The sequence below is a fragment of the Pseudophryne corroboree genome, chromosome 9 (assembly GCF_028390025.1).
Source record: "Pseudophryne corroboree isolate aPseCor3 chromosome 9, aPseCor3.hap2, whole genome shotgun sequence".
NCBI classification, from domain to species: Eukaryota; Metazoa; Chordata; class Amphibia; order Anura; family Myobatrachidae; genus Pseudophryne; species Pseudophryne corroboree.
Window position 1 is genome coordinate 61,807,858 of NC_086452.1, and position 144,179 is coordinate 61,952,036.

The following is a 144,179-nucleotide window of genomic DNA, read 5'->3' on the forward strand; positions in this document are numbered from 1 at the left end:
ATACATAGTGCAGTGTATGTAATTCAGACATATACAGGGCCAGTGATCACAGTAACCCGGTATATGCGGCAGTAGGAGCAGCCATACATAGTGCAGTGTATGTAATACATCAGACATATACAGGGCCAGTGATCACAGTAACCCGGTATATGCGGCAGTAGGAGCAGCCATACATAGTGCAGTGTATATAATACATCAGACATATACAGGCCAGTGATCACAGTAACCCGGTATATGCGGCAGTAGGACCAGCCATACATAGTGCAGTGTATGTAATACATCAGACATATACAGGGCCAGTGATCACAGTAACCCGGTATATGTGGCAGTAGGAGCAGCCATACATAGTGCAGTGTATGTAATACATCAGACATATACAGGCCAGTGATCACAGTAACCCGGTATATGCGGCAGTAGGACCAGCCATACATAGTGCAGTGTATGTAATACATCAGACATATACAGGACCAGTGATCACAGTAACCCGGTATATGCGGCAGTAGGAGCAGCCATACATAGTGCAGTGTATGTAATACATCAGACATATACAGGCCAGTGATCACAGTAACACGGTATATGTGGCAGTAGGACCAGCCATACATAGTGCAGTGTATGTAATACATCAGACATATACAGGGCCAGTGATCACAGTAACCCGGTATATGTGGCAGTAGGAGCAGCCATACATAGTGCAGTGTATGTAATACATCAGACATATACAGGACCAGCGATCACAGTAACCCGGTATATGTGGCAGTAGGAGCAGCCATACATAGTGCAGTGTATGTAATACATCAGACATATACAGGACCAGTAATCGCAGTAACCCGGTATATGTGGCAGTAGGGCTAGCCATACATAGTGCAGTGTATGTAATACATCAGACATATACAGGGCCAGTGATCACAGTAACCCGGTATATGCGGCAGTAGGAGCAGCCATACATAGTGCAGTGTATATAATACATCAGACATATACAGGCCAGTGATCACAGTAACCCGGTATATGCGGCAGTAGGACCAGCCATACATAGTGCAGTGTATGTAATACATCAGACATATACAGGACCAGTGATCACAGTAACCCGGTATATGCGGCAGTAGGACCAGCCATACATAGTGCAGTGTATGTAATACATCAGACATATACAGGGCCAGTGATCACAGTAACCCGGTATATGTGGCAGTAGGAGCAGCCATACATAGTGCAGTGTATGTAATACATCAGACATATACAGGCCAGTGATCACAGTAACCCGGTATATGCGGCAGTTGGACCAGCCATACATAGTGCAGTGTATGTAATACATCAGACATATACAGGACCAGTGATCACAGTAACCCGGTATATGCGGCAGTAGTGCCAGCCATACATAGTGCAGTGTATGTAATACATCAGACATATACAGGACCAGTGATCACAGTAACCCGGTATATGCGGCAGTAGGAGCAGCCATACATAGTGCAGTGTATGTAATACATCAGACATATACAGGCCAGTGATCACAGTAACACGGTATATGTGGCAGTAGGACCAGCCATACATAGTGCAGTGTATGTAATACATCAGACATATACAGGACCAGTGATCACAGTAACCCGGTATATGCGGCAGTAGGGCCAGCCATACATACTGCAGTGTATGTAATACATCAGACATATACAGGACCAGTGATCACAGTAACCCGGTATATGTGGCAGTAGGATCAGCCATACATAGTGCAGTGTATGTAATACATCAGACATATACAGGCCAGCGATCACAGTAACCCGGTATATGTGGCAGTAGTGCCAGCCATACATAGTGCAGTGTATGTAATACATCAGACATATACAGGACCAGTGATCACAGTAACCCGGTATATGCGGCAGTAGGGCCAGACATACATAGTGCAGTGTATGTAATACATCAGACATATACAGGACCAGTGATCACAGTAACCCGGTATATGCGGCAGTAGGAGCAGTCATACATAGTGCAGTGTATATAATACATCAGACATATACAGGGCCAGTGATCACAGTAACCCGGTATATGCGGCAGTAGGAGCAGCCATACATAGTGCAGTGTATGTAATACATCAGACATATACAGGACCAGTGATCACAGTAACCCGGTATATGCGGCAGTAGGATCAGCCATACATAGTGCAGTGTATGTAATACATCAGACATATACAGGACCAGTGATCACAGTAACCCGGTATATGCGGCAGAAGTATCAGCCATACATAGTGCAGTGTATGTAATACATCAGACATATACAGGCCAGTGATCACAGTAACCCGGTATATGCGGCAGTAGGAGCAGCCATACATAGTGCAGTGTATGTAATACATCAGACATATACAGGACCAGTGATCACAGTAACCCGGTATATGTGGCAGTAGGATCAGCCATACATAGTGCAGTGTATGTAATACATCAGACATATACAGGACCAGTGATCACAGTAACCCGGTATATGCGGCAGAAGTATCAGCCATACATAGTGCAGTGTATGTAATACATCAGACATATACAGGACCAGTGATCACAGTAACCCGGTATATGTGGCAGTAGTGCCAGCCATACATAGTGCAGTGTATGTAATACATCAGACATATACAGGACCAGTGATCACAGTAACCCGGTATATGCGGCAGTAGGATCAGCCATACATAGTGCAGTGTATGTAATACATCAGACATATACAGGGCCAGCGATCACAGTAACCCGGTATATACAGTGCCAGATTAAAGTCCACATGGGCCTGGAGCTGAAATATATGAAGGGCCTATTGTGTGACTAGACAGGAGGTGTGACAAGCGCTGTGGTAGGGGTGGTCAAAATAGTGGGTGTGGCCTGTGCTATGGGTGTGGCTCTCTCTATGGAGGTCATAGCTAGTGCCTACCTTCAACCATTTAATAGAGGAGCAGAACAACAGACCAATACATACAGTGGTCATTTCACTGGGAATTTTGAAGTGGGGGTATGGGAAATGAAATGGGATTACTGTTACGTGCGCCTAAAAAGGGGACATGGCCACTGAAAAGGAGTGAGTAAAGTATATGCATTAGTGCGCTCCCTCCCCTCCTAGTCTGTGTATTAGTGTTCTGCCCTCCCCTCCTAGTCTGTATATGTGTCAGTGTGCCTCCCCTCCTAGTCTGTATATGTGTCAGTGTGCCCCCCTCCTAGTCTGTATATGTGTCAGTGTGCCCCCCTCCTAGTCTGTATATGTGTCAGTGTGCCCCCCTCCTAGTCTGTATATGTGTCAGTGTGCCACCCCTCCTAGTCTGTATATGTGTCAGTGTGCCTGCCTCCCCTCCTAGTCTGTATATGTGTCAGTGTGCCCCCCTCCTAGTCTGTATATGTGTCAGTGTGCCCCCCTCCTAGTCTGTATATGTGTCAGTGTGCCCACCTCCCCTCCTAGTCTGTATATGTGTCAGTGTGCCTGCCTCCCCTCCTAGTCTGTATATGTGTCAGTGTGCCCCCTCCTAGTCTGTATATGTGTCAGTGTGCCTGCCTCCCCTCCTAGTCTGTATATGTGTCAGTGTGCCACCCCTCCTAGTCTGTATATGTGTCAGTGTGCCACCCCTCCTAGTCTGTATATGTGTCAGTGTGCCCACCTCCCCTCCTAGTCTGTATATGTGTCAGTGTGCCCACCTCCCCTCCTAGTCTGTATATGTGTCAGTGTGCCCACCTCCCCTCCTAGTCTGTATATGTGTCAGTGTGCCACCCCTCCTAGTCTGTATATGCGTCAGTGTGCCACCCCTCCTAGTCTGTATATGTGTCAGTGTGCCCACCTCCCCTCCTAGTCTGTATATGTGTCAGTGTGCCCACCTCCCCTCCTAGTCTGTATATGTGTCAGTGTGCCACCCCTCCTAGTCTGTATATGTGTCAGTGTGCCTCCCCTCCTAGTCTGTATATGTGTCAGTGTGCCCACCTCCCCTCCTAGTCTGTATATGTGTCAGTGTGCCTGCCTCCCCTCCTAGTCTGTATATGCGTCAGTGTGCCCCCTCCTAGTCTGTATATGTGTCAGTGTGCCTGCCCCCCCTCCTAGTTTGTATGTGTATTAGTGTGCTCCCCCTCCCCTCCTAGTCTGTGTATGCGTCAGTGTGCCCACCTCCCCTCCTAGTCTGTATATGTGTCAGTGTGCCCACCTCCCCTCCTAGTCTGTATATGTGTCAGTGTGCCCACCTCCCCTCCTAGTCTGTATATGTGTCAGTGTGCCCACCTCCCCTCCTAGTCTGTATATGTGTCAGTGTGCCCACCTCCCCTCCTAGTCTGTATATGCGTCAGTGTGCCACCCCTCCTAGTCTGTATATGCGTCAGTGTGCCACCCCTCCTAGTCTGTATATGTGTCAGTGTGCCCACCTCCCCTCCTAGTCTGTATATGCATCAGCGTGCCCCCTCCCCTCATAGTCTGTATACTGTATGCTGTATTCAGGGCTGGTTCTAGATCTTGTGGCGCCCATGGCGAACGTTTCCTTTGGCGACCCCCCCTCCCCATTGAAAACAAGGATAGTGCACGCCGAAGGCGTGTGCAAAAAATATAGGGGCATGGCTTCACAAGAAGAGGCGTGGCAACATAATTGTACCAAATCACATTACACCGCACAGTAGTGTCTGTCAGTCACATTACACCATACAGTAGTACCCCTTATACATGCCAGGTAGAACCCTTTATACATGCCAGGTAGAACCCTTTATACACATTGCACCAGGTACAGCTCCTTATACACATTGCGACAGGTAGAGCCCCTTTTTTACAGATTGCGCCAGGCAGAGCCCCTTTTATACACATTGTGCCAGGCAGAGCCCCTTATACACATTGTGCCAGGTAGCTCCTTACACACTTTGCGCTAGGTAGCCCCTGATCTACATTGTGACAGGTAGCCCTTTATACACATTGCGACAGGTAGCCCCTTACACACATTGCGACGGGTAGCCCCTTACACACATTGCGACAGGTAGCCCCTTACACACATTGCGACAGGTAGCCCCTTACACACATTGCGACAGGTAGCCCCTTACACACATTGCGACAGGTAGCCCCTTATCTACATTGCGACAGGTAGCCCCTTACACACATTGCGACAGGTAGCCCCTTATCTACATTGCGACAGGTAGCCCCTGATCTACATTGCGACAGGTAGCCCTTTATACACATTGCGACAGGTTGCCCCTTACACACATTGCGACAGGTAGCCCCTTACACACATTGCGACAGGTAGCCCCTGATCTACATTGCGACAGGTAGCCCCTGATCTACATTGCGACAGGTAGCCCCTGATCTACATTGCGACAGGTAGCCCCTGATCTACGTTGCGACAGGTAGCCCCTTACACACATTGCGACTGGTAGCCCCTTACACACATTGCGACTGGTAGCCCCATATACACACTGTGACAGGTAGCGCCTTACACACATTAAGACAGGTAACCCCTTATATACATTGAGACAGGTAGTCCCTTATATACATTGCACCATGTAGCCCCTTATATACATTGCACCAGGTAGCCCTTATACAAATTGTGACAGGTAGCCCCTTATCTACATTGCGACAGGTAGCCCCTTTTTTTTTTTCATTGAACTAGGTAGCCTGAACTAGGTAGCCTCTTTTATACATTATGACAGCTCCTTTAATACATTGCGACAGGTATCTCCGAGAGAGGGAGGGAGAGGGAGGGATCGAGGGAGAGGGAGGGAGAGGGAGGGATCGAGAAAGATCGAGAGAGGGATCAAGAGAGGGAGAGGAGAGTGGGGGAGAGAGAGAAAGAGGGGGAGAGAGAGAGGGAAAGAGAGAGATAGAGGAGGAGAGGGAGAGAGAGAGAGTTTGTGCTCGTCACTTACCAGCATCAGCACCTGCTCCAGTTTGTCCCCAGCGTGAAGCAAGGCAGAAGTAAGTAGCAGCAGGGGTGCGGAAGACAGCCGGCGTCGGCTGGGGGGGGGGGAGGAAGGTGCTGGCCAAGGCAGTGTGCGGTGCGGGAGGTGGCCAGCGCAGGTGTAGCGTTGGAGACGGTCAGCGCGGGTGGGGCGCGGAAGACGGTGTGTTGTGCGGGAGGCAGCCAGTGCGGGGACGGCGTGGGAGACGGTGTGCGGTACGGGAGGCGGCCCGCATGATGTGGGTGGACGGGAGGCGGCCAGTGGGTGGTGCGGGCAGCGAGCTCGGAGGTGGTGTGGCTGTTACGTTGCGGTGCCCCCCCTCCTCTAGCCTGGCCGTCCTCCTCATCAGCAGCACTATTGTCAGGGGGAGGAGATGAGAGAGAAGAGCTGCTCCTCCTTCCCGGCCAGGCAGTTGAATAACCTGTGGAAAGGAGAGCGGCCCCTTCCTCCTGCTTCGGACGTTATTTACACACTGTTGGCGGGGGCACTGTGTCACGGCTGCATACAATGAGTCAATGTGACTCATTGTAATGCCGTCGGCTTTGGGCCTCTTCACTGCGGCGGGCGGTGGGCCTATTTTCAATGGGTGGCCTGGAGCTGCAGCTCCATCCGCCCCATTGTTAATCCGGCCCTGGGTATATGCGGCAGTAGGGCCAGCCATACATAGTGCAGTGTATGTAATACATCAGACATATACAGGCCAGTGATCACAGTAACCCGGTATATGCGGCAGTAAGATCAGCCATACATAGTGCAGTGTATGTAATACATCAGACATATACAGGAACAGTGATCACAGTAACCCGGTATATGTGGCAGTAGGGCCAGACATACATAGTGCAGTGTGTGTAATACATCAGACATATACAGGAACAGTGATCACAGTAACCCGGTATATGCGGCAGTAGGAGCAGCCATACATAGTGCAGTGTATGTAATACATCAGACATATACAGGACCAGTGATCACAGTAACCCGGTATATGTGGCAGTAGGATCAGCCATACATAGTGCAGTGTATGTAATACATCAGACATATACAGGACCAGTGATCACAGTAACCCGGTATATGTGGCAGTAGATCCAGCCATATATAGTGCAGTGTATGTAATACATCAGACATATACAGGGCCAGTGATCACAGTAACCCGGTATATGCGGCAGTAGGAGCAGCCATACATAGTGCAGTGTATGTAATACATCAGACATATACAGGGCCAGTGATCACAGTAACCCGGTATATGTGGCAGTAGGAGCAGCCATACATAGTGCAGTGTATGTAATACATCAGACATATACAGGACCAGTGATCACAGTAACCCGGTATATGTGGCAGTAGGATCAGCCATACATAGTGCAGTGTATGTAATACATCAGACATATATAGGACCAGTGATCACAGTAACCCGGTATATGAGGCAGTAGGATCAGCCATACATAGTGCAGTGTATGTAATACATCAGACATATACAGGACCAGTGATCACAGTAACCCGGTATATGTGGCAGTAGTATCAGCCATACATAGTGCAGTGTATGTAATACATCAGACATATATAGGACCAGTGATCACAGTAACCCGGTATATGAGGCAGTAGGATCAGCCATACATAGTGCAGTGTATGTAATACATCAGACATATACAGGACCAGTGATCACAGTAACCCGGTATATGTGGCAGTAGGAGCAGCCATACATAGTGCAGTGTATGTAATACATCAGACATATACAGGACCAGTGATCACAGTAACCCGGTATATGTGGCAGTAGGAGCAGTCATACATAGTGCAGTGTATATAATACATCAGACATATACAGGACCAGCGATCACAGTAACCCGGTATATGTGGCAGTAGGAGCAGTCATACATAGTGCAGTGTATATAATACATCAGACATATACAGGCCAGTGATCACAGTAACCTGGTATATGCGGCAGTAGGATCAGCCATACATAGTGCAGTGTATGTAATACATCAGACATATACAGGGCCAGTGATCACAGTAACCCGGTATATGCGGCAGTAGTACCAGCCATACATAGTGCAGTGTATGTAATACATCAGACATATACAGGACCAGTGATCACAGTAACCCGGTATATGTGGCAGTAGGAGCAGCCATACATAGTGCAGTGTATATAATACATCAGACATATACAGGCCAGTGATCACAGTAACCCGGTATATGTGGCAATAGTATTAGCCATACATAGTGCAGTGTGTGTAATACATCAGACATATACAGGCCAGTGATCACAGTAACCCGGTATATGCAGCAGTAGGACCAGCCATACATAGTGCAGTGTATATAATACATCAGACATATACAGGCCAGTGATCACAGTAACCCGGTATATGCGGCAGTAGGAGCAGCCATACATAGTGCAGTGTATGTAATACATCAGACATATACAGGGCCAGTGATCACAGTAACCCGGTATATGTGGCAGTAGGAGCAGCCATACATAGTGCAGTGTATGTAATACATCAGACATATACAGGACCAGTGATCACAGTAACCTGGTATATGCGGCAGTAGGGCCAGCCATACATAGTGCAGTGTATGTAATTCAGACATATACAGGCTAGTGATCACAGTAACCCGGTATATGTGGCAGTAGTGTCAGCCATACATAGTGCAGTGTATGTAATACATCAGACATATACAGGCCAGCGATCACAGTAACCCGGTATATGCGGCAGTAAGAGCAGCCATACATAGTGCAGTGTGTGTAATACATCAGACATATACAGGGCCAGCGATCACAGTAACCCGGTATATGCGGCAGTAGGAGCAGCCATACATAGTGCAGTGTATGTAATACATCAGACATATACAGGACCAGTGATCACAGTAACCCGGTATATGCGGCAGTAGGACCAGCCATACATAGTGCAGTGTATGTAATACATCAGACATATACAGGCCAGTGATCACAGTAACCCGGTATATGTGGCAATACATAGTAACATAGTAACATAGTATCTGAGGTTGAAAAAAGACAATTGTCCATCGAGTTCAACCTATTTGTGGTCTCCTATGCATGATGATTTGACTAAAATTTCTGACGGATGCTGCTGTCAGCCATTGCATTTTATCCCTATTTATAGTAACTATAATGCATGACTATGCACCATACCCCTGGATATCCTTATCCAATAGGAATTTATCTAACCCATTCTTAAAGGTGTTGACAGATTCCGCCATTACAACTCCCTCGGGCAGGGAATTCCAAACACGTATTGTCCTTACCGTGAAAAAGCCTTTATGCCGTATTGTGCGGAATCTCCTTTCCTCTAACCTGAGCGAGTGTCCACGAGTCCTCTGTATTGATCTAACCAAAAACAGGTCCCGCGCAAGCTCTGTGTATTGTCCCCTCATATATTTGTAGATGTTGATCATATCCCCTCTTAGTCTCCGCTTTTCCAATGTAAACATGCCTAGTCTTTCAAGCCTTTCCTTGTATTCCATCGTCTCCATGCCCTTAATTAGTTTGGTCGCCCTCCTCTGTACCTTTTCAAGCTCCAGGATATCCTTTTTGTAGTACGGTGCCCAGAACTGTACACAGTATTCAAGGTGTGGCCTCACTAGTGATTTATATAACGGGAGTATAATACTCTCGTCCCAAGCATCAATACCCCGTTTTATGCATGCTAATATCTTATTAGCCTTCTTTGCTGCAGTCCTACTTTGGGTACTACTGCTTAGCTTGCTATCTATGAGGACACCTAAGTCCTTTTCCAGTACAGAATCCCCTAATTTTACCCCATTTAGTAGGTAGGTGTAATTTTTGTTCTTGTTACCACAGTGCATTACCTTACACTTGTCTGTGTTGAAGCGCATTCTCCATTTGGCTGCCCATGCTTCTAATCCAACTAAGTCGTTCTGAAGAGACTCGGCATCCTCCTCTGTATTTATAGCCTTACACAATTTGGTATCATCTGCAAAAATTGACACCATGCTCTCTAGACCTTCTGTTAGGTCGTTAATGAAAATATTGAACAATAGCGGTCCTAATACTGAGCCTTGCGGCACACCACTTAGCACTTCAGTCCAAGTTGAAAAAGATCCATTAACCACAACGCGCTGCTTCCTATTATCTAACCAGTTTTTGACCCAAGTGCATATTGTGCTTCCTAGCCCTGATTCTTTTAGCTTGTATATAAGTCTCATGTGTGGTACAGTATCGAACGCTTTGGCAAAGTCTAAAAAGATTACATCCACGTCTTTACCCTGATCTAGGTTTGCGCTTACTGTTTCATAAAAGCCAAGTAAGTTGGTTTGACAGGATCTGTCCTTCATAAACCCTTGTTGATTCCTTTTAATGACCTTATTGGTTTCAAGGAACTTCTGAATACTATCTCTTAGAATACCTTCCAATACTTTCCCCACTATAGATGTAAGACTAACTGGTCTATAATTACCTGGTTCAGCTTTACTTCCCTTTTTGAATATAGGCACTACTTCCGCTATACGCCAGTCTTTGGGAACCATACCTGATATAACTGAATCCTCAAAGATCAAAGATAGCGGTTTTGCCAGTTCAGAGTGAAGCTCCATTAGAACCCTTGGATGAATGAATACCATCGGGCCCTGGTGATTTATTAATCTTTAAATGTTTTAATCGGTCACAGACTACTTCCTCGCTTAAATAAGTACATATCAGTGTGATATTGTCATTATTAAGATTGTGTGTCAGTCCCTGAATTGGGTCCTCTCTAGTGAATACTGTTGAAAAAAACTCATTTAGTGTGTCCGCTATGTCATTATCATTTTTGCTTAAGACTCCCAACTTGTCTTTCAAAGGGCCTATACTCTCCTTTTTTAATCTCTTGCTATTTATGTATTTAAAGAATTTTTTGGGATTCGCTTTGCTTTCCTTTGCTACTAGTTTTTCAGTTTCTACTTTAGCCGCTCTTATTTCCTTTTTGCAATTTTTGTTACATTCCTTATAGTGCTGAAATGACTCTGCTTCCCCGTCAGATTTGTATTTTTTAAATGCTCGCCTTTTCTTGCCCTTAAGTTCCTTAATCTTTTTGTTAAGCCACATCGGTTTGTGATTTTTATTCCCTTTTTTGCTACTCATAGGAATATATTTGAGTGTATTTTTAGCTAGCAGGAATTTTAGTACCTCCCATTTCTCCGTAGTATTTTTTCCTAAAAACAAACCTTCCCATTCAATATCCCTGAAAAATACCCTCATCTTTTCAAAATTTGCTTTGCTAAAGTCTAAAGTCCTAGTTGAGCCAGTATAGGGCTGTTTGTAGAAACTGATATTGAATGTGACCATATTGTGGTCGCTGTTTCCTATGGGTTCTCCTACTATAATACCCGATACCAAATCCTGATTGTTTGTTAATACCAGGTCTAAGATTGCATTGTACCTAGTTGGTTCCTCAATTAGTTGGACTAGGTAGTTATCATTTAGTGTGTTTAAAAACATACTGCCCCTAGCAGTATCACATGAATCGTTTTTCCAGTTTATCTCTGGATAGTTAAAATCTCCCATCACTACTATGTCTCCTACTCCTGCTGCTTTTTCAATTTGCTTTAGTAACAATTCATCATCAGATGCGTTGATACCAGGCGGCCTATAGCATACACCCAATACTAACTTTTTTGTTCCTTTTTCCCTGCATGCAATTTCTACCCATAATGTCTCAACAGTGTCTACAGTCCCCTCCTGAATATCTTCCCATATATTAGGTTTTAAAAACGGCTTTACGTACAGACACACCCCTCCACCCTTTTTATTTAGTCTGTCTCTCCTAAACAGTGTATAGCCCTCTAGATTGACTGTCCAATCATGAGATTCATCCCACCAAGTTTCAGTAATGCCTATAATATCATACTGTTTGCTTGCTGCAAGTATTTCTAGTTCACCCTTTTTACCAGTAATGCTTCTGGCGTTTACATACATACAACTAAGATAAGTATTTTCCCTTGCGTTAGGGACATCTTTCACCTTATGTGGCAAGGATGACCTGTAATCGTCATTGGTTAGTGCTTTGGTAAAATCCCTTTTAGTACCCATGTTAGTAACCTTACTGCCTGCTCTTACCCTCCCCCCAACTTCTCCCCCATTTCGTTTACTACCGCCATCCCCACTATTCTCACTGCATGACCCATAGTTTCTAGCTAAACCCTCCCCCCAGGCTCCTAATTTAAAATCTCCTCCAGCCTTCTAACCATCCTTCCCCCCAGCACCGCTGCCCCCTCCTCAGTCAGGTGCAATCCGTCACGACAAAAGAGATGGCGCCTGACTGAGAAGTCCACCCAGTGTTCCAGGAACACAAACCACTCTTTCCTGCACCAATCCCTAAGACACACATTTACCTCCCTAATCTCCCTCTGCCTCCCTGGACTAGCGCGTGGCACGGGTAATAATTCCGAGAATATTACCTTAGATGTCCTTGCCTTCAGTTTCTTTCCTAAGTCCCTATAGTCTTTCTTAAGGACATCCCACCTTCCGCTAACTTTGTCATTGGTGCCAACGTGCACCAAGACCGCCGGGTCTTTGCCAGCCCCTCCCAACAATCTATCTACCCGGTCCGCGATGTGCCGTACCCGAGCACCCGGTAGACAACAGACTGTACGGCGATCACGGTCCCGGTAGCAGATTGCCCTATCTGCCTTCCTGATGATAGAATCCCCTACCACCACCATTTGACTAGGTACCTCTCTATCTTTTATCCCAACCGCGCCAGAGGGACCGCACCTCTGGATGCTAGAGGGAGCAGTCTCCTCCGGCACCGTCATTTCTTCACTATCATCCTCCGATTCCTCGTCCAATCGGGCAAATTTGTTCGGGTTTGATAGTTCGGAGATGTCGTGCCTCCCCCTCTTTTTCTTCCTTCTAACTGTGACCCAACTGGCTACCTGATCATCATCCTCTTCTACCAGTGACCCCTCCCGCAACTCCTCCACCGTTCTGTCTAAACTACGCTCGAGATTGTGAATCTCCCTCAGTCGCGTAACGGTTTGCTCTAGATCAGTTACCTGGGCTTCCAGGGCAACCGTTCGCACACACCTCGTGCAGATGTATTCACACTGGGCCGGTAGCTCCAGGTGTGCATACATCTTGCATGACATGCACTGAGTGAGGTCCTCAATCACAGCCCCTCCCATATTGTTTGCAAGGTCTAACTGTTACACTCAAAGAAAAAGCAGCAAAAATAAAAAATAGAAGACAAGTAATATCACTTATACAATAATTAAGCTGGCTTATACTTATCTTTCTTTGTGCGGTTCTTGGTCCTTCACTTTTATGCAGCCGTAGTACTCTCTCCTGCGGCACCTATACTCCACTTAGCAGTTGCAGTTGTTCCAGCTCACTGCTCCTCCTTTTCACTCGGCTTCCAGCTCCTGCTAAGAAGTAAAAAAAAAAAAAAATGCCCCTCACACCCGCACAATCACAGCCCCTCTGCTACTCCAAGTAAGAGACCCTCTCACTCACAAGGTCAGCCCCTTGCAGCCTCACCAGAAGTTTAATGGTACTGTAAATGTGTGTTCCTGATTGTGTATTATAAAACTCACCTTTTTCTGTATTCTAACTCACCTTTTTACTGTTTCCAACTCACACTTAGAAATCCCAGCAGCACTTGGAAGAGACCAGCCCCACAGAGCCATACATAGTGCAGTGTATGTAATACATCAGACATATACAGGGCCAGTGTTCACAGTAACCTGGTATATGTGGCAGTAGTGCCAGCCATACATAGTGCAGTGTGTGTAATACATCAGACATATACAGGGCCAGTGATCACAGTAACCCGGTATATGCGGCAGTAGTGCAGTGTATGGCCCTAGTGGGCGTCAGTCTTTCCTGGGCGGCAGCTTCACTTGCGATGATTTGCAGTTCCATAACCTAGAAAACGCAGCTGCGTATGCATTTGCAAACAAACAATGATGTTTGCACTATATAATTAACTGCTAAGACATATAATAAATATACATACATACATAGTATAACAGTAGGAAACCGTAGGGATATTCATCGACAGGTTTCATTCCATAGTGACAAACCATCATTGGTTTACATTAGCAATAGCCATCAATGGAGGGTGTTGACTAAACAGGGAAAGGGCATTGTGGGCAGTGCCAGATTAAGGTTCACATGGGCCTGGAGCTGAAATTTATAAAGGGCCTATTATGTGCCCCGGAAAGAGGTGTGAGAAGCGCTGCGGTGGTATGACTACATGTGATATGTGTGGTATGGTCTAAATAAGGGGTGTGGCCTGTGCTATGAGTGTGGCTTTCTCCATGAAGATCATAGCTAGGGCCTACCTTCAACCAATTAATAGTTAACTATAACAAGAAAAAGTTTGTGACCACCATATACTATAGAGCATCAGTAACAGCCATATCATTAAGGGAGCATCGCAGTGACCACCATATAATACAGAGAGCTGTATCAACATGCACAGAAGTAGAAAGGGGAGCAATGATGAGGCAAACCAGAGCAGATGTGGAGAGATTAGAAAATATGGGGGCAATATAGAGCAGACAGGGAACTGAGGGCTCCTGGGACACACTTACCGACACAGGCACCACTTACTGACAGACACCACATACGATACATACCCCCCCTACTGACACAGATTCCACTTACTGACACACACCACTGACACATACAGACACACCTTACTGATAAACACATTTATTGACACAGACACCACTTACTGACAGATACCCTTTACAGACACAGACATCACTGATTGGCACATACATACTTAATGACAAACACCCCTTCCTGACACAGATACAACTTACTGACACAAACACACCTTACTGACAGATACCCCTTATTGACTCAGACACTCCTTACTAAAAAAAATCCACTTACTGACACAAAAGCACTGATACATTACAGACACACTTACTGACAATCCTTACTGACACAACCACATTTACTGACACAAACAGCCCTTAATGACAGATACCACTTACTGACACACACTTACTGACAGACACATTTACTGACACAGACAACCCTTACAGATACCGCTTACTAACCCCTTACTTGACACAGATTCCACTTACTGACAAACATACTGACAGTCACACTTATTCACAGATACCCCTTACTGACAGATACCCCTTACTGTCACAGATATCCCTTACTGACACATACAACAGACACCACTTACTAATACAGATACCATTTACTGAGACAGACACCACTTAATGAATAAATATTGGAGAGGAGACTTGTTACCCACATACCACCCCACTCTGCTCCATCCCTCACACTCTGACCCGTCCTCTCTTTCATCACTCTGCTCCATCCCTCATATTCTGCCCCCCCCCCCTCTCCTCCATCCCTCACAATCTGGCCCCTCCTCTCCTCCATCACTCTGCTCCATCCCTCACACTCCGGCCCCTCCTCTCCTCCATCCCTCATACTCCGGCATTTCCATCACTCTGCTCCATCCCTCACACTCCGGCCCCTCCTCTCCTCCATCCCTCATACTCCGGCCCCTCCTCTCCTCCATCACTCTGCTCCATCCCTCATATTCTGCCCCCCCCCTCTCCTCCATCCCTCACAATCTGGCCCCTCCTCTCCTCCATCACTCTGCTCCATCCCTCACACTCCGGCCCCTCCTCTCCTCCATCCCTCATACTCCGGCCCCTCCTCTCCTCCATCACTCTGCTCCATCCCTCACACTCCGGCCCCTCTTCTCCTCCATCCCTCACACTCCGGCCCCTCCTCTCCTCCATCACTCTGCTCCATCCCTCACACTCCGGCGCCTCCTCTCCTCCATCACTCTGCTCTATCCCTCACACTCTAGCACCTCCTCTCCTCCATCACTCTGCTCCATCCATCACACTCCAGCACCTCCTCTCCTCCATCACTCTGCTCCATCCATCACACTCCAGCACCTCCTCTCCTCCATCACTCTGCTCCATCCATCACACATCCAGCCCCCTCCTCTCCTCCATCACTCTGCTCCTTCCCTCACACTCTAGCACCTCCTCTCCTCCATCACTCTGCTCCATCACACTCCAGCACCTCCTCTCCTCCATCACTCTGCTCCATCCCTCACACATCCGGCCCCCTCCTCTCCTCCATCACTCTGCTCCTTCCCTCACAATCCGGCCCCTCCTCTCCTCCATCACTCTGCTCCATCCCTCACACTCCGGCGCCTCCTCTCCTCCATCACTCTGCTCCATCCCTCACACTCTAGCACCTCCTCTCCTCCATCACTCTGCTCCATCCCTCACACTCCGGCGCCTCCTCTACTCCATCACTCTGCTCCATCCCTCACACTCTAGCACCTCCTCTCCTCCATCACTCTGCTCCATCCCTCACACTCCGGCGCCTCCTCTCCTCCATCACTCTGCTCCATCCCTCACACTCCGGCTCCTCCTCTCCTCCATCACTCTGCTCCATCCCTCACACTCTAGCACCTCCTCTCCTCCATCACTCTGCTCCTTCCCTCAGACTCTGGCCCCATCTCTCCTCCATCACAAGCACCTTCCCCCCCACTCTGATCCCCTCCTCTCCACTATCACTCTGCTCCATCCCTCACATTCTGGCCCATCCTCTTTTCCATTACCCGCCTTACTTTACAGCTGCAGTGCTCAGTAAATGTCAGAGAGAGCAGGTCTGCAGTATTGCAGCCGCTCCTTACATGTTTCCATGCCTGCCCCCTCTACCTCTGCAGGCTGCGCAGCCAGTGTGAAACATAAGGGAAATAAGAAAATGATGCTCCTTGAAAACTATTCTTTCAAAGTCTGCCGGAATGCTAAAACTGGTTATTAAATAAGCCAACTCTGGAAACACAAATTAAGTACTGTAAATACATTAACATTGGCCTCTCTCTGGTAATTCACTTTTGCCTACGCCCAGGCACCGTACAGGTGAGCAGTTTATGACTATTTGAGCTACAAGAGTGTTTGTGGGGGGGGGGGGGTAGCTAGCAATCCATATCCTGTGCTCCCCGCCATCATACACAGCACACACTCTTCACACTGTGGTGTAGATTCCTGCTCAATGCAGAGAAGGAGGAGATGGGAGAGTGGGAGGAGTGTCTAGGGGAATCCCAGGCTGTCCCCGCGCTAGGAGATGAGTCCAGCACAGCCCAGAACAGATGTTCAGCCCACGGCTGGGGGCACAGGGCTGTGCCCTCCATACTATGGTGCTTTAGGCCTGGCAGGGAGGAGGCCTATCACTGACCTTCAACAATAACAATGGTTCTACATTGTATTATTAATATATGTCACACTCACCTTACTGTTATTGCTAAGAGCAGAGGCATTCGGAGGGAGGGGAGCGGACGCCCGGCATTCATGGAAAGTGGCGAGGCCAAGGACTGCGTCCCAGACTCAGTTTCCTTGGCCTCGCAAGCCGCACAGCGACTGCTAGTCTGAGTAAGATGAGGTTTACTCAGTCTGCAGTCACAGAACTGCGATCACATCGCAGTTTAGAGATCGCAAATGCAGGAAGGAAGTGCTGTGCAGGGAGGAGGTGGTATGGAGGCAGGAGGTGCTATGCACCTCCTCCTGCATTTGCATTGCTAAGGCTTGCATTTGCAAAGCTGTTCCGAGCAGCTTTGCAAATGCAATCTTTACTGAATTAGGCCCGTTTCCTACCACATGTACACGCACACGCTTACACAATAGAGTTAATTTATGTTGGGAGCCAGTTAACCTGTGGGAGGAAAGTGGAGCATCTGGAGGGAACCCACACAAGTACGGGGAGAATATACAAACTCCACACAATTAGGGCCAGGGTGGAAATCAAACCTACAACCTCAGTGGTGTGAATAAATGGACACATCTATAACTTTATGACACAAAAATGAACTTTAATTGGAGAAAACTCCATCTCTCTATAATACACAGATAAGCCACATGAGTTTCTTTCTATGATATGAAAGCAATATCAAGCACACCCTACTGTACATTAACCAACAGCAACAACAGCCTGGTTTAAAGAAAATCACCATAAAACTTGAGAAAGAAACACGTAGCGAAGAATTAAAATATTAACGCACCCCCTATCTCCCGTCTAAAGTGCAATATTCAAATGGCCCCCATTATCGCGCCCAGAGCAGTTGGGCTTAGGCGCGCAAAGCACCTAAACCTGACCAAACTAATTGGCGCGATCGCACATTTCAGATCGCTGCTGCCGGGGGTAGCAAGCTGAAATGAACTTGACGCGCCCGTCCGCAGCGACATTAGAATAACTGAGCGGAATCGCAGGAGGGAGTAGGGGAGAACATTTAAATCCGGCCCATAATGTCTGACCATGCAGTTAGCCCCATAGACCGCCAGGGCATACTAAAACTGTGCCAATACCTGGAGTTAAACAACTGAACCAATTTAATTTTTGTGTAATTTCCCTGTAAATAAATATTTATACAGTATTTAATTCTTATATGCCACCTGCCTTCGCGCCTTATATAATATCTAATTAATTTGTGCAACCTGTCCCCTTTTATGTGTAATTAATGTGTACTTTATTTATGTCACATGCCCTCCGCTTACATATTTATATACTGTATATTTAAGCTGTACCCCCGGTCTCCCCTTATATTTAAAATGTGTCCCCTGTCCACCCTTTATTTATTATCTTGTGCTTCCAATTCTCCCTTATATAGTTAACTTATGCTCCTGTCCCTACCTTAGAATATATTGCTCTACCACCTGCACCCGCACTCATTTATATTTAAGTTGTGCCTCCTGTCCCCCTTACATATCAATTTAACTTGTGCCCGCCCACCCTTATATATAAATAACACATGCCGCTATATCATCTTAAATAATATATGAATGTATACTTTTATTAATTTATGCTACATGCTCCCTTACATATTTAATTATATTGTCACTTGCCCCAATATATATATTTATTTGCATTGTACCAAGATCCCCTCCTTTTAAATTTAAGTTGTGCCTCCTGACATTCTTTATAGTAAACTTGTGGCCTTGTTTCTCCTTATATGTTTATTTAACTTATCCCCCACTATATCCCCTTTATCTATTTAAACAACTTGAGCATCATGTATTCCCTTTTATAATATAATTAATTAATTGACTTTTGCCTCCTGTTCTCTTGCATAATATACTGTATATGTAGTGAAGTTATTACACCACCCCACCACCCACCTTGCTCTTCTGCTGTCCTGTTAGATTTCTCATGTGCAGCCCCACAGCAGCCAGGGTAAATGGTGCAAACAAGGCTTATCCTGCTGCCAGTGTGACTCCACGGATGATGGGGGAGGAGCTTCGACAGTATGGGGGCGGAGCCTCGGACGGGTCTGGGGGCGGGGCCTCGGGCAGATTCATCATGCCGGGACAGACAGTTTTGGTCAGGCCCTGGAATGGTCGGGAGTCGCGGGACTTCGGCCAGCCAGTTCGGGCTCAAGGTAACTGAGCAGCCGTGTGGTGAGTGAGCTGCTAGTGATGACAGGATTTTTTTTTACCTGTCTCCACTGCCTGCACTGCAGGGGATCTGTGGGCCTATTTTCAATGGGGGGCTTGGAGCTGCAGCTCAATCCGCCTCATAGTTAATCCGGCCCTGATTGTGGGTCATGTTGGGGGAGGGCCATGTTTCCAGCGCTGAGGAGAAAAAAGAAAGTGGAACCATCAACCATCGGTGGCAAACCATTAATGGTTGTTAACCATTGTTGGTTGATGGCCATCCCTAGGAGACTGCACACATTCTACCTCTTTATGGTAAAACACGTCTCCTTTGTTGACAGCTGCTTTTGGGTCCGGTGCTTTGCTTGAGTGCGCAGTTCACAGCAGACATGGGACCAGTGCGTAAAGTGGTGCTAGAGAGCTGGTGGAACTCCTCCCCCCCCCCTCTCGTGCTTGTGCAATAAAGGGGGTGTGGTCTAATTGGGTGCGCCTGCAGCTGCACAGTAGCACAATCTTATTCACATTACACCACATAGTAGTGTCCCTTATTCCTGTTATGACACACATTAGTGCCCCTTACACACAAAGCAAACAGTAGTAGCACCCCTAATTCACATAATGGGGGTAATTCCAAGTTGATCGCAGCAGGAAATTTTTTAGCAGTTGGGCAAAACCATGTGCACTGCAGGGGAGGCAGATATAACATGTGCAGAGAGAGAGAGATTTGGGCGTGGTGTGTTCAATCTGCAATCTAAATTGCAGTGTAAAAATAAAGCAGCCAGTATTTACCCTGCACAGAAACAAAATAACCCACCCAAATCTAACTCTCTCTGCAAATGTTATATCTGCCCCCCCCCCCCCTTGCAGTGCACATGGTTTTGCCCAACTGCTAAAAAATATCCTGCTGCGATCAACTTGGAATTACCCCCAATGTCCACAGCAGTAGTGTCCCTTATACAACGCCCTCAGCAGTAGTACCCCTTATACAATGCCCACTGTAGTGGTAGTGCCCACAGTTGTAGTGCCCCTTATGTAGAACCCATAGTATTGGTGCCCCTTATACATTGCCCCCAGTAGTGGTCCCCTTTATATCCCCAGGAGTGATCCCCCTTATTATGTGCCCCCTATGCAACGCCCTCATTAGTAGTGCCCCCGTATAGTATTGCCTCCCGTAGTTATGCCCTCAGTAGAAATGCCCCCTGTAGTTATGCCCCTAGTAGATATGCCCACCGTAGTTATGCCCCCAGTATATATGAACCCTGTAGTTATGCCCCCAGTAGATATGCCCCCTGTAGTTATGTCCCCAGTAGATATGCCCGCTATAGTTATACCCCCTATAGTTATGCCCCCAGTAAACATATGCCCCCAGTTGGTTTGCCCCCAATTGTCCGTCCCCCGTGGTGCTGCTCACTCACACACACACAAATAAAAATAAAAAAACAATACTCACCAGCCTCACTCCCCCTTCTGTACCGCTGCCCTCCGCCTGGCCGCCCACTCTTCTGAACTATGGGAGAGACGTCACGTCTCTCCCAAAGCGCTGCACACTGCCTGAGCCAGAAGCAGGAGCTCAGGAGTGAGCTCCTGCCTCCGGCTGCCGTTGAGGGGAAGAAGCCAGCGCCTGCTGGTAACACAATCTCAGTGGACACCCGGCATCTCCAGGCGGCTCTGGGCATCTCACTGGGTTAGGTGAGCCAGAGGTGGCAGAACTGGTTCTGTCTCCAAATGGAACTGACCAGTTGCGGAAGTTCGTCCCAGTTGCCCGGAGGCAAGATAAATATTGGTGCCCCTCCCTATTTCCTATATTAAGATAAATAAATGTATGTATGTATGTATGTGTGCGTGCGTGCGTGCATGTGTGCGTGCGTGTGTGTGTGTGTGGAGTGTTCTGAAAAAAATGTATATACTGTATTTATACGTTTAATTGTCTTTTATTTTAAATCACATATTTCTTAGCAGTCATACCCAGGATTAGGACCCATGACCTGTTACACTAACAGCAGACACTTTACTGATGGAGCTATTTGCTCCTGTAGAGGAAGCATGAGAATTCTAACTATATCAAGTTACGTGTAATTGTCAGAGAAGTATCTTCATATAGTTAATATTCTCATATTTCCTATACAGGAACAAACAGCTTCATCAGGAAGGTGTCTACTTCCAGTGTAATAGGTTGTGGTTTCTAATCTTGGGTGTGACCCTTGTAAAATGTGTACCTACAGTATAATAAAGAGGGTGTGATTTGTAAGGTGCAGGGACCAGTGAGGAAGATGGCCACTGAAAAGACAGCGACAGATATCAATTAACTTAATTCAATGGTGTCACAGAATGGGAGGAGAGGTGCCCCCTTCAGAGCAGGAGCCCGGCGGCAGATGACTCCGTTGCCTCCCAGAGTTCTGCCTCTGGAACTGACAGAACGCAGTTCCACCCCGTTCCGGCTCACTTTAACTTCTGCTTGGGGGAATATCCAAATAGTCCTGGTAATTTACCGGGGCTAACTGTCCCGCTGGGGGCTATCCTATTAGCCCAGATAAGCCAGCGGCTTATCAGTGCTTTTGGTGCTGCACCGGGTGCTGGCTCCTGAAGCTCCCAGTGCAGCGCTGACCTCTGGCTCCCTGGTCACATGGGGGGCTGTTTCTCACGGAAACACACAGGTTTCACTGAACCTGTGTGTTTTCGGGAGAAAGGGCATTTTTTTTACAAGCGATCTAATAGGATAGCCTGTAAATAAAAAATCGGTGAAAAATCGCGGAAAACGCCAAATGTTTTTCCGTGGCAACTCATTTCTGTCCCTTATACTGCATGTTGTAGCAGCAGCACTAGTAAATTTGTTCATGATTCAAGCTGTTGGTCTGGGCAACTGGAAACCCCTGTGCCCTCTCCCTATGGGATAGAACAGACACACACCAGGCTGGAATGGTAGGCTAAGACTTTTAGGTACCCATATCACAAGATGGATTTAAAAAATTGTGATTACATAACTAATTGCAAGATAAATGTGATAATGTAGTATCAGTCAGATGTATTAAGCAAGAGATAAAGTTGATGATTGCAGTAAATATCTATTTAGTGAAGATCGCAAATCCTCTATTAAAATTAGTAGAAATGCGATATTCTCATATGTATCATTCAAACATTGCAAATATTTATTGAATTTTCTTCCTTCTGTTTGATGCATGCCTCAGATGGCTCATAGCAGGTATGGGGAACCTTCGGCCCTCGAGCTGTTGTTGAACTACATACACCAGCATGCCTTGCTACAGTTTTGCTTTTTGGTCATGCTAAAACTGTTGCAGGGCATGCTGGGATGTGTAGTTCAACAACAGCTGGAGGGTCGAAGGTTACCCATCCCTGGCTTATAGCTTTTTTATAAGAAGAAGGTAGGAATGGCGGATCTGATAGCCCCCCCCCCCCCCCAATGTATGAGAAGACCCCCCTGTGTAGTGCAGCTTCTTTTCCTTGGCCTAACGTCATACTACAGGAACCTTTATCACGGACCACTTCAACTGAATCTTTAATTACAGTTAATTACTGTTAAGTAAATGGATCCTCAATATATCATATATTTTAAATTAGTAATTGTTATCATATGTTTATGGTGTGACATAACAGTAGACACATGTTGGAAGTATGGGGTAGTGATAATTTGCTCAACTAGGGTCATACAGTAATTATCAAATATGGGTTCCAAACCAGGAAAATATTCGTTCCTATTGCTGCTTATTGTGGCAATACTATATGAAATAATAGATAGTGGGAATGAATAAAAAATTGCCCGAAGGGTCAGGGGTTTCCTAAAGGGCCCTGTTCCAGTGGTGTGTTAAAAGGGATGTGTTTGCTAATGCAATCACATCCCTTCTCCCTCGGGAAGCCTGGCACAACTGCGATGAGAAATTGCAGCGTAAAAATGTGATATCAAAAGGAAATAGAGATCGCAACTCGAAAATGATTACATGTGATCTAGCAGTTTTCACAAAGCTACTTCTGCATCTTTACTTTGAATACATTCCTGTAAAAATGCTTTTTACGCAATGTTAAATTAGGCACAGCGGTGCAGGAATCATCGCATTCCGTATGGGGAAAATTATACATTGGCTCCTCAGCACCACAGCTCCTGGAGAGTCACATTTCACCCTCTCTGCATAAAATGAAGCCTTATATGTGGCTTAACCTGGTGGCTACAGAAAATGGGAGGGGGTGGTTTGTCGTTAGATGATGGCCATCTAGCAGTGTGGGTGGGGATACGCAGTATGTCATTAAATCACTTGTCTAATTATCGCCACAGGATGTGCCAGAACCATTAATCTCCAGCCAGTTCACTGAGCACATGGCATAACTCCTGTGGTACCAGCCGTGTCCAGTAGAGGGAGCAAGGAGAAAGAGATATTGCAGTATACAAACCATTGATATATAAATCTGTGCTCTCAGGAGAGGCTGAGACACGTGGGTTTTACCAGTAATACCGGCAGGTGCTGCAGAACCATACTTGCCTACCTGACCCTCTCCATGAGGGAGAAAATACTCTGTTCCTGGACTTTCCTGGTAATGTATGATTGCCATCACCTATGGTGAAACACCTTTCTTATCAATTAACTAGCTCACCACAGGTGATGGCAATCATACATTACCAGGAAAGTCCAGGAACAGAGCATTTTCTCCCTCATGGAGAGGGTCAGGTAGGCAAGTATGCGCAGAACCTCTTAGGGAAGTCAAACTGCCAATGGGCAAAGTAGTTTTTTTTTTTTTTCAAAACAATTTTTTATGAGACATTATAGATTGTACATATCAAGATAATGCAAAAACAATAAGATTTACAATGAAGAGAAGTCACAATTGTGCATTTCACAGTAAATTCACATATATATCGTAATAAAGAATTATACATGGTGTATAGTCATTCATTTGGGTCACTCGTGTTACTATGAATGATACAGGTCACCCTGAGGGGAGCCGCCATAGTCGTCTGTCCTCAGACCAAAGATACAGGTTGGTCTTGTGCGGCTAATCTAGTTAGGTACTACGTGGTATTCTTTAGACTATTATGAATTTGCATCCGCGTGGTGAGGGGGTGTGGTTCATCAAATCGACAGTGTCTAGGTCGACAATGTTTAGGTCGACAGTCACTAGGTCGACATGGATGGAAGGTCGACAGGGTTTCTAGGTCGACATGTGCTAGGTCGACAGGTCTAAAGGTCGACATGAGGATTTATTTTTTTTGGTGTCGTTTTCTTCGTAGAGTGACCGGGATCCCAAATTAGTGCACCGCGTCCCCTCGCATGGCTCGCTTCGCTCGCCATGCTTCGGGCATGGTGCCTTCGCTTCGCTCGGCACACTTTACCGTTCCAATCGTAGTCCACGTGGATCGTTAAGTATGAAAAAAAGAAAAAAAATGTGAAAAACTCATGTCGACCTTTAGACCTGTCGACCTAGCACATGTCGACCTAGAAACCCTGTCGACCTTCCATCCATGTCGACCTAGTGACTGTCGACCTATAGTGGTCGACCTAAACATTGTCGACCTAGACACTGTCGATCTTCAGACTGGATCCCGTGGTGAGGGGTAGAGTGGAAATATAAAATTCCCAGAGATTAAAAAAACGATCCAGCTGTTTACCTCTATCCACAATGGCTTCCACCCATTCCATCCTAAATATGTGGTGCAGTTTATTAAAAAATAAAGGTATCTGTGGAGGCGTGCTGTCTATCCATCCCTGTAGTATCGTCTTTTCCCCCGCTGCACTGAGAGCTATCAGTAGTTTCTCTTACGTCCTAGAGGATGCTGGGGAATAGACGGGCTCCACAGGAGACATGGGCACTAAAAAGAACTTTAGATATGGGTGTGCACTGGCTCCTCCCTCTATGCCCCTCCTCTAGACCCCAGTTTGATATTGTGCCCAGAGGAGACTGGGTGCATTACAGGGAGCTCTCCTGAGTTTCCTGAAAGAAAGGATTTTTGTTAGTTTTTTTATTTTCAGGGAGCCTGCTGGCAACAGGCTCCCTGCATCGAGGGACTGAGGGGAGAGAAGCAGACCTACTTGAATGCTAGGCTCTGCTTCTTAGGCTACTGGACACCATTAGCTCCAGAGGGAGTCATAACGCAGGTCTCTCCTAGCTGTTCGTCCCGGAGCCGCGCCGCCGTCCTCCTCACAGGGCCGGAAGATAGAAGCCGGGTGAGTATGAGAAGATAAGAAGACTTCAGAGTCGGCAGAAGACTTCAGATCTTCACTGAGGTAACGCGCCATTGCTCCCACACAAAACACACACGGTAGGCACTGTAAGGGTGCAGGGCGCAGGGGGGGCGCCCTGGGCAGCAATTTAAACCTCTGGGACTGGCAAAACAAGTATATATATATAGGCTCTGCACTGTATATTGGAGATCCCCCGCCAGTTTTTAAACGGAATCAAGCGGGACCGAAGCCCGCCGCTGAGGGGGCGGAGCTTGATCCCTCAGCACTCACCAGCGCCATTTTCTCCACAGCATACCGCTGAGAAGCTGGCTCCCCGGACTCTCCCCTGCTGAACACGGTGACAGAGGGTTTTAAAGAAGGGGGGGGGGGATCATTATTTTGGCGCAGTGAATATATATATATAATAAAAGCGCTATCTGGGTATTTTTTCCAGGGTCATTGGCGCTGGGTATGTGCTGGCATACTCTCTCTCTCTGTCTCTCCTAAGGCCCTTGTGGAGGAACTGTCTCCAGATAGAGAATTCCCTGTGTGTGTGGGGTGTCGGTACGCGTGTGTCGGCATGTCTGAAGCGGAAGGCTCTTCTAGGGAGGAGGTGGAGCAAATGAGTGTGGTGTCTCCGTCGGCAACGCCGGCACCTGACTGGTTGGATATGTGGAATGTTTTAAATGCAAATGTGAATTTATTACACAAAAGGTTGGACAAGCAGAGTCCAGGGAATGTACAGGGAGTCAAGCCCTGCCTTTCACTATGTCGCAGGGACCTTCTGGGTCTCAAAAGCGCCCACTATCCCAAATAGTAGACACTGATACCGACACAGACTCTGACTCCAGTGTCGACTACGATGATGCAAAGTTACAGCCAAAATTGGCTAAAAGTATTCATTATATGATTATTGCAATAAAAGATGTGTTGCATATCACAGATGACCCCTCTGTCCCTGACACGAGGGTGCGCATGTATAAGGAAAAGAAACTTGAGGTAACCTTTCCCCCATCTCATGAGCTGAACGAGTTATTTGAAAAGGCTTGGGAATCTCCAGACAAAAAACTGCAGATTCCCAAAAGGATTCTTATGGCGTATCCTTTCCCGGCTAAGGACAGGATACAGTGGGAATCCTCCACAAGGGTGGACAAAGCGTTGACACGCTTATCCAAAAAGGTAGCGCTGCCATCTCAAGATACGGCTCAAGGATCCTGCTGATCGCAGGCAGGAGACTACCTTGAAGTCAATTTACACACATACTGGTACCTTACTCAGACCGGCGATAGCGTCGGCTTGGGTTTGTAGCGCTGTAGCAGCGTGGACAGATACCTTATCTGCTGATATAGATACGCTGGATAAGGAAACCATTTTATTGACACTGGGTCATATTAAAGATGTTGTCCTATATATGAGAGATGCTCAGAGAGACGTTGGCCTACTGGGTTCCAGAGCCAACGCTATGGCGATTTCTGCTAGACGAGCCCTATGGACCCAACAATGGATGAGTGATGCCGACTCGAAGAGCCATATGGAGGTTTTACCTTACAAGGGTGAGGAATTGTTTGTGGAATGTCTCACGGACCTAGTTTCCACAGCTACGGCAGGTAAATCGGCTTTTTTGCCTTATGTTTCCTCACAGCCTAAGAAAACGCCACATTATCAGATGCAGTCCTTTCGGTCGCATAAACCCAAGAGAGTGCGGGGATCTTCCTTTCTTGCCAGAGGTAAGGGCAGGGGGGAAAAGCTGCCAACCACAGCTAGTTCCCAGGAGCAGAAGTCCTCCCCGGCCTCTACAAAATCCACCGCATGACGCTTTTCAGCCACATCTGGGTTCACTCACAGGTGGATCCCTGGGCAATAGAAATTGTTTCCTAGGGTTACAAGCTGGAATTCGAAGAGGTGCCTACTCGCCGGTTTTTCAAATCGGCCCTACCGGCTTCTCCCCCAGAGAGGGAGATAGTTTTAAATGCAATTCAAAAATTGTGTCTTCAACAAGTGGTGGTCAAGGTTCCCTGAAGCAGGGGATGGGGTATTACTCAACCCTGTTTGTGGTCCCGAAACCAGACAGTTCGGTCAGACCCATTTTAAATTTAAAATCCTTAAACCTATACTTAAAAAGGTTCAAGTTCAAGATGAAACGCTCAGGGCGGTCATAGCCAGCCTGGAAAAGGGGGATTATATGGTGTCCCTGGACATAAAGGATGCATACCTTCATGTCCCCATATATCCGCCTCATCAGGCGTTCCTGAGATTTGCTGTACAGGATTGTAATTACCAATTTCAGATGTTGCCGTTTGGCCTTTCCACGGCCCCAAGGATTTTCACCAAGGTGATGGCGGAAATGATGGTGCTCCTGCGCAAGCAGGGTGTCACAATTATCCCGTACTTGGATGATCTCCTAATAAAAGCGAGATCGAGAGAACAGTTGCTGAACAGCATGTCACTCTCCCTGAGGGTGTTGCAACAGCACGGCTGGATTCTCAATCTACCAAAGTCACAGTTGGTTCCGACGACCCGTTTGCCTTTCTTAGGCATGATTCTGGATACAGACCAGAAAAGGGTTTATCTCCCGATGGAAAAGGCCCAAGAACTCATGAGTTTGGTCATGGATTCAGTGGGACCTTCTGGACAAGTGGTCCGGGTCACATCTACATATTCATCAGATGATCAGCCTGTCCCCCAGGGCCAGGGTATCTCTCCTGTGGTGGCTGCAAAGTGCTCACCTTCTAGAGGGTTGCAGGTTCGGCATTCAGGACTGGGTTCTGATAACCACGGACGCGAGCCTCTGAGGTTGGGGAGCAGTCACACAGGGAAGAAACTTCCAAGGTCTCTGGTCAAGCCAGGAGGCTTGTCTTCACATCAACGTACTGGAATTAAGGGCCATATACAACGGCCTTCGTCAAGCGGAGACTTTGCTTCGCGACCTACCGGTTCTGATTCAGTCAGACAACATCACCGCAGTAACTCATGTAAACCGCCAAGGCGGAACAAAGAGCAGAGTGGCAATGGCAGAAGCCACCAGGATTCTTCGCTGGGCGGAAAATCATGTAAGCGCTCTGACAGCAGTCTTCATTCCGGGAGTGGACAACTGGGAAGCAGACTTCCTCAGCAGACACGATCTACATCCAGGAGAGTGGGGAATTCATCAGGAAGTCTTCGCAGAGATTGCAAGTCAGTGGGGACTGCCTCAGATAGAGATGATGGCGTCACGCCTCAACAAAAAGCTACCGAGGTATTGCGCCAGGTCAAGGGACCCTCAGGCGGTAGCAGTGGACGCCCTGGTGACACCGGGGGTGTTCCAGTCGGTCTATGTGTTTCCTCCTCTTCCTCTCATCTCCAAGATATTGAGAATCATAAGACGAAGAGGAGTACCGACAATTCTCATTGTTCCGGATTGGCCTCGAAGGGCCTGGTTTCCGGATCTGCAGGAAATGCTCACAGAAGATCCGTGGCCTCTTCCTCTCAGAGAGGACCTGTTACAAAAGGGGCCCTGTCTGTTCCAAGACTTACCGCGGCTGCGTTTGACGGCATGGCGGTTGAACGCCGTATCCTAGCGGAAAAGGGCATTCCGGATGAGGTCATTCCTACTCTGATAAAGGCTAGGAAGGATGTGACAGCAAAACATTATCACCGTATTTGGCGGAAGTAAGTCTCTTGGTGTGAGTCCAGGAATGCTCCTCCGGAAGAATTCCATCTGGGCCGTTTCCTTCACTTCCTACAGACTGGAGTGAATTTGGGCCTAAAATTAGGCTCCATTAAGGTTCAGATTTCGGCACTATCCATTTTCTTTCAGAAGGAATTGGCTTCTCTTCCGGAAGTACAGACTTTTGTGAAGGGAGTGCTGCATATCCAGCCTCCTTTTGTACCTCCAGTGGCAACCTGGGACCTTAACGTGGTGTTGCGGTTCCTTAAGTTTCACTGGTTTGAGCCTCTTAAAACGGTGGAATTAAAGTATCTCACTTGGAAAGTGGTCATGTTGTTGGCCTTGGCATCTGCAAGGCTAGTGTCGGAATTGGCGGCTTTATCTCACAAAAGCCCCTATCTGGTTTTCCATGTGGATAGAGCAGAGTTGCAGACTCGTCCTCAATTTTTGCCCAAGGTGGTTTCATCTTTTCATATGAACCAACCTATTGTGGTGCCTGTGGCTACGCGGGACTTGGAGGATTCCGAGTCCCTTGATGTGGTCAGGGCATTGAAAATTTATGTAGCCAGAACGGCTCGGGTGAGAAAAACAGAGGCTCTGTTTGTCATGTATGCAGCCAACAAGGTTGGCGCTCCTGCTTCTAAGCAGACTATTGCTCGCTGGATCTGTAACACAATTCAGCAGGCTCATTCTACGGCTGGATTGCCGGTACCAAATTCGGTAAAGGCCCATTCCACTAGGAAGGTGGGCTCTTCTTGGGCTGCTGCCCGAGGTGTCTCAGCATTACAGCTTTGCCGAGCAGCGACTTGGTCGGGTTCAAACACCTTTGCAAAGTTCTACAAGTTTGATACCCTGGCTGATGAGGACCTCATGTTTGCTCAATCGGTGCTGCAGAGTCATCCACACTCTCCCGCCCGTTTTGGAGCTTTGGTATAATCCCCATGGTCCTTACGGAGTCCCCAGCATCCTCTAGGACGTAAGAGAAAATAAGATTTTAAACCTACCGGTAAATCTTTTTCTCCTAGTCCGTAGAGGATGCTGGGCGCCCGTCCCAGTGCGGACTACATTCTGCAAGACTTGTATATAGTTTCTGCTTACATAAGGGTTATGTTACAGTTTTGATCAGTCTCGGGCTGATGCTGATTTGTTTCATACTGTTGACTGGTTCGTATATACATGTTATACAGTGTGGATGGTGCGGGCTGGTATGAATCTTGCCCTTAGATTAACAAAAATCCTTTCCTCGTACTGTCCGTCTCCTCTGGGCACAGTTTCTCTAACTGGGGTCTGGAGGAGAGGCATAGAGGGAGGAGCCAGTGCACACCCATATCTAAAGTTCTTTTTAGTGCCCATGTCTCCTGCGGAGCCCGTCTATTCCCCATGGTCCTTACGGAGTCCCCAGCATCATCTACGGACTAGGAAAAAAAGATTTACCGGTAGGTTTAAAATCTTATTTTTTTGCATTCCGATGGCATTCGGAGAGTGGGATCAATGATACCCAAAACTGCCCATTCGGGGGTAAATGGTACATAAGTTATTAGTTTAGCTTCTGCATATCTTCTAATAAGGTGCCAGAAATATTGCACAATAGGACATGCCCATAAACAATGATAGGTATCCACCTCACTCTGGTGGCATTTTGGGCAGGAGTGTATTTCGGATGTTCCCATATGGAAACGCCGTAAGGGCAAAGTAGTTTTAATATATCATGACTTACAAAAATAGGATCTGGCAATAACACAGATGGGGTAACAAACCTGGGAAGTTATTGGCCCGGGCTTTGAGAGCTCAGAGATCATTAACCTATATTAAAGAGATGAAAGATTCTACCGGTAAGTCTCATGTAACTGATAAAGTGATAGCTAAGATTTTTAATTCTTGTTATATGGATTTATATCATTTAACATCTCAGCGTTCTTTCAGTGAACGGTCGGCACATGAGACTGCAGTAAAACACTTTCTGGAAGAGATTGATTTCCCTGCGCTCCCCGTAGGTATCACTTTAGCTTTGGAGGAGCCTTTCACAGAGGGCGAGCTCTTATTTGCTCTAAAGACCTCTCCTTCAGGTAAAAGCCCAGGCCCCAATGGCTTCCCTATAACGTACTATAAGGTGTTTCAAGACAAGCTTCTTCCTCTGCTATTACACCCATGTAATACCGTTTCTCTGGAATCCCCTTTTTCCAACCAATCCTTAGCAGCACACATCACGGTCACACCGAAGGATGGCAAAGATCCATCTCTGCCGTCTAGTTACTGTCCGATCTCCCTGTTAAATGTCGATATAAAGCTATATGCAAAATTTATGGCCAACAGTCTGAACCCCTTAATCCCACAGATTATCCATCCTGATCAAGTTGGCTTTGTTCAGGGGAGAGAAGCTAGGGACAATACTATAAGGGTGATTTACCTGATAGCTCACGCCCAATCTGTCAAGGCTCCCATGATGCTCCTCTCAACAGATGCTGACAAAGCCTTTGACCGGGTAGATTGGTCCTTTATGGAAGCAGTTCTGCGATGCCTGGGTCTTGGCGGCGTCTTCCTACAAAAAATGTTAGCATTATATTGGGCCCCTTGGGCACAGGTTAGAATTAATGGCCTGCTTTCTGACCCAGTTACCATTTCAGATGGGACCCGACAGGGCTGCCCGCTATCACCGCTGATATTCGTCATCTGCATGGAGGCACTAGCTAGAGCCATTAGAAAAAAAACCTGCCATTACTGGCCTCAAAGTAGGCGATACTGAACATCGCATAGCACTCTTTGCGGATGACCTCTTAGCAGTTATAACAAACTAGAGATGAGCGGGTTCGGTTTTACTCGGTTCTCAAAACGGCATCTAATTGGCTCACGGATGTCACGTGTTTTGGATAGCCAATAAGATTCGGTTTTGAGAACCGAGTAAAACCGAGTAAAACCGAATCCGCTCATCTCTATAACAAACCCTGCGATATCATTGCCCAATCTGATGAAGGAATTCTCACATTTCGGGACGCTATCTAACTTTAGGATCAACTATGCTAAATCAATGGCCCTAAATATTTCACTTTCTAGTTCATTAGCCGCTTCCTTACAGAATAGGTTTCCTTCTACTTGGCACCTTGCTCACATCAAATTCCTAGGCATTCTGATGCCATCTTCTCTTTCTACGACAGTGCACATTAACCACGTTCCTTTGTTACGGCAGTTACGTCGGGAAATGTCACAGTGGCTTACACCGAAATTCTCCTGGCTAGGCTGAATGAGTATTGTTAAAATGAACATATTGCCCAGGTTGTTATACTTATTTCAGACGATCCCATTAAAACTTCCCCCCCAGTTTCAGGCCGAAGCACACAAGGCAATCAGTCATTTTGTTTGGGGAGGCAGGAAGCCTAGATTTAAGCATTGCAATTTGTTTCGTAGGAGAGCCCAGGGAGGCCAACAATTGCCTCTGATCTCTGCTTATTATCAGGCAACAGTCCTTCACAGGATCTTAGACTGGTCGAGACTGGATTCTAGTTCAAAACAATGGGTGGACTTAGAGGGGAGGTCCTCGGGTTTATGTCCGTACCCTGGCTTAAGACCGTGAGTCGCTCCCCACATTTGATAGTTGGTCCCACCCTGGCTCTTTGGTCATTGCTACGCTACAAATTGGGAATTTCCTCCACAAAAACCCTGCTTCTTCTGTTTCATAATAACCCGCTGTTTCTGCTGGGAACCAAGGGACTAGTAGCTTCTAGGTGGAAACGGGCGGGTCTGACCAGACTGGTCCACTTGGTTTCGGATGGGAAGATGAAATCTTTCCGGGATCTCTGTGAACTCATGGACATTCCAGCGTCAGATTTTTGGTTTTATCTTCAAATTCGACACTTTATATCCTCTAATCGCAACACTGTAGATCTAACGGGAGATATCACGCCCATCGAGAGTATGTGCTCACAACCTTCAATGCCAACTCATGTTGTATCTGGTATTTATAAGATCTTAATACATGGTAACTTTTCTGACATGGCATCTTTTTGTAAGGTATGGGACGCCGATCTTATTCCTCGAGGGATTTCTATCAATTGGGACAAACACTGTGAGGTTATGGCGCGTTGTTCTACTAGTTTAGAAGTGGTAGAAACTCAGTACAAACTCTTCACTAGATGGTATCGCTGTCCTCCCCTCCTACACAAGTTTTTCCCCTCTTTCCCCGCTATTTTGGCGATGTGGTGGTGAAAAAGGTACCCTGGTTCACATTTGGTGGGATTGCCCGTTGATTGCTTCCTTTTGGGATACAATCATTAAACTCTCTGCTGATATCCTGGGTTTTCAAGCTCCCACTGACCTAGATTTCTGACTACTTTCCCATACCACTAGTCCGATCACACGATATAAACATTCTCTCATCAAACATCTTAACAATGCAGCGAGAGCAGTGATACCTGTCCATTGGCGTTCCCAGGATCCACTTACGATTTGGGAATGGTTCCAAAGAACTGAGTTTTATAGGACCATGGAAGACGTATATTATTCCGCTATGGAGAAACAGTCGGACTATAATGCTACTTGGTCTTCCTGGCTAGAATTTAAGACTACCTTATCCTATAAGGATCTGATTCCACCAACCGGTATCTAGGGCGGGATGTACTAAGCGGAAAATGCGGTAAACCCCCTGTTTACCGCATTTTTCTGATGTACTATCCCCCGGCCGGCAGGTCAGCGCCGCGGCGGGGTTCGCCAGCTTTAGCTGGCGATAGTCCATAGAAGCCTATGGGCTTCTCTCCATGGCGCTGTGTGAGGGATCCAATCGGATCCCTCCCAGCATGCCTTGCAGCCACCCCCGTCGCCCAGTTATCTCAGCTGCTGTGACATCACGGGCCCCACCCCTGTTTATGAAACTATTATTCCACACAGTGCATTTCTGCACAACAACCCTGCAAAGCTGGCAGTCAAGGTGGGGGTAATGTATCAACCTTTTGCGGTACATCCGCCACACATCACGACGATACTAATCGCATATGTACTAACATATGTGATTAGTAGCGCAAAGGACAGCTCTCCCGATAAGAGCTGCCCTTTGCGATGCCTAACGGTCCCTGGATTTCTGGGTTTATGACCCGGGATTCATTCTGCTCATTCGCAGTAACACGCGGCCGTGGGTGTGCTGGGATGGATCCAATCTGACAGCATAATTACGGAAAGAGCCCATACGATTCTATAGGGTAACGTCAGCACTTCTAGAGCAGAGACCCAGTACAAATGCGGTAAAACACTGAAAAACAGAGTTTTTTACAGCATTCTCCCGTTAGTACATCCCGCCCCCTGTGTCTGCTCTGATACAGAAGCCCCTCCCCCCAAAATTGCTTCCTGCTGCAGAGGATTGAGATCAGGGTGGACAAACTGACTTTATTGTCAAATCATGGATTTACTTGCTATTAAAATATAAAAAATATATGTCAACTACCCAACTTCATAGGTTTTATTAGGGATAGCTAGAAAATAGTTGTAGCTGAACTAGTCAAGATTCAGCGATGGACGCAACAGCACGGTCGCGTTGTGTCTGTGTACGCAGCGGCTGCGCTGCAATATGTAAAAGCAGCATCAGGCGTATTGAGTAGAAACGAGCCAACTGCAAACGTTTGTGATTCGCTGATGCGTCTGTGAATGCAGTGCACAAAGATCTTGTAGAATGCAGCTGGGCATATACAGTATATAGTTAAGCTAAGTACACACCTGGGCGACTTGACAGCTGACTGTCCATTGTGCAGGCCAAGCAACCGATTCAGGTAAGTATACATACTTACTGATGGTCTGCTCGATGTGTCGTCCATAGCTGGTCTTTGACCTCTTGTACACACAGCCAGATGCGGCGATATATCTTCAGATATATTAGCCATTGGCTGTGCTGCATAGCCGATGTGATATGTCTAAGAATGACGTCGTTCACAGACATATCGGGTGTACACATCTGCCGACCGGCTTGCGATACATTGGACGTTCGCTCGAACAGCCGATATATCGCCCAGTATGTAACCAGCTGTATAAAAGTTAGTACAGCCAAACAGGAAAGGTGGCACTTAGTGCCATGCATGTAAAGGAGCTAACACTCAACATGATTTAGTCAGAGCTCCTATCATTTCTCTTTGGTATTTCCTGTCCACTCATTCCATCAAACTATTATAACACCTATTAATACAGTTTACTCAGTGGTGCAAGTGTTTGGGTACGGGTGGGTACGGCGTACCCGTAAGAATTTAGCCGTGGGTACGCCGTACCCACACCGGGCCGCCGCTCCTCTTCCCTCCCTCCCTCTGCTGCTCCCCGCCGCACCCGCCGTCCCCGCCGCTGATGTGAGGAGAGGAGAGCGCAGCCTGTGCCTCTCCTTCCCCTCAGTCTCCAGCGGGTGTCTCAGTTTAATACAGCGCCGATCCGTGAGCCAATCAGAGCTCGCGGTGCGAGCTCTGATTGGCTCACGGATCGGCGCTAAATTAAACTATGACACCCGCCGGAGACTGAGGGGAAGGAGAGGCGCAGGCTGCGCTCTCCTCCCCTCACACAGACAGACGGCAGCGGCAGCGGTGAGCAGGAGAGGAGGGGGGGACACATGTATACCTGACACTGGGGGATATCTGGCACTGGGGGGGGGGCATGTATACCTGGCACTGGGGGATATCTGGCACTGGGGGGGAGGGGGCATGTATACCTGGCACTGGGGGATATCTGGCACTGGGGGGGGGGCATGTATACCTGGCACTGGGGGATATCTGGCACTGGGGGGGGGGGCATGTATACCTGGCACTGGGGGATATCTGGCACTGGGGGGGCATATATACCCGGCACTGGGGGATATCTGGCACTGGGGGGGGGGGGCATGTATACCTGGCACTGGGGGATATCTGGCACGGGGGGGGGGGGGGCATGTATACCTGGCACTGGGGGATATCTGGCACTGGGGGGGGCATGTATACCTGGCACTGGGGGATATCTGGCACTGGGGGGGCATATATACCCGGCACTGGGGGATATCTGGCACTGGGGGGGGGGGGGCATGTATACCTGGCACTGGGGGATATCTGGCACTGGGGGGGGGGGGGGGGGCATGTATACCTGGCACTGGGGGATATCTGGCACTGGGGGGGGGGGCATGTATACCCGGCACTGGGGGATATCTGGCACTGGGGGATATCTGGCACTGGGGGGGGGGGGGGGGCATATATACCCGGCACTGGGGGATATCTGGCACTGGGGGGGGGGCATATATACCCGGCACTGGGGGATATCTGGCACTGGGGGGGGGGGGCATGTATACCTGGCACTGGGGGATATCTGGCACTGGGGGGACATGTATACCTGGCACTGGGGGATATCTGGCACTGGGGGGGGGCATGTATACCCGGCACTGGGGGATATCTGGCACTGGGGGATATCTGGCACTGGGGGGGGGGCATGTATACCCGGCACTGGGGGATATCTGGCACTAGGGGGGGGGGGCATGTATACCTGGCACTGGGGGATATCTGGCACTGGGGGGGGGGGGGGCATGTATACCTGGCACTGGGGGATATCTGGCACTGGGGGGGGCATGTATACCTGGCACTGGGGGATATCTGGCACTGGGGGGACATGTATACCTGGCACTGGGGGATATCTGGCACTGGGGGCATATCTGGCACAGGGGGGCATGTATACCTGGCACTGGGGGGGGGCATGTATACCTGGCACTGGGGGATATCTGGCACTGGGGGGGGGGGCATTTATACCTGGCACTGGGGGATATCTGGCACTGGGGGGGCATGTATACCTGGCACTGGGAGCATATCTGGCACTGGGGGGGACTTGTGTACCTGGCACTGGGGGATATCTGGCACTGGGGGATATCTGGCACTGGGGGCATATCTGGCACTGGAAGGACATGTGTATCTGGCACTGGGGGCATATCTGGCACTGGGGGCATATCCGGCACTGGGGGCATATCTGGCACTGGGGGGACGTGTACCTGGCACTGGGGGGACATGTGTATCTGGCACTGTGGCCATATCTGGCACTGCGGAGACATGTGTATCTGGCACTGGGGCATATCTGGCAATGGGGGCATACTTGTGTATCTGGCACTGGGGGCATATCTGGCACTGGGGGCATATCTGGCACTGTGGGCATATCTGGCACTGGGGGCATACTTGTGTATCTGGCATTGGGGGCATTTCTGTATCTGGCACTGGGGGCATATCTGGCACTGTAGGGGCATTTCTGTATCTGCCACTGGGGGGCAATGTATATCTGACACAGTGGGGGCATTTGTGTATCTGGCACTGTGGGGCAATGTGTATCTGGCACTCTGGGGGCATTTCTGTATCTGGCACTGTGGGGCAATGTGTATCTGGCACTGTGGGGCTGTCACAACTGAGGGCCTGAGCTGACGGGAGGCAGCCTCAGTTGTAGGGGCTGAGATGTACCGGAACCTGGGAGGTTGTATCAGACCCCTGGACATGTAAGTAACATGAATAATAACTGCCCGAAGGCGTGACCACGACAACTTGGATAAAAGTCAATGATGTTTATTATGACAACTCCGCAACACAGCAGCAGTAAAAGAAAACGTAAAAGTCAGCAAAGAATAAATACAGTTCCTGGGTACTATCAGGATGGCAGGAGCCACAGGGCACTGGTAGTGTGAGATAGTTCTTATGGTCTTCTAGATGGAAAGTCCTTAACCAGGCCCGACTGTAGCAATGGAGATAACCCAGGATTGTGCCAGCTGGTGTTCCAGGAAAAGCTGGGTTGCTGAAGATAAAACAGCTGCTGTGGATACTGGCTGGAACCAGACTGTTGTTAGCACGGAGTGGATACTGGCTGGAACCAGTTAAATAATAAATGAACTTGGGAGCGATGAAATATGAACTGAAATGTAGAACTTGAGAGCGGAGAAATAATAATACCGGTGGAGAGTGGTAAAGTGTAGAAAGGACACCGGCCCTTTAAGGGAAGCTGTACTCTGCTGGAAGCTGAGCTGGAAGCAGGTAATGTTGTAGCTGGAAACAGATGAATCCACAATGGATTGGAGAGTCAGGCTACACCGCAGGTGGAATGCTGGTGCGGGTCTCTATGGTGGAAGTCTTGAGACAGGAGCTGGAACCTGGAAGACAATCACAGGAGAGAGACAAACAGGAACTAGGTTTGACAACCAAAGCACTGACGCCTTCCTTGCTCAGGCACAGTGTATTTATACCTGCAGCAAGGAAGGGATTGGCTAGGCAATTATGCAGATTATCAATACTGAGAACAGATTGGTGGACATGATCAGCTGACAGAATCCAAGATGGCTGCGCCCATGCAGACACTTGGAGGGAAGTTTGGTTTGTAATCCATGTGGTATTGAAAACAGTAATGGCGGCGCCGGCCACCGGAGACAGGAGGCGCCAGGCTGACAGATGCACATCCAACCACGCGGACACAGCGGAGGCCGCGGCTGACGTAATCGCCACTCAGACACTCTGCATGCAGAAGTTCAGGGACGGCGGCGGAGGCCGCGGGAGACGCCATGCCAGGTGTAATATGGCGTTTACTGTGACAGCGTCCCAGAGTGACAGGAGAGGATACAGGAATGTACACATCAGGATAACAGATGGAATCCGGTCCTGGAGCGCTGGGCCAGCCTTAGGAGGCATCTGATGGGTAAGAAATGGCGTCCAGATACCCGGATCGTGACAGCACCCCCCCCTTTAGGAGTGGCCCCAGGACACTTCTTTGGCTTTTGAGGAAACTTGGAATGGAATCTCCGGACCAAGGCAGGAGCATGGACATCAGAAGCATTGGTCCATGAACGTTCCTCAGGACCATAACCTTTCCAGTCAATAAGATATTGTAGTTGACCGTAACGGTGACGTGAGTCCAGGATCTTGGCCACTTCATACTCAACGCCTCGTTGAGTTTGGACTTTCGGAGTTGGAGGAAGTGAGGAATGAAACCGATTCAAGATCAGCGGTTTCAACAGGGAAACATGGAATGTCCTGGGTATTTTTAAGAAGGGAGGCAACTGGAGTCTGTAAGCAACAGGATTGATGACTTGTTCAATCTTGAAAGGACCGATATAGCGAGGTGCAAACTTCATACTGGGAACTCTTAACCTCAAATTCTTCGTGGATAACCATACCCGATCACGCACCTTGAGAGCAGGAACTGCTCGACGCTTCTTATCCGCAAACTTCTTGTACCTGAACGATGCCTTGAGCAGAGCTGATCGTACGCTCTTCCAGATATTGGCAAACTGATGCAAGGTGATATCCACTGCGGGAACAGAAGTTGCTGGAAGCGGTTGGAACTCAGGGACTTTAGGGTGGAATCCAAAGTTAGTGAAGAATGGTGTTGAAGCAGATGAAGAATGATACTGGTTGTTATGACAGAACTCGGCCCAGGGAAGTAATTGAACCCAGTCATCTTGAGAGGAGGACACATAGATGCGCAGGAAGGCCTCCAAGTCCTGATTCACCCTCTCGGTTTGACCATTGGTCTGAGGATGGTAAGCCGTGGAAAACTTTAGCTTGACTTGGAGGACTTGACATAAACTTCGCCAGAATTTGGCTGTGAATTGAACTCCTCGATCTGAGATAATTTCTTCAGGAAGACCGTGGAGTCGGAAGATCTCTTGTATGAATACTTGAGCCAACTTGGAAGCTGACGGAAGACCGGTGAGAGGAATGAAGTGTGCCATCTTGGTGAACCGGTCAACTACCACCCAGATGGTATTGAACTTGTTGCACATGGGTAAGTCTGTAATGAAATCCATCGACAAGTGGGTCCATGGTCGACGGGGAACGGATAGTGGAACCAGTTGCCCCGCAGGCGACTGGCGGGATACTTTATGTTGGGCACACTTTGGGCAAGATGCAATAAACTCCAAGACGTCCTTTTTCAGACTTGGCCACCAATAGGACCTAGAGATAAACGCCAGGGTTTTTTGGATACCTGTATGTCCGGCAAAACGGGAAGCATGGGCCCAATGCATGAGCTTCTTCCTTAGCATCGGCTTCACAAAACTTTTCCCTGATGGGGGCGTAGAGTCCATCCCTACCGTGGAGAATGCCAACGGATTTATAATAGGATGCTTGTCTGAAGACTCTGACTCATTTTCTTGCTCCCATGAGCGGGAAAGGGCATCGGCCTTGCGATTCTGAGAGCCCGGACAGAACTGGAGTTTAAAGTCGAACCTGGAAAAGAAAAGTGCCCATCTGGCCTGACGAGGGTTGAGACATTGTGCGCCCTTCAGGTATAAAAGGTTCTTGTGGTCTGTAAGTATGGTGATTGAATGAGAAGCTCCCTCCAACAGATACCTCCACTCTTCTAGAGCGAGCTTGATGGCTAGCAACTCCTGGTCGCCAATGGCATAGTTGCGCTCAGCTGGGGAGAACTTCCGGGAGAAGAAACTGCAAGGGTGTAAATGGCCATCTTTAGCCCTCTGAGATAACACCGCTCCTACTCCAACGGAGGAGGCATCCACCTCTAAGATGAAAGGAGAGTCGATGTCAGGCTGTTTCGAACAGGCGCAGAGATGAACCTTTGTTTTAAAAGATGAAATGCTTGCATGGCTTCTTCAGACCACTTGGACGGGTTAGCACCCTTCTTAGTGAAAGCAGTAATAGGCGCCACAATGGTGGAAAAGTCTCGTATAAACTTTCGGTAATAGTTGGCGAACCCTAAGAACCTCTGGACCCCTTTGAGGGTTAAGGGGTACCGGCCAATTTTGGATTGCTTGTAGTTTCTCAGGATCCATCTCTAGTCCGGAACCGGACACAATGACAATGTACCCTAGAAACGGAATGGACTTGACTTCAAAGACGCATTTTTCTAATTTGCAATAGAGATGATTGACACGGAGACGGGACAGAACCTCTTTAACCCAAACACGATGTTCCTCTAAATCGTTGGCAAAAATGAGGATATCGTCTAGATAGACCACGACATGACGGTATAGAATGTCTCTGAAGATCTCATTGACAAAATGCTGGAAGACAGCTGGAGCATTGCTTAATCCGAAGGGCATGACGAGGTACTCATAATGTCCGTCACGGGTGTTAAAGGCGGTCTTCCACTCGTCACCCTCACGGATCCGGATGAGATTGTATGCACCTCGCAAGTGCAGCTTTGTAAAGATGGTAGCTCCGCTAACTCTGTCAAAGAGCTCAGTAATCAGGGGTAAAGGATAACGGTTCTTGATGGTAATGTCGTTCAAACCTCTGTAGTCGATGCACGGCCGCAGACCACCATCTTTCTTTTTTACAAAAAAGAAGCCTGCGCCGGCTGGAGAAGAAGAAGGTCGAATGAACCCCTTTGCTAGGTTCTCTTTAATATATTCCTCCATAGAATGCGTCTCAGGCAGAGACAACGGATAAGTTCGGCCTCGAGGTGGAACCTTCCCTGGAACGAGATCAATCGGACAGTCCCATTCTCTATGAGGAGGAAGGATATCAGCAGAAGCTTTACTGAACACATCCGTGAAATCTTGATATGGAGGAGGTGGAACATCAGACGACCTGGGGGAGGAAGAACAGACAGGCAACACTTTAAACAAACATGTCTCAGCACAGGAGGAACCCCATGCCAGGATTTGCGTAGTCGTCCAATCAATTGTAGGATTGTGAAGACGGAGCCATGGAAGGCCCAGGACCACAGGATGTGTGGCTCTTGGAATCACTAAAAAATAAATAAGTTCGGAATGAAGAACTCCCACTCTCAGACGAACTGGTAGAGTCCTTAAAGAAATAACTGCATCAAAAATTTTGCTGCCATCCACGGCAGTTAAAGAAATGGACGAAGGAAGTCTCTCGGTGGGTAGGGACCACCGTTTAACATATGCTTCGGTAATAAAGTTCCCAGCTGCTCCGGAATCAAGGAGGGCAATGACGTTCCGATAACGTTGAGCAACTTGAAGCGAGACTGGGAGATTACAATCTTGAGGAGATGGAGAGGAGATCATTACTCCTAGCCGGCCCTCTCCTTGGCGAGCTAGGATTTGGAGTTTCCCGGACGTTTGGGACAGGCATTAATGGTGTGAGACGGAGCTGCACAATAGAGACAGAGAAACTCAGAGAGACGTCTTCGGCGCTCAGCAGGAGTTAAACGGGAACGGCCAAGTTGCATGGGCTCATCTTTAGATGGTGACAGTTGACGAGGAGGAGGAGCAGAAGATTTTGGAGCAGATGATCTTCCACGCTCAGTTGCTCTCTCTCTGAAACGTAAATCAACTTTCGTGCAGAGTGAGATTAGCTCATCTAACTTAGAAGGTAAGTCTCTGGTAGCTAACTCATCTTTAATACGCTCAGATAAGCCATGCCAGAATGCAGCATACAGGGCCTCGTCGTTCCATGCCAGTTCGGATGCCAGGATCTGGAACTGTATCAGATATTGTCCTACAGTACGTGACCCCTGGCGTAAACGGAGAATCTCGGATGAAGCTGAGGTTACCCGGCCTGGCTCGTCGAAGATGCGCCTGAATGTTGACACGAAGGCAGTGTAGGAAGATAGCAGGGTGTCGGACCTCTCCCATAACGGTGATGCCCAATCAAGGGCTGAGCCACTGAGAAGAGAAATAATGTAGGCAATTTTTGTACGGTCACTGGGAAAATTGCCAGGTTGTAGCTCAAACTGAATCTCACACTGGTTGAGAAATCCCCTGCAGAGAATCTTGGAGATCCGTCAAATTTTGCTGGCGTTGGAAGATGAAGACGTGGAGCAGAAATGGGTAAGGTGGGTGGGGTTATAGCTGGAGTCACTGTGGTTGACGCACCAGACGCGCCTGATCCACGGAGAGTTGTCTGAATCCCATCCAGCCGAGTAGAGAGATCCTGGAGACAGCGGATGATGTGGCCCTGTGCAGCCTCCTGATGTTCTAGTCGGGCTGCCAGTTCTTGCATCGGCCTGGCCGCTTGATCCTGGTCTCCGGCTGGATTCATTAGGTCAGTGCTTACTGTCACAACTGAGGGCCTGAGCTGACGGGAGGCAGCCTCAGTTGTAGGGGCTGAGATGTACCGGAACCTGGGAGGTTGTATCAGACCCCTGGACATGTAAGTAACATGAATAATAACTGCCCGAAGGCGTGACCACGACAACTTGGATAAAAGTCAATGATGTTTATTATGACAACTCCGCAACACAGCAGCAGTAAAAGAAAACGTAAAAGTCAGCAAAGAATAAATACAGTTCCTGGGTACTACAGGATGGCAGGAGCCACAGGGCACTGGTAGTGTGAGATAGTTCTTATGGTCTTCTAGATGGAAAGTCCTTACCAGGCCCGACTGTAGCAATGGAGATAACCCAGGATTGTGCCAGCTGGTGTTCCAGGAAAAGCTGGGTTGCTGAAGATAAAACAGCTGCTGTGGATACTGGCTGGAACCAGACTGTTGTTAGCACGGAGTGGATACTGGCTGGAACCAGTTAAATAATAAATGAACTTGGGAGCGATGAAATATGAACTGAAATGTAGAACTTGAGAGCGGAGAAATAATAATACCGGTGGAGAGTGGTAAAGTGTAGAAAGGACACCGGCCCTTTAAGGGAAGCTGTACTCTGCTGGAAGCTGAGCTGGAAGCAGGTAATGTTGTAGCTGGAAACAGATGAATCCACAATGGATTGGAGAGTCAGGCTACACCGCAGGTGGAATGCTGGTGCGGGTCTCTATGGTGGAAGTCTTGAGACAGGAGCTGGAACCTGGAAGACAATCACAGGAGAGAGACAAACAGGAACTAGGTTTGACAACCAAAGCACTGACGCCTTCCTTGCTCAGGCACAGTGTATTTATACCTGCAGCAAGGAAGGGATTGGCTAGGCAATTATGCAGATTATCAATACTGAGAACAGATTGGTGGACATGATCAGCTGACAGAATCCAAGATGGCTGCGCCCATGCAGACACTTGGAGGGAAGTTTGGTTTGTAATCCATGTGGTAATGAAAACAGTAATGGCGGCGCCGGCCACCGGAGACAGGAGGCGCCAGGCTGACAGATGCACATCCAACCACGCGGACACAGCGGAGGCCGCGGCTGACGTAATCGCCACTCAGACACTCTGCATGCAGAAGTTCAGGTACGGCGGCGGAGGCCGCGGGAGACGCCATGCCAGGTGTAATATGGCGTTTACTGTGACAGCGTCCCAGAGTGACAGGAGAGGATACAGGAATGTACACATCAGGATAACAGATGGAATCCGGTCCTGGAGCGCTGAGCCAGCCTTAGGAGGCATCTAATGGGTAAGAAATGGCGTCCAGATACCCGGATCGTGACAGGGGCAATGTGTATCTGGCACTGTGAGGCAATGTGTATCTGGCACTAGGGGGACATTTGTGTATCTGGCACTCTGGGGGCATTTGTGTATCTGGCACAGTGAGGCAATGTGTATCTGGCACTGTGGGGCAATGTTTATCTGGCACTGTAAGGCAATGTATATCTGGCGCTGTGGGGCAATGTGTATCTGGCACTGTGGGGCAATGTGTATCTGGCACTGTGGGGCAATGTATATCTGGCACTGTGGGGCAACGTGTATCTGGCACTATTGGGGTCATACGTTTATCTGCCCCTCCCCCATATGTGTATCACGCCCCCATTTTCATTGGCCACGCCCATGTGGCATTTGGCCACACCCATTTTTTTGTGCGTTACCCGTAAGACATTTTTTCTACTTGCACCACTGAGTTTACTTATATACCTTACTGGAAATCTCCTGCTGTCATTAAATAATGCTCTGCACAACTGACACAGTAGTTTCCCTGACACCTACAATTGCTTCTTAATAAACCAATGTATCATATGCATACAATTTCCTCCACAACGCACATTTGTATATATACAAATGTGCGTTGTGGAGGAAATTGTATGCATATGATACATTAGTTTATTAAGAAGCAATTGTAGGTGTCAGGGAAACTACTGTGTCAGTTGTGCAGAGCATTATTTAATGACAGCAGGAGATTTCCAGTAAGGTATATAAGTAAACTGTATTAATAGGTGTTATAATAGTTTTATGTTATCTGTACGGTGGTTTTACTATATTTTAAGAAAAGCCTATATTTTGGACAGCGCTTTCTCTATTTTTTCTGTGATTTTTCTGATATTGGGAATCAACAACCCATTAACTTGAGAGCTGCAGTCCTAAATAGAGGCAGGGAAAATTGATTAATCCTAAAGATCATTTGGAAGTTGGGACAGCTGATACACATTTAGCCCAGCGCTTTTTCTTTGTAGTTTTGATAGGTTAATTGGCTTCTGACAAAATAGACCCATAGTTTTTGAGTGTGTGGTAGAGAAGGGGTCTATTTACTATTTAAGCCTGGGTGGAGATAAAGTGGACGGTAATAAAGTACCAGCCAATCAGCTCCTAACTGCCATGTCACAGGCTGTGTTTGAAAAATGAACGTTAGGAGCTAATTGGCTGGTACTATATCTCCATCGAAAGGCTTAGTAAATAGACCCCTAAGAGTGAAAGCTCCACTGGGGAAGAGACTGCTGTGAATAATTGCATATTCTCTGTACAGCGCTGCTTTATATGATGGCGCTATGAAAGCAATAATAACCTGCATGTGTCATACAGATGACATCATAAAACAGACAGCGCTTTTCTGAGGTGTCGCCGCATTGCACAAACGCATCCTACCTAAAATTACTCCATAAAAGGTGTCATTTCATTTTTTTTGTGTTTTATTTATTTTTTCATAATACAATGTTAGTCTTCCAGCTGTTCTAGAACTACAACTTTGGCTGTCAGGTCATGCTGGACTTTGTGGTTCCACAGCATATGGCTTGTCACTGGTAGGTTGTCAATCCAGCATGACCCCCCCCCCATACCCCTTTCCCATGGATCAGTCCTGACATCCCTGTATTTATAGCTGCAGCAGAAGGAAGCAATTCCTGTGTGTACTGTGAGAGACAATTGGTTTTTATTTGCTGGTAAATGTTATTTTTCCTGCCGTGCAGAGCAGATAGAGAGGCAGAACTGTATTGCAGCACACACACACACTAGTGTGGCAGCTTTGTGGGTGGCTGAGAAACATGCTCGGGTCAGCAAAGTTTAACCACTAATGCCAATCCCGTCCTCTCAAATAAAAATAGGAACCGTTCTGTGCACTTTTTACAGGCAGTTCTAAAGTAGAAGCATATGTTCAGGCACAGGATCCCGGAGCCCGCTCTGGGAATTACATTCATCTGTCGTGTCTCATGTAGGCTCAGCACAGACGTGTAGTTTAGGTCAGAACCACACAGCACGGACATTATTCATAGAGCGACAGACACTCGCTCCTCTGCCCAATAGTGGCATGGACAGGAACGTAAACGCTCACTCGGGACAAGTATTATATTATGTTGATTCGAACGACACAGGCCGCTGTCAACCTGCTATGAAATACATTTTTTGTGTCATTATTTTAAAGGCAATAATCACCTATAGTGTTCTCCCGTTGACAGAGCCGTAACTAGACATTCTGGTGCCCTGGGCCAGAAAAATATACGTTATGGTAAGAACGTACCGTTGATAACGGATTGGCACCAAATGATCACAAGCTTTCTGGCCTCCCAGGATGCAACGGGCTCGTCCATATAATCCCACCCACCGACTCAGTCAAATCAGCTGTTTCCAAGCTCACGGATATAGAAGGTCGTCTTAGGAGGAATAATATACGTTTTCTGGGTCTCCCTGAAAAAGCTGAGGGTTCTCAGCCTGAACAATTTTTGGAGGCCTGGCTGCTCTCCCAGTTCGGAAACAGTGGCGGATCCGGGGGCACTCGGGCCGGTGCCCCCCCTGTCATTTGTGGCCTTCTGTCCCCCGCCCCCCCCCCCCGGCGCCAGCGCCGCACAGGGAGATGACGGGCGCCCGCTGAGATTGTGTTACCAGCGGGCGCCCGTCTCCCTGCACAGCGGCAGCCGGAGGCAGGAGCTCAGTACTGAGCTCCGGCTTCCGGCGCTGTCACTGTGCGCCGTGCGCTATGGGAGAGACGTCAGTCATGATGTCTCATAGTGCTGACTGAGGAGCGGACGCCCAGGGAGGAGGACTACAGCGGCCTGGAAGCGGGAACGGGGCTCGGTAAGTATGTTTTTTTTCTTCCTTAATGCAGCGGGGGCATCTACTGGGGGCAAACTACGGGGGACATTACTACTGGGGGGGCATCAACAAGGGGCATTACTACTGGGGGGGGCATTATAACTGGGGGGCATCACTACTGAGGGGTCATCTATTGGGGGCAGCTACTGGGGGACATTTTTACTGGGGGCCATCTACTGGGGGCATTACTACAGGGGGGTCATCTATTGGGGCAAACTCGTAGGGGGCATTATTACTGGGGGGTCATCTATTGGGGCAGCTACTAAGGGCATTATTACTGGGGGGCATCTACTGGGGGTCATCTATTGGGGGCAGCTACTGGGGGACATTTTTACTGGGGGCCATCTACTGGGGGCATTATTACTGGGGGCATCTACTGGGGGCATTACTACTGAAGGGTCATCTATTGGGGGAAAACTCCTAGGGGGCATTACTACTGGGGGCAAACCACTGGAGGACATTATTACTGGGGGGCATCTACAGGGGGCAAACTGCTGGGGGACATTATTACTGGGGGGCATCTACTGGGGGCAAACTGCTGGGGGACATTATTACTGGGGGGCATCTACTGGGGGCAAACTACTGGGGGACATTATTACTGGGGGGCATCTACTGGGGGCAAACTACTGGGGGACATTATTACTGGGGGGCATCTACTGGGGGCAAACTGCTGGGGGACATTATTACTGGGTGGCATCTACTGGGGGCAAACTACTGGGGGACTATTACTGGGGGCCAACTACAAAGGTGCTAACTACTGGCGGCGTAACTACAGGGGCATTACTACTGGCGGCTTAACTACAGGGGCATTACTACTTGGGGGCTAAACTACAGGGGGGCCAAACTACTGGGGGATAACTACAGGGGCCAAACTACTGGGGGCATTACTACTGAAGGCTAAGCTACAAGGGGGCATAACTACAGGGGCTAAACTACAATGGGGCAAACTACAGGGGGGCATTACTACTGGTGGCTAAACTACTGGGGGCATTACCACTGGGAGGCTAAACTAAAGGGGGGGGGGTAAACTACTGGGGTCATAACTGCAGGGGAATTACCACTGGGGGCATAATGACTGGGGGCATTACCAGGGCCGGCTCCAGGCACGTTCGACTTGAGCGGTAGCGCAGGGCGCTGGGTTTTTAGGGCGGCTGCCACTTTCAAATTTGGTGCCGGCCGCTAGCCAATCAGAGCTCGCGAACCGGCTCCTGATTGGCTGCTGGATCGCAAGCTTTGATGGGCTCACGAACTGGCGCCATATTTGAGATGCCCGCTGCACTCACTGCCACAGAAGATGGAGAGACTGTACTTACTGAGGGGAAGGAGAGGCACACACTGCGCTCTCCTCCCCTCGGACACCAGCAGCATGCCCTGTCCGTGGAGCCCAGTGACAGTGCTAGGAGAAGGGGAGTCCAGCAGCAGAGGAGCCCGGCGACGGTGTTTGAAGAGGACGGAGCCCAGCAGCGGAGGAGCCCGGCGGCGGTGTTTGAAGAGGATGGAGCCCAGCAGCGGAGGAGCCCGGCGGCGGTGTTTGAAGAGGACGGAGCCCAGCAGCGGAGGAGCCCGGCGGCGGTGTTTGAAGAGGACGGAGCCCAGCAGCGGAGGAGCCCGGCGGCGGTGTTTGAAGAGGACGGAGCCCAGCGGCGGTGTTTGAAGAGGATGGAGCCCAGCAGCGGAGGAGCCCGGCGGCGGTGTTTGAAGAGGACGGAGCCCAGCAGTGGAGGAGCCCAGCGGTGGTGTTTGAAGGAGTCCAGCAGCGGAGGAGCCGGCAGCAGTGAGTGGCACTGTGGGCCATATCTATATCTGGCACAGGGGGCATGTCTATTTGGCACTGGGGGCATATCTGGATCTAGCACTGGGAGCATATCTATCTGGCACTGGGGGCATGTCTATCTGGTACTGGGGGCATATCTGGATCTAGCACTGGGGGCATATCTATCTGGCACTGGGGGCATATCTGGATCTAGCACTGGGAGCATATCTATCTAGCACTGGAGGCATGTCTATCTGGCACTGGGGGCATGTCTGGATCTGGCACTGGGGGCATATCTATCTAGCAGTGGGGGCATGTCTATCTGGCACTGGGGGCATATCTGGATCTGGCACTGGGGGCATATCTGGATCTGGCACTGTGGGGCATATCTGGATCTAGCACTGTGGGGTATATCTGGATCTGGCACTGGGGGCATATCTATCTGGCACTGGGGGCATATCTGGATCTAGCACTGGGAGCATATCTATCTGGCACTGGGGCATGTCTATCTGGCACTGGGGGCATATCTGGATCTGGCACTGGGGGCATATCTATCTGGCACTGGGGGCATATCTGGATCTAGCACTGGGGGCATATCTATCTGGCACTGGGGCATATCTGGATCTAGCACTGGGGGCATATCTATCTGGCACTGGGGGGCATATCTGGACCTGGCACTGTGGGGCATATCTGAATCTGGCACTGTGGTCATATCTGGATCTGGCACTGTGGGAACATGTGTATCTGGCACTGCTGGGGGGCATATCATGTGTATCTGGCACTGCTGGGGGGCATATCATGTGTATCTGGCACTGCTGGGGGGCATATCCTGTGTATCTGGCACTGCTGGGGGGCATATCATGTATACCTAGCACTGCTGGGGGGCATATCATGTGTATCTGGCACTGCTGGGGGGTATATCATGTGTATCTGGCGCTGCTGGGGGGGTATATCATGTGCATCTGGCACTGCTGGGGGGGTATATCATGTGTATCTGGCGCTGCTGGGGGGCATATCATGTGTATCTGGCACTGCTGGGGGGTATATCATGTGTATCTGGCGCTGCTGGGGGGCATATCATGTGTATCTGGCACTGCTGGGGGGTATATCATGTGTATCTGGCGCTGCTGGGGGGCATATCATGTGTATCTGGCACTGCTGGGGGGTATATCATGTGTATCTGGCGCTGCTGGGGGGGTATATCATGTGTATCTGGCGCTATACTGGAGACATTATATGTAAGGAACACTACTGTGGCTGTTATGTGTAAGGCTGCTAATGTGTGTATAGATCTGGTATGAAAATGTATTTATAGTTTGATAATATGAAGTTGCGAGGTCATGGGCAATTTTTAAGGAGCTCACGCGCCTTCGGCGTACGCATGGGGGGGCACATTTTCTCGCTCGGGGTGCTAGTAGACCTGGAGCCGGCCCTGGGCATTACTACAGGCAACATTACTACTGGGGGCAATACGGGCATTGCAAAAGGGGCACCACTACTATGGGGTCTATATAAGGGGCACTACCAGTACAGTGGACATTGCATAATGAGCGCTACAACTGTGGGCATTGTATAAGAAGTGCCACCTCACATGCACCGAAGCCGCACGCAAATGTACTTACCCCTTCCATGGTGCCCCCCCCCCCCTATCATTTTCTTCTGGATCCGCCCCTGTTCGGAAAGGATTCCTTCACACCACAATTTGGTGTTGAGCGGGCCCACAGGGTGCCTACCCATCCTCTCCCTCCTGGTGCTCCGCCTCACACCTTTATTGCTAAGTTTATGCACTACAAGGACAGAGACACTGTTCTACGCCTTGCCAGGCTTCAGGGCCCTTTGGATCATGGGGGAAACAGAGTTGCTGCGTTCCAGGATTTTTCTGCTGATGTCCAGAAGTCCCGCTCACAATTCACACAAGTGAAACAGAAGCTGCGTGAACATCAATTACAATACTCAATGATATTTGAGTATTGTAATTGACGTTCCAGATCCAACCAGGCTAAGGCAGACTGAGGAGACTCAAAGAAGTGGGTGCGGTTACCAGCCGCCACACGGAGACGGGCAGGAAATAACATTACCGGGGACTGTTTTTGGGTTTGTTTTGATTTTTCAGTCTAATGATCGCTTGCTTCACTGATAGTGGCAGCTCTTTGGATCTCATATTGAGAGTCGACAGCAACAGATTCCAAATGCAAATGTCACACCTGGAATCTACTCCAGAGACCTTTTACCTGCTTGATGAAATAACGAGGGAATAGCCCACTACTGTCCATGAAATAGCTTTTGAGTCGATTGTCCAATTACTTTTGGTCCCTTAAAAAGTGGGAGGCACATATAGAAACTGTTGTAATTCCTACACCGTTCACCTGATTTGGATTTAAATACCCTCAAATGAAAGCGGAAAGTCTGCAGTTAAAGCACATCTTGTTTGTTTCATTTCAAATCCATTGTGGTGGTGTATAGAGCCCAAAATATGAGAATTGTCGATGTCCCAATATTTATGGTCCTGACTGTATACACACACACACACACACACACACACACACACACACACACACACACACACACACACACACACACACACACACACACACACACACACCCCCCCCCCCCCCCCCCCCCCCCCCCTCCACCCCTTCACTTTTAAAGCTGCTGCTCTGCTTTGCGTTGGTGGTATAGAAGAGTAGTGGCTCGGTCACAGTCGTTGCGCAGCGCTGCGGGTGCCCAGAGTCAGTGTCCTCCTCCCGGTGCTGCAGCCATCTTTGTTAGGGGCAGTGGGCGCTGGGATGCCCAGGCTGCACTTGAAAAGCTCCACAGCTGCAGGTACAGTCTCCGGCGCTACCGCAGGCGGCTCTGCTCATGTAAGAGTAGGACCGCAAGCGGGCGCCGAACCTCGGGTGCCCCACGTCCACCAAAAGTTACTGAGCCGGCTAGGGCCGGCTCTGCCGCCCAATGGCGGACATACATACTGTGCGATATCTTTAGTCAGTGCTCCACTACAGCTTTCTCTATGGCTCAGATGCTCTTCCAGGACCTCTCTGATCCTGCAATAACAGACATACATGCCTTCCAACATTTGCATGTTACATTTGGGGTGTGGCTGCGGATCACACCCCAGTTATTTATCATGCTGGGGCTGTGTCCAGAGCTACACGAGCTGCAGGGCTTACCTCAGCCTCTCACTACAATTTTTCTATGCAGAATAATTCTATTCCACAACATACTTTTGTGTGTATTCTTTTTTTTTTTTTTATTATTTGAAGCAAAAGCATCATACAGAAGTGGATTAGGGTTTTAAGGAATACCAGTAAAAATTAAGTTTAAATCTAAGTGTACATGTACTTCAGTCTGCCCCATATAACACTTCTTTTTGTCAGATTCCAACAGATTGCAGTAAGTATTTTAATCCTACCCCTAACCAACCATTCCAGCAGGGTGTAGTATGAATTTCCAGCTGTCGGGACCCCAGTGCACAGCATACCGGCGCCGGGATCCCGACAGCCGGAATGCTGGAAGCGGGGTGAGCGCAAAAAAAACGCGAAAGAGCCACACTATTTATTCTCCCTCCAGGGGTATCATGGACATCCTAAGGGAGAAAAGTTGTCGGTATACCGGTGGTCGGGATCCCAGCGCCGGGATCCCGACAGCCGGTATAACGAGTGCCACCCTTCCTGCATCCTAACCCACCCTTCCCGCAGCCTAACCCTAACCACCCCTCCATCAGCCTAACCCTAACCTCCCCCACTCTGGTAGTCTAACCCCTAACCGCCCTCTAATCCCATCCCCAGTACCTTTGGGATCTGTTGGGATTTTGACTATTGGGATCCTGATTGCTGGGATTCTGACCGCATCCCAATATGAGACTCCTGCCCTTGCCCTAACTCTAACCCTAACCCATAACCCACCACAGCCTAACCCTAACCACCCCCTCCCACAGCCTAAACCTAACTCCCCCCCCTCCCGCTGCCTAACCCTAACTCCCCCCAGCCTAACTCTAACCTCCCCTTCCCACAGCCTAACTGTAACCTCCCCCACCCCCATAGCCTAACCCCTAACCACCCTCTAACCCCATCTCCAGTACTTACCTTTGGGATCTGTTTAGATTTTGACCATCACAATACCTATTGCCGGGATCCTGACCGCATCCCGATATGAGACTCCTGCCCCTAGCAGCACAAAATAGTGATTTGAGGCTCAATCTGCAATATTGTGGGGCCAAATATACCTCTATTTGTATGTCCAACATGTTTTCACATGCTTTATGTAATACATTGTCATTGTTACTATTTTTGAGGCATGAGACAAATGGGGGCTGATAATGAGTTTGATGTATCTTCTTAGCTTATTGTAAAATAAGCAGCATGGATGGTGTAATGGTTAGCATCCATCCATACACACTAACCATCTCTATCTGTGTATGGATGCCTGATGCAATGTGTGCGCAGAATCTGGGGCCCGATTCATGTTTGTGTGCAATTCCATCTAATTATAATTATAATGCAGCAGGAGGCGTCTGTAGGAGATAGACGCCTCCTGTTAGCATTAGCGAGGATCCGAGTGATGCGTCTGTAGGAGATAGACGCCTCCTGCTAGCATTAGCGAGGATCCGAGTGATGCGTCTGTAGGAGATAGACACCTCCTGTTAGCATTAGCGAGGATCCGAGTGATGCGTCTGTAGGAGATAGACGCCTCCTGCTAGCATTAGCGAGGATCCGAGTGATGCGTCTGTAGGAGACAGACGCCTCCTGATAGCATTAGCGAGGATCCGAGTGATGCGTCTGTAGGAGATAGACACCTCCTGTTAGCTTTAGCGAGGATCCCAGAGCTGCGTCTGTTGGAGATACACGCCTCCTGTTAGCTTTAGCGAGGATCCGAGTGATGCGTCTGTAGGAGATAGACGCCTCCTGTTAGCATTAGCGAGGATCCGAGTGATGCGTCTGTAGGAGATAGACGCCTCCTGTTAGCATTAGCGAGGATCCGAGTGATGCGTCTGTAGGAGATAGACGCCTCCTGTTAGCATTAGCGAGGATCCGAGTGATGCGTCTGTAGGAGACAGACGCCTCCTGTTAGCATTAGCGAGGATCCGAGTGATGCGTCTGTAGGAGATAGACGCCTCCTGTTAGCTTTAGCGAGGATCCGAGTGATGCGTCTGTAGGAGATAGACGCCTCCTGTTAGCTTTAGCGAGGATCCGAGTGATGCGTCTGTAGGAGATAGACGCCTCCTGTTAGCTTTAGCGAGGATCCGAGTGATGCGTCTGTAGGAGATAGACGCCTCCTGTTAGCTTTAGCGAGGATCCGAGTGATGCGTCTGTAGGAGATAGACGCCTCTTGTTAGCATTAGCGAGGATCCGAGTGATGCGTCTGTAGGAGATAGACGCCTCCTGATAGCATTAGCGAGGATCCGAGTGATGCGTCTGTAGGAGATAGACGCCTCCTGTTAGCATTAGCGAGGATCCAAGTAATGCGTCTGTAGGAGATAGACGCCTCCTGTTAGCATTAGCGAGGATCCGATTGATGCGTCTGTAGGAGATAGACGCCTCCTGTTAGCATTAGCGAGGATCCGAGTGATGCGTCTGTAGGAGATAGACGCCTCTTGTTAGCATTAGCGAGGATCCGAGTGATGCGTCTGTAGGAGATAGACGCCTCCTGATAGCATTAGCGAGGATCCGAGTGATGCGTCTGTAGGAGATAGACGCCTCCTGTTAGCATTAGCGAGGATCCGAGTGATGCGTCTGTAGGAGATAGACACCTCCTGTTAGCTTTAGCGAGGATCCCAGAGCTGCGTCTGTTGGAGATACACGCCTCCTGTTAGCTTTAGCGAGGATCCGAGTGATGCGTCTGTAGGAGATAGACGCCTCCTGTTAGCATTAGCGAGGATCCGAGTGATGCGTCTGTAGGAGATAGACGCCTCCTGTTAGCATTAGCGAGGATCCGAGTGATGCGTCTGTAGGAGATAGACGCCTCCTGTTAGCATTAGCGAGGATCCGAGTGATGCGTCTGTAGGAGATAGACGCCTCCTGCTAGCATTAGCGAGGATCCGAGTGATGCGTCTGTAGGAGATAGACACCTCCTGTTAGCATTAGCGAGGATCCGAGTGATGCGTCTGTAGGAGATAGACGCCTCCTGCTAGCATTAGCGAGGATCCGAGTGATGCGTCTGTAGGAGACAGACGCCTCCTGATAGCATTAGCGAGGATCCGAGTGATGCGTCTGTAGGAGATAGACACCTCCTGTTAGCTTTAGCGAGGATCCCAGAGCTGCGTCTGTTGGAGATACACGCCTCCTGTTAGCTTTAGCGAGGATCCGAGTGATGCGTCTGTAGGAGATAGACGCCTCCTGTTAGCATTAGCGAGGATCCGAGTGATGCGTCTGTAGGAGATAGACGCCTCCTGTTAGCATTAGCGAGGATCCGAGTGATGCGTCTGTAGGAGATAGACGCCTCCTGTTAGCATTAGCGAGGATCCGAGTGATGCGTCTGTAGGAGACAGACGCCTCCTGTTAGCATTAGCGAGGATCCGAGTGATGCGTCTGTAGGAGATAGACGCCTCCTGTTAGCTTTAGCGAGGATCCGAGTGATGCGTCTGTAGGAGATAGACGCCTCCTGTTAGCTTTAGCGAGGATCCGAGTGATGCGTCTGTAGGAGATAGACGCCTCCTGTTAGCATTAGCGAGGATCCGAGTGATGCGTCTGTAGGAGATAGACGCCTCCTGTTAGCTTTAGCGAGGATCCGAGTGATGCGTCTGTAGGAGATAGACGCCTCTTGTTAGCATTAGCGAGGATCCGAGTGATGCGTCTGTAGGAGATAGACGCCTCCTGATAGCATTAGCGAGGATCCGAGTGATGCGTCTGTAGGAGATAGACGCCTCCTGTTAGCATTAGCGAGGATCCAAGTAATGCGTCTGTAGGAGATAGACGCCTCCTGTTAGCATTAGCGAGGATCCGATTGATGCGTCTGTAGGAGATAGACGCCTCCTGTTAGCATTAGCGAGGATCCGAGTGATGCGTCTGTAGGAGATAGACGCCTCTTGTTAGCATTAGCGAGGATCCGAGTGATGCGTCTGTAGGAGATAGACGCCTCCTGATAGCATTAGCGAGGATCCGAGTGATGCGTCTGTAGGAGATAGACGCCTCCTGTTAGCATTAGCGAGGATCCAAGTAATGCGTCTGTAGGAGATAGACGCCTCCTGTTAGCATTAGCGAGGATCCGAGTGATGCGTCTGTAGGAGATAGATGCCTCTTGTTAGCATTAGCGAGGATCCGATTGATGCGTCTGTAGGAGACAGACGCCTCCTGTTAGCATTAGCGAGGATCCGAGTGATGCGTCTGTAGGAGACAGACGCCTCCTGTTAGCATTAGCGAGGATCCGAGTGATGCGTCTGTAGGAGACAGACGCCTCCTGTTAGCATTAGCGAGGATCCGAGTGATGCGTCTGTAGGAGACAGACGCCTCCTGTTAGCATTAGCGAGGATCCGAGTGATGCGTCTGTAGGAGACAGACGCCTCTTGTTAGCATTAGCGAGGATCCGATTGATGCGTCTGTAGGAGACAGACGCCTCCTGTTAGCATTAGCGAGGATCCGAGTGATGCGTCTGTAGGAGACAGACGCCTCCTGTTAGCATTAGCGAGGATCCGAGTGATGCGTCTGTAGGAGACAGACGCCTCCTGTTAGCATTAGCGAGGATCCGAGTGATGCGTCTGTAGGAGACAGACGCCTCCTGTTAGCATTAGCGAGGATCCGAGTGATGCGTCTGTAGGAGATATACGCCTCCTGTTAGCATTAGCGAGGATCCGAGTGATGCGTCTGTAGGAGATAGATGCCTCCTGTTAGCATTAGCGAGGATCCGAGTGATGCGTCTGTAGGAGACAGACGCCTCCTGTTAGCATTAGCGAGGATCCGAGTGATGCGTCTGTAGGAGATAGACGCCTCCTGTTAGCATTAGCGAGGATCCGAGTGATGCGTCTGTAGGAGATACACGCCTCCTGTTAGCATTAGCGAGGATCCGAGTGATGCGTCTGTAGGAGACAGACGCCTCCTGTTAGCATTGGCGAGGATCCGAGTGATGCGTCTGTAGGAGATACACGCCTCCTGTTAGCATTAGCGAGGATCCGAGTGATGCGTCTGTAGGAGACAGACGCCTCCTGTTAGCATTGGCGAGGATCCGAGTGATGCGCCTGAGGATGCTGCATCAGATCACCATCGCGACTAACGTTACAGGTTGAAGATTACTCAGGCTGGCTGTAGGATTCGGACAAGACGACGCAGACCATGGACCCGTCATGCCTTCAAAATGGGGACAACACCTCGCCCCCGTTTTGAATAATAGTTACAGGTACCGCTCTGCAACTCAAAATGCTGCTGCATGTCAATCATTCTGTGCTGAGGGGTCTGCGAGTGACAACGCAAGACCCATTCCGCACATGTGCAGACACTCAAACATCGTATTTGCATATACCATCGGCTCTGTGTACAGATATGAATGAGGCCAGGTTTCTTTCTTTGGCGCATGCGCAGTATAATGAAGTCCGCCAGAGGCGTGCACATTGCCACTTGCCTATGACTCAGAATCAGCCACTACAACTCTGATGTAATTGGCTATTTGATAACAGTTTCCTTCTGCAGGAAGGCTCGTCCTTGCACAAGTCTTGTCACATTAACATGACACAGTTTGGTCCCTTCCTATAGTGTAAGTATAATACGTTAGGTGCAGGGTAACACGCATGTCAGGCTAATCCTGATGCAGGGAACGTGAGCTGCAATTTGCACAGTACAGGTGTGGGGCCAGTTCTGTGCATTGTATATATGAGTGTGTCTGTGTTTAGACTATATCTATCAATGCTCCTATGTGTATACCAGTACCAGTGCGTCCGCAGCGTCTATACGGCATTATCTGACTGGGGCTGTACGGTATCATGGATTATGACATTGTTAACCCTTTCCCTTATTTGTTCATTTTTTGGGTGGGGGAGAGGTATATTAAATAAATAACTAGCAGCAGTTGGTAGAATAATAATTCAGTTGAACATTCAAGAGCTTAAGGGGTCTATTTACTAAGCCTCGGATTGAAATAAAGTGGATGGAGATAAAGTACCAGCCAATCAGCTCCTAACTGACGTTTTTCAAACACAGCTGTTGGGCAGATGTATTAACCTGGAGAAGGCATAAGGAAATGATAAAGCAGTGCAAGGTGATAAACGCAACAGCCAATCAGCTCCAATATGCAAATTAACAGTTAGGAGATGATTGGCTGGTGCGTTTATCACTTTGCACTTATCTCTGGTTTATCACTTCCTTATGCCTTCTCCAGGTTAATACATCTGCCCAACAGCTGTGTTTGAAAAATTACAGTTAGGAGCTGACTGGCTGGTACTTTATCTCCATCCAAGGCTTAGTAAATAGACCCCTATGGGTTTGATTAAGTGCCGCACGCTACGGCGATGTTCGGTATCAGATAGCTGTCGTAAAAGTTATGGGAGCTGCTGGGCGGTGACTGTGGGCTGTACAGTAGTGCACGCAGATATAGTCTGTTCAGTGGGCGTGTCATGGGAGTGTCAGTGGGCGTCTCATAGGCATGTTATGGGAGTGTCAGTGGGCGTGTTACGGAAGTCAGTGTTATGCCAAATGGCTGGTGCAAGTTTAAATGGTGTGACCAGTAGTGAAAGTGGCATCTCAGTCTTTGCGCATTGAGCCACACGAGTTTGTAGCAGCATTTGCACAAAGTAGCTGTCACAACTGAGGGCTGGTGTTGGTATCGGGAAGCCTCACTTGTAGGGGCTGATGGGTACTGAAACCTAGGAGGTATGATGGGACTCCTAGACATGTGCAATAGCTGTAGCACCAATGCCCGAAGGCGTGACCACGACAACTGGAGATAAGCTTTAAGGGTTTTTATTAAATAATAAAAGTCATGAAAGATTAAACAAACAATAAACGTGAAGAAAGTCTCTGAACTTCAGCTGGTTTGAGACCAGAACTTGAAAGAACAGTTGTGGGTGTTTAGTGATGCTTGAGAACGTTGAAGAAATACAAGAATGATGCTAGAGATCGCAGCAATAGCACTTAGCTATAATGTGGGAAACTGAGAACCATGTGAACAGAGTTCCGCTGTAGAATAGCTACTATTAGCCAAAGTATATACTCTGCCGACACCAGGTGCAAATAGCAGGAAAGTCAGACTGCACCGCAGAGAGTTATCACAGGGGAGGCAGGCTGCATTGCAGAGAGTAGTCACAGGAGAAGCAGGCTGCACTGTAGAGGGTTCTCACAGGAGAAGCAGACTGCACTGTAGAGAGTTATCACAGGGGAGGCAGGCTGCATTGCAGAGAGTTGTCACAGGAGAAGCAGGCTGCACTGTAGAGGGTTATCACAGGAGAAGCAGACTGCACTGTAGAGAGTTGTCACTGGAGAAGCAGACTGCACCGCAGAGTATGGACACAGGGGAGTCAGGCTGTACTGCAGAATATAACACTAGTGAGCCTCTGATGAACCTACAGACTGGAAGACAATTGAAGCACTGACCATTTCCTGGGAGCTGGGACAGGATATTTATACCCACTGGTTAAGAGGCATTGGCTGACAACTTGACACAGGCAGCAGCAGCGCTGCGGATTGGTGAAAGACTTGACATGTGATCTTGTCCAACATGGCTGCGCCCATGAACAGAGCTGGAAGGGGAAAAGAACCATGTGCCAAACAATAATGGCGGCGGAGGCTGCGGCAACAGAAGACTCCACGCTGCAGGTACAGCGGGCACAGGGATGACAGCAGCGGCCACAGCTCACAGGGGACGCCACAGTCAGTCTCCATGCGGCAGGACCAAGGGTGCGGCGGCGACGGCAGAGAGCGCCACACCAAGCCAGGTGAATACACTAAGAAGACCGCTGAGCCGGCACCTAACTGGCAAAAAATGGTGACCAGACTCCGGATCGTGACAGCACCCCACCCTTTAGGAGTGGCCCCAGGACACTTCTTCGTTTTCCGAGGAAATCTGGCATGGAAATCCCGGACCAATTTAGGAGCATGGACATCTGATGCATTCGTCCAGGAACGTTCCTCAGGACCGTAGCCCTTCCAATCAATTAGATATTGAAGACGACCATATCTGAGGCGTGAATCTAGGATCTAGGCAACCTCATACTCAACACCACGTTGAGTCTGGACTTTGGGATTAGAGGGGAGCGCAGAGTGAAAGCAATTCAGAATTACTGGTTTGAGGAGTGAAACATGGAATATTTTAGGAACTTTTAGAAATGGAGGTAGCTTAAGCTTGTAAACCACTGGATTAATGACTTGTTCAATCAGAAAAGGTCCAATAAAGCGGGGAACGAACTTCATGCTTGGGACCCTCAATCCTAAATTCTTTGTAGATAACCAGACACGATCACCAACTTTAAGAGCAGGAACTGCCCTACGCTTCTTATCCGCAAATTTCTTGTACCTGGAGGACGCTTTCAGAAGAGCTGCTCAAACATTCTTCCAGTTGTCAGAAAACTGCTGAAGCATGATATCAGCTGCAGGCACAGATGTTGTTGGAAGCGGTTGGAACTCTGGGACTTTTGGGTGAAACCCATAGTTGGTGAAGAATGATGTAGAAGAAGTGAAGAATGGTACTGATTGTTGTGGTAAAATTCAGCCCATGGGAGGAGTTGAACCCAATCATCTTGGGAGGATGAGACATGGATGCGGAGGAAGGCCTCCAAGTCCTGATTCACCCTCTCAGTTTGCCCATTGGTTTGGGGGTGATAGGCTGTAGAGAATTTCAATTTGACTTGGAGAGCCTGGCAAAGACTTCGCCAGAACTTGGCCACAAACTGAACACCTCTGTCAGAAATAATCTCCTCTGGCAGACCATGTAACCTGAAGATCTCTTGGATGAAGACTTGTGCCAACTTGGAAGCTGACGGAAGACCGGTGAGAGGAATGAAATGAGCCATCTTGGTGAACCCGGTCGACTACCACCCAGATGGTATTACATTTATTACACATAGGGAGATCTGTGACGAAATCCATAGATAAGTGAGTCCACGGATGATGAGGAACAGATAATGGAACCAGTTGCCCAACGGGTGACTGGCGGGGCACTTTGTGCTGAGCACATTTTGGACATGACGCAACAAACTCAGTAATGTCCTTCTTCAAGGTCGGCCACCAGTATGATCTGGAAATGAATTCTAAGGTCTTCTGGATGCCTGCATGTCCGGCAAAACGGGAGGAATGTGCCCAATGCAAGAGCTTCCTTCTGAGAGCCGGCTTTACAAAATTTTTCCCTGATGGGGGCATGTGGAGAACACCACTGGATCAATAATTAAATGCTTGTCAGTAGACTCAGACTCATTTTCTTGCTCCCAAGAGCGGGAGAGGGCATCAGCCTTACGATTCTGTGACCCAGGACAAAACTGAAGTTTGAAGTCAAATCTGGAGAAAAAGAGTGCCCACCTGGCTTGACGAGGGTTAAGACATTGAGCGTTTTTTTAAATACAAAAGGTTCTTGTGATCCGTCAGAATGGTGATGATATGAGAAGCACCCTCTAACAAATATCTCCACTCCTCCAGTGCAATTTTGATAGCCAAAAGCTCTTGGTCACCAATGGCATAGTTGCGCTCGGCCGGGGAAAACTTCAGACAGAAGAACCCACAGGGATGTAGATGACCATCATTGGCTCTTTGAGACAGGTCTGCGCCCACTCCAACAGAAGAGGCATCCACCTCTAGGGTAAAGGGTGAGCTAGTATCTGGTTACTTTAATACTGGAGCAGAGATGAACTTCTGTTTCAACTGATGGAAGGCTTGAACGGCTTCTTCAGACCACTTGGTAGGGTTAGCACCTTTCTTTGTAAGCGCAGTAATAGGTGCAGCGATGGTGGAGAAGTCTCTAATAAATTTCCTGTAATAGTTGGTGAAACCTAGGAATCTCTGGATGCCTTTGAGGGTTACAGGAATCGGCCAATCTTGGATGGCTTGAAGCTTCTCGGGATCCATCTCCAGGCCTGAACCGGACACAATATACCCCAGGAATGGAATAGATTTAACTTCAAAGACGCATTTTTCCAGTTTGCAATACAGATGATTGGTACGGAGACGGGACAAAACTTCTTTCACCCAGAAGCGATGTTCCTCCAGATCATTCGCAAAGATAAGGATATCATCGAGATAAACCACAATGTGTCAATAATGTCCCTAAAGATTTCATTCACGAAGTGTTGAAATACCGCTGGAGCATTGCTGAGTCCAAAGGGCATGACGAGGTACTCATAATGTCCGTCACAGGTGTTAAAAGCGGTCTTCCACTCATCTCCCTTTCGAATTCGAATGAGATTATAAGCACCCTTAAATCGAACTTTGTAAAAATGGTGGCTCCACTGATGCGGTCAAACAACTCGGTGATAAGCGGCAGAGGGTGCCGATTTTTCACTGTGATGTCATTCAGACCCCGGTAGTCAATACAAGACCGCAGGCCACCATCTTTCTTCTTTACGAAGAAGAAGCCTGCGCCATCTTGAGAAGATGAAGGCCGGATCAACACTTTGGCCAGGTTCTCCTTAATATACTCTTCCATAGAGTGGGTTTCAGGCAAGGACAATGGATATGTACGTCCATGAGGAGGAGTTTTCCCTGGGATGAGATCAATGGGGCAGTCCCACTCTCTATGGGGAGGAAGAATATCAGCTGAAGACTTACTGAACACATCAGTGAAATCCTGACATGGAGCAGGTGGAACATCAGGAGACTTAGAGGAGGATTTGCAAACAAGTACTTTGCGTAGACATGACTCAGAACAGGAAGGACCCCATGCCAGGATATGGGTAGTCCTCCAATCAACTTGAGGATTATGCAAACAAAGCCCTGGGAGGCCTAGAACCACAGGATGCGTGGCCCTTGGAATTACCAGAAAAGAAATCAGTTCGGTGTGCAGAACCCCTACCGTCAGACGGATAGGTAGGGTCTTGAAGGTAATTACCGCAACAGAAATCTTACTACCGTCCACGGCAGTTAAACATATAGGAAATGAAAGTCTCTCAGTGGGTAGAGACCACTGCTTAACTAATATCTCAGTTATAAAGTTTCCGGCTACTCCAGAATCCAACAAAGCAACAAGATTCTTGGTACGTTGAGCCACCTGAAGAGAAGCTGAGAGGTTACAGTCACTTGAAGACGGAGAGGAATTCATTGCTCCTAGCCGACCCTCTCCTTGGCGGGCTAGGACTTGGAGTTTCCCTGACGCTCGGGACAGGCGTTAATGAGGTGAGATGGAGCAGCGCAATACAGGCAAAGATGGTGATATAGACGTCTTCTACGCTCAGCTGGAGATAATCGTGAGTGACCTATCTGCATAGGTTCATCTTTGGGCAGAGATAGCTGGCGAGGAGGAGGAGCAGAAGGAGTCTTATGAGTTGTTGATCTGCCTCGCTCTATAGCCCTTTCGCGGAACCTTAGGTCAACCTTGGTGCAGAGCGATATGAGCTCATTCAATTTCGAGGGCAAGTCTCTAGTAGCGAGCTCATCTTTAATACATTCAGACAGGCCTTGCCAGAAAGCTGCATAGAGGGCTTCCTCATTCCAGGAAACTTCTGACGCCAAAGTCTGGAATTTAACTAAATACTGACCGACAGTTCGTGTCCCCTGTCGTAGCCGGAGGATTTCAGAAGAGGCTGATGATACTCGACCTGGCTCATCAAAGATGCGTCTAAAAGTTGCCACGAAGTCAGAGTAGGATGACAACAGCGTATCTGATCTTTCCCATAAGGGTGATGCCCAGTCGAGGGCAGAGCCAGTCAGAAGAGAGATTATATAAGCAACTTTAGTGCAGTCTGTAGGAAAACTGCCCAGTTGCAACTCAAAGTGGATCTCACACTGGTTTAAGAAACCTCTGCAGGCTTTCGGGGATCCGTCATATTTAGTAGGTGTCGGCAAATGGAGTCGTGGAGCAGAAATGGGTATGGCGGGTGGGGACACCACCGTAGGTGCTACAGTTGGTACACTGGACGCCCCTGACCCACGGAGGGTTGCTTGAATTTCATCCAGCCGGGAGGAGAGGTCCTGAATGGATGACATGGCCTTGTGCAGCCTCCTGGTGTTCAAGGCGGGCTGCCAGTTCTTGCAATGGCCTAGTCCCTTGGACTTGATCTCCGACCGGCTTCATTAGGTCAGTGCTTACTGTCACAACTGAGGGCTGGTGTTGGTAGCGGGAAGCCTCAGTTGTAGGGGCTGACGGGTACTGAAACCTAGGAGGTATGATGGGACTCCTAGACATGTGCAATAGCTGTAGCACTAATGCCCGAAGGCGTGACCACGACAACTGGAGATAAGCTTTAAGGGTTTTTATTAAATAATAAAAGTCATGAAAATGAAACAAACAATAAACGTGAAGAAAGTCTCTGAACTTCAGCTGGTTTGAGACCAGAACTTGAAAGAACAGTTGTGGGTGTTTAGTGATGCTTGAGAACGTTGAAGAAATACAAGAATTATGCTAGAGGTCGCAGGAATAGCACTTAGCTATAATGTGGGAAACTGAGAACCATGTGAACAGAGTTCCGCTGGAGAATAGCTACTATTAGCCAAAGTATATACTCTGCCGACACCAGGTGCAAGTAGCAGGAAAGTCAGACTGCACCGCAGAGAGTTATCACAGGGGAGGCAGGCTGCACTGTAGAGGGTTATCACAGGAGAAGCAGACTGCACTGTAGAGAGTTGTCACTGGAGAAGCAGGCTGCACTGTAGAGGGTTATCACAGGAGAAGCAGACTGCACTGTAGAGAGTTGTCACTGGAGAAGCAGACTGCACCGCAGAGTATGGACACAGGGGAGTCAGGCTGTACTGCAGAATATAACACTGGAGAGCCTATGGTGAACGTGCAGACTGGAAGACAATTGAAGCAATGACCATTTACTGGGAGCTGGGACAGGATATTTATACCCACTGGTGAACAGGCATTGGCTGACAACTTGACAAAGGCAGCAGCAGCGCTGCGGATTGGTGAAAGACTTGACGTGATCTTGTCCAACATGGCTGCGCCCATGAACAGAGCTGGAAGGGGAAAAGAACCATGTGCCAAACAATAATGGCGGCGGAGGCCGCGGCAACAGAAGACTCCACGCTGCAGGTACAGTGGCCAAAGGGATGACAGCAGCGGCCGCGGCTCACAGGAGACGCCACACTCAGTCTCCATGCGGCAGGACCACGGGTGCAGCGGCGATGGCCGCGATGGGCAGAGAGCACCACACCAAGCCAGGTGAATACACTAAGAAGACCGCTGAGCCGCCACTGTAGGTAACATAACAATGAAATGTACCCAAAACACAATAATGACCCGAGCCTAGCACGCTAAGCCAATCTCAGGAGACACATAACTGGCAGAAAATGGTGACCAGACACCCGGATCGTGACAGTAGTAGACGGACGAACGCACTGTGATCGCACTGACCACCCCCTCCTGGATCCGCCTCTGCTACCAACTTGACCCCTTCAACCTAGTACAATTTCTCTGCTCCAGAATGTTGCACTCAATCTTCTGTTGCTGCCACCTGCAATTGCTGTATTATTATATTAATCATAATGGAGCTGATGGAGAGTTGAACGCAGGCCTGTCTGCGAAGCATATATTTCATGTTTTTGCTCTCAGCATGCCCCAGAACCAAGCGTACACAACTATGGCGTATCTCCTTTTGCGGCTGAAGGCCTGTAACCAGGCTCTCATGTATGCAACATTCAGTGAAGGTGTGTCGCTGGGACTGCCGGCTGCGCAGAGTTGCGGATATGTGTAATTACGCCTGTTTTCACATTTTTTGCACTAAGAATGCGGCTGGTTCAAGTGTGCGCTGATAGTTATAATGGCAATGACACCACATGTACGGATGGAGGTGGTCCAGCTGCAGAGATGAGTACAACTGTGATGTGGCCCTTGTGGATCTGATAAGTGGGTGCAGGTTGCTGGGGACCCTTGTGGATCTGATAAGTGCTTGCAAGTTGCTGGGGCCCCTTGTGGATCTGATAAGTGCTTGCAGGTTGCTGGGGCCCCTTGTGGATCTGATAAGTGCTTGCAGGTTGCAGTGGCAATCCCAAAGTTATCTCACTCAAAGGACACATGTAATACAGATAGTCCTGTTGTCCCTCACATTCAGGGCACATGTAATACAGACAGTTCCAGTGTCCCCCCCACTCCCAGGACACATGTAATACAGACCAGAGCCGGCCATAGGCATAGGCAAACTAGGCAATTGCCTAGGGCATTTGATATGCCTAGGGGCATCATCAGCTTCTGCTGATAAAAATGATATGCGGCATGCCTATATTCTGTATGTAGCATTTCATATGCAGATACAGCCACAGTCTCACACAGTATATAGGCATTCTGCATATCAGTTTAATCAGCAGAAGCTGCTTGTGCATCCTAGCCACATAGCAATACAAATAAGATGCATTGTCATTAAAAAAAAAGGTGCCCGACGTTAGCATTGATGCAAGATTTGTGAGGACACATCTGTATCCAAGCAGAGGCAGAGGTCACAGTGTTAGTGGAAGTGTGAGTGCTGTGTGCATGCAAGTGGGTTGGTTGTGCAGTAGTGTTCAGAATATGTGTAAGGAGCATTATGTGTGTCATGTAAAAATGCATTAATAATGTGCAACATATGTGTAAAGGGCCACTATGTGTGTCATTATGTGTATAAGGGCATTAATAATGTGCGGCATATGTGTAACAGGTTACTACTGTATGTGTGTCATTATGTGTATAGGGGCACTAATAATGTGCAGCAAATGTGTAGGGGGCACTACGTGTGTCATTATGTGTATAAGGGCATTAATAACGTGCGGCATGTGTAAGGGACATTATGTGTAAAAGGGCATTAATAAAGGTTGTCATAATGTGTAAGGTGCATTATGTTTATAAGGACATTAATGTGTCTCATATGTGTAAGGGGCATTACTGTGTGAAATTGTGTATAAATGCATTACTAATATGTGGCATTATGTGTATAAGGTGCTCTACTATGTGGCGTTGCATATAGAAAGGGCACTACTGTGTCGTCTAATGTGAATAAAGAACAATGAGGTGTGGTGTAATGTGAGTAAGGAGCAATTCAGTGTGATGTAATGTGAATAAGGGGCTCTACTGTGAGAAGTAACGTTTATAAAGTAAAGTGATACTACTGTGTGATGTAATATGAATTATGGACACTATCGCAAGATAAAATGTAAATAAAGTTGCAGTACTGTGTGGCGTAATTGGAATTGGGGTTACTATTGTGTGGCCATGCCCCTTCCCAGCAAGAAGATGCCCCTTTTTGGGCTGTGCGTCAAATGTGCGAACTGTTCCTATTTAAAATATTGGGGGTACAAGGACTGCTATGAGTGAGGGGTGATGGTGCTGGGAAAGAGGTGCAAGGTCAGAGGCAGAACCAGCGGTGGTGCTAGGGGGCACCAGCCAAAATCTTGCCTAGGGCATCATATTGGCTAGGGCCGGCTCTGATACAGACAGTCCTGGTGTCTCCTCAATCGCAGGACACATATAATACAGACAGTCCCGGTATCGCCTCACTCTCCGGATACATGTAATACAGACAGTCCCAATGTTCCCTCACCCTCAGGACACATATAATACAGACAGTCCCACTGTTCCCTCAGACGTGCGGTGGGGTGAGGCAGGTGAGGCAGAGCCTTTCCTGTCATACTAACGTTTGTGCCAGAGTTTTGACTGTATCAAGTATATGAAAAATACAAAGAATATGTTTGAAATAACTTTTTTGCATTATTCTAATAATTTTTATAGCCAAAACGCTGGAGTAAAAAGTGTGTATCTTTTCCGCACATCTCTGATCAAAACTCACCAAATTTCCAGGAATTTATACTGCTGCACCTGTGTATAATGCCCAGATGTATGCTTTGGCTCATATATTGCATATAAATCTGGCTCTGGTGCTAGCCAGTGCCTCCTGAGCTATTTAGCTCACCGCACGTCCCTCCTGGTGTGCCCTCATCCTCAGGGCACATGTAATAAAGACAGTCCAGTGTTCCCTCACCCTCAGGACACATAAAATACAGACAGTCCCAGTGTTCCCTCACTCTCAGGGCACATGTAATAAAGACAGTCCAGTGTTCCCTCACCCTCAGGACACATAAAATACAGACAGTCCCAGTGTTCCCTCACTCTCAGGACACATGTAATACAGACAGTCCAGATGTCCCCTCACACTCAGGACACATGTTATACACACTGTCCTGATGTCCCTCACATTCAGGACACATGTTATACACACTGTCCTGATGTCCCTCACATTCAGGACACATGTTATACACACTGTCCTGATGTCCCTCACATTCAGGACACGTCATATAATACAGACAGTCCTGATGTCTCCTCACTTTCAAGACACATGTTATACAGGCAGTCCTGTTGTTCCCTCACACTCAGAATACATGTAATACAGACAGTCCTTATGTCCCTTCACACTCAGGACACATATAATACAGACAGTCCCAGTGTCCCCTCACTCTCATGGTACATGTAATATAGACAGGTCTGATATCCCATCACTATCAGGACACGTTATACAGACAGTCCCGTTGTCCCCTCACACTCAGGACACATGTAATACAGACAGCCCCAGTGTCCCCTTACTCCCAGGGTACATGTGATACAGACAGACAAATGAAAGAAAGAGATGGTCCACCTCGGGTGGTCTTAAAGTGTTTGTACTAATATTAGCTGTAAAGTGACAGATTTAAAGTTTTCACATTGTTCATTCTTTTCTCCATTCACTAACCCACAAAGCGAGGCACACTCACTGTATGTGGACACTCACTGCTATGAGAACTCACTGCATGTGGACACTCACTGCTATGAGAACTCACTGCATGTGGACACTCACTATTTGGAGCAGTCACTGGATGTGGACAATAACTACTAGGAGCACTCACTGGATGTGGACACTCACTGCTAGAATCACTCATTGGATGTGCATGTCCTTGTGTCCTATTGCTTCTCAAACATTCTTCAAATGAAGAGAAGCAATAGGACACAAGGACATGCATTGAGACTGGAGGGAGGTAGATTCAGGGGAAATTTTAGGAAAATTGACTTCACAGAAAGGGTAGTGGACAAGTGGAATAGCCTCCCATCAGAGGTGGTAGAGGCTAAGACAGTAGAGCAATTTAAACATGCATGGGATAGACATAAGGATACCCTAACAAAGAAAGAAGGATCAAATAAGGTTTGAGATAAAAATATGGTAAAAAAAAGTGGCAGACTAGATGGGCCAAGTGGGTCTTATCTGCCGTCACATTGTATGTTTCTATGACACTCACTATTAGAAGCAGTCACTGGATGTAGACACTCACTGCTAGGAGCACTCACTGAATGTAGACACTCACTGCTAGGTACACTCACTGGATGTTGACACTCACTACTAGGAACACTCACTGAATGTAGACACTCACTGCTAGGAACACTCACTGGATGTTGACACTCACTGCTAGGAACACTCACTGGATGTTGACACTCACTGATAGGATCACTCACTGGATGTTGACACTCACTGCTAGGAACACTCACTGACTGTAGACACTCACTGCTAGGAACACTCACTGAATGTGGACACTCACTGTTAGGAGCATACACACTTCGGTCACTTCTGCTGTCTTTTTGAATGGAAGATAGATGAGACTAGTTTTTGCTTCTGAAAATAATGCCAGCAGTAATGTAAATGTCATAAATGTAAAAGCTAACAAGCCTGTATTAGGAACCTGTATATATAATAATAATGTAATTACTATCGCTCTTAAGACTCAAGGCGCTTTACTTCTGCATAAAATACAGAAATCATGAACAATATACAATGTGAGGCAGCCATGTTTAGTAATTCGTTCCAAATGTTGTTTATCCCATACCTCCCAACAGTGGGGAGGACTTGGAGCAGAGCAGGACATTATACGGGTGCCTCAGACGCGTGCATGGCCTATCGTTACAAGAGGATGGTCGTGCCTCATACTCCCATTTATTGTCATTGTGGGAATATGTCTAGCGCTTCCCGAGCTGTTAGGATGACCTCAGTCCCTCTCCATAGGGTATGGATGCTGCAACTATTCACCACGCAGAGCAGCAGGTGAGAGGGAGACTTCCCAACCTTGCCTCCGCCCCCTCGCAGGACACTGCAGTCCGGGGATGGGAAGGCGGGACTGGAAGAGGTCTGTTATCCTGCCTACGAAGGTACCAGGGGAGGCAGCCATCTTGGGGACACTACATAGGTTATAGTGGGGGGGATGAGTAATTTGTGGAAGTGTGATATTCAGTGGGGAATTCATAATAAAAATTAAAAACAAATCGGAAAACGGAAGCACTAATTTTGGGTGTATGACAGTGGTTTCTGAGGTGGAGCTGGGACGCTGGGTACCTGATTTGGGAGTTAAGAGGCCAAGTTAAATGAGAAAAGGTAGGTTGAAGTGGGAAAGGATATTGGGTAAGTAGGATTAGAAAGAAGTAGTGCAGTGATGGGGGTATTTCAGAGTTGATCGCAGCAGCAAATTTGTTAGCAGTTGAGCAAAACCATGAAGGCTAATTCAGACCTGATCGTAGCTGTGGAAAATTTTGCATGGCTACGATCAGCCACCCTGACATGCGGGGGGACGCCCAGCACAGGGCTAGTCCGCCCCACATGTCTGGCCCTCCCCCCGCCGCACAGGTGCGATAGCATCTCACGGTGGCGATGCTATTGCACCCGGACCACGCCTCCAAAATGGCGGCCAAACGCCGCCAGCCCGCCCACTCCCGCCCAGCGATCGCCTCTGCCTGTCAGTCAGGCAGAGGCGATTGCTGGGCTGAGATGCCGATTGCATCTCTGGCATGCACATTCGCACTGCAGCGCATGTGGAGTTTAGACCTAATAGGCCGCTGTACGAAAATTCACAGTAGCGATCAGGTCTGAATTAGCCCTCATATGCAGTGCAGGTGGGGCAGATGTAACATGTGCAGAGAGAGTTAGATTTGGGTGGGTTATATTGTTTCTGTGCAGGGTAAATACTGGCTGCTTCATTTTTACACTGCGATTTAGATTTCAGTTTGAACACACCCCACCCAAATCTAACTCTCTCTGCACATGTTACATCTGCCCCCCCCTGCACTGCACAAAAGGGAGTCATTCCGAGTTGATCGCTCGCTAGCTACTTTTAGCAGCCGTGCAAACGCATAGTCGCCGCCCACAGGGGAGTGTATTTTCGCTTTGCAGGTGTGCGAACGCCTGTGCATCCGAGCGGAACCAAAACATTTTGTGCAGTTTCCGAGTAGCTCTGGGCTTACTCAGCGCTTGCGATCACTTCAGTCTTTTTGGTGCCGGAATTGACGTCAGACACCCGCCCTGCAAACGTCTGGACACGCCTGCGTTTTCCCAAACACTTCCAGACACCCATAAATGCCCTCTTTCTGTCAATCACCTTGTGTTCGGCTGTGCGAATGGAATCTTCGCTAAATCCATCACTCAGCACCGATCCTCTTTGTACCCATATGACACGCCTGCGCATTGCGGTGCATACGCATGCGCAGTTTTGCTGTTTTTGTACCTGATCGCTGCGAAAATCGGCAGCGAGCGATCAACTCGGAATGAGGGCCATGGTTCTGCCCAACTGCTAAAAGATCTGCTGCTGCGATCAGATCTGATTTCCCCTGATGTTAGGAGGGGGGAATGATGGGGAGGTAAGGGCCCTACACACTTAAAGCTCTAACTGAATGATATGGGCGGGATTCAAATCTTCTGTCCCCCCCTCCCACCCCCATCGTGCCCGCCGGCAGTATTCAAATGTTGCTGCCGATGGGTGCGATATCAGCATTTCAGCTCACCACCCCCTGAGGTTCAGTGTGTAGCCACCAACGATAAACAGTTTATACATGCATGCCAATATGGACAATCTCATCCATATTAGCAATGTGCAGGGCTATGGGGCCGGGTGACGGGGGAGTGAAGAAACTTCATTCCCACTGTCACCCCCCCCCTGCGTGCACCTCGGCGGCCAATCACCTAATGTGTAGGGCCCATTACTCATCAATGTGAGTGGAAGTTTCCATGCTGACTTGCTGAAGTATGGAGATATAGGGCCTGATTCAGACCTGAACGCTGCTGTGCTTTTTCGCACAGCGGGCGATCAGCCATTAACTTCATATGCACTGCAATGCACACGTGCGTCGGCCAACAACAACAGGCATCGCCGGTCAGCGACAGGCTGGTGCTAAAATTCTAATCGCACAGCCAGTCGCATGCTGATTGACAGGAAGCGGACGTTTGTGGGTGGTAACTGGCCATTTTCAGCAAAAACGCAGGCGTTCCCAAGCGTTTCCAGGGAGAGCATGTGACGTCAGCTCCGGCCCCGATCAGCCCGTTCTGATCGCACTGGAGGAGTAAGTCCTGGACTGCGCACACACTGCACACACTGGTAAAAAACATCAGATGGTGAGTGAGGTGCGAACGGATTTGCAGCTGTCCGCTGACTGAGGGATTTTTAGCTGCTCTGCTACACATGTGATCTCACACTTGCACGGTGAATATACACTCACCCGGGGCGGCGACTATCTGATCGCAGGAGAACAATTTTAGCAGCCCAGTGATCAGGTCTGAATCCCTTCATAATTATATCATAGCAACAACAGTGCCATCTACTGCCCTAAATAGCAGGAAGTGCAGAAAGCTTGTGTATAACTGTATGACAGGGAAGCGTCTCTGATACTGCTTCCCCCAGTGAGATATACAGTATAACCCTTCCTTGCTTCCAGTTGTAGGAACAAAACCCTGTTATAGAGGTAGGACATGCGCTCCATGAGATAAGATTTGGGGTTTCCCATACCTCCCAACTTCTGCCCCTCTGGAATCGGGACATGCCGCGCCGGACGCGCGACCGTGGCTTAAAAGGGGGTGGGGCTTTGATGAAAGGGGCGGAGTCTCGCGGCAAGGATGCGTGGCCTATTACAGCGACCCCCGTTTTTGTCATTTTAGGGGCGTGTCCAGCACTCCATGAGATGCTGGACAGCCCCCGGCTCTCCTCCTTGCGCTGATAGATGCCGGCATCTAAGTGTGATCACTGGCTGCTTTGCAAAGCAGAGCAGCGGTGATCACCGGATCTCCCAACTGCCCCCCCACCCGTGGGAGGGAGGACAGTGTCCAATTAGCGGGACTGTCCCGCTGAAATCGGGACAGTTGGGAGGTATGGGTTTCCCCGGGATCTGGTCTGAAGAATGACAGTGTCTAGGTCGACAATGTTTAGGTCGACAGGGTTTCTAGGTCGACAGGTCAAAAGGTCAACATGAGGTTTTTAAAAAAAAATTTTTGCACTTTTTCATACTTAACGATCCACGTGGACTACGACTGGAACGGTAACCTGTGCCGAGCGCAGCGGTAGCAGAGCGAGGTACCTTGCCCGAGGCATGGAGAGCGAAGCGAGCCATGCGAGGGGACACGGTGCACTAATTGGGCTTCCCGGTCACTGTACGGAGAAAACGACACAAAAAAAATGAAAAACTTGTGTCGACCTTTTGACATGTCGACCTACAAACCCTGTCGACCTAGTGACTGTCAACCTATAGTGGTCGACCTAAACATTGTCGACCTAGACACTGTCGATCTAATGATCCACACCCATTTCCCCACCCATGACCTGCCCCATTAATCCTCCCGCTGTGTTATTACTGGTAAAAACTAACATCTCTTTCTCATAAGAAATCACTGATTGCCCTCCGCCATGAAAGAAATAACATAATAACATTTATTTATATAGGGCTTTCCTGTTAGAGGACTTACAGCGTTTTACATTTACAGCAAATGCACCATATTACAAAGGAGGCAGCCATCTTGGGCATACAAGATAATAGGATTTTAATTACCTACTGGTAAATTCTTTTCTCGTAGTCCGTAGAGGATACTGGGGTTCCATTTAGTACCATGGGGTATAGACGGGTCCACTAGGAGTCATAGGCACTTTAAGAATTTGATAGTGTGGGCTGGCTCCACCCTCTATGCCCCTCCTACCAGACTCAGTCTAGGAAACTGTGCCCGAGGAGACGGACATACTTTGAGAGAAGGATAGATAAAGATAGTGGTGAGATTCCGAACCAGCACACACAAACAGAGGAAAGCCATGCTATCCCAACTTTAAACAGGAACAGCAAAAGCTGAACCAACAATACTTAACCAAGTAACAGTGCAGGAAGAACGAAGCACTGGGCGGGCGCCCAATATCCTCTACGGACTACGAGACAAGGATTTACCGGTAGGTAATTAAAATCCTATTTTCTCTTACGTCCTAGTGGAGACTGGGGTTCCATTTAGTACCATGGGAATGTACCAAAGCTCCCAAACCAGGTGGGGGAGTGCCGAGGTTCCTGCAGAGCTGTTTGACCAAACTGAATGTCCTCAGAGGTCAAAGTATCGAACTTGTAGAACTTAGCAAACGTGTTCGAACCTGACCAAGTAGCTGCTCGGCAGAGCTGTAAAACCGAAACACCCCGGTTAGCCGCCCAGGAAGAACCCACCGACCTAGTAGAGTGGGACTGTACAGATTTTGGAACCGGCAAACCTGCAGTGGAATAAGCATGCTGGATAGTGAACCTGATCCAGCGTGCAATTGTCTGCTTTGAAGCAGGACACCCAATTTTATTGGAATCATATAGAACGAACAACGAGTCGGATTTCCTGTGATGAGCTGTCCTCTTTACGTATACCTTCAAAGCCCTCACAACATCCAAAGACTTTGAAGTAGCGGAAGTGTTGGTGACAATCGGAACCACAATAGGTTGGTTGATGTGAAACGCAGACACCACTTTCGGAATAAATTGCTGACGAGTTCTGAGTTCAGCTCTGTCCTCATGGAAAATTAAATAGGGGCTCTTGTGAGACAAATCCCCCAGCTCCGACACACGTCTTGCTGAAGCCAAGGCCAACAGTGTAACGGTCTTCCACGTAAGATATTTTACGTCCACCTCCTGTAACGGTTCAAACCAGTCCAATTGGAGGAACTGCAGCACCAAATTAAGATCCCAAGGTGCCGTGGGAGGCATTAAGGGAGGTTGGATGCGCAGAACACCTTCCAAAAACGTCTGGACCTCAGGGAGAGAAGCCAATTGTATTTGAAAGAAAATGGACAAGGCCGAAATCTGGACTTTTATGGAGCCCAAATGTAGGCACACATCCACACCTGCCTGTATCTTTTAGGGAGGCTGCACCGGGAACAGGCAACACAATTTTTCTTGACAGACTAGAGACTGATGCGTCCACTATCTGTGGATTTTCCCATTTTTTCCTATCCAAAAGAGGAAAAGATGAGAGTAACCTTTTAGGGATTTAAAATGTCTTATCAGAATTAACCCACGGTTCTTCAAACAGGGTATTCAATTCCTTTGACGCAGGAAAAGTGACTGAGGATTTATTTTTTACATTAAAATAAGATTCCTCACACTCCTCTGACACCTTATCAGGAATTTGCAGAACATTTCTGATAGCCTCTATTCCCTGTGACAGAGTAGCATCCCCCCCACCCCCCTCCAAATCCACCTCTCCCTCCTTCATGTCTGACCCTTCAGCGTCAGACTGCAGGATATTGGCCAGAGATCGTTTTTGCGAACAAATGGGAGGGGATTAAGACACTGGTTTGGGGACTGAGTCTCTATTCATAAACTCATCCACAGTTTGTCTTAAGTATTGCGTCTCTTTCTCATTGCGGGATAGCTTTGTAGTAATATTTGAGATCATTCCCTTAATGCAATTAACCCACTCCGGTTCAGCCCCGCAATTCTGGGAAGGTGCACTGCCCCGAGTACCCAGTAGTGAGCCCCCTGGTGAAGAGGAACACTCCACTGTACAAGAAACACACTCTTTGCCTGACATAATGTAAATGTGACACACACACACACACACACACACACACACACACACACACACACACACACACACACACACACACACACACACACACACACACACACACACACACACACACACACACACACACACACACACACACACACACACACACACAAAGGTTAAGCACAATTAACCTACAAAGAGCCCTTCAGGGAGACACAGAGTTATTTGGAGCCAGCCCCACCGCGCCCTTATCGCTAATGCCAAGCTTAGCCGGGTCGCAGATTAAGTACCCTGATAGGGTACTTAGGGGGACATGTACTAAGCATTGATAAAAGTGGAGAAGTGAGCCAGTGGAGAAGCTGCCCATGGCAACCAATCAGCTGCTCTGTATACTTTCAAAGTATGCAAATTATAAATGTAACATCAATGGTTGCCATGGGAAACATCTCCACTGGCTCACTTCTCACCTTTTATCACTGCTTAGTACATGTCCCCCTTAGTACACTAATAATCGCTTTCCCCCTGCTATGACCCCCTGGTACCGCTGAGGTAATCTGGAGTCACTCTGGAGGAGCTGCGCGTCCCTGTCAGTCAGCGTCTGTGTCCACTGCAGAGGGAAAATGGCGCAGGTGAGCTGCTGGATCTGCTCATAGTGAAGCCCTACCCCTTCAGGTATCCAGACTCCAGGTCGACAACAAAAAGGTCGACACACCTTAGGTCGACGTCAATTGGTCGACACACCTTAGGTCGACATGGACAAAAGGTCGACATGAGAAAAAGGTCGACACGCACAAGGTCGACATGGAAAAAGGTCGACATGAGTTTTTCACAATTTTTTTATTTTTTGGAACCTTTTCATACTTAACGATCCACGTGGACTACGATTGGAACGGTAATCTGTGCCGAGCGAAGCGAAGGCACCATGCCCGAAGCATGGCGAGCGAAGCGAGCCATGCGAGGGGAAGCGGTGCACTAATTGGGGTTTCCCGTCACTCTACGAAGAAAATGACACCAAAAAAAACTCATGTCGACCTTTTTCCATGTCGACCTTGTGTCCATGTCGACCTAAGGTGTGTCGACCAATTGGTGGCGACCTAAGGTGTGTCGACCTTTTTGTTGTCGACCTGGAGTCCCAGACCCCCCCTTCAATGGCTCGCGGTCTTCCCGCTTTTTTTATACTGGCTGAGGTAATCTGGCTGTTTTTGCCAGTGTGGGTACTGTGTACAGAGTACTGAGACGCAGCTGTGTACTGTGTCTGGATATGCATTCCGCCCCGGTTAGAAGCCATGCGTCTTCGTACCCGCATGCCACCATAATGGCCGGCGACCCGCTAGCCGGGACGCCGGCTTAGAACTCATCACTCTTCATTCTTCTGGCTCTGTTAGGGGTGGCGATCTGCTGCGGGAATGTACGCTCGCCGTGGTGGGACTTGCGAATAGTTCTTTCAGGAGCTCAGTGTCCTGTCAGCGGGGAATGGGACCATTAAGCCTTCAAGAGGTTGGCCCATTCCCCCCCCACACTCCCCCCTAAGTCCCACAAAGCAGGCAGACTGGTGCCAACCAGCCCTACCTGAAAATAACATATAAAATAAATGCAGAAAACTCTTCAGGAGCTTCCTTCAGCGTGACCGGCTCCTCCGAGCACATTTTCTAAACTGAGTCTGGTAGGAGGGGCATAGAGGGAGGAGCCAGCCCACACTATCAAATTCTTGAAGTGCCCATGGCTCCTAGTGGACCCGTCTATACCCCATGGTACTAAATGGAACCCCAGTATCCTCTAGGACGTAACAGAAAATCAGTATTCCTAGGCGGGAACTCTATTATTTTACACCGCTTATAGATAACTAAGCTCTAGACTGTCCGTTATTGGGGTCTATTCATGAAGCAGTGAAAAGAGTGGAGAAGTGAACCAGTGGAGAAGTTGCCCATGGCAACCAATCAGTGCTGAGGTAACATTTATAAAGTGCATTCTATAAAATTAAACATAGTAGCTGATTGGTGGCCATTGGCAACTTACTCTGTGTTCTGTGTATAGTAATATCTATATGGGCTTATATCACTCTAAATTGTAATGAAAGGAATACATGAGAAAAAGTAAAAAGTTGAATCCTTCAGGTGGAGGGGAGATGTTTCAAACTTTGGAGAGATAAAGTCAGTGGCAAACGCAGGATTTGCATGGGGGGGGGGGGGGGGGGGGGTTCCAGAACTGGGTGGAGCCAAGCACGGGGGTGGGGACTGAGGTGACCCAGTATATGCTGGGTCCGTAGGGTCCGTAAAACTAGTGTGTCTGTGTGTGTGTATATATCTATATATATATACACATATATATACACTGTATATACACCTATGTATACATATATATATATATATATATATATACACATATACATATACACATAGCATATTAAACATGCATACATATATATATATATATATATATATACACATACAGTACACGTGCATGTATTTATATAATATGTGTGTGTGTTTATATGTATGTATGTATATACATGTGTATATATGTATGCACAAATTGCACATGGATATATATGTACTATAATTAAAATAAAGTTAACTTTTATTAAGCACTTACAAGTGCCATCAGGAAGAAAGCAGGCTGCAGAGGACGCTAGACAGCCATTAATAATACTCATGCAGCAAAAAATAAATATATATATATTTTTTTGTGGAGGGGTGTTTCCGGGTGCTCGGAAACCCCCCCTGGGTGCGCCACTGAAAGTGGAAAGAGATACGGGGGGGGGATTAAATTGTGGCAGAATGGATTCACCCAGCCGAAGTAGCGCAACAAGTACCAAGCAATCAGCTCCTGCCATTTATTAAACACAGCATGTAAAATGACAGAAGCTGATGGGCTGGTACGTTATCTCCAAGGATTGATACATATCCCCCCAGCCTGCTGCTGGGAAGGTGAGAGCAGTATGCATTATTTCTCCACCAATGTGACATACAGTAATACTGGACAGTAAAAGCAGTACTCCCTTGTACTGTGAAACTTCTACAAAATAAGAAAATATACACAAAATTACATTTGTACAGTCATCAAGTCTCCCTTTCCCTCCCACCCCTAAAACAGGGACAAAAATGTGCAGGGACAAATCCTGAAAACCTGGAGCTGTTCTTGGACACCGGGATCATTTGTCAGCTCTGTCTGTGTGACTATATATTAGAGCCCTGTGAGGTCTCACTAGCCCCTCGGTATATAGTGTGATGTCTCTGTACAGGGGTGGGGGTCTCTCCTGCATTCCTTTGTATATTAAATTGATACACTTTGTCTTGTGTTTCATTGTCAGAGCCCTGGGGGATAGTTACAGAGAGCCTGTAATATACCCTGACATGGGAGCACATGGCCAACACCGAGCTAGGTCTCCCTCTTCTGGCTATTCTCAGGTACTGCACCTGTCACAGCAGCACATAATTGATGGCCTTGAATGAGCAAAAGGTGAGGCCAGGTTCTCTCTGCAGCTGTTCCCCAAACCTTGCAAACCCTCTATTTACATCACAGTCACACTGCACAGCAGCAGCAGCGGGCCAAAGTAATTACAGATTGGTCCATCACAGGTATTATTTACCTAATTAAAAATAATCTATAAATTACCAGTCTGTTCTCTGATTAATACCCCTTTTCAGACAGAAAGGCAAATTCCTGGGTGAAGAAGTTCTTCCCGGTAATTTGCAGAAAAACACGGGTCCTTTTTCTGTGTGAAAGGGTCAAACTGGGTTGAAATTCCCGGGACCTCGAACCCAGGAATTTACCAGGGTTGGAGACTTGGGAATTTCGACTAATACCCCTTTCAGATTCACAATAGCCGGGTCGCACCCAGGAATGTGTACACGGGTGCTTCCCAGGTGCCACCCGGCTTGAGACCCCTACAGACTTGCTGCCCGACCTGGCATATTGCCGGGTTGGTGACGTCACCGCTGACGCTACTGGAGGCGGTGCTTGGAGATAATCATCCCCAAGCACCGCCTCCTCCTATGCAGAGAACGGGTGCCGGGTGGCCTTGACCCGGCTTACCCGTTCACACTGCATGCACCCGGGTCAATGCATGCATGCTGGGTTGACCCTTTCACACAGACAAAATACCCGTGTTGATTCGCAAATTACCGGGTAGAAATTCTTGACCCCGTAATTTGCTTGTCTGTGTGAAAGGGGAGTCAGGCAGGGACCGGCAAAACTACCCGGCATTTCAATGAAAATGTCTGAAAGTGGTATTAGCTGTGTTTTTGGATTTACTTATCAAAATCGCAGATAGATAGATAGATAGATAGATAGATAGATAGATAGATAGATAGATAGATAGATAATGAATAGCTACATAGAGATTTGATAGCTATAGATGTATAGCTATATAGCGATAGAGAGACAGAGAGAGAGAGAGAGAGAGAGAGAGATAAGGTATAGCTATAGATTTGATTGATAGATTTAGATGTATAGATATATAGCGATAGATTGATAGATAGATAGATAGATAGATAGATAGATATATAATGTATAGCTATATTGATATTAGATAGATAGATAGATAGATAGATAGATAGATAGATAGATAGATAGATAGATAGATAGATAGATAGTGTATAGCTATATAGAGATTTGATAGATATAGACATAGATAGATAGATAGATAGATAGATAGATAGATAGATAGATAGATAGATAGATAGATAGGTAATGTATAGCTATATTGATAATAGATAGATAGATAGATAGATAGATAGATAGATAGATAGATAGATAGATAGATAGATAGATAGATAGATAGATAATGTATAGCTACATAGAGATTTGATAGATAGATAGATAGATAGATAGATAGATAGATAGATAGATAGATAGATAGATAGATCGATCTGTGATGGGTTCACATCTTTAAAAATAATATTACAAATGAAACATCTTTACCGAACAATGGATTGTAGAGAATGACTATGACCTGTTTTAATTGTTGTTTACTTATCAAATGGATAAGTTCACTAGACACAAAGGGATGTATGTAAATTGCTGTCAGGATTCTGCCATAGAGATACAAGGACATTAAATAAATCAATCAATTTTTTTTTTTTTAATTGCTGCAAGATGTCTGGAGAGATTGTGAGAGTTTGGGGCCAGTGTGTGGTGTTTGTGCAGGGATGTGATGCGTGTGAAATGGAGCATTTCGTGGGTGGGAGGGGGAGTGGGGCCCGGCTCTATAGAAATACACACATCCCTTATATAAATAATCCATCTCAGCTCTGCAATCTTGTTCTATAAACATCTGTCTGAAAAAAAAGAGAGAGAAAGTTTAGCCCAGCAATGTCCTGATTTTTTCCAAGCTTAAAGAACAACAAACGGCTCATTCCTAATGATAAACATGTTACAACTGGAGCTTTCTATAACTAACCAAAGAAAGAAAAAGTGTGTAGACAGAAAGGAGGAACTCCAGGATAACTCTCCAGTGCTGAACCCCCACAGGTCCCCCTGAATATTAGGGCCAAGGACTCTGTTCCTTATAATATCATATGTGAATTTCTAGAGGGTGATAATCTGGGGTGCTCATTTGGGGGGCACTGATTTGGGGGGTACCCCCCCCCCCCACCCCTTTCTGTGACAATAGATGGGTGCAGCTGTCTAAGGAAGAAGTGAAAGGGGGTGGTGGGGGGGGGGGGTTGTTTGGACAGAGCAGGGTGGTAAGAAATTTGTAGCATTTGGAGGTCTGTGGAGCAGAATTCCTGTAAAAGTTGTGCGGCTTCTATGTGTGAGCCCCCCCTGCCTGCCCCAGTCCCCTCATTGATTTGAGAGAGGGCAGCCTGGGTGGTCTCTCGCCCCCTCCTCACTTTGGGGAGCTGTTGCTTAGCAGCTAATAATAGGAGTTGTTTAGAGAGTAATTTGCCTCTTCCTCAGCCAATGGGAAGCCGGGCACATTTCCCTGCAGCCCCCTCCTCCCCTTCCCTTCCTCTCCCTCTTTTCAGGCAGTGTAAGGAGCAGTCTCCAGCGCAGATGCTGGGAGCTCTCTCTCTCCCTCTCACCGACCACAGAGCTCTCCCTGCACTCCGCACTGATTCCTTCTCACCGGCCACCCGGAGAGCATGAAGACCCCGGGACATAGGGACCTGCCCACCTAGATGGGACCCCCCTGCATGGATTATACTGACCTCCGCTGCTGCCCGTGTTGGTGATTTCTGTCCCGGACACCCTTCTTCCATTGCAGCCGCTGCCCCTGGTCATCTCTCCCTCCCTCCCCTCCCCAACCCCTTCAACTTGCCATAGGATCCCGATGGCCTCCGACCCCCCCAGCACAGATTTACCCCCCGGCTACAAAACCTCCCACCCGGCTCCCAGCTCGGACCTGCTGCGGAGACCCAGCTACTGTCACGCCGCCTTTGCACTGAAGCAGATCGCTAAGGTGAGTGGCTACAATGTATCAGCCAGCATCCAGGAAGTGTCACTGGGGGGTGGGGGGCCTGGCTGGCAGCCTTGCCAGGGGCCACTGGGCATCATGTCTTCATGGGGCATCCAGTAGAATAATGCAATGTATCATCAGTTTGGCAGAATGACATGCAGTGGGTTAGTAGTACACTGGTAGGCTCCAGAGCTTGCACTCTACTGTGGTGGTCTCTGTGTGTTGTGCTATGTCTTGGTGGGATGTCATCTGTACACAGTGTCGCCTGTATTTGTGCATGCTGTAAAACTCCAGATATTACAGCACATCACCTATAGTACCAGTCATTCATTGGCGCATAGTAGGAGATGTCTAAGTTCTATGCTTGGTTATTGTGTAGTGTGTATATACTGGTGTTCATTGAGAAGTCTGGGCTCCGCAATATTATTGGAAATCAATATGTAGGATGCTCTGTGTATGATGTATGGATTTAAACGTGGGGTGTTAATGGGGAAGATGGGTGTACTGTGTGGAGTAAGGGGGTACAGGGACCTTATATGTATCCATTATGGACATCCCGGCAGTCAAAGAGTTAAATCCCGTATTCTTCTAAATGTGTTTGGGGCACACATAAGCATAATGTCCTAAATTCCACCCCACATGTCCCCGTAGAAAGCTCTCTGTAGATCGCAGAAGCATTGAAATGAGCAGCACTACCCGAAATGTGACCTGAAGAGCTGACGATCTAATGTGCGCATTGCAGGTGCAGGATGTTTGGAGCAGCAGAGCTCTAGGCTGACTGGTTCTGATAGTGGCACAGGGAGCGGACGCATCGGGGATTGGTAACTTGCCAGAACGTTGTCAGCAGATAGTGATGTGACAGCTGGTTCTTGGTACCTCCTTGCGGAAGAAAATTGTTATGTCTACGGTAAAATGTCTTTATTTGGAAAACGGGACATGTCCAGGATTTGTATTACTGGATTGTCTGACACTGATTGGAAGGAACATTCGCTACGTAACTGGTGTCTGTTGCTGCATCTGGTCCTGAGTAAGACAAATGTGCTGTAACCACTTCAATGCTATAACTGTGGCACAGCAGGAGTTAATATGCGCAGCCTCCAGCTATCAAGTTGGGGGGTCCTCACATCAGTTATCGATTTTTGGAATTGTGCGTTTCCTAAGCACTCACCAGTCCTATGAGTTGTCATTAGTCAGAGGGAGGAAATCTTGTGGGCATTGCGTAAGCAAGACCACCTGTGTCGAAAGAGAAACATTTCTTTGCCACAGGATGCCAGCTGACCCCCCACCCCCCCATGTCCCTATGTGGTTGGCACAGGTTCAGTTTTCCAGCCACAGGAGACTGGCAGACAGTCCTAGGCCACAAGAAATGTGCGGCTAAACTGGCCCCTTTGGCCTTTTCGTTGGTGTTCCCTTCCCTCAAACTTCAGTCAGAATTCAGTTTATTTATTTTATTTCTTCCCGGAATTATTTTAATGCTCGTTTCCCTCCTGCCTCTTCCTCTTCCCTTAATTCTCTCTTCCTGTTAACCTGTCAGACCCACCCCAGACGTTGCCCGGAAAGCAGATGACCAGGTGGGCTTGTGGGCTTTTTAATAAGTCGTCTGGGTTTTCAAATCATCAGAAGAGACTTTTATAACCATGTGCAATATCTATAAAGAGCTGTCCCATAAAACTTACAGCAACCTGCTAGGAATTAGAAGCCGTCACATGACACATGGTGCAGGGAGCTCCTGTACTGAAACATCTGCACTTAATCTTTTCCCTGGCACAACACTCAAGACATCATGGCAAGTCAATGTCTCTGAACTGTCATTCTCACTCTGCAAAAGTTTATTGCCGTGTGAGGGTATCGGCCAATGAACCCCCGGCTGACATACCCTTGAATTGCAGATGTTCTAAAAGACAAGTTTATTAACTTTGCAGTAGTTGCAATACAACTCCCATTTGGTAGTCCAGGAAGATTTGATATAAAGGCGGCGTAGGCACTTTTGTGGGCTGCTGGGTCGGTGATTGAAGGTTCACAGTTGGTGACACTGTTTTCTTTTTGCAGGGTAAAGCTGTGGGCCAGAAGGCCCCTCTCTGGCTGCGGGCTCAGTTCCAGGCACTTCTGTTTTCCCTGGGCTGCTCCATCCAGAGACACTGCGGAAAAGTCCTGTTTGTTGGACTCTTGGTGTTTGGAGCGATGGCCGTGGGATTGCGCGTGGCCTCCATTGAGACGGACATTGAAAGGCTCTGGGTGGAAGGTGAGTTTACGCCGCACATTGTCATTTTGCTGTTTGGTTTATGGGTGCATTCAATTATTGCTTATGGATGGGTTGCGGTGGAAAAGGGCGGCATCAACCTGTGACTCTCCAGCTGTTCTAGAACTACATCTCCCAGCATGCCAAAGCACAGTATGACATTATGGGACTTGCAGCAGGAGGAGAGCTGGAGAGCCATTGGACGTAAGAAGAAAAGCCGCAGAAAGCATGATATTTTCATAGAGCGGCCTCCCGGAATTGGTGGTAAATTGAGTATTTACAGAAGCTAGATAACAAAAAGTCTGCGGATAATTAGGACAAGTGTTTAGAACCTGCTGCTTCTCCATCCACTTAACCAAAACATTTCATTGATTGTGTGGACTCTGGATCTGTTGCTGGAAGCCTGGGTTTCATAAAGGTGGTTTCTCCTAGCTTCCAGGAGCACAGGAGAGCCAGTGTTACAGGCGCGTACAGTGTAACAGAGAGGTGTTATAGTCCGTGTACATTGCCCGTACTGTGTAACAGGGCAGTAATTACATGCAGAGCCGTGTTTAAAATTCAGAGTTCTACTGGAGGGATTGCGCCTCGGTAAATAGAACGGAAGGTGTTTCTATAAAGTGCGTTAACTCTGCAGTACTTCTTTCCAGCTGGAGGGAAAACTCATCCCTGAGATCCATCTAGCCGTAATGTCTCACCTCCCCCTGCAAGGCCTGGAATGTTGTCCATCCTGGTACAGCTTCTCCATGTTATATAGCACTTTTATATAGATGTATTTGTATGTTGTATAAACTGGCACTAAGCATTCCTATGTGAAATTCCATCGCAACAATAATGTGTTTGTAAATATAAAGATTTTCTGTTCCAATGTATTATCCAATGTCCTGAGGTTGGATTGTCACTCTTGTCATGTGTCCATGATGGGTGTAGTAGTCTTATATAGCACTTTCATTGTCCGCGGCGTCTTACATCTGTATTCTGCAGCTATATGTGTGTCTGGCACTGCTGCTTATTGTGACCTTGGTTTAATTGAGTTTTTTATCTTCTGTTTTTCCTTCTTTCTTTTATTATGACTTTTACTCCTTATAAATTGTAGTTTATGATATGTGAGGTCTCCTGGAGGTTAAACTATAGATCTCCTATGACCCCAGTGTGTAGCGAGTACCCCTCCCCTCTCTCCCATTTAAATAACAGGAATAATAAAAGAGCAGGGTCTTGAGATTAGCACTAATTGTGCTTGCAGTGGTCTGGTCCCTTCTAACGTCCTTAGTTTGGGGGTACGGTGGGGAGTGGAGGGGGGGGGCAGACAGGAGTTCCTTAGTTTTACAAGCAGTCAGGCTGGAGACACCAGGAACATGCCTTATACAGAGACAACAAACTAAGTATTAGCAACCCGGCCTCTTATAGGCTCCTCTCTGTAAGCAGGAAGAGGAGGGGGAGCGTTGGGTTCTTGGGTGGTCACTATAGGTAGTGGGTGGTCTGGGACCTAATAGGAGGGCTACAAAAGGCTTGTTGCTGGATCTGCAGAGATGGTGAGCAGCTGTGTGTTGTAAGGAGAGGGGGATGGGGAGTCTGGTAAAAGTATGCTGGTATAGACGTTAAAAATAACCCACATATATACTTAATATGTACTTTATATATCTACATGCAGAAGAGTGTCAGCATATATAGATACATGTGTGTGTGCATATATATATATATATATATACACACACACACACACACACACACACACACACACACGTGTGTGTGTGTGTATATATATATATGAGAGAGATAGATATAGATACATATATATAGATAGAAATTTACGTTTGGAGTATGTTGCATATTTTAAATTATATTTTATTCAACTTTTAATTATCCAAATTCTATGCTTGTATCTAAGGTCCATTAAACATATTAAAATAGTCTGATTTGTTCACATTATTTTAAGTTGTAAACTTTGAATTGGAAATACTTTGAAAACAGCAATGTTAGCTTTATGTAATGTGCTGATTGTAGTATGCTTGGGGGTACACAGCTACACCCCCTCTATACTGGAGCGTGCCTGTATGGGGGCAGCCATTTTGCAAGCATGCTGTCCTTAGTCCGGACTGGGGGGTTTTTACAGCATGAAAACTCTGCAATCTGTAGCGGACAGTAAATATACCTGATATATACACAGGAGTGTCATCTGTGACAGTGAATGCTGGAATAATGGTTGCAGATACTAAGCTGCTTGCTGCTTTAGGTACCACAGCGGGCATAATTACATTACTGATAAGACTATAATAAAAAGACAACACGAGTGGTTCAGACATTCCGATGCAAAGGGGCCGACGATGTGCCGAATGTTTTATGTGTGCGTTCAGATAGCTTTTCATTTCCCATTCCAGGCGATAGGATTAGGGCTGCGAGCGCCTAATCTCAGGGCCTAGCAGTGCAGACATTTTTAAAGGGAATCTGGAATATATAAACTTCAATTTCCAGTGAATTAGTTTCCAAAATAAAGAACAGATTGTAGATTAGGCCCTGACAAAGTGTAAACATCTGTTCGGTGACAGCCTTGGAACGTGTGAGGCAACAGTAACCTGTCACATTTGCTAATGAGAGACCAGATAACTTTCCCATGACACAACCCCCCCCCCCCCATGTTTAATTATATGTATTATCCAAGCAGAGGTGAGTGAACACCTTTCTATAAAGTGTTTATTACTCATACTCCCAATTAAGTGATTATTTTCTTATAATGTGTAATTAGGTTTATGTTGTGTGTTGTGCTTTGGCAATAGAGACCTTGGCGCCTGGGTTAGCCCAAGCAGCAGAGCGGATGGATTGATGGATTCCCAGGTTTGGTGTAGGCCGAAGCCTGTCTGGCATTATTGTGTAGTCGGGACTGTGATTTTTGCTACAGAGCTCACTATAGCTATATACATACTTGCCTACCTGACCCTCTCCATGAGGGAGAAAATGCTCTGTTTCTGGACTTTCCTGGTAATGTATGATTGCCATCACTTGTGGTGAAACGCCTTTCTTATCAATTAACTAGCTCACCACAGGTGATGGCAATCATACATTACCAGGAAAGTCCAGGAACAGAGCATTTTCTCCCTCATGGAGAGGGTCAGGTAGGCAAGTATGGCTATATATCATGTGGAAAATGTGGTATATTTATTGGTGAATAAAGTACCTCTCTAGCTGTCATGGCCGCAGGGGGTATCCTGGTTTGAGAAATAAATAACGCGCCATTGTTGGGGTACAGCGGCCCCCTGCCTGTCCTGCAGACTTTATTATAGGACTATTATTCACCTTTATCTAGATAGCGCCAACATAATCTGTAATGTTTTACAACTGCGAACAAACGGCAATAAAACAAGACTAGGCAAAGCTGTAAGAGGGCGCTGCTAAGCCTATAACCTATAGTCCTTTCATTTCAATACATGGACAGTAGGGGGCGTTGTTTTCTACCCCAGTAAAACCCAATCTTTGTCAGCTTAATTTGGCCATGCTTTATTGAAATCTGTGCCTATAGAGTAATATGAATAATGTAGATTATTACTGAGAGATATGAGGGAATGGTTCTTCCAGAGAGCCATGGGAAATGTATGAGGGTCTTGGAGGGCTGGGGGATGTAGTTTTCTCTCCTCTCCTTCTGTCTTGTTTGTGCTGGAACAATCCGGCAGGACATTCATAGCCGCACACAAAAGCCCCAGTCTAAGTGGGTAACGTTCTTTTGAGGCTGGATGAGGACGGTGCATCTGCTCCTGGTATTTATGGGCTCAGTGCTTGGCCGGATCCACAGTGCTGTTGCAGCATTTATACAGGGTGTGGGAAAATAACGTTTCAGCCTGTGGTTAAGCTATTGGTCTGGAATAAGCTTCTGCCAGTTCTGCCTGAAGTTCTGAGTCTCCGCTAAACATTTCCAGTCTCCCCTTCTGCATTTCTCTCCCACAGGGAAATGCGTGCAAACATTATAGCCCGACAAACAAGAATCTGTGCGGCACCTTTCAGCTTTGAGGGGGTATAATATATGAATTTCCTCTGATATCCTATTACCCACAGGTCATAATTTCTGGATTTACCAGGAGTGGTCGGCCTTATCAGAATAATGATATAGGTGTGATTCTGGGTTTCTTCATCAATACTGTAACTTTGGCCCCAGGCATTTACACATCCCAGCATGTCCTGTCACAGTTTTGCTTTTAGGGCATGCTAAAACTGTGCCAGGACATGCTGGGTTGTGTAGTGCCACAGCAATTGGAGGGCCACATGTTGAAAACTCTTTATCTAGATCAATGGTAAGCATTCTGTTTCTTTTCAAATGTTTCCAAGATATGGGCATGCTGGGACATGTAGTTCCACCACACTCAGCCAGCTACAAGTTAATCTGTTCTAACCCATTCATGATTTCAGTCATTGCTGCATAAGAAAAAGCTGATGTAGACGTGATTCCAGGGATAAATACTGCTCAATCACTTCCCCTCTGCTTTGTGCTGACAAGTATCCCTGATTAATCTTGCTTCATATCGTACTTGTGTAATAGAACTATGAAGTAAACGTGTGTTTGTTATTTGGATGACAGGACCCCGGTTGTCTGATCTGACAGGGAGGTCAGTTTAGATGATGAATAAGTTTTGTTGCCAGATTGTTGTCCGCCTTAAACATGATGTACTACCTACAAAGGATTTAAGGTGCAATTTAAAAGACTATAGTTCATGCAGTTCTAAAGAGAACTCAAAGTTCCCACCAATTTTACCTCACGTTAAAGCTTACACTTTGCTTTGGAAACTCTTTTCCCCTAAGAAGAGGCATTTATATTCCAAATACTTTACATTGTGAGTCTGAGGAGGACCTTGATTATGCAGGTGGATATTAATGAGAACAGACAGTGGGGGTACAAGAGAAGTGTTGTTGTTTTTTTTTAAATGGGTTTATGTAAATTGTTAGGAGCTGATTGGCCCACGCTTTTATAATGGAACTCCTTGAGTTTCGGCATCATTAAACTTTGTCTGGGATCAGGTGGAAGGAGCCAGGAGACCCTGAGACATCCTCTCGGTGCCTTTCACACACTCCGTAATCCAGATAATCCCCCTCCCCGAAACCCTTAAAGGTGACTTGTCCTTGGAGCACTTAATGCAGATCCCCTCTGAGGGGCGCTGGTGGCGGCATCAGCAATTCAGCCCAGGGGGTGGAGGTAGCATGAGTCTGCATTAAGTTCTTCTTTTGCCTTTGCATCCAGTCAGTGTATGCACTATGGCAAATTCTAAACAATCGGTGATACAAATACTTTAATTATTACTTATCCGCCCCACTGCTACTTTACTTGCCGTATTTAAATACAAAAATAAAACCTGGGACACAGGAGTTGTGATGATCAGTTACTTTGTCACCCAGGGTCACCCCCCTCCATCTTTATACCGGCTCCTGAGTAGTACGACCTCCCATGCAGATGTTCCCTGGAACTGGGGCCTTGTCCAGTACAAATTGCTGGTTTCCTGTCGGATAAACGCTGCTTGTGTGCTGAGCTGACCACTTACATAAGCTGCTAATATGTCTCACGGCGTCTCCGCACCTGGCGGGTGATGTCGTGCTCCCTGGAAGCCTTTTCCTTAATTCAAAAAACATTTCTTTATAGTTTACACAATATGGCTGCCAGCACGTCTGCAGCAAGAGGTAGGGATCCCTAGGCCGCAGAAGCAATCTGAGGTAACGTACCGATCCAGGATCAATATGGCTGCCGTACGGTTTGCTGTGTGTGTCCATAACCACTTGTGGGAGAGCACCTTTAAATCCTTACAGTCACATATGCCTGTTAAACACCAAATGTATTAATCATACGAGGTGAACCCTGAACTGACAGATCCTATATGCAACTGGTACGGTCACGATCAAGGACGAGTTGCTGATTCTGACTGCTGCCCTGACTGGTATGCTGCCATTTTTTTTTTCTCTTTTTACTTAAACTTTCTGCCAAGGCGGTGTGTGCGCTGGCAGCGCCTCTGAGAGCCCTGGAAAGTGTGTGTGTGTGTGGCTGCTGCTGGGAGCTTGTTATCACATCTGCTGCTGAAGGAAAAGTTAACTATAGGGTGGGAATGCTTCCTGTTTAAACATGACTGGGTGCAAGGAGACTCTTTAACCCCTTCCACCCCACACCCGCCCCCTCGCACAGGCCAGAGGAATGCCGCCTGTTTGTTTTGTGAGGAGGCAGCCATTGACAGATTTAATGCAGCCGCGGTGTGCAGTCTGAGCACAGAAATATTGGGAATGTACACTTTTCCCCTGTTTTATGTCTTCTAACCACTGAGCTATGCAGAGAGGGCCCTGTGGAAACAAAGGAGTTAATGACTCAGAAAATGTAAGCACCATAAGCCCAGAGTTGCTGTAAAGTGGCGGTATTCACGCCTGTAACACGCTCACCTGCCCGTTTTAAGACTTACTCCATGATTTGATGTATAAAACGTACAGTACACAAATGTGCTGTCTGTGTGTAAGATGGATTCCGGTCTCAGGAAATGTCGCCCATTCCAAGGCTGCACTCATCCAGGTCGGAGGATGAGGCGGTGCTGGGCAGATTCTCATACAGGCATTACAGCATCGCTCTGCCTCCGCTTTCAGTCAATGCGGTCAGTTGACTATTGTATATAATGTTGCTCCCATTTGTTACGTCAAGTAACACTGGTTAAGCCCAAGAGGATTCTGGGTACTTGGGTAATACCTTGAGTGAGCCAACTGGATTGTGGTTGCTTGTCTTTATACATGACCTTGGGGGCCCATTTGGCGTCCAGTTCGCTGTCTGTGGTAATATTCTGGGGCAAAATATAGACAACTGTCTGTATCTAAGGTAGAACGAGAAACTGGCGGATAATAAACATAGGGGGATATGTACTAAGCAGTGAAAATAGTGAAGTGAGTCAGTGGAGAAGTTGCCCATGACAACCAATCAGCTGCTCTGTATAATTTTATAGTATGCAAATTATAAATGTTACTTCAGTGATGATTGGTTGCCATGGGCAACTTCTCCACTGGCTCACTTCTCCACTCTTTTCACTGCTTAATACATCTCCCCCATAGTTTGCTGGTTCCATATGCTTCAATATTACCTGATTTCAGTGTCAGGTGTTGTTTGTATAGAGATGGAAATGCGTTCCTTTCCAGTTGCGATACTACAAGCCCCACCATGCCCTGCTTTCCTCCTGCACTGGGACTTGTAGTCCCACAGCACATTCTATGTCCCCACTGATCTGAGTAATAAAGGTAGAGGCTGATTGCTGTTCTTTATAATGAGAGAGATGACTATAATAAGGAAGATTAGAGCGCTGTGTAACACATAGTATCAGAGCGGAATCCTGCTTGTTATTCCTAGAGATTCTGTCTGTACGGTTGTCATTGGCGCGCTGACCTTTCCTTCTCCAGTTTTGGACAATTAAAGCTCAGTCAGTGGTTCCTGTGAGCTGCAGACCAGTCTTGGTGGGAGTCTGTGTCTGCAGCTAGTGATGAGTCTGACACCCATCTGTATCGCATGCTGTGCAGATGAGAGATGAGCTACCACCATGGGTGGTCCAGATGGGTGTAAGAAAACAGGACAGGAGGGGTTATAAGGCCTGGGCCCCTTGTAAATACAAAACATCCTTCTGTCCAAACCTCTCCTTGTCCATTCACAGAGGGCAGCCGATTGGTGCCGTAATTATAGATCAGACCAGTGAACGTCGTATTGCAGTACCATTACGCAGCCTAAGGTCAATATGGAGGGCTGTTGTGTCGTGCACAGGCCTTGTGATATATTTAGTGGTGCAAAAACCCAGTTTGTTTGGCCATCAAGTATTGTTTGGTGATCATAATAACACTTTGGGGCTATTTCTGGGTTACACGTATAATATGAGTATGGTTTTCTGTCAAGGGATTGTTGGAACTGGGTGATGCTCTGCAGCTCGCTGTAATGACTCCTAAATTAGTATAAAAGTAACCGGGGGACAGGTTCCGGGTGACACACGTTTGTAGATAAGTTTAGTTCCTGTTTGTAGGTGCAACCCCTGGGTATATAGTGTTCCACAGCAGCTCACATCCCCTCCTTGTTATCTGTGTGAGCTTCTCCAATATGTGCTAGTACGACCAAATACGGTCACTGGCCTGTTTTGGGGGCATGGTCCCCAGTGCTCCCTCTTCTTCCTTGTCCTTCAACTGCCCCCCTCACTCCCATCTTTACAGCAACCTCCCGTTTGAAGTTTGTACTCTCGGTCCCTCTGCCTCCTCTTTTCATGTCTGTTCTCTGGGTTAATTAGGGAGTTGAAATTCCTCAGCCTCTCTCAATGGGCTTTGAAGCCCAGATGGGCCTGCGCTGCTTCAAATTAGCGCTAATGACGAGAAACTTTCTTTCTTCCTCACAAAGTTCGCAAGCGGCGCGGTGAATACCCCGGCGATGCAGTTCCCATAGACTGAGGACTCCATATGACAGCCACATTTTAACCCACTGCAAGCCAGGAGGCATAGCGAGCCCAATAAGATCATTTAATGGTGTTACTACCAGGCGGCAGGGGGACCTCTCTCTTCCTGATTATATGGCATTATGCTCAATGTCATGCGATCCTCTGCTTAGTACGGCCATTAATGTAAAGATGTAATAACACGGTCTCTCATTCTCTTCCTTTAGCGGGAAGCAGAGTCAGCCAGGAGCTTCGCTATACCAAGGACAAGTTGGGAGAGGAATCCATCTACACGTCACAAATGCTCATCCAAACCCCTAAGAAAGAGGGCGAGAACATACTGACGCAGGAGGATATGCTACTACACCTGACCGCGGCTTTGGCCGCTAGCAAAGTGCAGGTGTCAATGTATGGAAAGTAAGTAGAGCGCATTTTAGGGTTCTGGTGACCCTGTTAGGTCGTCATGGACTATAATATAGTGAGGTTACCCATATGGTAACATCAAATCGCTTAACTGCTGCAGAACCTCTTGGGAAGCTGTGCAGTCAAAACTATGTAGCTTCTTGATGGCAGACGACTTAGGGGGAGATTTATCAAATACCAACCAATCAGCTCCTTGCTGTCATTTTTCAAGCAAAGCCTGTAGCATGGCAGAGGCCGATTGGTTAGTCTTTTATCTCTCTCCAAGCATTGATCATTCTCCTTCTAATGTTTTATAAGGCAGAATAGATTGGGGGAGGGGGGATAGACAGCGATAGTCCCCCAGAGCTTGTGCGTCAGTCTCATAACTGATATGGGTCACACCAGCTTGTTATCTAGTACAGTGTTGCGTCTGCATTGTTTGGTCATATAGGCCCATTTCTTACTTCCGTCTCCCTTACTTCGCAGGTCGTGGGATCTGAACAAGATTTGCTACAAGTCCGGAGTTCCGATTATTGAGAATGGGATGATTGAGCGGGTAAGTGCTGTTTACAGGCACCTTATTGTTCCAGCAGCGATTTGTCACCGAGCTTGTGGTTCCAGTGAGTCACGCTGGTTGTATATCTCGCTTCTCTCTGTCTGTGTGTAGAATACAGATGTAGATACAATGCAATGCGGGTCAGAAGACCCCATTCTCTCTATATATAGCCTACATGAGGTTTAATGGCTTCTGGGATTTCGCCTGTCTTTCAGATGATCGAGAAGCTGTTCCCGTGTGTGATTATCACCCCCTTGGACTGTTTCTGGGAAGGATCGCAACTTCAGGGAGGCTCCGCCTATTTACCGTAAGTAATTCTCGTCCATTCCCAGCGATTTGTACAAGACTGTACTACCTATGTTTGCTGTTGGAATTCTGGTATATTTATAGTGTATTAATGATTTTAGGCAGACTTTATAAGCGGCCATTATGTGTATGTCACCGATATGACATCCTAATTTAGGTTTAAGGTGCGATTGGGTTTGTGTTGCCGGTCTTTTCAGTTTGTTCTATGTGAGATTTTGTGTCAGTCGGTGCGACTTCGGTGAATCTCATAAGGCCACCTTAAATACATCGTAAATTCATGTGTCAGCTCTTCGTCCTTATCATCCCACTCAGTGCGAGACAATTTGCCCCTCTGAAATCTTTCCTGCCTCCCCTGTCCTAAAAGCCCCAGAGTTCCACTTTGTGACAACCTTGACTGAGTCAATGCCACCAGTGTGGGCCCGTCCGCACCGGCCCACCCTCCCTCACTTTCCCTTTGGCAATTATGTTTCTATTAAGGCCGGGGGAGTGGGGAGGGCAGCAAAGGTTTTTAGAGAGGGGAGGGTAAGTGGGAAGGAGGGGGGGAGAGGGAAGGGAAGATGGAAGCAGGGACAATAGGGCCCATTCTTTCTGTTTACAAGTGTGTTTATCTATATGGGGCCCGGGCTCAGCTCCTGCTTTGTCAGCAAACGGTAACAGTAAGCATTGTCATGCTAATGACGGAGTAGATGGCAGCAGTTGCTAAACAAATTGAAATGCTGCCATTATTCAGAGGACTGGTGAAATAAAGGACTTGGGGGGGGGGGTGTTGCAGAGAAAGAGGGGCTGAGGAGAGCCCAGGCTTAGACATGTCATGAGGTATCAGCAAGCCTCGTCTTGTATTGCCCTAAAATCCCTAAAAACTGCCCCCGGCTCCGTGTCATTTATCCGGATAATAGTGAATCTACTGGTAATTCTGTTACACAGTCGACTCGATCGTTAGTCAATTTTTAAATTTCTGAGATTTGTAGTTTTTTTGTTTTTTTTTTTCGTTTTTTTTTTTGGAACATCTCGAGAAGCATTAACACTTTCTTAGCCAAGAACCTGCAATGCCCACTGCTCCCCAAGACCTTAATCTGAATTTCTGTGGCATTAACCCTCTGGCTGAGTTGGCATGGTGAGGTCTGAATGTGTCTCCTGGCCTGCGAGGACAGTGGCTGCAGGTGCTGGGCCTGTTGTGGCCGTAGGCCTGGAGATGTATAGATGCATTATGTGGTGTTTGCAGACCAGGCCAGTCCTCCTTCCGCTTCAGTTCAGCCTAAGGGGATCTCTCCTTCTATTAACGCAAAGAGAGGCAGAGGGAGAAGTTATACAACAAAGGAGCGGTAATGTGTGCAAAAAACAAAAGCGTTGAGTTGGCTTCAGTGAAGCAAGAAAAGGCGGATAAAGAGGCTTCACTGTGGAAGCAACTGCCAGCCGCTTGGTATGTGGGAATCTAGAAGAATCAGCCTCGTTTCTGGCCAGATTTAATGAATTATTGCACTGCCCCCGTGTAAGCCCAACCCCTCCCTTACCCACCAAAGTGATTCTGTATGTGTGTCCCCCTTTTCTCTAGCTGTCCCTCAGAGTGGTGTCGGGTGGGGGAGGGGGGCATTGTATCTACTGGCCGCTCGGCTAATGACTGCTGTTGTCAATTTTTCTCAGGGCTTATTTTGCCCCTGAAGTATTCTCTACTCAGGGATGTTTTGGATGATGGGTGAGCCGTAAAATAGAGGCTGTACCCCCCCTCTACATCTTACGTCTCTTTCTCCTTTATCTACCTCCTCCCAACCCCTCTCTCTCTCTCTCTTCACCCTCTCCCCCCCTCATTCTCACCTCCCTTTATCAGGGGGCTTGAGAAAACACAGAACTTGTTACGTGGGGTCATCACATCCTTTAGAGGGGTAGAATTGTGAATTTCCCAGCATCCAAAGAGGGGTTGCAAGGACCCACACTCTCTATAAGCTGGTTGTTTGGGGGACCCATAAATAGGCATAGGGGCCCCCTTTTCATGAGAGAGATCTCTGTGCACAGTTTAACCCATTCATTGCTGTGAATTTGGATGCACTTGTTGTAGAGCTTGATCCTCCCATACAGGGGGTCCTGACTCTCATCATCTGCTGAGGGGTTTCTTGCCCACAGACTCTGATTTAGGAGGAAGCCAGCTTTCTTGCCATGTGATTTAATTGAAGTTGGCTCTTTACAAATCCCACTGTCATTGCTCAAATTTCAATCATTGGTCCCCATCAAACATATTCACCGAGAGCTTGGTACCAAACCAGTGGCTATGACTAGACTTATAAGGGTCAGATGTACTAAACCTTGGAGACTGATAAACCTACCAATCGGCTCCCAACTGTCATTTTGCAAATACATTCTGTAACATGACAGTTAGGAGCTGATTGGCTGGTACTTACTTATAACATACAGCTGGGGGATCAAATATGTAAACCTTTATGTCTCCTGCAAGTTCCTTTTGAGGGACATTTAATAATATTACAAAAAAATGCACATCTGCTCAGAAAACTCCTCGACCAATCACATTGCAGCTCCCATTGTTTACCTTACACTTGTCAGAAAAAAGCTCATGTCTGATTTGGTGGTTTTGGTTTTGTGTTGCCTTAATAAATATTCCTCTCTGAGCTTCTGCACAATTTTCCACCTATTTATTTAAGATGTTCTGGGAACCGTTCTGATGTCCATAAAGTGCTTCAGTTATACTTATTGCTCATATATTGACATACAAAATTGCACAGATGTTTAAACGTGACATATTTTTGATACTTTTTGTATGTTATGTTCAACGATAACTCGTCCAGCCATTGTCTGTGAACCCTGTGTATATTGATAGTTATTATATCAATTCTGGAGGTTATTAGAGAGGTCTCTTATGCCCCTAAATCATCGTATAACTAACTAGTCCTCTGTAGACTGTAGAACCGGAGCCTCGGGGTCCCAACAGATCCTCTCATCTCCATAACGTCTTATTCCCAGAATTTAAAACTGTTCCGTAGCCCCTTGTGATGCAGCCGCTCAATCCCCTTTCCCCAGAATTCCTCGCAGGGCTCCCCGGTCTATCAAGATGTTACCGAGTGGTTGTTAATTGCCCTGACTTGCGCTGTGCGCTGATGAAATAGGAGCACACGTCTTTGTTCCCCTGTGTAACAGGATAATACATGCTCTTTTTCTGAGGATCTGACACGCCTCGCTGGTTAAGGGGGGGATTGAGCCCCCGGGAGCAACTTAGATCTTGGGAGGTGAAGACGAGAAAGTGGCAGTCAAACTATTTAAATAACAAAGACAGATTTAATATCATTTTTTTTGTTCACCTTAAGTTCCCTCTAGCACTTGAGATGGAATGTAAACATCCTACGGCTCAGCTGGTCGCGCGTGTGGCCGATCAGGGTTCTAGAGACGCAATATGTTCATTTATCTTGGTCGTGTGACCCCATAGCAGCTCACTGTTGAATATTTTCTCCTTGAGATTTGATTTACAGTCAGTATAGCTGCTTGGTTGTGTTCTTCGTCCCTTTAAAGCCTCTAACATTATACAGATGTGTCCGTAGAGGGCTGAAGGGCCACTGGTAGCCATCAGACCATCACACGGACTCCCCTATTATATTATATTGCTATTGAAGTGTTAGAAATTGCTGCTCTGTATGAGGTTAGAAGGGAAATATGAATAATGTGTTTCTTGCAGGGGGAGGAGAGACATCCAGTGGACAAACTTGGATCCCCTCCAGTTAATGGAAGAGCTCGGCCAGTTCACTAGCCTGGATGGGTTTAAGGAGATGTTGGACAAGGCAGAAGTGGGGCAAGCTTACATGGAACGACCTTGTCTTGACCCCACTGATTCCGAGTGCCCAGAAAGTGCCCCAAACAAGAAATCACAGAAGGTGAGTTTTAGTGATATGACTAATGAAAGGCTGCTCAGTGGCCGCACAGTGTGAGATGAACAAACGTACAGAAATATTATTTATTCATTTTACTCTTGTGTCTCTATCCTTAGACCCCAGACATTGTCTCCACGCTCCGAGAAGGCTGCTATGGGTTCTCTAAGAAGTTTATGTACTGGCAGAAGGAGCTGATTCTGGGAGGGATGACGAAAGGTCTAGAGGGAGAGCTGAAGAGGTACGAGGCTTCACTTTACGTTTATCTGTCTCCATGTAATGTTCCTCAGCGGAGCCGTCTGTCTCCTCCTTCCCCAATTATAAGCCTATTTCTACCCCCAGCGCTGAGGCTCTGCAAACCATGTACCTCTTGATGAGTCCCGGGCAGCTCTATGAACATTTCAAAGATGATTATGAGATTCACGACATCAACTGGAATGAGGAGAAGGCTGCCGCCATCTTGGAGTCATGGCAGAGAAAGTTTGTGGAGGTAAGAGAGGTCGGAGGGCGCCAATAACTCTGAGGGTCATACTGGTGGTGATTTTCTTATCCATACGTATGTCCCAATAAATGTTAGAGCTGCTGAGGAATAATGCTTGTGAGACCGGGACCTGATACAGGGATGTGGCTGCAGGAGTGGGAAGAAATATTTAGCTGGATTGGTGGTGGGTCTTCTCTGGAGACTGTGACCTCAGCCAACCTCTGCCCTTATGGCCTGCAGCATCTGTAGTCATCACTCTTTGTTTAGGAGGTTTGGTTTGATGGGAGGGGAGAGGGTGAGAAGGAGGTATACGGTAACAGAGAAAGTGATATCCCAGAGATTGCCAATGGTATATACTGATTATAGCCCCGAATCCAGTGTTCTACTAGTAATAGAGAGATCATTGTGATTTCAGTATCATTGCAGTACATTTTGTATAATTAGTATAATAAATATATAAATTAATTAAGTATATTTGATGGTTATATGTTCGATTAAGTTATATGTTGATGGTAACAATGTGTTTTTTCCTCCCGCAGCAAGCGCAGCAGTCAATCTTCCAAAACGCATCCCAGGACATCCACGCCTTCTCCACCACCACCCTCAATGACATTATGAAGTCATTCTCTGACGTCAGCGCCATCCGGGTAGCTGGAGGATACTTGCTCATGGTATGAAATTATAAATGAACACAATAGTCTTTGCACAGCTGGTGATGGCTGGAAAACCTGAGCTAATGCTTCTGATTGTGGGGTGGCAGTAATCGTGGGTCGGTAGTGACTGTGACAGTAATTGTGGGTTGGTAGTGATTGTGGGGTGGCAGTAATCATGGGTTGGTAATGATGGTGGTGGAGCAGTATTTGTGGGTTGGTAGTGATGGTTGGGTGGTAGTACTCGTGGGAGGGTAGTTATGGTGGGGTGGTAGTATTTGTGGGTTGGTAGTGATGGTTGGGTGGCATTTTCATGGGTGAGTAGTGATTGTGGGGTGGTAGTATTCGTGGGAGGGTAGTGATGGTGGGGTGGTAGTATTTGTGGGTTGGTAGTGATGGTTGGGTGGTAGTACTCGTGGGAGGGTAGTTATGGTGGGGTGGTAGTATTTGTGGGTTGGTAGTGATGGTTGGGTGGCATTTTCATGGGTGAGTAGTGATTGTGGGGTGGTAGTATTCGTGGGAGGGTAGTGATGGTGGGGTGGTAGTATTCGTGGGAGGGTAGTGATGGTGGGGTGGTAGTATTTGTGGGTTGGTAGTGATGGTTGGGTGGTAGTATTCGTGGGAGGGTAGTGATGGTGGGGTGGTAGTATTCGTGGGAGGGTAGTGATGGTGGGGTGGCATTTTCATGGGTGAGTAGTGATTGTGGGGTGGCAGTATTTGTGGGTTGGTAGTGATGGTTGGGTGGTAGTATTCATGGGTGGGTAATGATGGTGGGGTGGCATTTTCATGGATGAGTAGTAATTGTGGGGTGGCAGTAATGGTGAGTTGGTAGTTATCGTGGGGTGGCAGTAATGGTGAGTTGGTAGTTATCGTGGGGTGGCAGTAATGGTGAGTTGGTAGTTATCGTGGGGTGGCAGTAATGGTGAGTTGGTAGTTATCGTGGGGTGGCAGTAATGGTGAGTTGGTAGTTATCGTGGGGTGGCATGGCATTTGTTGTTCTTGTGCTAAAATCATCTCCTCCATTCACAGTTGGCCTACGCTTGTGTCACCATGCTGCGATGGGACTGCTCCAAGTCTCAGGGGGCAGTGGGCTTGGCAGGTGTTCTGCTTGTGGCTCTCTCTGTGGCATCAGGATTAGGACTCTGCTCCCTTCTTGGACTCTCCTTCAATGCTGCTACAACCCAGGTACACAAATACTGACTCGTCACTAAATACATAAAAGTTGTAGACATAAGAAGTGTTACTCAGCATAAGGAAGTGATACTCAGCATACACAGAACATTAACATAGTTTTGCTTTGCAGGTGCTGCCATTCCTTGCTCTGGGTATCGGCGTGGACGACATGTTCCTTCTGGCACATGCCTTCACCGAGACCAGCCTGAGTACCCCTTTAAAGGTAAGAAGCTGTCATACAGTATGCTTGTGCAGAACTCTGACATCCGTATGTGGCACTGCCACCTCTGACATGCCAGTCACCTCATATTTATGTTTTTTTGTGTGCCAGGAAAGAACAGGTGAATGCCTGCGACGTACCGGTACCAGCGTGGCACTGACGTCCATCAATAACATGATTGCCTTTTTCATGGCGGCCTTGGTGCCAATCCCAGCCCTGCGGGCGTTCTCTCTGCAGGTACGGCCCTATTTGTGTTCAGTGGAATCCTGTGTACAATAATCTTCGTGTATAGTCAGCATCGATTGATCTAACATAAGACGGAACGCTGGCGGTTTTGCACCTTGTAAACCATGGTGGCACTTTATACGTGGAAGGGAATATCTGAGCATAAACTAGGGATGAGCGTCTGTCCTGCAATCCCAGTGACCCTGGAGAGCAGTGAAAGGTGAGACCCACTAAGAGGTCTCTAATGGGAATGGATTGGGAAGGAGGGGGGTGGGGGGGTGGATGGGGGTGCTTGGGTGAAAGGTGACATCACTACAAAGGCTTCGTACACATTTAGATGTCACTTCCCTGGGGCTGTTGGTGGGGGGGCAGGATTCTAAACTCTGCTCTCTGGGTGGTCTGAAAGATAAGGATGCTAATAAGGCCTGGAGGCTACAGAATGCATCCATTTAATTATATACAATGTCACGTAGGGAATGCTATTAATGTTTTAACTAAACAAATGGTACAGGTTCTTCTTCTCACCCGCTTATGAATAATAGATGTTTATAAGACCAAAGACTAACACAGTCCTCCTTTTTGTCCTTTCCAGGCCGCTGTAGTTGTCGTGTTCAATTTTGCAATGGTGCTGTTAATATTTCCAGCCATCTTGAGCCTGGACCTCCAGCGTCGAGAGGATCAGAGACTAGACATCCTTTGCTGCTTCTACAGGTAGCGATATGGCCAACGTGGGACTGATGTTACCTTTAGATTGACAGATTGTGGGCGGGGCCTGTTCTGTGTGTGTTTGGTCATTATCACCTAGTATCAGCTTCCTGGCTGTGACCGATCATTCGGGTTTTAAATGAACGTTGTGTCACTTTTCATTTATTTACCGTTGTATGTTATTAGTAAGTATTATTGTTAAAAACATGGGGGTTTGTATAATGGGACTAATTCACAAAAAATTAATATTGATTTGATTTATGATATTGCTTAATAAAGTAAAACAAATAGAAATATGGAAACAACACTATATAAACCTAATACTGCTGCTAATACTCAGACTAATAATTAGGTTTATGTTTCATGCACTTTCTGGACATATAACTTAAGACCCTCAGTGCTTACCAACACTACTTTGTATGTTTATAGCCCGTGTTCCTCCAGAGTGATCCAGATTCAACCACAGGAAATGCCTGATGCCAACGACAATCACACGTACCACCCCTCACCCTATGGGAACCCCACAATTACCACCAGCACCCAGATCACCACTACTGTGCAAGCCTTCACGCAGTGTGACCCATCTGGACATCACATTGTGACTATCCTGCCTCCCACCTCCCAGATCTCCACCTCTCCGTCTGTCATTGTCCCCACCGTGGACCCCCTGGGGTCGCAGGTTTTCACCCCCTCCACCTCCACCCGGGATTTGCTGGCTCAGATGGATGAGAGCAAAGTAGGGAGAGAGTGTGTTCCGCTCCCCTTCCTAAAGTGGAGCCTTTCTGACTTTGCCAGGGAGAAGTACGCCCCCCTGCTGCTCAAGCCAGAAACCAAGGTGAGTGGATGGACCTTAGTGTGGCCGAGCGGTCACTAGAGATGACAATCTGCTGTTCCAGGCAGCAGTCTGTACCAGTACTCAAAACTGTGTTCTTTACTTTCACAGGGAATTGTGGTGGCTCTTTTCATGGCTCTCTTGGGCCTTGGCCTGTACGGGACCACCATGGTCCATGATGGACTTTACCTGACCGATATTGTTCCTCGCGAGACCAAGGAATATAACTTTATCGCCGCTCAGTTCAAGTATTTCTCCTTCTACAACATGTTCATTGTCACCAAGGGTGGGTTTGATTACCCCAAATCCCAGGCGTCCCTATACGATCTCCATGAGTCTTTCAGCTCCGTGAAGTACGTTGTACGTGAAGAGGGAAGAGAGCTACCGAAGATGTGGCTGCACTATTTCCAGGATTGGCTGAGAGGTAAGAGCGGGACATGTTCTAGACCCACAAAGTGTAATGAAGGACGGAAGAGACAGTTGTTCTTAAACTTATAGGAGACCAAAGTCCTTGTTATTGGCGATTTGCTCTAGGTATAGGGTTGGTGACTGATCGAACTATGGAATTGGGGTATGATCACTCAAGCTAGATAATATTATATTAATCATATGAAAGCCGGGTGGCATATTGCAGGTTTTACTGGGATTTCTGCGTTATTGTTTGAAATGGAAATCCTGAAGGTCTTTGTGACTGAAACCGTTTTTTAACCCTTTGACTATTTTGTCCAGGTCTCCAGTTGGCATTCGATAGGGATTGGGAGTCTGGCAGCATCACGCAGGATAATTACCGTAATGGAACTGAGGATGGGGTGCTGGCGTACAAGCTCCTCATCCAGACCGGAAACAAGAAGGATCCTTTTAATCTTAATCATGTGAGTCCCTATTTTAGGGAAGGGTTGGGAATTTCTGTATACTCTGAGCTGTGGGACTTTATACGTCTCTGATCTTTCGCTCAGATGTGTCTGACGATAGGAAACGTAAAGGTTACGGAACTTTTATGTTTTTATGGCTTTTTTGGATCATTTTTATATTGCATCTTTTCCTGTTCCTTAATCTTGCAACAAATGATCTCTCATGGACCTGTCTCCCTAAATGTGTCCTATTTTATTCTCTCCCGGGCAGCTGATTAGTCGACGACTGGTGGATGAGAATGGCCTTATCCCTCAAGACGCGTTCTACATCTACCTTACTGTCTGGGTCAGCAACGATCCCCTGGGCTACGCCGCCTCTCAAGCCAATTTCTACCCTCAGCCGCCTGAGTGGATCCATGACCGATATGACACCACGGGGGAAAACCTGAGAAGTAGGTTTATGTCATATTGACTTAGTAATGGCTGAGTCATGTTCTCAGAGAGGGGGCGGCCATTTTGTAGACTAGACTACTGTTCATGGCAATGCAGAGTATAAATTTACTGAGCACTAGAAATATTACAGAGGCACGAGGTACATGCTGTGGATACAAGTGCCTCATGCCTCAGTAATGTCCATAGTTCCTATAGAATTCATATACTGCATATTGGAGCACTTTATAAAATATCAGCCTCCACTGCGTGAAGGATATGGGGTAAACTTTAAAGGTTAATAGTTCTAACCAACATAACAGTACGTTGTATTTTGTCTCACCGGATCATTTCTCCTTTCTTCCTTCCCACAGTACCGGCCGCAGAGCCCATTGAGTTTGCCCAGTTTCCATTCTACCTGAATGGCCTGCGTCAGACGTCTGATTTCATAGAAGCCATAGAGAGCGTTCGCTCGGTGTGCGAAGAGTTCATCAAGCAAGGAGTGTACAGCTACCCCAGCGGTTACCCCTTCCTCTTCTGGGAGCAGTACATCGGCCTGCGACACTGGTTCCTCCTGGCGATTAGCATAGTGCTGGCATGTACATTCTTGGTGTGCGCCATTCTCCTGCTTAATCCATGGACAGCCGGCATCATTGTAAGTACCTAGAGCTAAAATAGCAAGTACGTTGTTTGTCAATGCAATGTGGATAAATGCTGTTCGCAGAGCTGGGAGTACTACCGTTTTATTCGCTGTGTTACCAGGTTTTCATCTTGGCCATGATGACTGTGGAGCTGTTTGGCATTATGGGTTTGATCGGCATTAAGCTCAGCGCCATCCCTGTGGTTATACTCATCGCATCTGTTGGCATTGGCGTGGAGTTTACGGTCCATGTGGCTTTGGTAAGTCGCCGATTTGGTCTTAGATCTGTATTACCGCGCTACACGAAATCTCGTGTGAGGTACCATAATGTTCTCCACTTTACTAATCCTATATTTTTACATCTCCTTCTAGGGATTTCTCACCGCCATCGGCGACCGGAACCAACGCTCCGTACTCGCTCTGGAACATATGTTTGCGCCAGTTTTAGACGGCGCCATTTCCACGCTTCTTGGGGTACTTATGCTGGCGGGATCCGAATTTGACTTTATTTTAAGGTACGATTCCAAATGTAGTTTAGTAACTGAACTTTGTGTCCTGACATATCCCGTCCACACCCCTGTACTGTACAGTCAATCGTTTTCATCTGTGTTATACAGATATCCAGCGCGGCTATATATGATCAGTTGGGGTTTATGGCGTGGACGCCAGCTCTTGCTTAAAGTTATTACATTTGTGAAGCGGTTTAGCGGTCTAAAAGCACTCCCCCCCCCCCCCCCCCCCTCCTCCTCTCCTCTGGCAACGGAGGGGTTAAATTAAATATTTAAAGTGGAGGGGGGGAAAAATCTCGCGGTTTGACGTAGTTTGTACTGTGAGCGAGTTCTGGGGTCGGGGAGCTGTCCTGGCGAGGGATGATAGCCTGTGTGTGCTGTTTAAAAGACACAGTGTCTGAATCTCGTCCAAAGCCATTCCTTTCAACCTGGGAGGTCTTGTTTAGAGGAGCGGGGAGGCGGGAGGCAGGCAAGTCGTGGCCCATCAGGAAATAGCACAACTATCCCTCATGTAAACAGACGCTCTGTGCAGGATTTGGTATAAACAGCTGAAGTAGTTCAGAGATCTGACACCAGCCCCCCACCCCACCAGGCCCTGCGTATGTGGCCCCCCTCCTAAACTAAACACTCAATGAGAGAGATTACAAGACCCAACATAAACACACATCCCACTTCTAAGAACCATTGCTGATTCATAGCTTGGCACCCAAACCACTTAACCCCTTCCGCCGCCCCTTCCAGGGACTGGTTAATGTGGCGCAGGGCATGTAGGTCTATTTACGCCAGAGTTTGGCTAACGAGACGATTCATTTAAGGTTTGGTGGGTTTTCTTTGCTGGCTGTGTGGTTGAGGCCTCGGAAGACGTCTGGCTAGACCTCTGTCTTGGCACCAGGACAGGTGACCCAGTTTTGCTCACGTCAACTCTCCGGTTTTAAATCGTGCCAAAGACGCTCTCCATTCCCTTCATCCACAGCTCTCACAAGCTATGAGTCTGTCCCCATCCCCCTCCCAGAATTCAGGTCCTAATGGATGGAGAGGGGGGAGGGAGGGGAAGGTTCAGGAAGCAGGGGGCACCACCACTGACAGGCAAGGAGACCCAGGGGACAGCAGACTCCTAAACTCTAACCTAAAATCTAGTTGTGTAATATAAGGGGGTTAATCTGACCCTTTCACTGCCAGAGCTCACCAACCAGTACAACTGGCCCCCTCTGCAAAATTCCTTTTGATATCAATAACAAATGATAACAGAAAGTATTGTATTATTATTATGGTGATGACAAACTAGTTCAATCTGAGTAGTTTTAAATTGTCGTAGAGTAAAACTTTTGCACCAACAATGAAAAAGCATTTTCTTGTATGTACTGGGGAGCAGACTGGATGATGTGGGTAGTAGTTCTGTATTATCTAATAGATCCTGTGCTAGAACGGTTGTGTGAATTATAAATACAGCTACCAAGATCCAGTAATGTCGCATAAGGTTGGGGTTGCGCTGAGGGACCCATCGTAACCTTTGGTTTCTCTCCCGGCTGCAGGTATTTCTTCGCTGTGCTCACCATTCTCACCATCCTGGGGCTGCTCAATGGCCTGGTCTTGCTTCCCGTATTGCTCTCCTTGATTGGACCCCCAGCCGAGGTAAGTCACATGATCAGTTCCCATCGCCATCTTTAAAGGGAAGAAAGGATTCTGGGTATATGGCACATCTGCATGTATTTGCATGTTTGGACATTATGTAACTATCACGCTTGTATCCATAGGTCACTCCCGCAGACAATGGTAACTGCCTCCCTGCCTCCACCCTGGAGTCTCTGCCCCCACATCTTAGCCATCACACCTTCTACATGCAGCACAGTGCTGGGGGAAAAGGGGGCTTCAGCGACCCAGAGGACTCTTCGGAGTATTACTCTGAGACCACCGCTACGTCGGGAATAGAGGAAGATGACCCCCAGCTCTATGAGCGCAGCACCTACATCATTCCCCGAAAGCCATCACACATTCTGCTGGAGGCCAGCCAGAACCCTTCATACCCCAAAATCATGGTGAGATTTCTACAGACAAGCTATGGATCTTAGGGGTATACTTACTAAAGTGCTGGTTTTTAGAAGTGAAGATGTTGCCTATAGCAACCAGTCAGATTCTAGCTATCATTTATCAACCACCTAGATAAAGTCTGTACCAGATATAGGGGGAGATGTATCAAAGCTTGGAGATAAAGTGCCAACCAATCCGCTCCGTACTGTCATTTTTCAAACACAGTCTGTAACATGACAGTTGGGAGCTGATTGGTTGGTACTTTATCTCTCCCATATCATTACCACTGCCATTAGCCTATATCTTGTCAGAGGTGCAAAGGTTCTAATAAATGTTCTTGTTCTGTTCCAGCTGGTGAAGCCTTGTAAAGGGAGCCAGGATGAACCTGTTAAAGACGGTCAGGACACCGGTAACACTGAAGCACCATCTGTGCCGGATTTAACCAGGAACACCTGCCAAGATCTGAAAGACTTTCAGGAGCCTAGAGACTGGAGAAGGAGGCACCAGCCCCCTCCTACCACACAGAGGCATGCACGGACTAAGCAGCCCCCCAATTCTAGGACTCCGTACAGCAGCAGGCCTCCAGGCCATATGGCTGCACCTCCGGCCTACTGCACTAAGGTGACATTGCCAAGTGGCTCCATCACCACAGTGACTGCTACAGCCTCGGTGACTGTTGCCGTACATCCCACCTTGCCGGGAGCAGTGTGCGGCTACAGCCACGAAGGTTATGAGGACAGTGAGACAGACTGTATGGAACACAGGACTGAATGGTCCCGAAGTAAAAACAGGCCCCCTGAGGTGTATGAGCTGGAATATCTTGCGCATGACAGAAGACCAGAGGGACCCTCGGTAACGCACTAGGTCAGTACCACTTAGGGCTGATGTGTTGGTAGTGAAAAGTTTTAACCAGTAACTGGTAACACAGGTCTGCCACCAAGTGGTGTTTGACGGTATTGCCAGTACAGGTCTGGGTGTGAACTCTGACTGAGAGCCCCATTGTGGCAATAATTCAGATTTTATTTTCTGCAGTTATCAACGCAATTTGACTAAGAAATATAGAATAATGAAATTTTTTTTTAGAAAATTCAACTGGATTTATTTTAAAAATTAAAAAAATATTTAAACTGTTCAATAAACAAAATATATATATCTTTTTTAATGATTGGTATCTGTTATCGGCATGCCGTGATAGAGATAATAGAGGAGGTATCTCGACAGCACCTGTACTTGTTAGATAGGCTTCCCTGTTCACAGATGCTTTTGCTGGCTCCACTGTGTGTTATGCACCAGTGAAAAGAGTGGAGAAGTGAGCCAGTGGAGAAGTTGCCCATGGCAACCAATCAGCATTGAAGTAACATTTATAATATGCATACTATACCATGGTATGGAGCAGCTGATTGGTTGCCATGGGCAAATTCTCCACTGGCTCACTTCTCCTCACTTTTCATTGCTTCATGAATAGAACCCTACAGAGAAACCAAATACATCAGTATTTTTTATATGTCTAAGATTTATGTATGGGACCCGTCTCTGGTCCCTGAAATGTGTTGTATAGTGTACATACAATGATCATTTCTGTATTACTGTTAGGCTCTTGTTGCCGGTCACATGTAATGGATAATTACACCTTTTCCAAGTTGAGAACAGATTTAACCCTTTGACTGTTAGAGAAAGTGATTTATAGCGGCCAAGGCCTTGTACCTCATATATATATATATATATATATATATATATATATCTATATATATCTCTCTCCTAACCACTGTACTGCGGCAGCAGACGGATAACATTGGTGGAATTGAAGGTTATTGTATTAACACATTTTATTATTATTTTGCAGGGGGAACTAAGAGAATTGTCTCTTTTCTTCAACAAGCTGCAGCCGTGTACAGAAAACCTAACCCCAGGATCCCCTAAAGGAAAACATAAAGAACACTAAATATAAGATTAATAAGTATTAGAGACTATGTCCCTATGATATATTTTAATATGAAAATCAAAGCAAACTGAAAATGATATTTAATAAGCTGATAATGTACTGTAGGGGGGGTCTCAACAAGACGCCGCGATGGGAGAGACCCCCCCCCCCCCCCCCACCCCAAATCCAACTCCTCTACTTTACCTACCAATCAGGCTCACCAGTCTTGCTGCTATCTGTTATCCATTGCTGGAGTGGTTGGAAAGAAAGTGAAGTGGATCATCAAGTCCCTGAGCCCGGTGCAGCGTTCTGGCGGTTGTGAGAATTCGTGAAATACAATTAGATGACAAAAAAGGCACTTTTCCCCCTTTCCCACCTGTTTTGTGAATGGGGCGTATTCAGAAGCTGAATTTCGTTCCTCCGCTCAGAATAGTGTAAAGGTTCAGTCTGGTTTTTCTCCTGCAGATAATTATTTCAGTGCTGACATTCCTGTTTCAGATAGACAATATACAGTGATATAAAGTGCGCTGGGAATGTGTCCGCATACAATCTGATCAAGAACTGTAGTCCTCCTTCCTTTACTGTATCCAGTGTGATTACACCGTGGCCACTCGCATCTTATGTGTTGTGGAATATTGTATGTCACTTAACATTCTACACGACATTTGGAAACGTTTTAGCGTAGCTGTCGCCTGTGGCCATTTTGTAGGCAGGACCAAGTGTCGCCTCCCATGAATATTGTTCCAGCCACAAAATGGCTGCCTGCAAGAGAGCAGCTTCAGGAGGCTCTTAGAACTACAAAATGAACCCCTACTAAATGAAAGAATGAAGAGGCTGACACAGGCACCCGTTTGGGCCCTACTGATTAGGGTAATCTGGGCCAATCAGTGCCCACTGGATTTAGCAGGTTGTCCAATGAATGGTCCAACTATTGGCATAAACTTAGCTCTGTATATCCTAAATTCAATATCCCCCCCCCCTCCCCCCAAAAGAACTTGTAGCACTGTAAATGATCCATTACAACCCATCTAATTTATCCTCTTCACTGCCAAGATGTCCACCAGCGCTGAAGTGGTTAATGCCCACTTTGTACTAGCTGTGAAAACGTTAACCTTTTTATATCCCCCCTGTCCCTTTAGGACATTGCTATATTTGTCCCTGTGTAGGGACCTTCATAGTATTCTTATGGTTTTACTTAATTAATATAATAATTATTATTATTATTATTAACGTGTTGTATATATTTCTTCTGTTGTTGTTGTGAAATGGCAGCTTCTCTAACAATGTTAAATATATAAATATATATATATATATATAATAATTAACCCCTGGGGTTGCCGCAAGGACCTGCGAGGGTTCTCCCCGATGGCAGCTGTTGCGCATCGCACAGCGGTTCCCTTGCGGCGATTCAGTAAAGGGTCAGGCTACGTGTTTGTGTCTGTTTTGTGGACTGAAGCTTGGTACAAAGTGTCACTGTGCTATATAAATTATTTATATGAAAAGAAAAAAGTTTTATTTTTGTAGATTGTACAGGAGTTAGCCATTCAACTGAAGTTTATTTTTAAAGAGTAAAATATATATTATATATAATTATAACCACGGTCTCCTGTGATTTCTTTGTGCGTGAGCGCGTGTGTATGCGTGCGTGTTTTTTTTTTAATTTGTATACGCTGGAAATTGTTTCATTTATTTAATTTTTTCCTAATTTCCCCAAACTTCAATCTCTGTACATACAAACTATGCACAGATTTGCCATGTCCTTAAATTTAACTCATGACTTCATACTGTGTTGCAGCAATACTATCCATTGTGCCAGCTGTGCTGAGTACAAAACAAATTGATGCCAAACTGCAAACATAACTTTCACCAGCTCTACAGATTGTCACATATACACAGACTTGTAAAGTTATCAAAGGAAACTTGCTCATGGCCACATTGCTGGACCGCAGGGTTTCACCGACAGCAGGGGAGCAGCCATAACGCCCCCCAAAAACATCTTCCGTCTTTAAACGATATACTGCAGAGATGATTATTTCTTTGTTTTTTTATAAAGGAGAAAGTGTTAGCTGTGCTGCCAACAGGAAGCACTGTTCTGTACGTCATCTGTAAGACGTATACCATGTGAGAAAGGGATCCGGTTTCTAGGTCGACAGTAACTAGGTCGACCACTATTGGTCGACAGTGACTAGGTCAACAGGGTCTCTAGGTGGACATGTTCTAGGTTGACATGAGTTTTTCACAATTTTTTTTTACTTTTTCATACTTAACGAACCACGCGGACTACGATTGGGAATAGTAACCTGTGCCGAGCGCAGCGGTAGCAGAACGAGGCACCTTGCCCCCGAAGCATAGCGAGCGAATTGAGGGGACACGGTGCACTAATTGGGGTTCCTGGTCACTGTACGGAGAATACGACACCCACATTTTTTTCAAAAACTCATGTCGACCTTTTGACCTGTCGACCTAGAGACCTTGTCGACCTAGTTACTGTCAATAGTTACCTAGTTACTGTCAATAGTGGTTGACCTAGACACTGTTGACCTTCCATACCACACCCGTGAGAAAAGTGACAGGATTTGAGTGTTTTAGTAGAATGTTACTGGAAATGTCTTGTTTAAAATCAACCATTCTTTCCACGGGTGTGGATCATTAGATCGACAGTGTCTAGGTCGACAATGTTTAGGTTGACCACTACAGGTCAACAGTCACTAGGTCGACAGGGTTTGAAAGTCGACAGGGTTTCTAGGTTGACATGTTCTAGGTCGACAGGTCAAAAGGGTGACATGAGTTTTTCATGGTTTTTTGGTGTAGTTTTCTCCGTACAGTGACCGGGAAGCCCAATTAGTGCACCGTGTCCCCTCACATGACTCGCTTCACTCGCCATGCTTCAGGCAAGGTACCTCGCTGCGCTCTGCACAGGTTACCGTTCCAATCGTAGTCCACGTGGATCGTTAAGTATGAAAAAGTTTAAAAAAAGAAACATTTTTGAAAAACTCATGTTGACCTTTTGACCTGTCGACATTGAAAACATGTCGACCTAGTGACTGTCGACCTATAGTGGTCGACCTAGACACTGTCAATCTTCAGACCGGATCCCCTTTCCACACCCACACAACCCAATTCACCAACTTACGTAACAACTCTCACATCGATTATTACATTAAGGCCACGTTACTGTATTTGGAACATAAGTGGGAAAACAGGAAGTGGGTTACATTGAAAGGTTTGTTGAAGAACAGGTCAAAGTTCGCTAATTAGAAAAGCATTTCCACCACAACCAATCACACTCATGGTTACAGGACCTTAGAGCTAATTATAGCTTGCAGTTTATGTAGCGATGGATTCGCGTGTGATACGATATGTCACCTCGCTCTGTAATCTGTAACTCATTCCCTATACAGGAAGGGACAGAGAAATGGCATTATACAGTGCATCCGGAAAGTATTCACAGCGCTTCACTTTTTCCACATTTTGTTATGTTACAGTCTTATTCCAAAATGGAATAAACAAAATGTTTCCCTCCAAATTCTACACACAATACCCCATAATGACAACATGAAAAAAAGTTAAATTGAGATTTAAAAAAAAATGTATTAAATAAAAAACTAAGAAATCACATGTACATAAGTATTCACAGCCTTTGACATGAAGCTCAAAATTGAGCCCAGGTGCATCCTGTTTCCACTGATCACCCTTGAGATGTTCCTACAGCTTAATTGGAGTCCACCTGTGGTAAATTCAGTTGATTGGACATGATTTGGAAAGGCACACACCTGTCTATATAAGGTCCCACACTTCACAGTGCATGTCTGAGCACAAACCAAGCATAAAGTCAAAGGAATTGTCTGTAGACCTCCAAGGCAGGATTGTCTCGAGGCACAAATCTGGGGAAGGGTACAGAAAAATATCTGCTGGTTTGAAGGTCCCAATGAGCACGGTGGCCTCCATCATCCATAAATGGAAGAAGTTCGGAACCAACAGGACTTCCTAGGGCTGGCCGGCCGTCTAAACTGTGTGATCGGGGGAGAAGGGCCCTAGTCAGGGAGGTGACCAACAAACCCGATGGTCACTCTGTCAGAGCTATAGCATTCCTCTGTGGAGAGAGGAGAACCTTCCAGAAGGACAACCATCTCTGCAGCAATCCACCAATCAGGCCTGTATGGTAGAGTGGCCAGACGGAAGCCACTTCTTAGTAAAAAGCACATGGCAGCCCACCTGGAATTTGCCAAAATGCACCCGAAGGACTCTCAGACCATGAGAAACAAAATTCTCTGGTCTGATGAGACAAAGAGGGAAGTCTTTGCTGTGAATGCCAGGTGTCATGTTTGGAGGAAACCAGGCACCACTCATCACCAGGCCAATACCATCCTTATAGTGAAGCATGGTGGTGGCAGCATCATGCTGTGGGGATGTTTTTCAGCAACAGGAACAGGGAGACTAGTCAGGATAGAGGGAAAGATGAATGCAGCAATGTACACAGACATTCTGGATGAAAACCTGCTCCAGAGCGCTCTTGACCTCAGACTGGGGCGACGATTCATCGTTCAATAGGACAACGACCCTAAGCACACAGCCAAGATATCAAAGGAGTGGCTTCAGGACAACTCTGTGAATGTCCTTGAGTGGCCCAGCCAGAGCCCAGACTTTAATCCGACTGAACATCTCTGGAAAGATCTGAAAATGGATGTGCACCTATGCTTCCCATCCAACCTGATGGAGCTTGAGAGGTGCTGCAAAGAGGAGTGGGCAAAACTGCCGGAAGATAGGTGCATCAACAAAGTATTGAGCAAAGGCTGTGAATACTTTTGTACATGTGATTTCTTAGTTTTTTATTTTTAATACATTTGCAAAAATCTAAAAAAAACGATTTTTTTCCCCCCCACGTCATTATGGAGTGTTGTGTGCAGAATTTTGAGGGAATTTTTTTTTTTTTTTTACTCCAGTTTGGAATAAGGCTGTAACATAACAAAATGTGGAAAAAGTGAAGCGCTGTTAATACTTTCCGGATTCACTGTATGGCACTCAGTAGAGGAATCTAGGTGCTATGTTGCTAAACAGAGTAACACTGCAGGAAGAGCCACACTGGTGCTAAACCATTATACCCAAGTATGCAGCATAATTATTCAGCATGAACTAATGACATCACTGAGGCACGTGGCACGTGACGGTTTCTTGGACTTGGGCCTCCCCCCGAAAGAAGGTGTTGGACGGCCTGGCCTTTCTAGGCTTGGTAGCCCGAAAGGGGTGGGATGCAGGTGAAGAAACGGGTTTCTTCGGAGCAGGCGCAGCTGAGGGAAGAAAAGGTGACTTACCCGCCGTAGCCGTGGAGATCCACGCATCTAACACTTCCCCAAAGAGAGCCTGACCTGTGTAGGGTAGGGTCTCCACACTTCTCCTGGATTCCGCGTAGGCAGACCACTGGCGCAACCACAGTTCTCGACGAGCTGAGTCAGACATGGAAGATATTCCTGCAGCCATGGAACCCAGGTCTTTCATGGATTCTACCAGAAATCCTGCAGAATCCTGAATGTTACGTAAAAACAATTCAACATCACATTCCTCCATAGTATCTAAATTTTCAAGTAACGTGTCTGACCACTTTACTATAGCTTTGGCAATCCAAGCACTGGCAATAGTGGGACGTAGTATTGCCCCAGAAGCCGTGTACATGGATTTGAGCGTATTATCAATTTTTACGATCAGCCGGCTCTTTCAAGGCGGTAGATCCTGGAACAGGTAAAACCACCTTTTTTGAGAGTCTGGATACTGACGCGTCAACAATGGGCGGGTTTCCCCATTTTTCTCTAACGTCCTAGTGGATGCTGGGGACTCCGTCAGGACCATGGGGAATAGCGGCTCCGCAGGAGACAGGGCACAAAAGCAAGCTTTTAGGATCACATGGTGTGTACTGGCTCCTCCCCCTATGACCCTCCTCCAAGCCTCAGTTAGGTTTTTGTGCCCGTCCGAGAAGGGTGCAATCTAGGTGGCTCTCTTAAAGAGTTGCTTAGAAAAAGTTTTTAGGTTCTTTATTTTCAGTGAGTCCTGCTGGCAACAGGCTCACTGCATCGAGGGACTTAGGGGAGAGAATTTCAACTCACCTGCGTGCAGGATGGATTGGATTCTTAGGCTACTGGACACCATTAGCTTCAGAGGGAGTCGGAACACAGGTCTCGCCCTGGGGTTCGTCCCGGAGCCGCGCCGCCGACCCCCTTGCAGATGCTGAAGATTGAAGAGGTCCGGAACCAGGCGGCAGAAGACTTTTCAGTCTTCCTCAGGTAGCGCACAGCACTGCAGCTGTGCGCCATTGTCTGTCAGCACACTTCCCACAGCGATCACGGAGGGTGCAGGGCGCGGGGGGGGGGCGCCCTGGCAGCAATGTAGAATACCTGTATGGCGAAAAATACATCACATATAGCCCTTGAGGCTATATGGATGTATTTAACCCCTGCCAGACTTCACAATCTCCGGAGAAGAAGCCCGCCGAAAAGGGGGCGGGGCCTATTCTCCTTAGCACACAGCGCCATTTTCCCTCACAGAAAGGCTGAGGGGAAGGCTCCCAGGCTCTCCCCTGCACTGCACTACAGAAACAGGGTTAAAACAGAGAGGGGGGGCACTGATTTGGCGATATACATATATATTAAATGCTATATGGGAGGAACACTTATATAAGGGTTGTCCCTGTATAATTATAGCATTTTGGTGTGTGCTGGCAAACTCTCCCTCTGTCTCCCCAAAGGGCTAGTGGGTCCTGTCCTCTATCAGAGCATTCCCTATGTGTGTGCTGTATGTCGGTACGTGTGTGTCGACATGTATGAGGAAAATGTTGGTGAGGAGGCGGAGCAAATTGCCTGTAATGGTGATGTCACTCTCTAGGGAGTCGACACCGGAATGGATGGCTTACTTATGGAATTACGTGGTAATGTCAACACGCTGCAAGTGGGTTGACGACATGAGACGGCCGGCGAACAAATTAGTACCGGTCCAGGCGTCTCAGACACCGTCAGGGGCTTGTAAAAACGCCCATTTACCTCAGTCGGTCGACATAGACCCAGACACGGACACTGATTTCAGTGTCGACGGTGAAGAAACAAACGTATTTTCCTTTAGGGCCACACGTTAAGGGCAATGAAGGAGGTGTTACATATTTCTGATACTCCAAGTACCACAAAGAAGGGTATTATGTGTGAGGTGAAAAAACTACCTGTAGTTTTTCCTGAATCAGATAAATTAAATGAAGTGTGTGATGATGCGTGGGTTTCCCCCGATAGAAAATTATTGGCGGTATACCCTTTCCCGCCAGAAGTTAAGGCGCATTGGGAAACACCCCTCAGGGTGGATAAGGCGCTCACATGCTTATCAGAAAAATATCCTAAAAAGTATACACACACATGCTGGTGTTATACTGTGACCAGCGATCGCCTCAGCCTGGATGTGCAGAGCTGAGGTGGCTTGGTCGGATTCCCTGACTAAAAATATTGATACCCTTGACAGGGACAGTATTTTATTGACTATAGAGCATTTAAAGGATGCATTTCTATATATACGAGATGCGCAGAGGGATATTTGCACTCTGGCATCAAGAGTAAATGCGATGTCCATATCTGCAAGAAGATGTTTATGGACACGACAGTGGTCAGGGGATGCAGATTCCAAACGGCACAAAGATGTATTGCCGTATAAAAGGGGAGGAGTTATTTGGGGTCGGTCCATGGGACCTGGTGGCCACGGCAACTGCTGGAAGATCCACCGTTTTTTACCCTAAGTCACATCTCTGCAGAAAAAGACACCGTCTTTTCAGCCTCAGTCTTTTCGTCCCTATAAGATATCTGCCCAGGGATAGAGGAAAGGGAAGAAGACTGCAGCAGGCAGCCCATTCCCAGTAACAGAAGCCCTCCACCGCTTCTACTAAGTTCTCAGCATGACGCTGGGACCGTACAGGACCCCTGGATCCTACAAGTAGTATCAAAGGGGCACAGATTGGAATGTCGAGGCGTTTCCCCCCTCGCAGGTTCCTGTAGTCTGCTGTACCAATGTCCCCCTCCGACAGGGAGGCAGTATTGAAAACAATTCACAAGCTGTATTCCCAGCAGGTGATAATAAAATTACCCCTCCTACAACAAGGAAAGGGGTATTGTTCCACGCTATAGGGTGGTACTGAAGCCAGAAGGCTAGGTGAGACCGATTCTAAATCTGAAAAATTTGAACACTTACAAGGGTTCAAATCCAGATGGAGTCACTCAGAGCAGTGATAGCGAACTGGGAACAAGGGGACTATATGGTGTCCCGGGACATCAGGGATGCTTACCTCCATGTCCCAAAATTTGCTTTTCTCACCAAGGGTACCTCAGGTTCGTGGTACAGAACTGTCACTATCAGTTTCAGACGATGCCGTTGGAGTGTCCAAGGCACCCCGGGTCTTTACCAAGGTAATGACCGAAATGAGGATTCGTCTTCAAAGAAAATGGACGACCTCCTGATAAGAACAAGGTCCAGAGAACAGTTGGAGGTCGGAGTAGCACTATCTCAAGTAGTTCTACGACAGCACGGGTGGATTCTAAATATTCCAAAACCGCAGTTGTTCCGACGACACGTCTGCTGGTCCTAGGGATGATTCTGGACACAGTCCAGGAAAAGGGTGTTTCTCCCAGAGGAGAAAGCCAGGGAGTTATCCGAGCTAATCGGGATCCTCCTAAAACCAGGAAAAGTGTCAGTGCATCATTGCACAAGAGTCCTGGTAAAAAATGGTGGCTTATTACGAAGCGCTTCCATTCGGCAGATTTCACGCAAGAACTCTTCAGTGGGATCTGCTGGACAAATGGTCCGGATCGCATCTTCAGATGCATCAGCGGATAACCCTATATCCAAGGACAAGGGTGTCTCTCCTGTGGTGATTACAGAGTGCTCATCTTCTAGAGGGCCGCAGATTCGGCATTCAGGATTGGATGCTGGTATCCACGGAGGCCAGCCTGAGAGGCTGGGGAGCAGTCACACAGGGAAAAAATTTCCAGGGAGTGTGATCAAGTCTGGAGAATTCTCTCCACATAAATATACTGGAGCTAAGAGCAAATTTGTAATGCTATAAGCTTAGCAAGGCCTCTGCTTCAAGGTCAGCCGGTATTGATCCAGTGGGATAACATCACGGCAGTCGCCCACGTAAACAGATAGGGCGGCACAAGAAGCAGGAGGGCAGTGGTCAAAACTGCAAGGATTTTTCGCTAGACGGAAAATCATGTGATAGCACTGTCAGCAGTGTTCATTCCGGGAGTGGACGACTGGGAAGCAGACTTCCTCAGCAGGCACGACCTCCACCCGGGAGAGTGGGAACTTCATCGGGAAGTTTTCCGCATGATTGTGAACCGTTGGGAAAGACCAAAGGTGGAAATGATGGCGTCCCGCCCGAACAAAAAACGGGACAGGTATTGCGCCAGGTCACGAGACCTTCAGGCGATAGCTGTGGACGTCCTGGTAACACCGTGGGTGTAACAGTCGGTGTATGTGTTCCCTCTTCTGCTTCTCATAACCAAGGTATTGAGAATTATAAGACGTAGAGGAGTAAGAACTATACTCGTGGCTCCGGATTGGCCAAGAGGGACTTGGTACCCGGAACTTCAAGAGATGCTCACAGAGGACTAATGGCCTCGGGAGCTAAGATGGGATTTGCTTTCAGCAAGAACCATGTCTGTTCCAAGAGGAACCGTGGCATCTGCCTCTAAGAAAGGACCTGCTCCAGCAGGGACCTTGTCTGTTCCAAGACTTACCGCGACTGCGTTTGACGGCATGGCGGTTGAACGCCGGATCCTAAGGGAAAAGGCATTCCGGAAGAGGTCATACCTACCCTGGTCAAAGCCAGGAAGGAGGTGACCGCACAACGTTATCACCACATGTGGTGAAAATATGTTGCGTGGGTGAGGCCAGGAAGGCCCCACGAAAAAATTTCAACTAGGTCGATTTCTGCACTTTCTGAAAACAGGAGTGTCTATGAGCCTCAAATTGGGGTCCATTAAGGTTCAAGTTTCGGCCCTGTAGATTTTCTTCCAGAAAAAATTGGCTTCAATTCCTGAAGTCCAGACGTTTGTCGAGGGAGTATTGCATATACAGCCCCTTGTGTGCCTCCAGTGGCACCGTGGGATCTCAACGTAGTGTTGGGATTCCTCAAATCATATTGGTTTGAACCGATCAAATCTGTGGATTTGAAATATCTCACATGGAAAGGGACCATGTTGTGGCCCTGGCCTCGGCCAGGCGATTGTCAGAATTGGGGGCTTTGTCTTAAAAAAAGCTCATATTTGTTTTTCCATTCGGACAGGGCAGAACTGCGGACTCGTCCCCAGTTTCTTCCTAAGGTGGTGTCAGCGTTTCGCCTGAAACAACATATTGTGGTGCCTGCGGCTACTAGGGACTTGGAGGACTCCAAGTTGCTAGACGTTGTCGGGGCCCTAAAAATAGATATATATATATATATATTTCCAGGACGGCTGGAGTCAGAAAGTCTGACTTGCTGTTTATATTGTATGCACCCCAAAAGATGGGTGCTCCTGCTTCTAAGCAGACTATTGCTCGTTGGATTTGTAGTACAATTCAGCTTGCACAGTCTGTGGCAGGCCTGCCACAGCCAAAATCTGTCAATGCCCATTCCACAAGGAAGGTGGGCTCATCTTGGGCGGATGCCCGAGGGGGTCTCGGCTTTAAAATTTTGCCGAGCAGCTACGTGGTCAGGGGGGAACACGTTTGTAAAATTCTACAAATTTGATACCCTGGCTGAGAAGGACCTGGAGTTCTCTCATTCGGTGCTGCAGAGTCACCCGCACTCTCCCGCCCGTTTGGGAGCTTTGGTATAATCCCCATGGTCCTGACGGAGTCCCCAGCATCCACTAGGACGTTAGAGAAAATAAGATTTTACTTACCGATAAATCTATTTCTCGTAGTCCGTAGTGGATGCTGGGCGCCCATCCCAAGTGCGGATTGTCTGCATTACTTGTACATAGTTATTGTTACAAAAATCGGGTTATTATTGTTGTGAGCCATCTTTTTTAGAGGCTACTTCATTGTTATCATACTGTTAACTGGGTTCAGATCACAAGTTGTACGGTGTGATTGGTGTGGCTGGTTTGGGTCTTACCCGGGATTCAAGATCCTTCCTTATTGTGTACGCTCGTCCGGGCACAGTACCTAACTGAGGCTTGGAGGAGGGTCATAGGGGGAGGAGCCAGTACACACCATGTGATCCTAAAAGCTTGCTTTTGTGCCCTGTCTCCTGCGGAGCCGCTATTCCCCATGGTCCTGACGGAGTCCCCAGCATCCACTACGGACTACGAGAAATAGATTTATCGGTAAGTAAAATCTTATTTTTCCTATCCTCTACCGGGAAAGGAAATGCCACCAGAACCCTTTTAGGGATCTGGATTTTTTTCTCTGGGTTTTCCCAAGCTTTTTAAAAATAGCATTTAATTCCTTTGATGCAGGGAAGATAAGCGAGGCTTTCTTATTTTCAGTGAAGTAAGCCTCCTCAACCTGCTCTGGTGTTGTATCAGCAATATTCAACACATCTCTGATAGCCTCTATCATCAACTGCACCCCTTTAGCAAGAGATGCGGCCCCCCGCAACACATCACCATCACCGTCTGCAGTGTCAGAATCGGTATCCGTGTCATCCTGTATGATCTGTGCAAGAGCACGTTTTTGGGAATGTAGAGCGGGAAGCCCTGAGGTACCAGAACTGGGCCAGACTGCCATAGAATTCTGTAAAGCCTGAGTTGCAGATTCATTTTGTGCAACCCTATTTGAAATCTGAGAAATCATAGATTTGATAGAGGATAACCACTCAGGCTCCCTTGCTGGTATTTATGCTAAACCAGTGCAATCCTGATTACATGGAATGGGATCATCCTGAGAGGACATATCCTCTGCAGCATATGACACAGAGTCCCTGGACATAGCTTTATGGAGAAAACAAACACACACGCACACACACACACACACACACACACACACACACACACACACACACACACACACACACACACACACACACACACACACACACACACACACACACACACACACACACACACACACACACACACACACACACACACACACACACACACACACACACCCCCCCCCCCCCCCCCCCCCCCTTTTAGGTAAAAGGAGATCCCCTACCAGCGCTGACTGTGCACCTTAATAGGTTACACAGTCTGTATTTAGCCTTCCCCCCCTTCTACAACCCCCTGGTACTGTGAGAGATAGCTTGAGTTGTCCTGGAGGGACTTGCTCTTCCTGGACAGCGCTGCGCAGGCAGGAACATGGCGCTAAACGGCGCTGGGTCCGCTCTGAGGAGAAGCTCCGCCCCCAAAATGGCTCTGTCTTCCCGCTCTTCATAGGATTATACTGGCCTGAGGTATATGCTGGCTGAGATCCACGGACCTCGACAGGCTTTCTGACCAGTGCAGGGTTTAGGCGCCTACTCACAGCGCCGCACAGTGTGCCTCTGAGCTCCGGAGCGCGGTTAATACCGCGCTCCCTACCCTGTTGCCGCCATATTCACACCGGCCCCCCGCTTGCTAGGGGGGTCGGTGACTCACTCACCACCGATCTTCTGGCTCTGTAAGGGGATGGCGGCATGCTGCTGGGGTGAGCAATCCCCTGTGGCAGGGAACGATCTATCCCCTCAGGAGCACAGTGTCCTGTCAGCAGAGATAGTGGCTCAGACCTCGCAGGGCGGACACTACCCCCCCCCCCCCCAAGTCCCTCGCTGCAGGGAGGCTGTTTCCAGCAGCCTCCCCGTAAAACAATAAACTCTAAAAAAAAACAACATTTTTCTAAAGAAGCTCTGTAGAGCTCCCCTAGCTGTGTCCGGCTCCTCCGGGCACATTTTCTAAACTGAGTCTGGTAGTAGGGGCATAGAGGGAGGAGTCAGCCCACACTATTAAACTCTTAAAGTTCCAATGGCTCTTGGTGGACCCGTCTATACCCCATGGTACTAATGTGGACCCCAGCATCCTCTAGGACGCAAGAGAAAATGTATTTCCAATAATTTACATTGATTAGACCCCCCACTGATGGCTGCTGTTCAATAGACTTTTTATTTCACCATGTTTAATTGTCAGCAACCCTTTAGGATCAGAGTTGTGGCTTGCCGGTGATCAGATAATGTCATACACACACCACTGTGATACCATAGCAGACATCCTCACCCCCAGTGCCAGAGGGATAATGCCCCAGTAACTTCTCTAACTTCCTAGAAGATTGGTCAGCGTTTCATGGTTACAGGTGCTAGGTAGAACCCATGTAAAATATAAACCTGATTACATGAGGCAGGGAAACAGGACTTATATTCCCAAAACTGTAGTACACATCCCCTCCTACAACCTTTACTGAATACTCTCTCTGTGCTTTTCAGTCTCCCGTTTATATCATCAGGCCGAACGGCTGATTTTCTCTTGCCCTTGGATAATGACATAGGGGTTCATTCCGACCCGATCGCTCGCTGCAGTTTAATGCAGCGCAGCGAACGGTCGGAATTGTGCATGCGCTGGCGCATGCCGGACGGCCGAAGGCCGTCGTTCAGTAGCGATCGCCTCTGACTGATTGACAGGCAGAGGCGGTCGCTGGGCGGGAGGGGGCTGGATGGCGTCGTTAAGCCGCTGTTTAGGGGGCGCGGGGCGGCCAACGCAGGCGTGTCCGGACCATTGGGGGGACGGCCCGCGGCGGCTGCGTGACGTCTCATGCAGCCGCTGCGGCCAGTGACAGCGACGAGCAACTCCCGGCCAGCTGCAGGAGCTGCGCTGGCCGGTGGTTACTCCACAAATACAAAAGTATCGCCGCTGTGCACATGCGGGGCGGACTAGCCCTGTGCTGTGCGTCCCCCCGCATGTCAGGGAAGATGATCGCAGCTGTGCAAAACCATGTGCACTGCAGGGGGGGGGGGGGGGCAGATATAACATGTGCAGAGAGAGTTAGATTTGGGTGGGTTATTTTGTTTCTGTGCAGGGCAAATACTGGCTGCTTTATTTTTACACTGCAATTTAGATTTCAGATTGAACACATCCCACCCAAATCTGACTCTCTCTGCACGTTATATCTGCCCCCCCCCCCTTGCAGTGCACATATGTACTACTAGAGGTTATGTATATATATGAACTAGATAACCTACACTCCGCATCCAAGGCGTAGTACTTTCCAATTCTCTCAACCAGGAAACGGGTGACTGACACAACAGAATTGTCACTATAATTTGCGATAAACTGAATAACCAATTTATTTGGATAAAATGCAATACCGGTCTATACGGCTGTAAACTCTAGCGACCGTCACCATACAATATAATTATGAGTATTTTAACCCGAAAGTGAGCCACATGTTGATGAGTTTATTATACTGCTCCGGGTTATGTCGTCCTTCACTTCAGAAGCGGGGACCTGTTTTACTAGAGAGAAAATATAATCATCCTAGATACCATTTTTACTAATATGCATTAGATTCCCAGATTATCAATCATATAAATACTAACACCTATCCTACAACTAAATAAAAGATAACACCATATCTCTCTTCTGTAAATACACCTAGGAATTATCGGCTTAAGCAAGATATACCCGGTAATGGTCAATACCGTAACTCAGTTCAACTGAAATGATGAATCTGGAAGTCAGGCTAGTCTTTAATGCTCACTAGTGTCTAGTGAAGCGCTGACTTATAAGTGTTGTCTCTTACTGAACACTGTATCCTATTCCTAGGAATTAGCTTGTGCACTATTGAGCTCTTCAATGGTGCAAACCCGGGTTTGTTAGTGCAGTTCTGGTTGTCTGACTCTCCTGTATGCTGATATTCCCAGACCAAACTAGTGTGGCTATGTGATATCTTCTCAATATCCACAGTGTTGCAAAATTCAGGTTACATAGAAGGTATATCCTTTTTACTGTGAGGTATGTACTCAATACCCGGATACAATGGCGTGTAGCTTATTCCTCCACTCTCTGACAGTCGGTTGTGTCGTTACTATAGTTCTAATACTCTGGGCTAACTATGGTGCTTTAGCCGTGGGGTAACGGTATTTAGGCGGATTGGCTTCTTCTACCGACTCTCGGCTAAACCACACAATAGCGGAGGTGAAGAGAAGATATAGTTACTCTCCTGTCTCTGTCAAATAGGGAATTAGAAACTATAACACTGCTTCCATTCTCTTAGATCATTTACTGAGAGCATGTCTTTAAATATATATATCTCCTCTATACACAGCACAGAATGTCCAAAGTCTGTCCAATGAGAGGCAGATACAGGGTGGTAGGAAGTCCGGGATGATTACAATGCTCTTCAACAGTCAGGCAAATCTATGGTTAATAGGCTGCAGTCCCTGACATAGAAGAAGCACATACTATTTGGGGTAATAACTAATTTGGAGATGAGTGTTGAGGGTAGCAAATGATTAAAGCTGATTTATTAATTGGAGAAAGAAGTATTTATGTGCAGTGTTTAACTATTGTTCTTTCTGCTGACAGCTGGTATAATATCATAGGTTATACCTTATTCTGTGGCCTCAGCTGCGCCTCCAGCTGTCACTCCGGCTGATAACCCCCTCCCATGGGGCTGGCTTTATTATATTGCGCACCTGATGCTGGGAGCTCCGGTCAAGTCCGCCTCCAGCTGTCACTCTGGAAGGCCGCGCCCACGCTGGTGTCCTCCTTGCTGCCGAGAAGCGCCGCCTCTCTCTCTGCCCACCGGCTCCACCGATGTCACTGGTGCCGGCCACCCACTATCCTTCCAATACAGGTGCGTCTATGTATGTATATATCGGCCGCCGGAGCCGGGAAAGCACTGCCGCCGTGTCTCTCTCACCTCCTCTCCACCCGCACACTACGCAGCTCTCTCCCCGGGACCGTTGTAACTCTCTGGCCGCGTGTCCGTTCTCTCCTCTCGTGCCGCTGCTCGTGGCGCTGGGGAAATCATTGCCCTCAATCTGCTGAGTGTCCAGCTCCAAACCCCCTCCATGAGGGGAATGCTTTATTAATTATAATGACTTCTGTACGGCTTGCACTGTTGCTTTCCCTCTAGGAGGGATCCCACCACCATTGTCTTTCCTTCAGCCAGTTACAATCTCTTATCCCCATATACCTATATATTTAACTGTACTTATTTATATTTTAGGATATTACATATAACCCCTTTCGAAATATGCGTGTCCTCACGCATCCCAGGAAATTTCTTCTAAAAACTTTACACTGTTACAGAAATATCCCTATGACAGTTATGTTCGATATCTCACGGGTAGGACACCCTTGGTGCTACGCTCCGACCTCCTAACGGTTAATTCAGCAATATTTTCGTCTGACTGGTCAACCGTTCCACAGGGAATAACCTCATTATCTACTGTTCGGTCTACTAGAGGTGTGGGACTTGTACCTCTAGCTAGGCTCAAAGGAATAGGTCCGCACATGTACATCAGTAAATCTATGGTTAATAGGCTGCAGTCCCTGACATAGAAGAAGCACATACTATTTGGGGTAATAACTAATTTGGAGATGAGTGTTGAGGGTAGCAAATGATTAAAGCTGATTTATTAATTGGAGAAAGAAGTATTTATGTGCAGTGTTTAACTATTGTTCTTTCTGCTGACAGCTGGTATAATATCATAGGTTATACCTTATTCTGTGGCCTCAGCTGCGCCTCCAGCTGTCACTCCGGCTGATAACCCCCTCCCATGGGGCTGGCTTTATTATATTGCGCACCTGATGCTGGGAGCTCCGGTCAAGTCCGCCTCCAGCTGTCACTCTGGAAGGCCGCGCCCACGCTGGTGTCCTCCTTGCTGCCGAGAAGCGCCGCCTCTCTCTCTCTCTCTGCCCACCGGCTCCACCGATGTCACTGGTGCCGGCCACCCACTATCCTTCCAATACAGGTGCGTCTATGTATATATATATCGGCCACCGGAGCCGGAGCCGGGAAAGCACTGCCGCCGTGTCTCTCTCACCTCCTCTCCACCCGCACACTACGCAGCTCTCTCCCCCGGGACCGTTGTAACTCTCTGGCCGCGTGTCCGTTCTCTCCTCTCGTGCCGCTGCTCGTGGCGCTGGGGAAATCATTGCCCTCAATCTGCTGAGTGTCCAGCTCCAAACCCCCTCCATGAGGGGAATGCTTTATTAATTATAATGACTTCTGTACGGCTTGCACTGTTGCTTTCCCTCTAGGAGGGATCCCACCACCATTGTCTTTCCTTCAGCCAGTTACAATCTCTTATCCCCATATACCTATATATTTAACTGTACTTATTTATATTTTAGGATATTACACATAGGCCCTCATTCCGAGTTGTTCACTCGCTAGCTGCTTTTAGCAGTAGTGCAAACGCTAAGCCGCCGCCCTCTGGGAGTGTATCTTAGCTTAGCAGAAGTGCAAACGAAAGGATCGCAGCGCTGCTACAAAAAAAAATTGTGCAGTTTCAGAGTAGCTCGAGACCTACTCCTAGCTTGCGATCACTTCAGACTATTTAGTTCCTGTTTTGACGTCACAAACACACCCTGCGTCCGGCCAGCCACTCCCCCGTTTCCCCAGCCACTCCTGCATTTTTATCTGGTACGCCTGCGTTTTTCAGCACACTCCCTGAAAACGGTCAGTTACCTCCCAGAAACACCCACTTCCTGTCAATCACTCAACGATCAGCAGTGCGACTGAAAAGTGTCGCTAGACCTTGTGTAAAACTGCATCGGCTTTTGTGAAAGTACGTCGCGCGTGCACACTGCGCATCATACGCATGCGCAGAAGTGCCGATTTTTTGCCTGATCGCTGCGCTATGAACGAAAGCAGCTAGCGATCAACTCTGAATGACCCCCATGGTTTTGCCCAACTGCTAACAAATTTGCAGCAGCGATCAATTCTGAATTACCTCCAAAATCTGTATCCTTCAGTGTAGAATCTTTGACCAATCAAGAACATCAGGTGTTTCGGAAAAACTCTTTTAAGCTCTCAGATGGTCCTAAGGATGAGTATTACCGGGACAAGGGCATAACTGGCCTGAAAATACCACATTTAAAGTATAGCTCAAAGTCTGAACTTAACCATCTCTAAGCTAGTGCAAAAATGAAGCCCCTTTGCAGTGTAGAGTCTTCGGCAAAACAAGGAGCGCCCATGGAAATACTCCCACCTCCGCTTTATATCATTTGAATGTACTTAGCAAGGAGCAATTTCATGCTTATCCACAAAGCGGGGCGGCCCGGATAGGGAAGGGTCGGGAGGTGCTGTGGTTGGGGGAGGGGCAGAGGAGTGGGGGCCGCAGATGGGGGAGGGGTCCGGAGGCACTGCAGGTGGGGGAGGGGCAGGGGTGCCACGGGTGGGAGAGGGGCAGGTGTGGGGATGTTGCGGATGGGTGAAGGGTTCCGGAGGTGCTGTGGGATGGGAAGGGGCGGGGGTGCCGGGGGGTGGGGTAGGGGTCCGCAGGTGCCGTGGGTAGGGGAGAGGCAGGTACGGGTGGTGCAGATGATGGGGAAGGAGGTCCAGAGGTGCTGCAGGTGGTGGAGGGGCAAATACGGGGGTGCCATGGGTGGGGGAGGGGTGGGTGAGGGGGGGGACCGCGAATGGAGGAGGGTGTCTGCAGATGCTGCGGGTGGAGGGGGCAGGTGTGGGGGGAGACATATATGGGGGGTGGATGGTGGAGGGGGCCTGGAGGTGCTGTGGGTGGTGAAGGGGCGGAGGAGTGGGAGCAGCGGGTGGTGTAGGGGGTCTGGAGGCACAGCGAGTGGGTGAGGGGTGGAGTGCTGCATGTGGTGGAGGGGAAGAGGCGGAGGTGTGGTGCATTGGGGAGGGGTCTGGAGGTGCTGCGGGTGCTGTACCTGCCAAAAAGGTAGTTGGAGGGTATGCAGTAACAGGGCCAGGACAGGGGTGATGGGGCCAGGACAGGGGTGACGGGGCCAGAACAGGGGTGACGGGGCCAGGACAGAGGCCACAGGGCCAGGACAGAAATGACAGGAAAGGATAGGGGTGACAGGGCCAGGGTAGGGGCGGCAGGACCAGGACAGGGGTGACAGGGCCAGTATAGGGTTGACAGGGCAAGCACAGGGGTGACAGGGCCAGGATAGGGGTAACAGGGCCAGCATAAGGGTGACAGGGCCAGGATAAGGGTGACAGGGCCAGGATAACAGTGACAGGGAAAGGCCAGGGGTGACAGGGCCAGTATAGGGTTGACAGGGCAAGCACAGGGGTGACAGGGCCAGGATAAGGGTGACAGGGCCAGGATAAGAGTGACATGGCAAGGCCAGGGGTGACGGGTACATGACAGAACACAGGGCACGGGAGAGATTGGTATTAGGGACAGAACAGTGGTGACAGACAGATGTGTCTTACCGGAGTCACTGCTGCTGACTGCTGCTGTTCCACTCCAACCTGTTTGGATCTGCTGCTGGTGGAGACTTGGCATGGCTGACTCTCTCAGGCTGGAGTCCTGCTTCCTCTGCCCGTCCGCATCCCTCCCCCCCTCCACTGTGGTAAGGGGAGACTGGGAGTGACTGGTTAGCCCCCAGGAGATGCTGCGGCTGGAGGGAGGAGGGGGTCATAGCATGCACGCGGCGCGGACCTCGCGGCAGCTGGGCACTGTGGTAAGGGGAGACTGGGAGTGACTGGTTAGCTCCCAGGAGACGCTGCGGCTGGAGGGAGGAGGGGGTCGGAGCCTGCAAGCAGCAGCTCGGACTTCTGCAGCGCTACCCGCCGGCTAAAGTGTGTGAAGGAGCTGGGTGCACCTCACTGCAGGCGGCAGCGCTGCAGCTAGCGGTGGGGTTGCCGGGGCTGGAGATAACAGAGGCAGTACGGAACCTGCACAGCGGCAGGTGCCCCACAATACTGCAGCTAAGAAACGTGGAGTGTGCCAGAAAGTGACCCTGCTGAGTGTCCTGATGTGGGGGGTCAAGCACACAGTGAGCCGGTACCCGACTGTCTGTACGGCATACCCCCTCACACACCCCCATACCTCCCAACTGTCCCGATTTTCGCGGGACAGTCCCATTTTTTGGGGTCTGTCCCGCTGTCCCACCCGCGGGTCGCAGTGTCCCGCGGTGGGGGGGGGGGGGGGGGGGGGCAGCTGTAAAGCTCCTGTACTTGCTGTTCTGCTTAGCAGAGCAGCGGTGAATAGTGGAGACAGAGGGAGAGGGGGCATCAGGGGGTACGGATTAAGGGGGGGTTCCAGCAGCAGAGCTGAATTAAGGGGGGGGGCAGGGGGTACGTACCGTTGGACCCACAGTTTTAGGGGGCCCCCCGGCTGGAGTAGCTCTGTCCCAGCTCAGAAGCTCCCCCGTCCTGCCAGCAACAGCATTGTCCTACAGTCAGCACACGCTGCTGCGTGTTGGCAGGTCTGTGGTGTTGCAGGGAGGCAGCAGTCTCCCTGCTTTCTTCTGCCTGTGCGGGTGTGTAGAGGGGAGCGACCACCTCCTCTGTATTTAGCCCTAGCTGAGGGACCAAAATTCCATTAAAAAAACAACAACATGAATTTGCATAAGGGGGCGTGGCCGTGCGGGCCACGATTAGGCCACGCCCCAACCCCACAGCAGGCTCAGCAATGAGATAGGGCTCCCCTGTCTCAAGTGCCCTGGGCCCCCCGGACTCATAATCAGCCCCTGGGGGCATGCCAGCAGCTCACAGAGTGCTGGGCATGCCCCCTCACTGACGAAAACGGGGACCCTCCCGTTAAGCCATGCCCCCTTTTCGCCGAGTGTTTGTCCCTCCTTCTGCCTGAAGAAAGCTGGGAGGTATGCACCCCTGCCTGTGCCATGCCCATACTATCTGCTTCTGCTCCTAGTCTCCTATAGATTTGGTCAGATCTGTGACTCATTTGACTAACTCCGCCCAGTGTTGTGACTCCGCCCAGCGTTAGCAAATGAGTCACAAAGTCACAGATCTGGGCTATTATATAGGAGATGCTGCCATCCACTTCTAATCATTAAAAGTACTGTTGTTGCCTATAACAGCCAATCAGATTCTATCTATCATTTTCTAGGATGCAATAGAGAAACAATAGCTAGAATCTGATTGGTTGCTATGGACAGCATCACCAGTTTTCATTTTTAGATGTTTTTGTAAATCTACCCCTTTGTGTTTTGTAAATGACCTCCTGGAGTCCAGGGGTATCCGTTCACATGGTCGACCATGTTATGGTCGACAGTCATTAGGTCGACCACTATTGGTCAACATTGACATGGTCAACATGGACACATGGTCAACACATGAAAATGGTCGACACATGAAAGGTCGACACATGAAAAGGTCGACATGCATTTTTTTTCTTTTTTTTTTCTTTTGGGGAACTTTTCCATACTTTACGATCCACGTGGAATACGATTGGAACGGTAACCTGTGCCGAGCAAAGCGGTAGCGGAGTGAAGGCACCATGCGAGGGGACGCGGTGCACTAATTGGGGTTCCCAGTCACTTTACGCAAAAAACGACACTTTTCATGTGTCGACCATTTTCATGTGTCGACCATGTGTCCATGTCGACCATGTCAATATCGACCAATAGTGGTCGACCTAATGACTGTCGACCATAACATGATCGACCATTCATACCGGAACCGAGTCCAGGGTACTGTGAGATTTTCTTACATGCATCATGTAAAAGTTCATGGTGTCTATCGCCACCCTGTGGCAAGAAGGGAGAATTAACATTGATGCAGAACGTTCCAAAAAAACAGTAAAGAATTACCAGAATGTTTACAATATTCCAGTAAGAAAATGTATGTACCGTACATTGAAAATTAATTGCTTGTAAGAAAGAGGGGAAATAGATACAAGTCTGCAGGGTCGTCTGATGAAATCCTCACTCATGAAATATCAAGGATTAGTTGCTACAGACAATCAGTATTTTCTGTTATAATGACAACAAGGGAACTAACAGCAGCAATATATTCCTCTTTATGACGGGACATCCCAGAAGCCGCCCCTAGGCATAGGCAAACTAGGCAAATGCCTAGGGCATTTGGTATGTCTAGGGACACCAGCAGCTTCTGCTGATTAAAATGATATGCGGCATGCCTATATTCTGTGTGTAGCATATCGTATGCAGATACAGCCACAGTCGCACGCAGTATATAGGCATGCTGCATATCATTTTAATCAGCAGAAGCTGCTTGTGCATCCTAGCCACATAGCAATGCAAATAAGATGCATTTTCATTAAAAAAGGCACCCGACATTAGCAGAGCTGCCAGCTGACTCACGCCAGGCATCTCCTGCTGCATGCCGCATTGAGGCAAGATGTACAAGGACATGTATCCAAGGAGAGGCAGAGGTCAGTGTTAGCAGCTGTGTGAGTGTTGTGTGCGGGTGGGTTGGTTGTGCAATAATGTTTGGCACATGTGTAAGGGACATTATGTGTATAAAGGCATTAATAAAGGTTGGCATAATGTGTAAGGCGCATTATGTTTATAAGGACATTAATAATGTGTGTCATATGTGTTAGGGGCTTTACTGTGTGGTATTATGTGTATAAAGGCATTACTAATGTGTGGCATTATGTGTATAAGGTGCTCTACTGTGTGGTGTTACGTATAGAAAGGGCACTATTTTGTGGTGTAATGTGAATAAAGAGCAAGATGGTGTGGTGTAATATGAATAAGGGGCACTACTGTGAGGAGTAACGTATATAAGGTAAAGTGATGTGTGATGTAACGTGAATAAGGGACACTATCACATGATATAATGTGAATAAAGTTGCACTACTGTGTGGCATAATTTGAATTGGGGGTACTATTGTGTGGCCATGCCGCTTGCCAGCAAAAACACGTCCCTTTTTGGGCTGTGCGCCGAATGTGCTCACTGTTCCTTTTTAAAATATAGGGTATAGGAACACCAAAATAAGGACTGCTATGGGTGCGGGGTGATGGTACTTTGAAAAGGGTGCAGGGACAGAGGCAGAACTAGCGGTGGTGCTAGGGGCACCAGCCAAAATCTTGCCTAGGGCATCATATTGGTTAGGACCGGCTCTGCATGTATTGTTTATCCTAAGAGAGTACCAGGCGAGGCAGCCATGTTGGGCGCACTACATAGGTTACACTGTGCGATTAGCAAAACGTGGCAGTAAGGCATACAAGGGTACAAAGAAAAGCAACTAACAGAACACCTAGTTCTGCAGCTTACATAGTAAGGGAAATGGTCTTGCTCTGTAATTGCTTTCAGAAAATGTTCTCCTTTATAAAAATGTTAACGTGGGCTAAGGGGAAAATAACAAAAAAGGTTCCAGTTAGATTTTGAAATAATTTACAAAAAATAATAATTATCTGACCAAAAAATAAGAAAAAAATAAAGTTATATTAATTCTCTAATACTCTGAAGATAGTAAGCTCATATTGTGAATTGCATAAAATATTTATATGAAGACCACAAGGATTACTGACACCTCAGGAGGTATGTGATAACTCTGGGCTGTGGTAAGGGTTCCAATGACACAGACTTTGTTTCTGTACAAAATAGACAAATACAAGTGCTATGAGACCACCTAAACAAATGTTACTTACATTCTAAACAACTACAGTGGAGATAATATCATACAGTTTTAATCTATTTTCACTTATAAACCAATATCAATAAAGAAAAAGTGATGAAACAGTGCTGGATGTGATCTGCGGTACAGAATCTGACCTGCTTCCTAGGACTTGACCAATGACTGACCTGCAGAGTCCTGAGAGCCGCGGCACATGACTGGACCAAAAAAGAAATCAGCGCTAAAGTCCTGGAACAGCAGAAGGATTATTGCAAAATGAGCTTTATACAAACATCTATTCCCTCAGTGGTTGTCTCTAAGCACTTGTAGTGGTGTCCTGGGTTGGTGGTCTAGGTCCAATTCAAATTATTTATGGTCAGTATAATAGGCAAAACCAGTGCTAAGCCTTACTGAGGCAGCCCCTATAGCCGGGGTGGGGAACCCTTTTTCTACCAAGGGCCATTTGGATAGTTATAAAATCCTTCGGGGGCCATACAAAAATTATCAACTTAAAAATTAGCCTACCCCCAGTAGTTATGCCCCCAGGAATTATGCCCCCCATCAGTAGTTATGCCCCCAGTAGATATACCCACAGTCAGTTGTTATGACCCAGTAGACATGCCTCCAGTACATATGCCCCCAGTCAGTTGTTATATCCCATTAGATATGCCCCCAGTCACTTGTTATGAACCATTAGATAAGCCCCCAGTCGCTTGATATGCCCCATTAGATATGCCCCCAGTCAGTTATTATGCCCCATTAGATATGCCTCCAGTCACTTGTTATGCCCCATTAGATATGCCCTCAGTCACTTGTTATGCCCCATTAGATATGCCCCAGTCACTTGTTATGCCCCATTAGATATGCCCTCAGTCACTTGTTATGCCCCATTAGATATGCCCCCAGTCACTTGTTATGCCCCATTAGATATGCCCCCAGTCACTTGTTATGCCCCATTAGATATGCCCCCAGTCACTTGTTATGCCGCCATTAGATATGTCCCCAGTCATTTGTTATGCCCCCATTAAATGTGCCCCCTCTAGTAGCGCCGCTTACACACGCACATTAAAAAAAACAACAACAAAACACAATACTCACCAGCCCCGTTTCTACTTCCGGACCGCTGCACACCGCCTGGCAGTCCGCTCCTCGGAACTATGGGAGAGACGTCATAACGTCTCATAGCGCACAGTTGCACACTGGGGGTCATTCCGAGTTGATCGCTAGCTGCTGTTGTTCACAGCGCAGCGATCAGGCTAAAAATCAGCATTTCTGCGCATGCGTATGGGCCGCAATGCGCAGGCGCGTTGTACGGGTACAAAGCCCGTTGTGGTTGTGCACAGGTTGTAGCAAAGTTTTCAGTCGCACTGACGGCTGCAAGAAGATTGAAAGGAAGGGGGTGTTACTGGGTGACAACTGACCGTTTTCAGGGAGTGTTTTCAAAAACGCACACGTGTCTGAAAAAACGCAGGCGTGGCTGGGCGGGTGTATGACATCAAATCCGGACACGAAAAGGCTGAAGTGATCGCAAGCGCTGAGTAAGTTCAGAGCTACTCTGAAACTGCACAAACTTTTTTTGCAGAGCTCGGCTGCACATGCGTTCGCACTTCTGCTAAGCTAAAATACACTCCCCAGTGGGCGGCGGCATAGCGTTTGCACAGCTGCTAAAAACTGCTAGCGAGCGATCAACTCGGAATGACCCCCACTGTCAGAGCCGGAAGCTGGAGCTCAGTTGTGAGCTCCGGCTTTCGGCTACCACTGAGGGCAAGGAGCCGGTGCCCGCTGGTAACACAATTTCAGCGGGCGCCCAACATCTCCCTCGGTTAGGTGAGCCTGGCCGGGCTGGATCAATCGGCTTTGCGGGCCTTATACGACCCGCAGGCCGGATGTTCCCCACCCCTGCCCTGTAGGAACACAAATTGTCTAGTTTCAAAGAGCAGAAGCTTCTCTTTCTATAAAAGTGTTTTACCAAGGTCATTCTAAGAGAACTGCTATTTCACATAATTATACCACAAAAGAAAACTAACATGTATCTGTAACCTTAATATAGGGCCTAATTCTGATCTGATCACTGCTGTGCGCTTTCGCCCAGCGGGCGATCATATCTGAACTGCGCATGTCTATGCATCGCAATGTGCTGGCGCGTCGGACGGCTACAACGGGCTATTGCGGATGGTTACAATGGGCTTCGCCGATCAGCGACGGGATGTCACCACACAGCAGCACAATCTTATTCACATTACAACTCACATAGTGCCCCTGATTCATATTATACCACATAGTAATGCCACTTATTTACATTATGTCACTCAGTGGTACCCCTTATACATGTTATGCCACACAATAGTACCATTTATACACAGTGCCTACAGTAGTGCCCCTTTTATACAATTCCCATAACAATAGTGCCCCTTGCACATAATGCCCACAGAAGTGCAGCTTATAGACATAATGCCCACAGAAGTGCTGCTTATAGACATAATGCCCACAGAAGTGCCACTTATACACACAATGCACACAGTAGTGCCCTGTATGCACATAATGCCCACAGTAGTAGTGCCCCAATGCAAATCTCTGCCTCTGTCACTTCAGCAACTCCATGCCCTGTGTCCCTCTAGCAGCTTCCCTGTGTATCTGTGTCCCTCCAGCCCCCTCTTACCTTATCTTTAGCATGCAAAGAGTTTGCTCCTCTTCGAGGTGTGGGCCACAGGTGGAGGAAGACCATGGAGCTGCCAGGAGCTGAGGAAGGGGGAGCTGCCAGGAGCTTATCAGTGACAACATTGCTACCTACATCATCTATTGACATGGGTGGTGGGGCAGGCTTTTCTGTTGGAATAACTGTGCAGGTCTGTGGAGGAGGTGGAACTAGTTCCACCGATCATCAGAGGTGACGGAACTCAGTTCCACCCGGTCCCCCACTTTAACCTCTGGCTCTCTACCTTGGTCTCCCAGCAAAACAATTGCACCACTTACAGCTGGTACAAAACACAGCTGCCAGGCTACTAACTAACCAGCCCCGTTCCAGCCACATAACACCCATACTCCCTCCACTGGCTGTCTGCAAGATGGCAAATCATTTTCAAGTTTGGCTTACTACCTTTCAAAGCCCTACATGACCAGGGCCCAAGGTACCTGAAGCAGCTTCTGATTCCTTACCTCCCCACTTGATTACCAAGATCTGTAGATGAAGGTCTATTAGCAATACCTAGATTCTCCCGGAATTCAGGGTTGGACTGGCCCACAGGGGTACAGAGCAAACCCCCAGTAGGCCCAGCTGCCTGTGGCCCCACCGCCTCTTCTTCTGTCCCCACCCCCATACATAGGCCCCTATAACGGATAACAGCATTCCCTGGTGGGCCCATCATGCCCCAGTCCGACACTGTATATATATATACTAGGTGCTTCATCGCGCCCTACGGGCGCTCTTCACACCGTCGGAAGGGGCTACGCCCCCTTAACCCCTGCACGCCTTTCTGGGGCTCAATATATGGAGTATTACCTGCATTCCTAGTTTTGTTAGTGTTTGAATATTGCACAATGATAGGGCGTCCGATGGTAAAGGGGGCGTAGTCCCTTGCAACAGAAAGGGGTTTGGGGAGTGGGGACCGCGGATGGGGGAGGGGGTATGAAGGCGCTGTGGGTGGGGTAGGAGCAGGGGTGTCGCAGGTGGGGGATGGCAGCTGCAGGGCTGTTGCGGATGGAGGAGGGGTTCCGAAGGCGCTGCAGATGGGAAAGAGGTGGGTGCGGGTGTGCAGTGGATGGGGGAGGTGTCCAGGGGGCGCGGTGGGTGGGGGAGGGGTGGATGCGGGGGTAACGTGGGTGGGGGAGTGGCGGGTGCGGTGCTGTTGCGAATGGTGTAGGCGATGCGGATTGGGAAGGGCCTGCTGCGTGGGTGGGGTAGGGGATCCAAAGGTGCAGCGGGCGGGGGAGAGCCAGATGCGGGGTGTGGCGGATGGGGGAGGGGCTGCTGCAGATGGGGGAGGGGTTTGGAAGACACTGCGGGTGGGGTAGGGGGTCCGAAGGCGCAGTGGGTGGGGGTGCCACGGGTGGTGGAGGGGCAGGTGCGGGGGTTTGCGGGGGATGGGGAGGGGTCCAGGGGCGCTGCAGGTGGTGGAGGGGCAGATATCAGTGCACATAGTCTCTGTGGTAGTTAGTGAGGGTTGGTGATGGTGTGAGAGGGGTGAAGGCCAGTACACAGACAGGCAGTTAGAGAGCAGGATGAGGGTGACAGGGCATAGTGACGGGGAGTACTTAGCAGATATAGGGGTGGGCTACAGGTGTGATGTCACAGTGTGTGTACCTTTGCTCTCATGTGTGAGGTATGTGAGGTATATGTGAGGTATATGTGAGGTATGTGTGAGGTATGTGTGAGGTAAGGATGTGCGGGTCGTGGTGGCCACTAACCTCCAGGCTGCTGCTGTGAGATGGTGACTGCAGAGGGAGGGAGCTCAGACCCAGCAGCAATGGGTCGTGGTCAGCATTCCTTCCTGGCCCCGTTCCGCCGCACACTGTCCGCCCTGTCTGACGGGCGTCATTCCTCCATCCTGCATGGCAGCGTCAGCTGCTGTGATCGCGGAGCATAGGTAAGCGTCCGGAGCCCTGTGGGCGGGCAGGCATGGTGTTTCCCTGGAGAGGTGCGGCGCGCGTCCTTAGGCTGCAGACGGAGGGAGCTCCGGCCCAGCAGCAATGTTGATTAGTGCGTGTCCCGTCCTGGCGCTGTCCCGCTGCACATGCTCCGCACCGCTTGCCGCTGAGCATGGCAGCCCTTGTCTGTATGCTGCAGATGCTGATCTAGCGGTGCCTGAGCTAGAGCCCTCTTCCTGGGGTGTGGGTGTCAGGCGGCAGGTTTGGTGTGTAGGTGGGAGAGGAGCTGCGGGCGGCGACTCGCTGCCTGCAAGTACCCTCCATATCAGCGCTGTTCCCCTCCCTGCAGATAGTGTCAGTGGCCGTGGTGTACTTTTGCTACTGGTGGCCAGGGCCGGTGCTAGGGTGTTCGGCGCCCCCCTGCAAACTATGAATTTTGCGCCCTCCCATATTCCTTTGTTGTGCATCGGGAAAAGTGGTGTGGTCTCACAACTAAGGGGCATGGCCACACAATAGTACCCCCATTTAAAATTACGCCACAATGTAGCACAATCTTATTCATCTTATACGTAATGCCCCACCCGTAGTAGTAGCGTCCTTATACGTAATGCCCCACCCGTAGTAGTAGCGTCCATATACGTAATGCCCCCCCAATAGTAGTAGTGTCCTTATACATAATGCCCCCCCAGTAGTAGTAGCAGTTATATGTAATGCTTCCCAACAGTAGTAGTAGCGTCCTTATACATAATGCCCCCCCAGTAGTAGTAGCGTCCTAATACATAATGCCCCCCCAATAGTAGTAGTGTCCTTATACATAATGCCCCGCCAGTAGTAGTAGCAGTTATATGTAATGCCCCACAACAGTAATAGTAGCATCCTTATACGTAATGCCCCACCCGTAGTAGTAGCGTCCTTATACGTAATGCCCCCCAGTAGTAGTAGCAGTTATATGTAATGCCCCCCAACAGTAATAGTAGCGTCCTTATACGTAATGCCACCCCTGTAGTAGTAGCATCCTTATACATAATGTGCCCCCAGTAGTAGTACCGTCCTTATACATAATGCCCCCCCAGTAGTAGTAGCATCCTTACATGTAATGCCCTCCCAGTAGTAGTAGCACCGTCCTTATACATAATGCCCCCCAGAAGTAATAGAGTCCTTATACATAATGCCCCCCCAGTAGTAGCGTCCTTATATGTAATGCCCCCCAGTATTAGTAGCCTCCTTATACGTAATGTCCCCCTATAGTAGTAGCGTCCTTATACGTAATGCCCCCCCATAGTAGTAGCTTCCTTATACGTAATGCCCCCCTATAGTAGTAGCGTCCTTATACGTAATGCCCCCCTATAGTAGTAGCGTCCTTATACGTAATGCCCCCCCCTATAGTAGTAGCGTCCTTATACGTAATGCCCCCCCTATATTAGTAGCGTCCTTGCATGTAATGGCCCCCCCAGCAGTGGTGTCCATAAAGTGCGCACACACAGACATACCTCACACACACACAATTCACACATATATACAAACACACACACCCCACCATATATACACACACACACACACACACCCCCCACACTATCTACACACAGACACCCCCCCCCCCACTATACACACACTCACACACACACACACACACACACACACACACACACACACACACACACTATATACACACATGCACACACATTTCTCTCTCACCCTCCACTTACCAAGTCTGGCTGGCCATCACTGCAATGCTGATTCCACCACTGTTCAGCTGTCTGGTCCCGTGTAGCTCCGCCCCTCTATTCCGTGTAGCTCCTCCCCTCGTGTCGCCGTAGCTCCGCCCCCTTTTCGGGACCCGCACTGCACAGCACACAGCCCGCTGTCACAGGTGATTTGGGGTGGGGGGACAGGCACAGCAGCCGGCAGCTGGTGGCCATCCTCACCTCCTATACTGTAAGGTAGGGTCTTGCACCTGACTGCTGCTGGCGCTGGGTATGGAGTAGCTCCCTGCAGCAGATGCAGTTGACTCCGCCCAGCTCTGTGACTCCGCCCAGCGTTACGGGCACAGAGTCACAGATTAAGGCAAATATATAGGAGAGAGAGAGAGAGAGAGAGAGAGAGAGAGAGAGAGAGGCAATAGTATACGGGGACAGGCACTCAGTTTGAGATAAATATATGGTAAGATTAAAAAAAAAGGGGCAGACTAGACGGGCCAAGTGGTTCTTATCTGCCGTCAAATTCCAATATTGTGATACATTGATTGTTTAACAATGACTCTAACTTCCCTTAGGTCAGTCAAGTAAAAGATAACGGGGCCTCAAATCAGAAATAACCAGTTTTGGTCGGTCTGGTGGGGTGTGTGAGGTCATGCTGATGTCATAATGGCAACTGCCTATATCAGCGCTGTGCTGTTGCTGTCTCTCACATATGCCTTCAGAGGCCTGGGACGACATAACACACTGGCAGAAGGTTAGTGACTGGACAAAGATTAGGGCAGCTTAGTTCCAATCGTCGGCAGACTTTTAGCATGACTATTATAATATATGACTTATGACCTTGGGGATAGCATAATATTGGATTAAAACAAAATCTCACATCTACTGGGACAGCACCGTTACTTAACAACCACAAGCGCCTGCAAATGGGCCATTGGAGAAATTTGCAGTGTGCTGTCTAGTTGGGCCTATAATGTTCCTAATAATTATAGGTAAATCCTTTATGTGCAGCCACACCTGTGACATCTCCTTGGAGTTGTTTGGTGAGATTGTAATGTTGGAGAATTATATTGTGCTTTAATCATTACGTTTGTTTTTATCCAATACTATATACAGATTTAGCTCCGCTGGTCATGGCTACATCTGAGGTAAACGTGCACCCTCAACGCAGCTATGTGCACCAGGGACGTGCAGTCAGGGAGGCAGGGGAGGTAGGAGGCAGGAGGCCCCTGTCATTAATGATTAAAAAAATACAAAGATACTTATGACACATATTCTGTGTCATAAGTATCTCCTTTATATTAATCGAATCATTTTTACTCCTAGAATGGGTTTGGGAGGCACTGACAGTGGTGCCTCCCGTTGTTAATGGGAACGGGGGCGGGCAGGAGCAGGGGCGGGCCAAGCCTTGGGCAGTAAAAGCCCATTGAAAATATAATGGAAAGCGACACCTACTAAAGTGCCGCTTTCAATTCATACAGGGACGTGCTTTCAACCCATGAAAGCACGCCTCTGTCAGTGATGCCAGATGTGATTGGCCAGCGGATCCGTCACTGGATCTGCTGCCATCACTCACTGGCTGCAGGCGAATGCGGTGGGACGGGGCGGGGATGCGGGCGGCGGGACATAGGCATGGATCCAAGATTCCTGCCTGCCATTCTGCAGAGTTCGGCAGCGGAGCGATACCCATTTAAAAAATGGCGCCACAGCGTCATTTGTTTAAATTAAAGATGGCTGACACAAGCCAATCACGGCTCGCTGCGTTATCACCCCGCACCCTCAGGCTGACTCATATAAGTCAGCGCGAGGCAGCGGCTGTCAGTCCGACGGAGGAGGAGGAACAGTGAAGAGCTCCTGAAGATAGAAGACGCCGTGGAAGTCCTGGATGGGCTGCGGCTATGCAAAAGAGCTTAAAGGCCGCCGCCGACCAGGTGAAGACCCTAAATAATAAAATGTATTTTAAAACCGTGTCTTGTATTTATTTTAATGTTTTCTTTACAGGTGGACTACAGGTGCCAGAGGGCCCCTTAATGTCCGGACATGCTGGCACTTGTGGTTCTCCAAGTGCCGGCATGCTGAGGTGGGCTTGCTGGGACCTGTGCCTAGCTGTGCCGAGCTGCAGCATTTGCCGCTCCCATCCATGTGTATGGGGCACACACACACTTCATAGACGTCCAGACGTGCGCGGTGCGGTCGTGCCTAATAAGGCGCAATCGCGATATGGTGTAGCCACGACGAGAATGGCTACAGTTGTTCAGTTGTAATCCCTGTTAGAGTCAGAAATGAATGCTATGGTGGTTATGACTGTCCCCCTCCCACCCCCCTCACCCCCATTCATCTCTTGCTCTCTTTTTTTACTCTCTCACCATTGACGTGTAGGTGCGTTCTTCTGCGGCCGGGTAAAAGGTCAAAATAGCAGATTTGAGGTGACAGAAGGGATGACTGGGTTAGGCAAGGTTAGTGGGTGGGTGAGTGGTCTGGGCAAACTCTGCATAGTCTCTTAATGCCTAGAGGGACGGGCAGTCCTTCAGCCATGGGTCCCCAGAGGTTTCCTCCACAAGGGGGTTTTTCCTCTCCTGAGTGCTGAAGGATGACTTCATGAGTCATGAGGCTTACGTCATCTTGTTCCTCTTATAGGACAAGTTTGTAAGATTACTGGACCAATCTTAGTCCAACATTCCCTATTTTATTATGCAGAGTAAATAATAATAATAATAATAATAAATACAAATAATTATAAGAAGAAGAAGAAGAAGAAGAAGAAGAAGAAGAAGAAGAAGAAGAAGAAGAAGAAGAAGAAGAAGAAGAAAAAACAGGCAGTATTTTACTTAAAATAAAAAAAGACATTTATTTTTTAAATATATTTTGATTGAAGTTGTCTTTATTTTATTAATAAATCCTCTCAAAAGGTGAAGAAATGACACATATTTGGGATGACAAAAATATTAGGAGAGTTCATAATCATGTATACAGAGCCGCCCCTAGGCATAGGCAAACTTGGCAAATGACTAGGGCATTTGGTATGCCTAGGAGCACCAGCAGCTTCTGCTGATTAAAATGATATGCGGCATGCCTATATTCTGTGTGTAGCATTTCGTATGCAGATACAGCCACAGTAGTACACAGTATTTAGGCATGCTGCATATCATTTTAATCAGCAGAAGCTGCTTGTGCATCCTAGCCACATAGCAATGCCAATAAGATGCATTTTCATTAAAAAAGGCACCCGACATTAGCAGAGCTGCCAGCTGACTCACGCCAGGCATCTCCTGCTGCATGGCGCATTGAGGCAAGATGTATAAGGACACATCTGTATCCAAGGAGAGGCAGAGGTCACAGTGTTAGCGGCTGTGTGAGTGTTGTGTGCGGGTGGGTTGATTGTGCAATAATGTTTGGCATATGTGTAAGGGACATTATGTGTATAAGGGCATTAATAAAGGTTGGCATAATGTGTAAGGCGCATTATGTTTATAAGGACATTAATAATGTGTGTCATATGTGTTAGGAGCTTTACTGTGTGGTATTATGTGTATAAAGGCATTACTAATGTGTGGCATTATGTGTATAAGGTGCTCTACTGTGTGGTGTTACATATAGAAAGGGCACTATTTTGTGGTGTAATGTGAATAAAGATATTACTATCAAAAAAGAAAAAGAAAAAGAGGTAGCATTGTGGTGCACATAGTCAAAAAAAACTATAATAACTGTTTATTGATAAATTAAAACGTAACTTTTATTATGATATAGTTATTATAGTTTTTTTTTACTATGTGCACCACAATGCTACCTCTTTTTCTTTTTCTTTTTTGATAGTAATATAGGTATCCTAGGTAGCAGGTAGCACGTCCCCTTAAAAATATACACAGACTTTAAAACTAATATGTTACATGGGGATTAAGTCATATACCGGTGCGGAAACATTTGTTTTTGTTTGTACAATGTGAATAAAGAGCAAGATGGTGTGGTGTAATATGAATAAGGGGCACTACTGTGAGGAGTAACATATATAAGGTAAAGTGGTACTACTGTGTGATGTAACGTGAATAAGGGACACTATCACATGATATCATGTGAATAAAGTTGCACTACTGTGTGGCATAATTTGAATTGGGGGTACTATTGTGTGGCCATGCCACTTGCCAGCAAAAACACGTCCCTTTTTGGGCTGCGCGCCGAATGTGCGCACTGTTCCTTTTTAAAATATAGGGTATAGGAACACCAAAATAAGGACTGCTATGGGTGCGGGGTGATGGTACTGGGAAAAGGGTGCAGGGACAGAGGCAGAACTAGCGGTGGTGCTAGGGGCACCAGCCAAAATCTTGCCTAGGTCATCATATTGGTTAGGGCCGGCTCTGGGACATCCTATCATATATCATCCTCAACACCCTAATGTTACTCTATCGATCGATCGATACATAGATAGACGTGTGTGTGTGTGTGTGTGTGTGTGTGTGTGTGTGTGTGTGTTTGTTTTCTCAGGAGTACTTAGTACCACCAGTAAATCTATTGTGTTAGTCTGTAGGTTCTCGATCTTGGTCCACAGGAAACCAAACAGTACATGTTTTCCAGGTCTCACAGAATTACAAGTGAAATAAATTAGATCTTTTAAAATGTGCCAGTGAGTAATGAGTACACCTGTGCACCTGGTGGGTGACCTGGAAAACCTGAGCTGTTTGGTGTACTGTGGACTGAAAACATGTACTGTTAGGATTCCATGAGGACCTGGTTTGAGATACACTGATGTACACCCAAACAATTGAATAGCCCAGTGGTTCTCAAACTCGGTCCTCAGGACCCCACACAGTGCATGTTTTGCAGGTCTCCTCACAGAATCACAAATGAAATAATTAGCTCCACATGTGGACCTTTAAAAATGTGTCAGTGACTAATTAATACACCTGTGCACCTGCTGGGTTACCTGCAAAACATGCACTGTGTGGGGTCCTGAGGACCGAGTTTGAGAACCTCTGGAATAGCCCCATGGAGTGAAATGCAGGCAAAGCTGAGCATGTAGAAGATCTGAGGAAACGTTCCGATGCAAGTTATGATCTGTGGACACTGGTCACATCATAACCATGCAAAGGGAAAAGTGGTTGGAAGATGAATTTATTGGTCTGTGCAGATTACTGTCTAAGACAATGTTTCCCAAACTCCGTCCTCAAGCTACCACGCATCAGCACAGATGGTTAAATCAAAATAACTGAGGTACTAATTATTATTATTATTATTATTATTATTATTGTTATTATCCTTTATTTATATGGCACCACAAGGGTTCCGCAGCGCCCAGTTACAGTGTACATATGTACATAATCAAAACAGGAAAACAGTGACTTACAGTTGAAGACAATATAGGACAAGTACAGGGTAACTAAGCATAACTACACCAGTAAACGACATAGAGATAAGTTCCAAGGTGGCCAAAAAACTGCGGGATTTGGGCAGTTGAGGATTATTAAAGTAAGAAAAGGATAAGCACATGAGGGAAGAGGGCCCTACTCGTGAGAGCTTACATTCTAAAGGGGAGGGACAGACAGACAGGGGTGACACAGATGGGGTACATAGAGAATGTGGAACAGAGGGTTAGGATGAGATTTGGCTGGGTTTGGTAAAGAAATGGGTCTTAAGAGCCCGTTTGAAGTTTTGTAGAGAGGTGGAGAGTCTGAGGGGGAGAGGTAAAGAATTCCAGAGAAAGGGAGCAGCACGTGAAAAATCTTGGAGATAGGAGTGGGAGAAAGTAATCAGAAGACAGGAGAGTTGGCGTGCATTAGCAGAGCGAAGAGGACGGGTGAGAGAGTAAAGGGAGATAAGGTCAGAGATGTAAATGGGAGAGGAGTGGGTGAGTGCTTTGTAAGTGAGTGTGAGAAGTTTGAATTGGATTCTGAAAGGGAAGGGAAGCCAGTGAAGATCTTGTAGGAGAGCGGAGGTGGATGTAGTGCGTTT

The 144,179-nt window shown here is 47.8% G+C and overlaps 1 protein-coding gene across 4 annotated transcripts; it reads left to right on the top strand.

Annotated features, from left to right (window-relative positions):
- Window positions 1–19,161: 19,161 nt before the first annotated feature.
- PTCH2 (patched 2) lies at window positions 19,162–110,099 on the top strand. Of its 4 annotated transcripts, none has more exons than XM_063939443.1 (24): window positions 19,173–19,259; window positions 84,121–84,313; window positions 92,937–93,126; window positions 93,598–93,667; window positions 93,883–93,974; window positions 97,650–97,845; window positions 97,959–98,080; window positions 98,182–98,329; window positions 98,860–98,991; window positions 100,000–100,155; window positions 100,274–100,366; window positions 100,475–100,600; window positions 101,181–101,299; window positions 101,723–102,128; window positions 102,237–102,549; window positions 102,855–102,997; window positions 103,248–103,428; window positions 103,780–104,060; window positions 104,168–104,305; window positions 104,418–104,560; window positions 106,087–106,186; window positions 106,309–106,590; window positions 106,934–107,446; window positions 108,426–110,099. In XM_063939443.1, exons 2-23 carry the CDS (start codon window positions 84,253–84,255, stop codon window positions 107,444–107,446), a joined length of 4,005 nt encoding a protein of 1,334 aa, XP_063795513.1. In that variant the 5' UTR covers window positions 19,173–19,259; window positions 84,121–84,252; the 3' UTR covers window positions 108,426–110,099. The 4 variants fall into 4 exon arrangements, with proteins under 4 accessions (XP_063795512.1, XP_063795513.1, XP_063795511.1 ...); XM_063939441.1 differs by lacking the exon at window positions 19,173–19,259 and adding an exon at window positions 81,598–82,074; XM_063939442.1 differs by lacking the exon at window positions 84,121–84,313 and having other exon boundaries at window positions 19,162–19,259.
- Window positions 110,100–144,179: the final 34,080 nt, after the last annotated feature.

Coding starts and splice junctions, on each gene's coding strand:
- PTCH2 (XM_063939441.1), top strand. CDS start 81,946: ATGGCCTCCGACCCCCCCAGCACAGATTTACCCCCCGGCTACAAAACC. Junction 104,061..104,167: donor CATGGACAGCCGGCATCATT/GTAAGTACCTAG, acceptor CTGTGTTACCAG/GTTTTCATCTTGGCCATGAT. Junction 104,561..106,086: donor GAATTTGACTTTATTTTAAG/GTACGATTCCAA, acceptor TCCCGGCTGCAG/GTATTTCTTCGCTGTGCTCA.